Source organism: Saimiri boliviensis, chromosome 11 (assembly GCF_048565385.1).
Source record: "Saimiri boliviensis isolate mSaiBol1 chromosome 11, mSaiBol1.pri, whole genome shotgun sequence".
NCBI classification, from domain to species: domain Eukaryota; kingdom Metazoa; phylum Chordata; class Mammalia; order Primates; family Cebidae; genus Saimiri; species Saimiri boliviensis.
The window spans coordinates 75,884,652-76,028,830 of record NC_133459.1 but is presented as its reverse complement, the minus strand read 5'-3'; the positions used below and the strand labels follow the sequence as shown (position 1 = coordinate 76,028,830).

The following is a 144,179-nucleotide window of genomic DNA, read 5'->3' as shown; positions in this document are numbered from 1 at the left end:
CATTGCTTGAATCCAGGAGGTAGAGGTTGCAGTGAGCCAAGAAAACACTGTTGCACTCCAGCCTGGGTGACAAGAGTGAAACTCCATCTCAAAAACAAAAAATGGGAGAACATTTTTGCAATCTATCCATCTGACAAAGGTCTAATATCCAGCATCTACAAGGAATTTAAACAAACAAGAAAAAAACAAACACCCCTATTAAAAAGTGGGCAAAGGACATAAACAGACACATCTCAAAAGAATTCATATATGTGCCCAACAAACATACATTAAAAAGTTCAACATCACTGATAACTAGAGAAACGCAAATCAAAACCACAATGAGATACCATCTTATACCAGTAAGAATGATGATTATTAAAAAGTCAAGAAACAGATGCTGTTGAGGCTGTGGAGAAATAGGAACGCTTTTATACTGTTAGTGGGAAGGTAAATTAGTTCAACCATGCTGGAAGAAGGTGTGACAATTCCTCAAAGATCTAGAACCAGAAATACCATTTGACCCAGCAAGCCCATTACTAAATATATACCCAAAGGAATATAAATCATTCTATTATAAAGATACATGCACATATATGTTCGTTGCAGCACTATTCACAATAGCAAAGATATGGGATCAACCCAAATGCCCATCAGTGATAAAGGAAATGTGGTAAATATATACCATGGAATACTATGCAGCCATAAAAAAGAACAAGATCATGTTTTCAGTGGGTGGGGGGGTTGGTTTTTTTGTTGGGTTTTTTTTTGTTTTGTTTTGTTTTGTTTTGTTTTGTTTGAGACAAAGTTTTGCTCTTGTTTCCCAGGCTGGAGTGCAATGGCATGTTCTCAGCTCACTGCAACCTCTACCTCCTAGGTTCAAGCAATTCTCCTGCCTCAGCCTCCTGAGTAACTGGGATTACAGGCACGCACCACTACACTCGGTTAATTTTGCATTTTTAGTAAAGATGGAGTTTCTCCATGTTGGTCAGGCTGGTCTCTGACCTCAGGTGATCCGCCTGCCTTGGCCTCCCAAAGTGCTGGGATTACAGGCATGAGCCACCACCCCTGGTCAAGATCATATTCTTTGCAGTGACATGGATGGAGCTGGAAGCCATCATCCTCAGCAAATAAACACAGGAACAGAAAACCAAATACCACATGCTCTTATTTGTAAGTGGGAGCTGCATGATGAAAACACATGGACACCTGGGGACACCAACACATACAGGGGCCTGTCAGAGGGTGGGAGGTGGGAGGAGAGAGAGCATCAGGAAGAACAGCTAGTGGATGCTGGCCTTGACACCTAGATGATGGGGCGATCCGTGCCGCAAAGCACCACGGCACACATTTGCCTGTATAACAAACCTGCACATCCTGCACATGTCCCTCAAAATCTAAAAGTTGGAAATAAAAATAATAATCATCTGATTAGTCCTACTTCTACTGGACTTTGTCTACACTTGGTATACATTCTACCTGCCATGTTTTCCTCCCAGACCTTTATATTCAGCGATCATTTCAAGGATGATTAGACTTTCTCTAAACCCTATAAAGTAGCCACCTATCCCTAGTCACTGGATATCACATAATTTTGGTTTTATAGCCTTCAAAGTATTCATACCTCATGAAATTTTCTTGTTCAGTTTTTTGGGTATTCATTTATGGTCTGTTTACTCCCCTTGCCTTATTCATCAGTGTACCCACAGGACTTAGTACAGTGCTTGAAATAAGTGCAGATGCCCCATAAATATTTTTGAATAAATAAAATAAATGATACTTCACTGGCTCAGTCATTTTCTACAGTCATTAGTTCGTCTGGGCTAAGATGGGTCCACCTGGGGTGCAGACTTCAACAAGCCCAACCCGTAAATCTAAAGACCAAGCTGATTACTCCTTTCACTTTGCATTTATCACATTATTCTTCTAGTCCCATCATCCTAAACAGTAAAAAAATCAAAACTAAAACACCAACTGCCATAAAACACCAACTAGGAAACAGGCAAATAAAACATTCTTCTGTTTAAATGTCTAAGTGTAGTAAAAAAAATTTTTTCTTCTCGCTTCCTAGTTAGTACCTATTAACACATTTGATCATTATAACAACTCCTAGATTAGGTATTATTTGAATTTATATTTTATAGAAAAGGAAACTGTGGCACAGAGAGTTTAAGCCACTAATTAAGTTTGATTAATTAACTATTAATTGTGGAGCCAGATTAGTTAAAATCCAGGCTGTTTGGTTCTAGATACTGGGCTCCTAAACATTACAATAAACTGCATACTCTGTGGCATAAATACTCTACCTGAAAAATCCACAGGCATTTTCCTGTCCCACCTTTTTCTCCAACCTGATTGACCAATCACCCAGACCAGAGACTGAGATGACTAACAGACAAGTGTCTGCAGAAGGAAACATTCAAGGGCCCAAAGAGACATTGCAGCAAGTGGGGAAGGGGTAGATCCAACAGAGAGGAGATAAAGGAGGGAGAGGAAGAGTTTTCCCTAATGACCATAACGGAGGTCACTACCCAGAATGACCCCCAGTTTCTAGAATGTAACACTCACTCTCCTTAAGAAGGTACCTAAGCCAAATCAAGCAGAGCAGCCATTCTAGAGGTGGACTAACCCCCTGATTAGAAGATGTGACTAAAACCCCAAGTAAAGTACTGTGGGTTTTTTTAACCTTCTTTTCAGCAATTTCTTACATGATTGACTGGCAAAAGTAGCATTGTTAACAATAGGCAGTAACATGCTCCCTTTTACAAACAGGGCAGAATCCTGGGGTTACTTAAGGAAAGTGGTCTTCCAGGAAACTCAGCAGATTGAGACATTTTGCCCAAACTCTTTGATTTCAGCCTCCTCACAACAATTAGTAACGGAGACTCTTTGGTTTTCAATGTGAATGTCTCACACAGTTGTTATTTTATTTCTCAAAAAACTAATTCAGGGAGGTTTTTTTCTCTTTTTTTTCTGCCAAGGTTGTTCCCTCAAATAAAAAATACAGTTCTCTTGTCCAACCAAGAGACCAAAAATTAACTTATATAAAAAAGGTCAGAGAGATCCAAGATGGCTGATCACTAGCAGCTCAGGATTGTAGCTCCCAGTGAAAGCGCAGAGAAAGAGAGGACACCACACTTTCAGATGAATTTTTGTTACTCACGGACCAGGAGATTCCCAGCAGAGGAGCCCCACGGGTTGCCAGCCTGACTTTTGTGGCCAGTGGGGCGGTTTTGCCAGTGCCTCGGCATGGTGGTTCTTGGTGCAGAGTAAACGGGACTGGGTCCCCTTTTGGTCGACGTTTGCAGTTCTGGGAGGGCAGAATCACCTATTCAGCTGATTGAAAAAAGGGACGCAAGAAGGAAGCCAGACCGGAGATTCCCAGGCAGAAAAGCACCACGAATCTCAACACCACTGTTTTGGCCAGTGCAGTGGGTTGCTCAGATTCCGGTGCTGGGAATCAACAAGTTGGACATCTGCTCAGAGACCTAATTTGAAAGTCGGTAATTACAAAGACGACAGGTGGATAAATTTACAATGATGGGTAGAAACCAGCATAAAAAGGCGGAGAATACCCAAAATCACAATGCCTCTCCCTCTACAGGGAATCACAGTTCCTCATCAACAAGGGAACAAGGCCTGATGGAGAACGAGTGCGTTCCAACAACAGAATTAGGCTTCAGAAGGTGGATAATAAGAAACTTCTGTGAGTTCAAAGAACATGTTCTAGCCCAATGTAAAGAAACTAAGAACCTTGAAAAAAAGTTTGACTAAATCCTAATGAGAATAGACAATCTAGAGAGGAATATAAGCGAATTAATGGAACTGAAGCATACAATACGAGAACTCCGCAAAGTATGCACAGGGTTTAACAGTCGAATTCATCAAGCAGAAGAAAGGGTATCAGATGTCGCAGACTAACCTAATGAAATGAAATGAGAAGACAAGATTACAGAAAAAAGAGTCAAAAGGAATGAGCAAAGTCTCCAAGAAATATGGGACTATGTGAAAAGACCTAATTTACGTTTGATAGATGTACCTGAATGTCATGAAGAGAATGAATCCAAGCTGGAAAATATTCTTCAGGATATTATTCAGGAAAATTTTCCTAACCTAGTGAGGGAGGAAAATACTCAACTTCAGGTAATACAGAGAACACCACAAAGATATTCCTCAAGTAGATCAACCCCAAGACACATAATCGTTAGATTCACCAGGGTTGAAATAAAGGAGAAAATTCTAAGGGCAGCTAGAGAGAAAGGTCAGGTTACCCATAAAGGGAAGCCTATCAGACTCACAGCAGATCTCTCAGCTGAAACCCTACAAGCCAGAAGAGAGTGGGGGTCAATATTCAATATCCTCAAAGAAAAGAATTTTCAACCCAGAATCTCATATCCAGCCAAATTAAGTTTCATAAATGAAAAAATAAAATAAAATTTTTCACGAACAAGCACTCAGAGATTTCATCACCACCATGTCTGCTTTACAAGAGCTACTGAAAGAAGCACTATACACAGAAAGGAACAACCAGTATCAGTCATCCCAAAAACTCACCAAAAGGTAAAGAGTATCTCCATAATGAAGAATCTGTATCAACTAATGGGCAAAATAGCCAGCTAGCATTAAATGACAACATTAAACTCACAAATATCAATATTAATCCTAAATTAAATGGATTAAATGCCCCAATCAAAGACACAGACAGGCAAATTGAATAAAAAGTCAAAACCCATTGGTTTGCTGTATCCAGATCCATCTCATAAGCAAGGACACACAAAGACTCAAAACAAAGGGTTGGTGGAAGACTTACCAATCAATTGGAGAGAAAAAAAAGAAAACAGGAGTTGTAACTTTCGTCTCTGACAAAATAGACTTTAATAGTAACAAAGACTAAAAGAAACAAAGAAGGACATTACATAATGGTAAAAGGATCAATGCAACAACAGGAGTCAATGATCATAAATATATACACACCCAATATAGGAGCACCCAGATACATAAGACAAGTTCTTAATGACTTATAAAGAGACTTGGACTCCCGCACAATAATAGTGGGAGACTTTGACACCACATTGTTAATATTCAACAGATCAACAAGATAGAAAATTAACAGGGACATCTATGATTTGAACTCAGACCTGGAACAAGTAAACTCTGTGAATATTTATAGAATTCTTCACCCCAGGTCCACAGAACATACATTTTTTTCAGTATCATATTACACCTATTCTGAAAGTGACCACATAATTGGAAGTAAATCACTCTTCAGCATTTGCATAGCATTTCAAAGACTTAAATGAAATATTGGTTGGCTGTTTGTTATTTTCTTCCCTTATTCCTTCCTGTCTCCGCTGTTAAGCACAATTATCGGCATAAAAGAGGTTTTTAATGCCTATTTTTAGATTGCATTCCAGCCTGGGCAATAGAGCAAGATTCCTGTTCTCTCTCCCCCCCTTTCTCTTTCTCTTCCTTTCAAAAAAAAAAGAGGAATTAAACACATAGCAAAAGTTGTTTTAGGAATAAAATTAGAAAACAAATTCAATCAATAAGCTCTATACAAACATCCTTAATTACAAAGGGATGCTTTCCATAGACATAAACATTGTTAATTGTTGCCCTCAGTATTTAGTTTTGTAGCTTGTCTGCCTGTGTGTTTCTGTGTTTTGTAGTGTGCAAAAAAAAAAAAAAAGAGGAGGTCACCTGAAAAGTCCAATTCCTTGAGTAAATTATGTCAGGCATCTTGACACAGAACACAGTCTCTCGAACGATCTATCTAGTAACTCTTTCACATCAAGCCAAAAAATATTGCCCTCATAGCCAATAAGCATTATGGGGAAAGTTCAATAATTCTAGGGTTTTCTTGCAAAAAGAAATCTGTTCTTCACTGATTCCAAATGTTCATGTCTCTGACCTCAGTGGGTCTCAGTCAATGAGGCCCCATCCCACTCTGTAGCAAATTTTTTTAAATCTCCCTTTAACTGTCCTAAAATGGGATTCAGAAAAAATATTGTAAACTGCATATACAAATAATTTAACAAAACAATATAATGCCCTGACTATAGTACAAATGAGAAATTAAAAGAATGGAATTTATGATGAAATAGCATGTATGGCAAGAAGCTCAGGCACTGCTATCCCAGAATACACAGTGAAGTAGTCAATGCATCTATACACAGAATCAGTGGGAATTTGTCATCCACAAATGCATACTGACTTAGGTGTGTTGTACTGGCGATTGGAATGCCAAAATAGCATGGTCTTTGAGTAATATGGTTTGCCGAAACAGGGAACAACTCTTGGTAAACTTCCAAATAAGTCAAATGTATACTTCCATCAATTTACCAAGTAGTAGTCATGGAAAATTCAGCCTATTTTTAAAGAAAAAAATACTGTGGATGTGTATGTAAAATGTAGATTTCAGATTCATAATTATAAATGAGTTTTCACTTACCTGAGCCACTAGCAACGCATTCAAGTTACGTGGAACATTAAATAACTCTTCCTGGTGTAGGACTGTCCTGCAATTTGCAACTTTCTAGCAACCCTAGCCTTTGCCCACTAAATGCCTCCAGGATTCCCTCAAACAACCAAATACATTTCCCCTAATTGTCCAAAATGCCCTATAGTATCATTTCTCTTAATGATAAGGTATAGTTTTTTGTTTTGTTTTTTGAGACAAAGCCTCCCTCTGTCACTCAGGGTGAGTGCAACAGTGCAATCTCGGCTCACTGCAACCTCCATCTCATGGGTTCAAGCCATTCTGCTGCCTCAGCCTCCCAAGTAGCTGGAGCTACAGGTATGCACCACCATGCTTGGCTAATTTTTATATTTTTTGTAGAGACAAGGTTTCACCATATTGGCCAAACTGGTCTTAAATTCCTGACCTCAGGTAATCCAGCCACCTCAACCTCCCAAAGTGCTGGGATCACAGGTGTGAGCCACCATACCCGGCCAAGGTATACTTTTATCTTTGCTTCAGAAAATAAACATATTTTAAAAGAAACTTCACTTCAAAGTTCAAATTTCCAGGCTTAGCTTTGATTTTAGTATCATCTGCATCAGAAGAGTGGAAACAAATCTGAGTTTTGGAATCACATTTTCATTTAAATTTCAATTTCACTTCAATGTACTCAATTTCACCTGAGCAATGTTAAACAATCCCTTAACCTCTCTAATCACCAGTTCTTCTGCTATAAAAGGGAGGAAATTGTCTTTACCATAGGACCACAAATTTAACTCATATCCATACACTAATCTGGCATTTCTTGTAAGCACTCACCAGTTAATGGAAAAATAATTAACTATATGCCCAATGCAGTTTAAATTTAATCCAATCTGATCATTAAAATAATCCTTTTGGGTAATGTTGACAATCTCAATCTATAGGGGAAAAAAATATTAGATTCTCAGCTGAACTGGCTTCATGGGCCTGTGACCTATGCAGTTGTGCAGGGACCTATACTCAAAAGGGCCCCACACCTGGTTCAATGCTCTGCTGACACAGTTTTGAAATTTTTAATTTTTGAACTAGGAACTTACATTTTCATTTTGCACTGAGTACAGCCAATCATGGCCTTCAGACAGCTGTCTCCTTCCTCTGCTCCTCTCCTGAAGATGGTATCTGGATATCTGAGGAGAGAGAGTGTTGATGGATCATCATGACACTGGAGTAAGAGCCTCCCGTCCCCATACAGGCCACTGACATGCATCAGGAAGTTACTACCGGTCACCAGGACAATGACAATCATTCACTGGGGCTTCTTGCTTGGTCAGGACTTAGACCTATAATGAATCAGTCTCACTCCTGCTATGTTGGCTGCAGACTGAAGAGTAACTGCTCTCTATCTCACCCAGTCTACTGGTCTGGCAGTCCACCCTGCCTTGTAGAGGCAGGATAGGCAGAGGATACATGGAAAGCCTATTGGTTCTTGTCACATTGTCCATAAAACATGGAAACTGGGAGCAGCATAGGAAAACAAAGCCACAATTTCTCCTTCTGTCTGACTGTGCTGCACGGCCAAGATGTTGTAATTATACCCTAAGCTAGTACAGGTGGGCAGGGCAATAGATGTACTTTCTAGGACACTCAACTTGGAAATGGGCAATAGCCTGCCTCTTTGCCCTTGCACAGGGGTGTCTTCTCTACATATGACGAGAGCTTCTATGATAAGAGTTCTCTCTCTCTCTCTCTCTCTCTCTCTCTCTCTCTCTCTCTCTCTCTCCCTCTCTGTCTGTCTGTCTCTCTCCCCCTCCCCGCCCCCAACACTTAAGAGGTCAAAAGCCAAGAGCTCATCTTCTCTCTTCCCAGGACAATAAACCTCATGCTGTCCCCTTAGAGGCCTGCTGTTTGCACACACACAAAGACATAAGAGGAAAATTAAAGTGCATCTATTTAACATTTGCAAAAATTTTAAGCCAAACTCAAAAACAGAAAACAAACAATCCAACTAAAAAGTGGGCAAAGGGCTTGAATAGACATCTCTCCAAAGAAGAAATACAAATATCTAGCAAGTACATGAAAAGACACTAAGCATCAGTAGTCACTATGGAAATGAAAATCAAAACTGCAAAGGAGCTACCATTCTACCCACTCAGAAGGCTATCATGAAAAACAGAAAATAACAAGGGTTGGCAAAAATGTGGAGAAATTGGAACACTTGTACGTTGCTGCAGGAAATATAAAATGGTGCAGCCGCTGTGGAAAACAGTATGACATTTCTTCACAAAATTAAACATACAACTATCATGAGATCCAGCAATTCCACTTCTAGGTATATACTCCAAAGAATTGATATCTTGGGATCAGATTGGACACCATGACCCTCATATGCTGATCCACATTGATTTTTTTTTTGAAACGGAGCCTCGCTCTGTCACCAGGCTGGAGTGCAGTGGTGCAATCTCAGCTCACTGCAGCTTCCACCTTCTGGGTTCAAGCGATTCTCCTGCCTCAACCTCCCGAGTAGCTGGGACTACAGGCATGCACCACCACGCCCAGCTAATTTTTGAATTTTTGGTTGTGACAGGGTTTCACCATGTTGGCCAGTATGGTCTCAATCTCTTGACCTCATGATCCACCCACCTCAGTCTCCCAAGTGCTGGGATTACAGGCATGAGCCATCCTCATTGATTTTTATGCAGTACTTGCTTTTAATCACAGCAACCACCAAAATCCAGCTTTGGAAAGATATGACAGCTCGCTCCAAAAGAAATGTAATGGTATGATGTTGACATTGCAAACTACATAAAGCCAGTAGTTTGTTAGATGTCAAGTGGTCATAGAGTATAACTATATGTCCCTAGAAACTTTAAAATATCCCACAGCACCCCTGTGAATTCACTGTGGCATCCCTAGGGCCCTCAACCACAGTCTGGGAACTGCAGGAACAGTCATTTGGAACATGCTGTGGTCTAAGGTTGCAGTAATGGCTGCTGCAAATCATGCCATGCATGTGCCTAGTCCCATCCACACAAATACAAGCCATTGTGACTTGCTTTAGCCAATGGAACATTAGCAAATGTAAAACAGGTAGAGACTTGAGAGGACATGTGTATTGCAGTTTGCCCTCTCTTGCTACTGGAAATCCTCCTATTGCCATGTGACATAAGCAAGCCTCCTGGAGTATGAGACTTCATGGAGAGAGACCTCAGTCATCCCAACCATCCCAGCTGAGACCCAGGAATGTCAGTGAGGCCAACTTAGACCATCCAATTCCAGCCAAGCCAACCCAAACCAAAAGAACTGTTCTCTGGTCCATAAAATCATGACATGTAATACAACAATTTTTTTATTTTAAACTCCTATGATTTGGGTGGTTTTAGGCAGCAAAACTAATTGATACAATGTTAAAGATATTGAGCTTTATACTTAAGGCAATTGAAAACTAAGAAAGAATCCATTTAGTTAAGTTGAATAGTTATAACTAATGAATGCATCATCATTCAATTGTTCCCATGGAATTGTCTTAGAAATAGCTTGTGATTTACATCTAACACTGTATCACTTGATATAGAAAAAAAAAAAAAGAAATAGCTTTTGATTTCCAGTTGTATAGCCTCAGGAACAGATAATGAACTTCACAATAAATGTTTTATTGTGAACAAGATTACAAATTTTTCATTTGCTTGAACCACACTTTCTAAAATTATAATGTAAATAATCATTAATCTATAAGGAAGCCTGTATGTAAAGGAAAATGTGAGTTTTAATTTGGTTGTGAAAAAGATGAATAGGAATCTTGTAAGAATGACCTATTCAATCAGAGATCAGATGGCTGACCACCATAACCACAGTAGCCAAAACCCAGCAGCAAAATTCATGAACACATGAAAACGGCCTTACATCAGCAGAGACATATCTGCCACAAGATGCTGAATCTTGATGTTAATCAGAGCCTTTCCCAATCAAATGCTTACACAATATAGCGGGTCTCATAAGAACTAGAATACATGGGTTCTCAGATGGAACAGTTTTCAGCAGTGGAAGTAGGACAACAGTCTAAAAAACCCAGGTGTCACCTTGAAAGAACAATAACCAGCAGAGGTGCTTCAGGATTCCATGGTTTAATGAGCTCAAAGAACACCACTTTTCCACTTTTCTAAAGCACAATAAAATATTCTTTATAAGGATGACACTGGGTCATCAAGAAAATGTTAAATGTTTATTGAACTAAATTGAAAATGCTTCCATAAGATTTCCCTTAAAATGATTAAGAAAATAATATAGGATCTTAAAGTAGTAAAGATCTTAGCTAGGTAGAGAATTCAGTTACGTGGAAAATTCCATTTCCCAGGAGCCATTGCAAATGATGATGACTTAGGCATCTTCATGAATTAGAGGTTACTCTGTGCACCAGACCCCCACCGTGCCCTTGCTTTTATCTACAGGTTTATTCTCCTAAATGGGAGTATTTTCCCATTTCTCAACAGCTCCAGGGCAACTGAGGCTTTCTCTTCAGGCAGCAGCTTCAACTTGCTGGGAAAGAGATCAAACAGGGCAGTGGAGGAATAAGATGACTACTGCCTTATTTGGGCCCATAGGCAAACTTTCTGACCAGGTAAGCCTCTGCATAGAAGTTAAAGGGCTGGAGTCAGTAGCCACAAATCACCAGGGCTTCTTTTTTTTTTTTTTTTTTTTTTTTTTTTTGAGACGGAGTTTCGCTCTTGTTACCCAGGCTGGAGTGCAATGGCGCGATCTCGGCTCACCGCAACCTCCGCCTCCTGGGTTCAGGCAATTCTCCTGCCTCAGCTTCCTGAGTAGCTGGGATTACAGGCACGCACCACCATGCCCAGCTAATTTTTTGTATTTTTAGTAGAGACGGGGTTTCACCATGTTGACCAGGATGGTCTCGATCTCTTGACCTCGTGATTCACCCGCCTCGGCCTCCCAAAGTGCTGGGATTACAGGCTTGAGCCACTGCGAAATCACCAGGGCTTCTTGTCCTGTGAAAGGTAGCCATGTAAAGGAGGTGACCAGCTAGGGAAAGCTCAACCAATTCTAGACCAGCCTGTGACCAAGACCCTGCTTACCCCACCAAGGAAACTGCCTGAGAGACAAAAGAATAAAGCAAAGCATGTGTCTGCTACCACCAACCAGAGGCAAGAATGTCATTAGCCCATTTTTACTTTACTTTTAACAAAAGTAGTTACAGAAACTTCAGAAAATATAGATGAAGAAAGAAGGGAGAAAAAGAGAGGAAAAAGCAGACTATAAACATGGATAGGTGTGTTCATATGCAAAATACTATTCTAGAATCGATTTTTCCTTATTTATCAATATATGCCTCAACAGGATCATTTTGAATAACTACGTCTTATTCAATTTTACAGACGTACCATTTTAATCAACCCCACGTTTTGGGATATCCAACTTTTGTTTTGCTGTTATTATGGTTACTTCTTGGGGTGTTAAGAAGCCCTGGTTCAATACCAACTGAGCAACAGAGGGGAATCAGACAAATGGAAATCAAAATATCAGCCTTTTTTGAAATAAAAGTTGGATGGATGACATGTCTCAGCTGTGCAGCCCAAACACTTCACCTGCAATGAAACAGGGTTTTCCACACAGGCACAGGCAGAGTTGGAAAACTGCCGGCCTCTCCCTTAAAGGGAGACCATCCCCATAAAAACTTCACTTGGCAGGCAGTCCATGAGAGCACAGCTCTCTGCGAGCAGGCAGATCCTGAAGTGGAAGAACGGAAGGAGCAGAGCCCTGACTCATCAACGAAACAAGTTACTTTTTTTCCCCTAGAGAGGATTGTGTGGTGGGAGTGGGCTCCGAAGCATTGCAGAAGTGGCTGTTCTTCCACACAGAAGCAGTGTGTCAGACAAAAGAAGGTCACTCATTTTGTCTGGCACCCTGCTTCTGTGTAGAAGAAATATCATTCCATAAACAGTGTTGCAGTGAATAACCTATAATTTATACATGTCTGCATTTGACCTATTATTTTTTAGAATTTCTAGAATATTCCAGAATCAAAGCTAACAGCATTTCTAATCCTTTTCACATATACTATCAAATTGCACAAAAAGACTACAGATTTACCCTCCCAAAAGCAATGGATGAAAATGTCCATGTCTTCTAAAGCTTTGCTATTGCAATCAGTTAAAAATGTTACCTCACATTGTTTTAGCTTGCGTTTCTTTACTAGTAAGATTAAAATATTTTCATATATTGGCTGGGCACAGTGGCTCACACCTGTAATCCCATCACTTTGAGAGGCCGAGGCAGGCGGATCACCTGAGGTTGGGAATTCAAGACCAGTGTGGCCAATATGGTGAAAACCCGTCTCTACCAAAAAACACAAAAATTTTGGTGGCACACATCTGTAATACCAGCTACTCAGGGGGCTGAGGCAGGAAAATAACTTGAACACCGGAGGCAGAGGTTGCAATGAGCTGAGATTATGCCACTGCACTTCAGCATAGTTGACAGAGCGAGACTCTGTCTCAAAAAAAATTAATTAAAAAAAATAAAAATAGAAATAAAATATTTTCTTTTATTTATGGGCCACTTTTATTCTTCTTTTCTGACTCCTTTGATATGCCCTTGCCCATTTCTCTAATGAGATGTTCATTTATTCTTATTCATTTGTAAGTTGCAAAAATATTTAAGCAACTCACTCTTATTAATCATAGAATTGTGATGCATTAAGTGGCAGTTAGAACCACTGAGCCTAACAAAAAACAATACTGCTGTTGAGAGTGATTATTTTCATACATTTTTTTAATTTTCTAATTATCACAGTCATACATTTTCGTATTTCTTAAACTTTCACCAATGCAAGAATGTATTTGAAGAAAAGACAGGTTATTAGAAGAAGTCAAGCTCTACAGCCCACAAAAGTGCTTAGACAATATCTTCTGATAACAAGTTACGCACTTGCATTTTTATTCCAAATTTTAAGTTACTGATTTTTGCTCCAGACATTTTTAATATTAAAAAAACTTACACATGTACTTTATTTCAAGCATATTCAGTACATGGGGGAAAAAAAAAACCTGAGAAAGTAATTACTTGTTCTCTTTGTTAAAAGACCATCATCAGAAACTTCAGGAATAAACTACTGACTGAGGTAAGGTACACTGTCAAAATACTGAACTCATACAGGTATTATACAATTAACAGATAACTCCCAAGATATTGATTCAGAATTTGCAAGTATAGCAACTTTATTTTTTAAAATATTAAAATTGACCACTAACAAACAGAATATTCTTAGAGAAATGTTTATGGATAATCCAATAATATTTTTGTAAGAGGCATTAATGAATATTGAACAAATTCTATAAACAATACCTTGACAAAAAATGTCCTTAGTCATTCTACTAAGAGAATCTCCATTCTTAATAAAAAATATATATTTCAAAATCTGCTAAATCATCACATTTCAGAATTCTAAAATTCCTACTATTATGCACTGTCTTTATATTTCTCAACAAGTATATCAATGACTGTTATTCATCATTTATCATGTTAAAAATAAACACTTTCAACATATAACAAATAAACTTTTATGTTTTGTGTTTATTTTATAAACATAACATTTTTAACATACAACAAATAAACATTTTTAACAATAAACATATAAAAATAAAAATGTTAAAAATAGCATTTTAACAAATGTTAAACATTTTTAAGAACTTGCTAGCAAACATTCTAGAGAACTTGGTGCTACAGTACAATTCTTACCCTCCAGGAAAACATTGTCTAGAGTTCATAGTCTAGTAGAGGAGATAGTCTATAGCTTATTGTAATGGTTAATTTTGAAGGATTGACTTGACTGGGTTAAGGTATCCCCAGATAGCTGGCAAAATCTTATTTGTGGGTGTGTCTGTAAGAGTTTTCAGAGGAGATGAGCATTTGAATCAGTAGACTGAGTAAAGAAGATGCCCTCACCAATGTGAGCAAGCCATCACCCAATAAATACACTGATGGGTGATTAAAATTTTAAAAAGTAGAGGAAGAGCAAATTTTCTCTCTGCTTGAGCTGGTACATCCATATTCTTCTGTTCTTAGACATCAGAGTTCCTGATTCTCAGGCCTTTGTACTCTGGAACTTAGACCAGCAGCTCACCAGTTCCCAGGCCTTAGGCCTCAGACTAAGTAATAACTGTCCCAGTTCTGTAGCTTGCAGATGGCATATGTTGGGACTTCTCAGACTCCATAAGTGCATGAGCTAATTCCCACAGTAAATATCCTCTTACACATCTATATCTTATTGGTTCTGTTTCTATGGAGAATCCTGACTGATATATTTATATAGTGGGAGGAATTAAGAAGGTAACAGAAAATATTATTTATTGTAATGTAACCAAACACTGACTGACAGCCGAAGGGAGCAGCCACTAACTGAGGCTGAGAAACCAAACATCAATGGAGTCTTCAGGAAGGAAGTGACGATGAGTTCCTGGGTCCTAGAGAATGAGCAGATTCTATCCAGGGGAAGAGAAAAAGGGTATTTCAGGTATAAGGCACAGAGGCAGAATGGGCCACAATGTGGAGCACTACTACAAGAAGGTTTGGTTTAGCTGAAGCATAGGTGGGCTGGGGATGGACAATGGTGAGAGATTGCACTGTAGAGAGAATAGTAATATTTTAATATATATTATTGAAAACTTAGCATGTACCAGCCACTTTACTAAGTGCATTACATATTATTAAATCCTGACCAAAAAAAAAAAAATGATGTGAAAGGATTATTCTTATCCTTATCCTCCCTTTCCCCATTTTACAGCTAAAGAAACAAAAGCCCAGTAGGACTAAGTGAATTGCCCAAGGTCATATATTTTGCAAGTGAATAAGATAGTATTACATCTTAGAAATTCCCATTCCAGAGCCTCAGCTCATCTGCTAATTATGAATAGATTTTGTGCTACACTAAGGAATTTGAACTTTACCTTGAAGGCCATGGGAGAACAAGAAGGATTTTAGGTAGGAGAACGACATGGTGAATTTTATTTTTTTTAAAGGATTATCCAAACTACTGGGAGTAGGAGGGGACAGACCTGAGACATGACCACTATTTATGCATCTGCATGTTGTATTCTGTACAACTGTAGGAAGAGCCATTAAATTGCGGTCTATGAATGGCAACCCCTGGTGCTGTGTAGTGTACAACCGACATAGCTATACTTCAGGAACCTGCAAGTTAGGAAGCTATTACAATGTCTTAGTCCCTTTTGTGTTGCTATAACAACACGCCTGAGACTGGGTAATTCATAAAGAAAAGAGGATCGTTTAGCTCATGGGTCTATAGGCTGAGGAGTTCAAGGCATGACACTGGCTTCTGAAAATGACTTCTGTGCTGCCTCACAACATGGCATTGACGGTCCAACGGGAAGCTGACACATGCAAAGAGCAGAAGACCTGAGGGGGCCCCTGGCTTTACAACAACCCACTTCCCTCAGGAACTAATCTGATCTCTTAAGAGTGAGATCTTGCTACTGCAAGAACAGTACCACGCCATTAATGAAGGATCTGTCCTCATAACCAATGCGTCCCGCTAGGCCCCACCTGCAACACGGCCACATTGGGAACCAAAGTAAAACATGAGTTTCAGTAGGAACAAAGAAACCAAATTCAAGCCACAGCATATAGGAATCCAGGCATAAAATGCATGCATCTTTGAACTAAGGGAAAGCAATGGCAAAGAAGAGAAGGAGTCATAATCCAGAGATATTGAGGATGTGAGTCAACAGGATTGGATGACTAAGTGAAGACAGTAAGGCAAAGACAACAGTCAAAGATAAGGTAGTTTCATTTTCTAACTGTCTGGCTAAGTTGGAACTACTTTTTTTATTTGTTTTTGAGATGGAGTCTTGCTCTGTCACCAGGCTAGGGTGTAGTGGCATGATCTTGGCTCACTGCAACCTCCACCTCCCCAGTTCAAGCAACTCGCCTGCCTCAGACTCCCGAGTAGCTGGGACTGCAGGCACATGCCATCACACCCAGCTAATTTTTTTATTTTTAGTACAGATTGGGTTTCACCATGTTGTTCAGGATGATCTCGATCTCCTGACCTCCTGATCCTTCTGCCTTGGCCTCCCAAAGTGCTGGGATTACAGGTGTGAGCCACGATGCCCGGCCAGAACTAAATTTTAGAATCTCCTTCCCTATTTGAATCTGGGTTAGGTTGGGCCAAAGAGAAAATTGTACAAGATTTGTAAGGTGAAACAAAACAGTAGCCATTATTCTCTTAAGGTCAGCATTGTTAAAGGTGATAAAAGACAGACACAGGTACCAGCAGGGATTAACCTGTCCTTGATCTTCCTCTCAACTCTACATCTTCATCTGCCTCTGCATCCAGCTATTCTTCCCATAAGCCATCCCTGCTGACCAACAGAACCCAGGAGCTGATGCCTACTGCAGACCAACAGAGGCAACAGCTAGGAACAGGCCACAGGCTTCCGTAGACTTCTACACTGGTCCCCTTTGCAGTTTCATCCCAGCAGATTCCATGGAGTTCTGACTAGTGCACCAGGCCACTATTTCAAGAGGGCTGTTAGTCACTCTTCCTTGATTAATCATCTCTACTTTCTGAGCCCCTACTTTCCCAGCTTCATTTCCTGATCCCAGCAGAATGTTTTTGGAGCAATTGAAAAGATGATTCTAAAATCCATGTAGCCTGTAATCCCAGCACTTTGGGAGGCTGAGGTGGGCAGATCACTTGAGGTCAGGAGTTCAAGACCAGCATAGATGACATGGTGAAACCCCATATCTACTAAAAATACAAAAATTAGCCAGGCATGCTGGCAGGTGCCTGTAATCCCAGCTACTCAGGAGGCTGAGGCAGGAGAAACACTTGAGCCGGGGAGGTGGAAGTTGTAGTGAGCAGAGATCATACCACTCCACAACAGCCTAGGTGAGAGAGTGAGACTCCATCTCAAAATAATAATAAAATAAAATCCTTATCGAACTGCAAAGGACCTATGATAGTCAAAACAACTGAAAGAGAACAAAGTTGAAGGACTTTTTGCCATTTGATTTCAAGACTTACAAAGGAAATTGTAACAGAGCTGTAAAGATGAACACCTATATTATATGCATGCGAAACATTTGATAAAAACTGTTGCCTTAGTTGTGGAGATGTTTGTATCTGGCTAAACTCCATTCCTAACTAATGTACTGAGAATCCAAGCTCCAGAAATATAAGGAACTTCTCTTGGAACTGGCTTCTAACAAATTTTACACATGCAAACAAAAGCATTGTAAATCAGGCTTTTCTAAAAGAAAGGTGCTCAGATGCAGCATGCTTGGTTACTGGGATTCTTAGCAGGACTTTCTGTTCTCTTTCATTCTCAGTCACTTTATGACAGCTTAATCTTTCTAAATCTTACTTTGGATCACTTGAGCTTCTAGGAAGTATTTTGGATTACTGGAATTACAAACTTCATTCCAAAATTTCTTTTTATAGGCTCAAAAGGCATTATTTTATTGATGCCTTATTTCATCATGCCATTTAAATCTGAGGGTTTACTGGTATACACTCTTAGAAAAATTGTGTCTGTGTTACTGAATTTTGTTCCCACACCAGTGAGGTCTTGTTACCTTACTAGCTATGGGAAGTTTGGTAAGGTAACTAGCTAGATTCTCAGGATATTACCAGCTTTGTTCTACCTCATTTTAAAGTTTTGGGATATTTTGAGTATCTGGAAATTTCAAATGTGAAAATTTTTTATGCAACAAAGTTTCTTAGTGGCTTGCTGAGATGTGTTCAATATGACAAGCGGAATTTCAGAAGCCTATTCTTCCCAACAGTTCACAAACATTTTATAAATAGGCCAGTGCCCTGTGGTTCAACAGAAAATATGTCCATTGCGCAAAACCATATTTTCAGACTATATAAGCAAATAGAAAGATGGGTCACTTCTTCATACCTTCAAATATATTAAGTCCAATAAACCATTAAACCCACAAAATACCAATTTCATTTGGTTACAATGACTATTACTAAAAACATTAGGCTGGATTTTCAGTGCTACAAGAAAAATGTTTCCAAGCATTTTGGAACATTAGAATAAGATTTAAGTGTACATTTTAATTGTGCATTTATATATGTATTTTTTATTGCACGTTAGGTTCTGGGGTACATGTGCAAAACATGCAGGATTGTTGCATAGGTACATACATGGCAATGTGGTTTGCTGCCTCCATCCCCCTGTCACCTATATCTGGCATTTCTCCCCTGTTATCCCTCCCAAACTCCCTACCCCTCCACCGCTGTCGCTCCCCTATTCCCACCCAACAGACCCCAGTGTGTGATGCTCCCCACTTTGTGCCCATGTGTTCTCATTGTTCAACACCTGCCTATGAGTGAGAACATGTTTCTCTGTTCTTGTGTCAGTTTGCTGAGAATGATGGTTTCCAGATTCATCCATGTCCCTACAAAGGACATGAACTCATCCTTTTTTATGGCTGCATTGTATTCCGTGGTGTGTATGTCCAGTCTATCATTGATACGCATTTGGAATGGTTCCAGGTCTTTGCTATTGTAAACAGTGCAACAATGAACATAACATGTGCAGGTGTCTTTATAATAGAACGATATATAATCCTTTGGATATATACCCAGTAATGGGATTCCTGGGTCAAATGGAATTTCTATTTTTAGGTCCTTGAGGAATTGCCACACTGTCTTCCACATGGTTGAACTAATTTACACTCCCGCCAACAGTGTAAAAGTATTCGTATTTCTCCACATCCTCTCCAGCATCTGTTGTCTCCAGGCTTTTTAAATGATCGCCATTCTAACTGGCATGAGACGGCATCTCAGTGTGGTTTGACTTGCATTTCTCTAATGGCCAGTGATGATGATCATTTTTCATATGTTTGTTGGCCTCATAAATGTCTTGTTTTGAAAAGTGTCTGTTCATGTCCTTTGCCCATTTTTGAATGGGTTTGTTTGTTTGTTTCTTGATTTGGCTCTCGTTAAGTCTGTTATTGGTGTATATGATTGCTTGTGATTTCTGCATGTTGATTTTGTATCCCGAGACTTTGCTGAAGTTGCTTATCATTTTAAGGAGATTTTGGGCTGAGACAATGGGGTCTTCTAAATCTATAATCATGTCATCTGCAAATAGAGACAATTTTACTTCCTCTTTTCCTAATTGAATACCCTTTTTTTCTTTTTCTTGCCTGACTGCTCTGGCTAGAACATCCAATAATACACTGAATAGGAGTGGTGAGAGAGGGCATCCTTGTCTAGTGCCAGATTTCAAAGGGAATGCTTCCAGTTTTTGCCCATTCAATATGATATTGGCTGTGGGTTTGTCATAAATAGCTTTTATCATTTTGAGATACGTTCCTTTGATACCTAGTTTGAGAGTTTTTAGCATAACGTGCTGTTGAATTTTGTCAAGGGCCTTCTCTGTATCAATTGTGATAATCATGTGGTTTTTGTCTTCATTTCTGTTTACGTAATGTATTACGTTTATTGACTTGTGTATGTTGAATCAGTCTTGCATCCCTGGGATGAAGCCTACTTGATTGTGATGGATAAGCTTTTCAATGTGCCTTTGCAATCAGTTTACCAGTATTTTATTGAAGATTTTTACATCTATGTTTATCATGGATATTGGCCTGAAGTCTTCTTTTTTTGTTGAGTCTCTGCCAGGTTTTGGTATCAGGATGATGTTGGTCTCATAAAATGATTTGAGAAGGATTCCCTCTTTTGAATTGTTTGGAATAGTTTCAGAAGGAATGGTACCAGCTCCTCTTTGTATGTCTGGTAGAATTTGGCTGTAAACCCATCTGGACCTGGGCTTTTTTGGTTGGTAGGCTATTAATTGCTGCCTCAACTTCAGCCCTGTTATTGGTCTATTCAGGGTTTTGACTTCTTCCTGGTTTAGGCTTGGTAGGTTGCAAGTTTTCAGGAATTTATCCATTTCTTCCAGGTTTACTGGTTTATGTGCATAGAGTTGTTTGTAGTAATCTCTGATGATAGTTTGTATTTCTGTGGAATCTGTTATGATATCCCCTTTATTGTTTTTTATTGCATCTATTTGATTCTTCTCTCTTTTCATTTTTATTAATCTGCCTAGTGGTCGGTCTATTTTGTTGATCTTTTCAATAAACCAGCTCTTGGATTTATTGATTTTTTGAAGGGTTTTTTGTGTCTCTATCTCCTTCAGATCTGCTCTGATCTTGGTTATTTCTTGTCTTCTGCTAGCTTTTGAGTATTTTTTATCTTGCTCCTCTAGCTCTTCCAATTTGATGACAGGGTGTCGATTTTAGATCTCTCCTTACTTCTCATGTGAGCATTTATTGCTCCAAATTTTCCTCTAGACACTGCTTTACATATGTCCCAGAGATTCTGGTATGTTGTGTCTTCATTCTCATTGGTTTTGAAGAACATCTTTATTTCTGCCTTCATTTCATTGTTTATCCAGTCAACATTTAAGAGCCAGTTGTTCAGTTTCCATGAAGTTTTGCCCTTCTGAGTTAGTTTCTTAATCCTGAGTTCTAATTTGATTGCACTGTGGTCTGAGAGACTGTTTGTTATGATTTTCATTCTGTTGCATTTGCTGAGGAGTGATTTACTTCCAATTATGTGGTCAATTTTAGAGTAGACATGATGTGGTGCTGAGAAAAATGTATCTTCTGTGGATTTGGGGTGAAGAGTTCTGTAGATGTTTATTAGGTTTGCTTGGTCCAGGTCTGACTTCAAGTCCTGGATATGCTTGTTAATTTTCTGTCTCATTGATCTGTCTAATACTGACAGTGGAGTGTTAAAGTGTCCCACTATTATAGTGTGGGAGCCTAAGTCTCTTTGTAGGTCGTTAAGAACTTGCTTTATGTATCTGGGTGCTCCTGTATTTGGTGTGTATATATTTAGGATCATTACCTCTTCTTGTTGCATTGTTCCTTTTACCATTGTGCAATACCATTCTTTGTCTCTTTTGATCTTTGTTGGTTTAAAGTCTATTTTATCAGAGACTAGAATTGCAACTTCTGCTTTTTTTCTCTCTCTCTCCATTTGCTTGGTAAATCTTCCTCTATCCCTTTATTTTGAGTCTATGTATGTTCTTGCATGTGAGATGAGTTTCCTGGATACAGCACATCTATGGTTTTTGACTTTTTAACCAATTTGCCAGTCTGTGTCTTTTGATTGGTACCTTTTGCCCATTTACATTTAAGGTTAATATTGTTATGTGTGAATTTGATCCTACCATTTAGATACTACCTAGTTGTTCTATCCATTAGTTGACATGGTTTCTTCATTGTGTCAATGTTTTTTACCATTTGGTACATGTTTGGAGTGGCTGCTACTTGTTGTTCCTTCCTATGTTTAGTGCTTCTTTCAGGAGCTCTTGTAAGGCAGGCTTGGTGGTGACAAAATCTCTAAGCAATTGCTTGTTCATAAAGGATTTTATTTCTCCTCTGCTTATGAAGCTTAGTTTGGCTGGATATGAAATTCTAGGTTGAAAGTTCTTTTCTTTAAGGATGTTGAATATTTGCCCCCACTCTCTTCTGGCTTGTAGGGTTTCTGCTGAGAGATCCACTGTGAGTCTGATAGGCTTCCCTTTGTGAGTAAGCTGACCTTTCTCTCTGGCTGCCCTTAGCAGTTTTTCCTTCATTTCAACCCTGGTCAATCTGACAATTATGTGCCTTGGGGTCACTCTTCTTGAGGAATATCTTTGTAGTGTTCTTTGTATTTCCTGGACTTGAATATTGGCCTGCCTTGCTAGGTTGGAGAAGTTCTCCTGGATAACATCCTGAAGAGTGTTTTCCAGCTTGGATTCATTCTCTCCATCACATTCAGGTACAACTATCAAATGTGGATTAGATCCTTTCACATAATCCCATATTTCTTGGAGGCTTTGTTCATTTCTTTTCACTCTTTTTTCTCTATTCTTGCCTTCTCTTTTTCATTGGGTTGATCTTCAGTCTCTAATATCCTTTCTTCTTCTTGGTCGATTCAGCTACTGAAACTTGTGTATGCCTCACGAAGTTCTCGTGTTGTGTTTTTCAGCTCCATTGGGTCATTTATACTCTTTTCTAAGCTATTTATTCTCATTAGCATTTTGTCAAACCTTTTTTCAAGGTTCTTAGTTTCTTTGCATTTGGTTAGAACATGTTCTTTTAGCTCAGAGAAGTTTGTTATTACCCACCTTCTGAAGCCTGCTTCTGTCAATTCATCAGGCTCATTCTCCATCCAGCTTTGTTCCTTAATGGTGATAAGTAGTGATCCCTTGAAGGAGTAGAGGGATTCTGGTTTGGGGTATTTTCATCCTTTTTGCACTGGTTTCTTTCCATCTTTGTGGGTTTATCTACCTGTGGTCTTTGTAGTTGGTGATTTGTGGATGGAGTCTCTGAGTGGATGTCCTTTTTGTTGATGTTGAAGTTATTTCTTTCGGTTTAGTTTTCCTTCTAACAGTCAGGCCCCTCTGCTGTAGGACTGCTGGAGGTCCACTCCAGACTCTGCTTGCCTGGGGATCACCTGCAGCAACTGCAGAACAGGAAGGGTTGCTGCCAGTTTCTTCTTCTGTTATCTGCATCCCAGAAGGATACTCGCCAGATGTCAGCCTGAGCTTTCCTTTATGAGGTGACTCTTTGGATATACAGGGATCAGGAAGATGCTTGAGGAAACAGTCTGTCCCATATAAGAGCTCAAGTTCTGAGCTGTGAGCTCTGTTGTTCTGTTCAGAGCTGCTGGGCAGGTATGTTTACAGCAGAATTCATAACTGCCTTTTTTCCCAGGTGCTCTGTCCTGGGAAGGTGGGACTTTATTTATAAGTTCCTGACATGCTGCTGCCTTTTTTCAGAACTGCCTTGCCCAGCAAGGGGGTAGCTTAGTCACAGTCTGCCAGCAGAGGCATTGCTGAGCTGCCATGGCCTCTGCCCAGCTGCTGTGTGATCTTCCTTGCAGTTTTGTTTATAGTGGTATAGTTAGAACTGCCTTGGTAATGGCAGACTGCCTCAGTAGTGGCGGACTGCCTCAGTAATGGCGGGTGCCCTTCTCCCAACAGAGCTGAACTATCCTGGGTCCAGCTGCACTTGCTGCAAAACTCTCAATCCAGAGCACTTCAGATTGCTGGTCTTTGTGGGGGTGGGACCCGCCAAGCCAGATCACCTGGCTCTCGTTTCAGTCCCCTTTTTTTAGTTGAATGGGCTGCTCTGTCTCCCAGGCATTCCAGGCACCAGTTGAAATGGCCACCCAGATTTGTGTGAGTTTTTGTGCTGAGACCCGCTGTGCTGGCTGAAACAGCCATGCTGGAAACTCATAGTGCTTTTCAGCCCAGGAATATCCTGGTCTGTGGGCAGTAATAACTAGTTTGGAATGTGGTGACACTCACCTTCTGTGTTGTTCTTGCTGGGAACTGCACTCCAGAGCTGTTCCTATTCAGCCATCTTGGGTCTGCTCCCAGGAAAACTTTTAAGAAGCACTTTTATTGCTCCTCATTGTATTCAAGCTTCAGAAGACTGTAATGGAGACTGGGCTCAAAATTGGGCTGCAATAATTCGTAGTTATATTGATTAAAGATGGTGAAACAAGTTGTCCTATGCTTACTTTGAGGGTAGGTCTACATACAAGCCTGTTTTCTTTCCTTCCTGCGTCATACCTAATTGTAAATTTTTTAAAGATTAAATGAATGAAAACACATTGTCTTTTTTTAAATTATAAGTAATGATAAGCCTGATGGATATTTCAACATTTATTCTATCCTAATTGTTCAACAGATGATTGCAGTATAAAATTACATATGCATTTTCTTCTTTTTTTTTTTTTTTTTGAGACGGAGTTTCGCTCTTGTATTATTTTTTTTTTTTTATTGCATTTTAGGTTTTGGGGTACATGTGATGAACATGCAAGATTGTTGCATAGGTACACACATGGCAGTGTGGTTTGCTGCCTTCCTTCCCCTCACCTGTATCTGTCATTTCTCCCCATGCTATCTCTTCCCACTTCCCCACCCCCTCACCCCTCCCCCATTTCCCCCCAACGGACCCCAGTGTGTAGTGCTCCCCTCCCTGTGTCCATATGTTCTCATTGTTGAACACCCGCCTATGAGTGAGAATATACGGTGTTTGATTTTCTGCTCTTGTGTCAGTTTGCTAAGAATGATGGTTTCCAGGTTCATCCATGTCCCTACAAAGGACGTGAACTCATCGTTTTTGATGGCTGCGTAATATTCCATGGTGTATATGTACCACATTTTCCCTATCCAGTCTATCATCGTTGGGCATTTGGGTTGGTTCCAGGTCTTTGCTATTGTAAACAGTGCTGCAATGAACATTCGTGTGCACGTGTCCTTGTAGTAGAATGATTTATAATCCTTTGGATATATACCCAGTAATGGGATTGCTGGGTCAAATGGGATTTCTATTTTTAGGTCCTTGAGGAATCGCCACACTGTCTTCCACAATGGTTGAATTAATTTACATTCCCACCAACAGTGTAAAAGTGTTCCTATTTCTCCACATCCTCTCCAGCATCTGTTGTTTCCCGATTTTTTAATGATCGCCATTCTAACTGGTGTGAGATGGTATCTCAATGTGGTTTTGATTTGCATTTCTCTGATGACCAGTGATGATGAGCATTTTTTCATATGTTTGTCGGTCTCCTGTATGTCTTCTTTTGTAAAGTATCTGTTCATATCCTTCGCCCATTTTTGAATGGGCTTGTTTGTTTTTTTCTTGTAGATCTGCTTTAGTTCTTTGTAAATTCTGGATATCAGCCCCTTGTCAGATGGGTAGGCTGCAAAAATTTTTTCCCATTCTGTTGGTTGCCGATTCACTCTACTGACTGTTTCTTTTGCCGTGCAGAAGCTGTGGAGTTTGATTAGGTCCCATTTGTCTATTTTGGCTTTTGTTGCCATTGCTTTTGGCGTTTTGGTCATGAAGTCCTTGCCTACACCTATGTCCTGAATGGTTTTGCCTAGATTTTCTTCTAAGGTTTTTATGGTTTTAGGTCTGATGTTTAAGTCTTTAATCCATCTGGAGTTAATTTTGGTGTAAGGTGTCAGGAAGGGGTCCTGTTTCTGCTTTCTGCACATGGCTAGCCAGTTTTCCCAACACCATTTATTAAACAGGGAGTCCTTTCCCCATTGCTTGTTTTTGTCAGGTTTGTCGAAGATCAGATGGTTGTGGGTATGCTGTATTTCCTCTGAGGCCTCTGTTCTGTTCCATTGGTCTATATCTCTGTTTTGGTACCAGTACCATGCTGTTTTGATTACTGTAGCCTTGTAGTATAGTTTGAAGTCCGGTAGTGTGATGCCTCCTGCTTTGTTCTTTTTGCTTAGAATTGACTTGGCTATGCGGGCTCTCTTTTGGTTCCATATGAAGTTTAAGGTGTTTTTTTCCAGTTCTGTGAAGAAGGTCATTTGTAGCTTGATGGGAATAGCGTTGAATCTGTAAATTACTTTGGGCAGTATGGCCATTTTCACGATGTTGATTCTTCCTAACCATGAACATGGAATGTTTCTCCATCTGTTTGTATCCTCTCTTATTTCGTTGAGCAACGGCTTGTAGTTCTCCTTGAAGAGGTCCTTTACGTTCCTTGTTAGTTGTATTCCTAGGTACTTTATTCTCTTTGTAGCAATTGTGAATGGCAGTTCGTTCTTGATTTGGCTCTCTTGAAGTCTATTACTGGTGTATAGGAATGCTTGTGATTTTTGCACGTTGATTTTGTATCCTGAGACTTTGCTGAAGTTGTTTATCAGTTTCAGGAGATTTTGGGCTGAGATGATGGGGTCTTCCAGATATACAATCATGTCATCTGCAAATAGAGACAATTTGATTTCCTCCTTTCCAATTTGGATACCCTTTATTTCTTTTTCTTGCCTGATTGCTCTGGCTAGAACTTCCAGTACTATATTGAATAGGAGTGGTGAGAGAGGGCATCCTTGTCTAGTGCCAGATTTCAAAGGGAATGCTTCCAGTTTTTGCCCATTCAGTATGATATTGGCTGTTGGTTTGTCGTAAATAGCTTTTATTGTTTTGAGATACGTTCCATCAATACCTAGTTTATTGAGGGTTTTTAGCATAAAGGTTGTTGAATTTTGTCGAAAGCCTTCTCTGCATCAATTGAGATAATCATGTGGTTTTTGTCTTTGGTTCTGTTTATGTGGTGAATTACGTTTATGGACTTGCGTATGTTGAACCAGCCTTGCATCCCCAGGATGAATCCCACTTGATCATGGTGGATGAGTTTTTGATATGCTGTTGCAATCGGTTTGCCAGTATTTTATTGAAGATTTTTGCATCTATGTTCATCATGGATATTGGCCTGAAATTTTCTTTTCTTGTTGAGGCTCTGCCGGGTTTTGGTATCAGGATGATGTTTGTCTTGTAAAATGATTTGGGAAGGATTCCCTCTTTTTGGATTGTCTGGAATAGCTTCAGAAGGAATGGTATCAGCTCCTCTTTGTATGTCTGGTAGAATTCAGCTGTGAACCCATCTGGACCTGGGCTTTTTTTGGGTGGTAGGCTCTTTATTGCTGCCTCGACTTCAGACCATGTTATTGGTCTATTCAGGGTTTCGGCTTCTTCCATGTTTAGGCTTGGGAGGATGCAGGTGTCCAGGAATTTATCCATTTCTTCCAGGTTTACTAGTTTATGTGCATAGAGTTGTTTGTAATAATCTCTGATGATGGTCTGGATTTCTGTGGAATCCGTGGTGATATCCCCTTTATCGTTTTTTATTGCATCAATTTGGTTATTCTCTCTTTTCTTTTTTATTAATCTGGCTAGTGGTCTGTCTATTTTGTTGATCTTTTCAAAAAACCAGCTCCTGGATTTATTGATTTTTTGAAGAGTTTTTTGTGTCTCTATTTCCTTCAGTTCTGCTCTGATCTTAGTTATTTCCTGTCTTCTGCTAGGTTTTGAGTTTTTTTGATCTTGCTCCTCTAGCTCTTTCAATTTTGATGATAGGGTGTCAATTTTAGATCTCTCCTTTCTTCTCATGTGGGCACTCATTGCTATATATTTTCCTCTAGAGACTGCTCTAAATGTGTCCCAGAGATTCTGGTATGTTCTGTCTTCGTTCTCATTGGTTTCGAAGAACATCTTTATTTCTGCCTTCATTTCATTGTTTATCCAGTCAACATTCAAGAGCAAGTTATTCAGTTTCCATGAAGCTGTGCGGTTCTGAGTTAGTTTCTGCATTCTGTGTTCTAACTCGATTGCACTGTGGTCTGAGAGACTGTTTGTTATGATTTCTGTTCTTTTGCATTTGCTGAGGAGTGATTTATTGCCAATTATGTGGTCAATTTTAGAGTAGGTTTGATGTGGTGCTGAGAAGAATGTATATTCTGTAGATTTGGGGTGGAGAGTTCTGTAAATGTCTATTAGGTTTGCTTGTTCCAGGTCTGTATTCAGGTCCTGGATATCCTTGTTGATTTTCTGTCTGGTTGATCTAATATTGACAATGGGGTGTTAAAGTCTCCCACTATTATTGTGTGGGAGTCTAAGTCTCTTTGTAAGTCATTAAGAACTTGCCTTATGTATCTGGGTGCTCCTGTATTGGGTGCGTATATATTTAGGATCGTTAGCTCTTCTTGTTGCAGTGATCCTTTTACCATTATGTAATGTCCTTCTTTGTCTCTTTTGATCTTTGTTGCTTTAAAGTCTATTTTATCAGAGATGAGAATTGCAACTCCTGCCTTTTTTTGCTCTCCATTTGCTTGGTAGATCTTCCTCCATCCCTTTATTTTGAGCCTTTGTGTATCCTTGCATGTAAGATGGGTTTCCTGGATACAGCACACTGATGGGTTTTGGCTTTTTATCCAATTTGCCAGTCTGTGTCTTTTGACTGGGGCATTTAGTCCATTGACATTTAGGGATAGTATTGTTATGTGTGAATTTGATACTGTCATTTTGATGCTACCTGGCTGTTTTGTTGGTTAGTTGATGCAGATTCTTGATTGTGTTGATGCTCTTTTACCATTTGGTGTGTTTTTGGAGTGGCTGGTACTGGTTGTTCCTTTATATGTGTAGAGCCTCTTTCAGGAGTTCTTGTAGGGCAGGTTTGGTGGTGATGAAATCTCTGAGTGCTTGCTTGTTCACAAAGGATTTTATTTTTCCTTCACTTATGAAGCTTAGTTTGGCTGGATAGGAGATTCTGGGTTGAAAGTTCTTTTCTTTAAGGATGTTGAATATTGGCCCCCAATCTTTTCTGGCTTGTAGGGTTTCTGCTGAGAGATCTGCTGTGAGTCTAATGGGCTTCCCTTTGTGGGTAACCCGACCTTTCTCTCTGGCTGCCCTTAGCATTTTCTCTTTCATTTCAACCCTGGTGAATCTGACGATTATGTGCCTTGGGGTTGCTCTTCTTGAGGAATATCTTTGTGGTGTTCTCTGTATTTCCTGGATTTGAATATTGGTCTGCCTTGGTAGGTTGGGGAAGTTTTCCTGGATAATATCCTGAAGAGTATTTTCCAGCTTGGATTCATTCTGTTCATCACATTCAGGTACACCTATCAGACATAGATTAGGTCTTTTCACAAAGTCCCACATTTCTTGAAGATTTTGTTCATTCCTTTTTGTGCTTTTTTCTCTGTTCTTGCCTTCTCTTTTTATTTCATTGAGTTGATCTTCGACCTCTGATATCCTTTCTTCTGCTTGGTCAATTCGGCTGTTGAAGCTTGTGCACGCTTCACGAAGTTCTCGTGTTGCATTTTTCAGCTCCATCAATTCACTTATACTCCTCTCTATGCTGTCCATTCTCGCCAGCAGTTCGTCCAAACTTTTCTCAAGGTTCCTCTTTTCTTTGCGTTCGGTTAGAACATGTTCTTTTAGCTCACTGTAGTTTCTTACTACCCACCTCCTGAAGTCTGATTCTGTCATTTCATCACCCTCCTTCTCCATCCAGTCTGGTTCCCTTGCTGGTGAGGAGTTGTGATCCCTTTTAGGAGGAGAGGTGTTCTGGTTTCGGGAGTTTTCATCCTTTTTGCGCTGGTTTCTTCCCATTTTTGTGGGTTTATCCACATGTTGTCTGTCTCTGTCCCAGGGAGTTGGATCTTTATGAGTTTCCGTTGCACTACTGCCTTTTTTGATTTTGATTTTTCTTTCAGGTCTGACCCGCCCAGCTAGCAGCACGCCTAGCCACTGCCTGCCCGCAGGGGTTTTGCTGAGCTGCTATGGGCTCCGCCCAGCTGCCCTGAGCGCTTCCCTGTAGTCCTTTTTATATGGGCGTAGTTAGAACTGTCTCGGCAATGGTGGCCCCGCCTCTGTTATGGCGGACTCTCTCTGTTGTGGCAGGTTGCCTTGGCAACGGCGGGTTACCTCGGCAACGGCAGCTTGCCTCCATAGAGGTGGAGAGTCTCAGTAATGGCGGAAGCCCCTCCCCCGCCGAGCGGACCTTCCCGGTTCAGCTGTGCTTGGTTTGAAGGGCTCAACCCAGACGGTTTCCAATTACTGTTTTTGTTTTCGTTGTTGTTGGGGGTGGAGGGGTGGGACCAACCGAGCCTGATCACCTGGCTCCCTGACTCAGAGTCTTTTCTTTTAAGTTGAATGACCCCGCGTTCCGGTCGCTTGTTGAAAAGGCGCCGGGATCTCCGTGCTGCGACTCACGGAGTCGGCTCGAACTGCGGCGCGGGCTCCTGGCGGATTTTTTGCCTAGGAATCTCCTGGCCTGACTCGCTATTTCAGATGAATGGGCAACTCTGCCGTCTCAGGGCTCTGCTCGCCAGCTAAGAGGGCTCCCAGCCCAGTGGCTTTTGTACGGAGAACCGCAGCAACAGGGCGTGGTCACAGCAGCCGCGCGGGCGGAATCAGCCCCGCAGGGGCCAAAACAGTCGCACCGGCTGGGACTGCGACGCTGGTGACCCCTCTGCCTGGGTATCTCCTGGTCTGTGGGCAATAAGAGTTCGTCTGGAAATGCGGCGTCCACTCACCCTCTGCACTTTCACTGGGAGTTGAAGTCCTGCGCTGTTCTTAGGCGGCCATCTTCCCAGCATTCCCCTCGCTCTTGTATTCTTAATGTTACCAAAACAGCAATCAGATGACCAGAACCAGTGGTTTAAGAGGAATTTGATATTCTTCCATGATGCTGTTTTCAAGATAAAAATATTTTTCATAATATTTTAAGATACATCTTATCAAAAAATAGAATTTTCTTTAGCATAAGCTTTTATAATTTCCATTCTCAAAAACTCTTAAAATTTTCCTAAAATTTATGTTTAATGAAAGTTCTCTATGCTATATTTTACCTATAACAGATTTTTAAGTGAGTAGTAATGTGCAGATGACATATTTTAATAGTGTATTGCTCTCTCTAATACAATTAGCAATAAATAAGAATAAGTTAAATTTGTTTAAAGCCCCAGCATTGTTACAAAGATTACATTAAAGATGTGGCCTTTCCACTCAAACCTTCAAGGTAGCTACTATTAAATTGAGAAAAAAGGACATGGGGGCAAGGAAGCAAATAAATAAGTGGGACTTGAGAAGGACATCCAGCCAAACTTTGGATATATTTACCAGCATGGGGAACTGACTGGAAGCCAACAGGTTAGAAACTTCCTAAGTTTCTGAGTAAATTGTACACCAAACAAACATGATCCCAACCCGAAAAAGCCTTTGACTATTTGAGCATTAAAGCAATCCTCAGAACCCCACACTTACATAAACAGGAAGGCCCTCAAGAATACACTCCCAAAGGGCCTCTTCGGATGTGGCCATGGAGGACAGGACATGAAGATCCTCCCAGCGGATGGACCATGGGCTGTAGGCTAGGGAGTCCATCCCAGAAAGCAGAATCAGAACCTAATCAAGGAACTTCCCCACTCACAGGATAGGCTGCCTTCATAACACTTGCTCGATAGGATTCCAAATTTTCCAGCAACCAGTAATTACTGAGTGTCTTCCATTCTTCTCTTTTCTAAAGGATAGTTTTGGCCTGGCATGGTGGCTCACTTCTGTAGTCCCAGCATTTTGGGAGACTGAAGTGGGAGGATCACTTGAACCCAGGAGTTCAAGACCAGCCTGGCAACATAGTAAGACCCCATCTCTACAAAAATTAGAAAAAAATTTAGCCAGCATGGTGGTGCATGCCTATAGTCCCAACAACTAGGGAGGCTGAAGTGGAAGGATGGCTTGAGGCCGGGAGGTGAAGACTGCTGCAATGAGCCATGATTGTGCCACTACACTGCAGCCCGGGCTACAGGACAATACCCTGTCTTAAAAGTAAAAATAGAAAATAATTTTTACAATAGTCCTCCTGCCCCTGCTCCACCACTGTATATTGAGAGAGGAAGGGATGAACAGCCTGTCTTTTTACTCACAGTCTGCCACCAGAAGCCCCATCCAGACACCATGGAGAAGACTGAGCATCACATGCAGACCCTGGACTTTGTGCTGCGGCTGCTGCTGTGCTGACTTCACGAGTTTTGGGGTTTCCTCTCTGGGTCTTGGGTTTGCCTCCCTGCGGAAAGTGCGAGTGTGTTCTGTGTAAGAGAGGAAGAACAGATCATTTGTGACCAGAAGGAAAGACTGTGGAGGACACTAGTTAGCTAGTCTCCAAAAACCACTTCCTTTTCTCCTGGGCACACTACTACACTATGCTCCCCAGGCTTCTTTACAGCTGCCATGCCATGTGTCTCTGCTCTGACCAATGAAATGTGGGCACCAGGCCTGGTAACTTTAGCCTCTGACTCATGACCTTCTGTGCCCTTTCTCTTCCAATGGCTACACTGGAGATGCCTAGTACAATCTTGGGAGTGGCGGTGTGAAGATGGTGGATCCAAACATGGAGAAGCCTGGGTCCCTGAGGGTGGAGAAAGGTCACCCTCTAGAAGTGACTGCATTTGACTACTATCTGAGCAAAAAATAAATACGCTTTACCCATATTAAATTCCAGAGATTTGGGAGTTTATTGCTAGGTTACCCTAATCTATATACAAGCAGAAGGAAAAGCACAGGCAAAGACGGGACTGAAATTCATGATGTAGCCTGAGGAGAGTGAGGGGTTCTCTAGACATGAGGGACAGAGTGACAGAAGATGAGATCGAAGGATTCTTTTGGGAAAATTGCAGCAGGTCTTGAATGTCATGCAAAGATTTGGACTTTATTCCACAGAAAATGGGAACTACAGGCAGGGTGCGGTCGGTTGCTCAAGCCAGTAATCCCAGCACTTTGGAAGGCCAAGGCAGGTGGATCACAAGGTCAAGAGATTGAGACCATCCTGGTCAACATGGTGAAACCCCGTCTCTACTAAAAATACAAAACATTAGCTGGGCATGGTGCCATGTGCCTGTAATCCCAGCTACTCAGGAGGCTGAGGCAGAAGAATTGCCTGAACCCAGGAGGTGGAGGTTGCGGTGAGCCAAGATCGCACCTTTGCACTCCAGCCTGGGTAACGAGTGAAATTCCATCTCAAAAAAAAAAAAAAAAGAAAATGGGAACTATCAAAAAAAAATTTTTTCTTCAATTGAAAACTATAGTAAATGCTGTCAGTAATCTAGAGCAATTCTAAAGCAATTAAGAATCCAAATCTTTCACACGCTATTGCCTCCCAAAATTGGTAACAAGAAAAATATAAACGCCAAGCTGACAACAGTGTTGCAATCTGTTAAAGCTGCAACTCGTATCAAAATGGGTCCTGCCAAATTCATTGAGAAATAAGTAACTATCAGAGAAAAACTCCTAACTTGTAAAATCTGCCTCTTCATGAAACTGTGTGGGGGGAGGTGTGTATGTGTGTGCATGTGTGTATGAGAGAGATTTATATTTTTCCAGGTAATAAATGGTATTCATGCAACTAAACAAAATTTGAAATGGGGCTTCAATTATGGCAGTATTTACCAAACTCCTTCTGCATGACAGGTGTTCTCATAGGTGCCTATGATAGAAAAATAAATGATTAACCAGGACTTCAAATCACTCCCAGATTAATGCAAGTGGTAGGCACATAAACAGGTTAACCAGAAGGGCACATGCTACTATAAAAAAATAGGACTCACTAGATCTATGGAGGTTAGGAGAGAATCAGAGGTAACTGAATTTTTTCAACCTGATCCTGAAGATCATTATTCATCAGACCCAACCTGTCTTTGCGGGCTGAAATTCCACTACTTTTCTTCACATGATTTCCTGCTCGTAGACCTATTCTGCACCTTTCCACTTCCATGCTTTGCCCTCTGCCTTAAATTCTCTCCCTGACCTATCTCTAGCCCGTGTTTACAGTGCCACTAAGATTTCACTCAGGAAATCTTCCCTGGTTCCAGTGGGGTGTATCTTTTCCCTTCCTTAGAGTCTCCTCATCTCTTCCTGTCTTCCAGGAAGTGACCACTTCCTGCTTTACATCATAGCTATTTTCTGACTTGCTGGTCTTGTCTGAACTCTATGCTAAACCATAAGCCCCCTGAAGACCACGAGTGTTTCCATTCCTGTTTTATACTTCTGGTATCAAGTAGAGCAATTTGTAGGTAAGTAGTGAATGTTCAGTAAGTATTTTCTGAATCTTGGAATTAAAACTCAAAAGCCACTGGAGACACTGAATCTACACACAACACTTCAACCCTCTCCGTGGTCCAGATCTTCATTGCTGGGTGATATGTGATGTTTTCCTAGGGAAAGAAAAAGGGCAATTTTGTAAGAGAATTAAATGATGGTGCAAAGGAAAATAAAAATAGTGCTACACTCCTGGTTCCAGATAGCGTACAGCTGTATAACAAAAATGAAAACTTTCCAATAAACCAGTATCTTAGCTTATTGATTAAAAGAGATTGTAATCTCTAAGTCTTCCTTAGTGCAAAACAATCTTTTAGAAAAGAATCTCTATTCACAACATGTCAGCATTCTCTTCCAAAATCCAGCAGGAGAAAATGGACAGTTGCCTCCCTGTCTAATATCAACACCATTAACAAATAGTATTAACTTTCGGGCAGCTGCATGAGGAAGAAATATTGACTCTCTGTGATGTTCCCACATTGGTGTTTTAAGAGTGCTGGAAGCTAAAACATAGACAAGTCAGCATTACTCAGTATAAAATGGCCAAAGCCAAAAGGAGCAAAGATCAATGTTCATAAAACATTGAGGTAAACCAAATTTGTTTACTAAGATCTGGAATATAATAACGAAGGAGAAATACACTTGACGCTTAAATGAGGACTAATTTAGGGTAAATAAAAATACGTACAAATTTTGTCTCATTTGGGTAAACCTTAGATTTTAGTTAACTAAGACAAGAGCAAATCAGAATGAAAAGATAAATAAATCCATAATGTCTCCATAAAAATTTATTGAAAGTAGAGTTTGGGGGAAGTGATCCTGAATTGGTTAGGTTCTAGGGCCTACCAGCCACTGCAATTATTACAAGAAGATGTGGAAAAGCCAGAAAGGGTGGCTCATCCCTGTAATCCCAGCATTTTGGGAGGCTGAGGCAGGCAGATGACGAGGTCAGGAGTTCGAGACCAGCCTGGCCAGCATGGTGAAACCCCCTCTCTACTAAAAATAAAAAAATTAGCTGGGCATGGTGGTATATGCCTGTAATCCCAGCTATTCGGGAGACTGAAATAGGAGAATCACTTGAACCCGGGAGGCGGAGGTTGCAGTGAGCCAAAATCGCACCATTGTACTCCAGCCTGGCAACATAATGAGACTCTATCTCCAAAAAAAAAAGACCTGGAAATACATACACACATATGAAGCCTTGTCTATGGATTGTACAAATGATATGCCTAACTCATACGTACTACCATTTGACATGAACACGTGGATACTTTACTGATGAGTAACAGAATGTCAGCAGGTTAAGGAATCCAGGCAGGCTAATCTCCCAGAGACACACTCCGTGATAAAAGCTGTCAGAGGGAGGGAGGGAGCTCCACTTTCCAGGGAGGGGCACATAATCAATGGCAGGGATTACGGTAGGAGCATGGACTTTCAAAGGCCCTGAGTAGAAGAGAGAGGGGTAGAGCCAGTAAGACAGCCAAGACAGCCTAAGGCTGCGTGGGAAGCAATGGAACCTCTCAGGGCTTCAGGAAAATTTCCACAATCATAAAATTCTGTATATGGTGAAAATGTTTGTGGAAAATGGTTAAAAGGCTGAGCTTCTGGATTTGACACAGGGATCCTCCCACACAGCAAAAAATAAAAATAAAATAAAAGTGTGAATAAAGCAAAATATAGGAATTAGAGTGGGAAACTCAAAAAAACACAAACAGCACTTTGCCTGTTAGTGTTATAGGCGCTGGAAATGGAGTTCAAGCCAAATGTCACCTGAGGGCAATAGCGACCTTGAGTCATACCTTAGTTCTTACGGTGTTGTTGTTTTTGTTTTTGAGACAGGGTCTCCCTCTGTCACCAAGGCTGGAGTACAGTGATGTCATCTCAGCTCACTGTAGCCTCAACCTCCCAGGGTCAAACAGTCCTCCTACCTCTCAGCCTCTCAAGTAGCTGAGACTACAGGCATGTGTCATACCTGGCTAATTTTTGTATTTTTGTAGAGATGGGGTCTCACTATATGGCCCAGGCTGGTCTCAAACACCTGGACTCAAGGGATCCACCCACCTCAACCTCCCAAAGTGCTGGGATTATAGGTGTGAGTCACCACACCTGGCTGTTGTTTAAGAGACAGGATCTCACTCTGTGGAGATCCTCCTGCCTCAGCCTCCTGAGTCGCTGGGACTACAGACGCAGGCCACCACACCTGGCTAATTATTTTTTTAATTTTTGCAGAGATAGGGTCTTGCTATGTGGCCCAGGCTGGTCTTAATCTGGCCTCAAGCAAACCTCCCCCCTCAGCCCACCCAGTGGCTGGGGTTACAGGCATGAGCCACAACACCCAGTCTTAGCTTCTTAAATAAATTCATTGTTAAATGTTCCTGAAATCTTGGAAGCTTGTTTCCACTATTGTTTTCTCAGTTGATGAAATCATTTTTTAATGGTTTATATATTAAAACATTTTCATATTGTAAGTGTTAGAAACGGCCAGGCACAGTGGCTCACACCTATAATCCCAGCACTTTGGGGAGCCGAGGCAAATTGATCACCTGAGGTCAGGAATTTGACATCAGCCTGGCCAACAAAGCGAAAGCCCATCCCTATTAAAAATACAAAAAATTAGCTGGGCATGGTGGTGTGTGCCTGTAATCCCAGCTACTTGGGAGGGTAAGGCAGGAGAATTGCTTGAGCCCAGGAGGCAGAGGTTGCATTGAGCTGAGATCACACCATTGCACTCCAGCCTAGGTGACAGTGAGACTCTGATTCAAAATAAAAAAGAAAGAGTCAATAATCATTATCTTCAGAGTATTAGCATGTTATGGTTAATGTCAAGAACACAAAATCGTTAGCCTCATCAGAGGGAAGGCTGAGCTGAGTCCACTGCAGGCCATGGTCCTTAAGGAGAGCATCCCCTGACTACATCCCGACCCATGTACTATTGAGGGACAAGAATGCTGATTACAAGGAAGGCCCAGAATGGGTATAAATGATCAGAGCCTTCATCAAAATGAATGCTTTTCTTTTCTTGCTATACCTAATTTAATCCCACAACCACCCTAGTATCTCAATAACTATGATGAAGAAACTGAGGCACAAAACTGATGAATTATAAATGCAAATGTTACATACATAACATTTTTAAATGAACCTTTCTCTCAACTCATTCTTTTTCTTATAGTAACTTTACTAGTCTGGAATTCAATAGAAGTGCTTTATAGCTCCAAATTCTTAAGAACCTACAATTCCCTTTATAGCAATTAGGGATGTTATTTACATCCGTATCTCTTATTTTCAAACTAAGTAATTGAGAGTCAACATTTAAAGTCTAATTTAAATGTAGACTTTCAATTACTACGTCCTCAGGGAATGCTCCAACTTACCAAGACATAGATGTGACACTAATTCTTTCACAGTTAATCTTTCTGATAAAATATCTTACTTAAGTTTATTGTTTTTCACATTTACCATATCGACAAAGACAAGAGAAAAGGCCTGGGTGAGGGAAATGAGTGCGGAGGAGGCAGAAAGGACAACCTAAAACAAGTGGCGATGATGATTAACAAAATTACATGCAGCAGTAAATAAAATACCTGGTGAAAAAAAGAAATCAAACTTCAGAGTTGTGAGAGTGATGTCTAAAACAAACAACCATAGCCCACATTCAGAGCTAAGGGTCAGAATTAAGTCTAACCCTGAGTTAGGTTTCCCCCAAGAGAAGGGATCACACATTTACGACGCCAACATGAGGTGTAATGCAAATCTACATAATAGGTGCTCATTAAATTGATTTGAAGCTGAAAAAAATGAATACTTTTATTAAAGTACTTTAGCAGAAGGGAATAGAAAGTAAAAGAAAGGCATGTAACGTCCAGGTGTGTGATGTGGCTTGGTTACAGGCCTGGTAAGCACAGAAGCTGAGATTCTTAAGATTTTCTCTTTGGATTATCAATTGGCAAGTTCTCAAACTCTGATAAGTTTCTTTAGTTCAAGAAATACTTAAATTCTTCCCGATGGCAATAGAATATATCAAAATTTGGGTATTTAAGAACCCCTACAACATACATCCCCCATTCATCTGGCTTTTCTTTTCCCTAAAAGCTGCATAACCTTTCTAGGTTAATTAGGAGAAAATAATATTCATTTCAAATTCTCCTTTTCTGATATTTCTTTCTACTACCTTCACATATTTGGGCTTTATCTTCAGCTTGAATAGTATTTTTTAAAACACACACTAGGATTTCTATTATTTTCAGTTCTGATTAGAAATGCAAGGTCAGCTTTATGTATAGCATTATGGAAATTCTGATGCAATCAGATGCTGGACACTCTTCAAAGCCACAAGAATTCCCACATAGATATATTTATGGCAATACAAAAATCTTTCCACTTCATACAGTACATCTGGGAAGAAACCCAAAAATTTCGTAATCAATACAGGTACAGCATCAACTAAATAAAGCTTCATCTCAAAGCTTTTAGAGCAAAAGCAGAATCACTGGCCCAGGACACAGGGTCCAGAACTTTGCATCTGGAAAAAGTGCCTTGAGATTCTTCAATTCCCACTATTCTTTTTGAAAGAATCATCAAAGTCAATTGTGTGGACACAGAATCAACTCACTAGGAGTAAATATAAAAAGGGAGACTTCATTAGGATTGAGATGTGGTCAGCGAAGAATGAAAACCGTTAGCCCCAGCCTTAGATGTCACCCAGTAATGTTTCCAAACACTCTTACTGATGAGTTATAAAATGACAGAAATTTAGAATTAGACAGGCATTAACATATCAGCTAGATTCTAGAGCAAAATACTGTATCAGATGCATGACTATCCATATTTTGTTAATTTTTTATGTTTAATGAAATATATTTATGGATAAGCAAAGAAAGTCTGAATTTAGCATTTGTTAAGTTGCTGGCAATTTTACATACAACTGCAATTTTAAAATTACTTGCAAAAACCAAGGAGGTACAGTATGATATTTAGGAAAATAGTTATTTGGGAAATTCCGATATATGTTTTTTAAATTTTTAAGCACCTGTTTTGAAACTGATTTTAGACAACACTGAAAAAAGGCAAGGTTAACAATCAGAAAAAAACTGAAAAATATCACACGTATATTACTTCTCCGTCAAAGGGTGAAAATCATGGTCACAAGCATGTATCCCTGATGGTTCTAGTGAGATCTCTGTCCCACTGGCCAGGTCAACTGTTTGAGTCTTAAAGTTCAACTAAAGCAGACAAGAGGCAGGAATTTTATTCTGACATTCCTCTATGGCTTTACAACAGCTAGATTTCACAGTGTGACATCTTTCTCCCCAAAGTCTAAGACTTTTTAAATAATGAGATCATAGATGCTATTTTCCCAAACTTGTTACCACTAGTCAGTCACTTGGTTCAATTATTGAGTCCTTTCATCTAAGACAGGACAGAATAAGCCCTGATGAGATTTCTGGAGAGTAATGTGCAGTCTAGCTGGGAGAACTGCTTAAAAAATTATGTCTTCCTTTAGCTCTGAAAATATATCATGTCTCTGAGATAAAGCAAAGCCTGAAATGAAACACAACTGTCATCCACATAACCTTGATTTTCTGGGATAGTCCAATTTTGTGTATTTGAATATAGTATTGTGTCTAATAATAGAAGTGTGATTAAAGAAATTATAAAATATCAGACAATGGGCAACCATACACCATGTAAAAGATGTTGTGGGAGAATATAAAATTGAAACTGTCTGTAATATATGGTAGATTAGAAGACAAGATACAAAACACTATTAGAGTACAATCCTGATTTTGTAGGGATAAAAGGCAGGGAGAAGACAGATATTCCAAAATAATAATTGTAATTACATTTGGGTGATGAAATTATATAATTTTACTTTTACTTTGAACCTTGCCATATTTTCAGGTTTTCTATAAGAATATTATTTTATTAAATCAATTTAAAATAATTGTATAAAGAAAATAGTTACTATCATCCAGTCAGCAAAAGATATCCTGAAAAAGTAAAAGTTGCAGTATTTTCTGCAATCTTCAGTATAAGCACCTTTTTTATGGCCTTTGAACTTCCTCTTGCCTCCCTTTTCTAGTCAGATCTGTATTATTTTATATTGCTGCATAACAATTTACTCCCAAAACTTAGCAGCTTAAAACAGCACACATTTACTATCTCAGTTTTGCTGGGAAATGATTCTGGCCACAGCTTCTCTGGGTCCTCTGTGTTGGACACAGAGACAATGGACTCTGTTGGACAAAGTAGTCTCTGTCAAGGTGTTGATGTGGGGTCTGCAGTCTCATCTGAAGTTCTGACTGAGGAAGGAGCAACTTCCCAAGTTCACTCAGTGATTGTCCATAGCAGTCAGTTATTCACAGGCTGTTGGAGAAAGGACCTGTTACTTGCTAGCTAGTGGCCAGAGGTTGCCTTCATTTACTTAACAGTGCACCTCTTCCACTTGGCAGCTTGCTCCATCAAAGCATGCAAGCTGAAAAGACAACAGGTAGAATCTGCTAGCAAGATGGAAGGCACTATATTTTATAACCTAATCACAGAAGCAACACTCCACCACCTTCACCATATTCTTTTGGCTAGACACAAGTCATTAAGTTCAGCTTGCAATCAAGGATAGAATATTACATAAGGGCATGAATACCAGGAAATAAGGACCATCTTTGAAGTCTGCCTACCACTTCGTGCTTTCCAGTTAGTCCTTTTTTCCATGTCTCTGATATACCTTAGAGTCAGTCCTCCTCTTTTATACCCTCAATTTCCCTTCCTTCATAGTCTATAAATTTATTTATTTATTTGTTTACTTATTTATTTATTTTTGAGATGGAGTTTCGCTCTTGTTACCCAGGCTGGAGTGCAATGGCGCAATCTCGGCTCACCACAACCTCCGCCTCCTGGGTTCAGACAATTCTCCTGCCTCAGCCTCCTGAGTAGCTGGGATTACAGGCACACACCACCAGGCCCAGCTAATTGTTTGTATTTTTATTAGAGACGAGGTTTCACCATGTTGACCAGGATAGTCTCGATCTCTTGACCTCATTATCCACCCACCTCGGCCTCCCAAAGTGCTGGGATTACAGGCTTGAGCCACTGTGCCTGGCTAATTTTTTTTTTTTTTTTTTTGAGATGGAGTTTCGCTCTTGTTACCCAGGCTGGAGTGCAATGGCGCGATCTCGGCTCACCGCAACCTCCGCCTCCTGGGCTCAGGCAATTCTCCTGTCTCAGCCTCCTAAGTAGCTGGGATTACAGGCACGCGCCACCAAGCCCAGCTAGTTTTTTTGTATTTTTAGGAGAGACGGGGTTTCACCATGTTGACCAGGATGGTCTCGATCTCTCGACCTCGTGATCCACCCGCCTCAGCCTCCCAAAGTGCTGGGATTACAGGCTTGAGCCACCGCGCCCGGCCTAATTTTTTTTTTAAATACAATAAAAATCAAGTGTTCTGCTTTATACTTTAAAGCTTTGGTTAAAATAAATCATTCAAAAATCATCTTTTTATGATAAATTGATGGATTTGGGGGATTGTATATGTCTTTGAGGACTCTTATATCCCTTTAATGGGAAAATAAAAATCCTTCATGTCATTTGTAATACCAACAAGCTATTTTTAAAAACCTAAATTTTCAGTGACTTATGATACAGAGCCAGATACAAGGGCAGAACAGAAGGCTCTACTGATTATGCCCCTCACTGCCCACAAGGACACCAAGTTAACAACTGTCTACACAGAAACAACACCTACTGGCTGAGTGCAGTGGCTCACGCCCGTCATCCCAGCAATTTGGGAGGCTGAGGCAGGTGGATCACTTGAGGTCAGGAGTTCAAGACAAGCCTGGCCAACATGGTGAAACCCTGTCTCTACTAAAGATACAAAAATTAGCCAGGTGTGGTGGTGGGCACCTGTAATCCCAGCTACTTGGGAGACTGAGGCAGGAGAATCACTTGAACCAGGGGCAAAGGTTGCAGTGAGCTGAGATCACAGCATACTGCACTCCAGCCTGGGCAACAGAACAATACTCTGTCTCAAAAAAAAAAAAAAAAAAAAAAAAAATCTGCATAGGTACCAAAAATCAGTTGAGCACTCATAGTACCTGGTTTTAACCTCATCTCGCTGAAAGAAGCACTACAGAGATAGAAAAAATAATCCTGAATCTCTCAGGCCACCACTCCATCCAAGGTGCAGGAGGAGGGGCATAGAGAAAATAGCAATTGTGAGGCATCATACTACATCAAGGACCTTGGGTGAGCCTCTCAGTCTTGCTGACTTCAGGTACCAGCATGGCCACAGCAGGGTAGAACACCAAGAAGGTTCTTGGGGTCTCTGATTCCAGGACTTGACTCTTGGAAGGAATTTCTGGACCTCCCCTGGAGGGGAGCCCACTGCTCTGAAGAATGAGTTCCAGGGTAGGCAGGATTCAGGACAAGCTGACTTAAGAGACCTTGGGCCTTAAGGAAATGTCTGTGATAATCTGACAGTACTCCTCATGTCCAGGGGTAGCAGTGGCTATGGAGTGAGGCTCCTCTGCCTTTAGAAAAGGGGAGGGAAGAGTGGAAAGGACTGTGTCTTTTGGTTAGAGTGCCAGCTCAGCCACAATACAATAGAACACCAGGTATACTTCTAAGGTTTTTAACTCTAGTTCCTGACTCCTGTATGGTACTTCTGGACCCACCCGGGGTTTAAGGGACCTCACCACCCAGAAGAGGGCACTGACCTAGCTGGCTTTGCTACCTGCTGATTGTAGAGCCCCCAGTCTTGAGCAAACATAGACAGTGGCAAGGCAGTGGTTACAGCAGACAGTGGACAAGAGCCAGTAAGGTGCTGACTTCAGGTCTGACCCAGCACAAAGCAGTAGTGGCCACAGGGATGCTTGTGTCACTTCACCCCCAGCTTTAGGTGGCTCAGAACAGAAAGACTCTGTATGTTTGGGAGAAAGGGAAGAGAACAAGCCTGGTAATCCAGAGAATTCTCCTGGATCTTGTCCAAGAGCATCAAGGCGGTACCTCTACGAGTCTGTAAGAACCACAGCATTACTGGGCTTGGTGTGGTCCCTAAAGCAGAAAGAGCTTAGATCATAACACTCAAGTCTTTTCAAATATCTGGAAATCCTTTCCAAGAAGGACGCTGCAAATGAGCCCAGACAATGAAGACTGTAAATCATAATACAGTCCTCAGATGGAGTAATATTCACTCATTAAAATCATGCTTTTTATTTAGAGAATATTTATTGGAACTGCCTTCTATATAGTTAAATGAAAAAAATCAGGATCTAAAATGATATGTAGAATGTGATTCTAATATGTTAAAATATATAAGTAAACAGATAGGAATAATACCAGAAGTATGCACACCAAAATATTAATAGCATTTATCTTTGGTTGTTAAAAATCTCAAGTGATTTTTCTTTCTCTTCACAATGCTTTCAGAATTTGAATACTTTATTAATACATTAAATTTTTCTCTCCTCTCAACAAAGCAATATCTGAAATATATTTATTACTGATATTGTCCCTGCTAAAAATACAAACGTTGGCCAGGCATGGTAGCATGTGCCTGTAATCCCAGCTACTCAGGAGGCTGAAGCAGGAAAATCACTTGAACCTGGGAGGCGGAGGTTGCAGTGAGCAAAGATAGCACCACTGCACTCCAGATTGAGTGACAGAGTGAGACTCCATCTCAAAAAAAACAAACAAACAAACAAAAGATACAAGAACCTTTAAACCTTTACCACAATGTGGCAAGAGGCATAGGCTTTGGAAACCCCAGACTTTTCCTAAAACTGAAAATGTTGTACATTTCAGCTTTAAAATGTTATACAACATTTTCTTGCCAAAATGAACTTCTAAGTGCAGGGCCTGTTCTGTAGTATGTTAAATGATAGAGCAATAACAATGATATTTTCACTTACACTGCTGCTTTTGTATCTTAGAGCCAAGAGATTTATAGTAACATGAATTTCTCAGTGTATAGGACATTTCAAACATGACATTATTTACAGTTTTTAAAACAAAAGTGAAAATACCCATTATGAGAATGGCTGAACTAGTGCCTCAACCGTCAAATAATCAGGGATAGAATTTCACTAATTAAGAGTCAGTGTCTAGAACCATTGAAGGAGAAAAAGCATTCAATTGGATCAGTTCTTAGAGTAAATAAAAGAAAATATCACTAACATTTACCATGGCTTCTGAAATCCAATTTGGAAAGTAAGTATGTAATTTATTGGGATTGGGGAGATACTTGAGTAGGGACAAGAAGAAAGAAAAAAAAAAGGCCTTTGCTCATCTAAGTCAGGTAAAAGCCTGTTAGTTCTTTAATACGATTTTTCTATATCCTTTGCATTAAGATACTCTGTGATAATGAAGTCAACCTAATAAAATTCTTTCAAGTAAAGGACTTTGTATTAGAACAAAGGATTTTTTTAAAAGAAAACTGGAACACTTCAATCAACCAATAAGACAACTATAATACAGCTGAAACAAAACAAAAACACAGCAGATGGTTGCCCACTGAGTCTCAAACTAAAAGTAGCCCTGATATGTGCCATATCACCAAAGAGAAATGCAGACAAAGTTGTGTGCCAACAAGATGCCACATGCCACACAACTCAGCAATTGATCTTTGTGGATTTTTTTATGTTTCCATAGGCTATTAGGGTACAGGTGGTATTTGGTCACATGAGTAAGTTTTTTAGTGGTGATTTATGAGATTTTGGTGCACTCATCACCTGAGCAGTATACACTGTACCTTATTTGTAGTCTTTTATCCCTCGCCCCACTCCTACTCATGCTCCCAAGTCCCCAAAGTCATTATATCATTCTTATGACTTTGTGTCCTCATAGCTTAGCTCCCACATATCAGTGAAAACATACAATGTTTGGTTTTCCATTCCTAAGTTACTTCACTTAGAATAATAGTCTCCAGTCACATCCAGGTTACTGTAAATGCCATTAATTAATTCCTTTTTATGGCTGAGTAATATTCCAGTGTGTGTGTGTGTGTGTGTGTGTGTGTGTGTGTATATATATATACCACAGTTTCTTTATCTACTCATTGATTGATGGGCATTTGGATTAGTTCCACAATTTTGCAACTGCAAATTGTTCTGCTATAAACATGCGTGTGCAAGTATCTTTTCATATAATGACTTATTTTCCTCTGGGTAAATACCCAGCAGTGGGATTGCTGGATCAAATGCCAATTCTACTTTTAGTTCCTTAAGGAATCTCCACACTGTTTTCCATACCTAGTTTACATTCCCACCAGCAGTGTTGACATGTTCCCTGATCACTGCATCCATGCCAACGTCTACAGTTTTTTTATTTTTTTATTATGGCCATTCTTGGAGGAGTAAGCTGGTATCACACTGTGGTTTTGATTTGCATTTCCCTGATCGTTAGTGATGTTGAGCATTTTTTCACATGTTTGTTGGCCATTTGTACATCTTCCTTTGAGAACTGTCTATTCATGTCTTCAGCCCACTTTTTGATGGGGATTGTTTGTTTTTTACTTATAATTTCAGTTTACTTATAATATTCAGATTCTGAATATTAGTCCTTTGTCAGATGTATAGATTATGAAGATTTTCTCCCACTCTGTGGGTTGTCTGTTTACTCCACTGACTGTTCTTTTTGCCATGCAAAAGCTTGTTAGTTTAATTAAGTCCCAACTATTTACCTTTGTTTTTATTGCATTTGCTTTTGGGTTCTTGGTCATGAAATCCTTGCCTAGGCCAATGTCTAAAAGGGTTTTTCCAAGGTTATCTGCTAGAATTTTTATAGTTTCAGGTCTTAGATTTAATTCCTTCCTCCATCTTGAGTTGATTTTTGTATAAGGTGAAAGTAAGGATCCAGTTTCATGCTTCTACATGTGGCTAGCCAATTATCCTAGCACCATTTGTTTGTTGAAAAGAGTGTCCTTTCCTCACTTTATGTTTTTGTTTGCTTTGTTGAAGATCAGTTGGCTGTAAGTATTTGGGTTTATTTCTAGGTTCTCTCTTCCATTCCATTGTCTATGTGCATTTTTTTTAATCACTTGAACCCCTCCGCCTCCTGGGTTCAAGTGATTCAAGCCTCCCAATTAGCTGGGATTATAGGCATGCACCACCACGCCCAGGTAATTTTTTGTATTTTTAGTAGAGACAGGGTTTCTCTATGTTGGTCAGGCTGGTCTCAAACTCCTGACCTCAGGTGATCTGCCTGCCTTGGCCTCCCAAAGTGCTGGGATCACAGGCGTGAGCCAGCACATGCAGTCTATGTGCCTATTTTTATATCAGTACCATGCTTCTATACACCAACAGCAACCAAGCGGAGAATCGAATCAAGAACTCGACCCCTTTACAATAGCTGCAAAAAAAAAAAAAAATACTTAGGAAGATACCTAACCAAGGAGGCAAAAGACCTCTACAAGGAAAACTACAAAACACTGCTGAAAGAAATCAATGACACAAACAAATGGAAACATACCCCATGCTCATTGACTGGTAGAAACAATATTGTGAAAGTGACACTGTCAAAAGCAATCTACAAACTCAATGCAACCCCCATCACAATATCATCATCATTCTTCACAGAATTAGAAAAAATTCTAAAATTCATATAAGCCAAAAAAAAGCCCACATAGCCAAAGCAAGACTAAGGAAAAAGAACAAATCTGGAGGCATCACACTACCTGGTTTCAAATTATACTATAAGCCTATAGTCACCAAAACAATTAATCCTTAAGGTTAACGTTTACTTCATGTCTTCAAGAACAGAATCCTCTAACATAGATGACATTGTCTTAAAGCAGTGGGGTCTGCTTGGGTGGTACTGTTTCATCCTGTGTCCAATTGTTATCTTCACCAACTTTCACATATGCCTCAACAAGAGATGAGAGCTATTTCTTATTCACTAACGTACAGATTTTATTTAAAAGGAGAAGCATAGCAGCATTAATAAAGAACAATAGTTTTACCAACCTATATAAATATGTTCTGGCTATTTGGTTACTAGCCATCATGCCAAAAAGAGAAAGTCTGGATGGATAGATTTTTACCAACTTGGAAAGTAAGTTTGGGTTGGTTGACTTAAATGCATACTACTGGTAATGGCAAAAAAAAAAAAAAAAAAAACATGGATTGATAATGCTCACCATCCAATCCAGTTGATAATGCTCACCATCCAATCCAGTCTCCTCATGTCATCCTGATAGTATCATGACCAAAAACCTAAAGCTTACCTTTCCCAGATTTCCTTGCAGCTATGCATTCTGGATATGATTAAAGTTCTGTCAATCAAATGCACTCAAGACTTGACTTCAGAACGGAGTTAATCTTGAGAAAAATCAGGTATGAGGCATTGCCTGCAGCAGTGCAGACAGGGCAGAACCGGAGTTGTCCCCAAGTTGGTACCACTTCAGCAGGAGCAGCTTCCTGAGCAGCGCGGCAGCTCCTTCAGTAGTCCACCTGGGCAGCAAGGCTTTGGGAATTTATCCTGGTGTCTGTCGTCTCAGCTTAGCGTCTTCTCTTGAGTCCTATGAATAATTATGGGGCTTGTTTAATAAACTATACTAAATCCCTTCCTGCTTAAAACAGGGCAGATTCTGTCCTCCGTCACTGAATCCTAATAGGATGGTTTATGTAAAATTCAGTATATAAGGCCCAGAAACAATGAGAGGTCCCAAGATCATGAAAAGAAGCATGGGCAACTGAATCACTAATCAATACCCTCAAGTCCAGATGTTTTCTCTGAGCTTTATAACTGGAGATGGCATATAAGAAGCTTACAGGGAATAGCAGGACATAAAAGCAAAGGGGAAGTTGAAAGGTATCAATGGCTTCTAGAGAGTTTCACATCAGTCTCACAAGGGCAACAAGACTGATGTCCAGAGTGGAGATCGTTTGTGGCTTCAAAGAGATGAGTCATAATTCTCCAGATCCATAGAAAATGAGGCACATAGATAGGCCCCTGTGATTGTCCGTAAGGAGAACATGATTTCTCATGGGCTACTAAAGTCCATTTCTGATGTTTGGTTGAGATATTTGGTTCCAAATAGGAGAAACATGCCATACCTAATAAAACACTGTGGACAGAGAAAACAAACAGTGGTGTAAAAATCAGCCACAAATCACTATGTTAATAAATCTAACAAAAATTTAATGTCTGACATTCACCACCTAATTGTCTGTGCTACTCCTGGAACCAATTACTAAGCCCCAGAAATTATGAAATCCTTATTATCAAAGCAATGTGAAGAATTTAGACATTTAAAATAAGATCAATGGTTACAACAGGGCTTTTCAGTAGGTGTAGTGAAGGGAAACTCTCTAGAAGCCATTGATTCCTTTCAATTTCCCTTTTGCTTTTATGTCCTGCTATTTTCTGTAATCTTACATGCCATCTCCAGTTATAAAGCTCAGAGAAAACATCCTGACTTGAGGGTATTGATTAGTGATTCAGTTGCTTCTCTTACAGGCAACTCTACCTCACGTAACAGCATGAAGTCATTCATATATTCATTTACCTAGATCAAGAACTGGTAAATATGGTCATTAGGAAGAAGTTCTCTATTTTTATAATTTGTAGAAACTATTATGGTTCTAACTTTAAAAACTCTTGTTTCTTACAAATGTCATTTAACTATAGCTAATGAGTCTCCCAAGTAAGAGCAGATGATAATAGAGCTAATATACGATAAGCACAGCGCTACACAGTGTTATAGCTCTAAAGTGTTAGTAAATTACTTGAATCTGAAAAACATCAGAAAGAAGAAACAGTTCAACTGGCAGCTGTCAAAACAGTCATCTTATGAATCAATGTCTGGCCATATCTATCTCAACAAAATAAAGATTTTTGTGATGTGATTTATCATCTAATATTGATTACTAAATTCAAAGAAGTTCAACTTTTATTTATTCAAGGAAAGAACAATTTAATTCACAATCAGCTGTTTGCATAAACCTCATTTAAAAGTTTTACAGTCATGAATAAGGTTTTAAAGTTATTAACATACCCATTTAATTTTATGCTGGTATGAAGTCATCTAAAACTTTCACAGAGTATTAACCATAATCACCTCTGCAGCACTGCAGCATTCAGTCTAGAGGAACCGTGGTTGGTTAGGCAGAATTAGTCATTCACTCTGGGACTACATAACCATAATCCCCAAGATGTGAAAAAGAAGCTATCGGGGCATCAAAGACACATTCGTTGTCAAGGGGCGATCTTAGCAGGATCACAAGTGAATTCAAAAATCAGACTAGACAAATCAGAATGGATACAAGAATGTAACAGATGCTTGACTGGCTATTCAGGTTCCCGAGCGAACAGGACACTTGAGATGGCAGCCAGGGCAGGCAATGCCACCTACTGGTCAGCCAAGGTAGAAAAAATAGCCTAGTGAATTAACTCCTGCCATACTAGGCCATTTAGGTTTGTGACACAGTGAGAATTCTCCTTCTAATCAGTGAAATAAAAATTAGATCATCTACAATAACCTTTCTGGAATATAGCTACTTAATTTTAAGAAAACAAACAAAAATGATTAACTATTTTTATCACAAAAATCAAAAAGGAGAACAGACACACTCCACAGGATTTCAGAATAAGCCCTCTTTAAAATGCCACTGTCTCTATTTCAGTCTGTCTTCCTGCTTCAGAATTTTCCTGGACCTCATTCGAATTGGAATTCGATAAACGTCCCCATTATAAATGAATATTTGATTCTCTGGAAAGGAATATGATTGATTTCATTTTTAAAATCAACACAGTTACAGTCTGAGTTCAATATGGAGGGAAGCCTCACAAGTATTCCTTATTCATTAACTCACAAGTTAATATGTTGAAATTGACTGATTTTATGTATAGGAAAGCACTGAGTAGGAAATTTTATATATATATATATATATATATATATATATATATATATACACACATATATATATATATATATATATTTTTTTTTTTTTTAGACGGAGTTTCGCCCTTGTTACCCAGGCTGGAGTGCAATGGCGCGATCTCGGCTCACCGCAACCTCCGCCTCCTGGGTTCAGGCAATTCTCCTGCCTCAGCCTCCTGAGTAGCTGGGATTACAGGCATGCACCACCATGCCCAGCTAATTTTTTGTATTTTTAGTAGAGATGGGGTTTCACCATGTTGACCAGGATGGTCTCGATCTCTTGACCTCGTGATCCACCCGCCTCGGCGGAAATATATTAAGGGAATTTAGAACCATCTCTACGAACTCACCCCTTTGGCATACAAATTAGAGTTTTAGTCCAGAAGTGGGCTTCTGAAGCAATATAACTTCCCAATTCATTTCTCAGAACTTAAATATCTCAGAATTTTATAAGTGGTTAATAACCTTCCACGGTCTACAAAACCTCAAATGTTAATACTCTTTTCAAATGGTAAATGGCACACAAGATATTTGATAACAAGCTGTTACTTTTTAAAATTTTCTTTCATACCACCATAAAAAAGCCTAAAAAACACAGCAATCATCTTTTTCTGAAACAGAAACAATAATGACTCCAGAAAGCAAAATACCCACTGTCCAAGTCAAATTAATTAAACCATGAAATCACCTTACACAGAAGCAGCTTGGAAGGATTCTAAGGCCAGCCCTCATCCTCAAAGAAATGGTCAGGACTTTTCTTGTCTTAATCTTTTTCCTTAAGTCATACTAGCAAGAGTTTACTATGCTAGTAACCCACAGGGTTTTTTTAAAAATTCCAGATAATAATTACTAATATTAATATTTTCAAACCTAAAGAACCACTAAAGTCCTTGAGCATATGATTTCTCACCTAAAATCCATCACATAACCATTTAAATCTGCTTCGTGTTGGCCTGACCTCTATGAGTTATTCCCTCACTCAGGCTGTAGAGAGCAGTTAATTGAATCTATAACTCTGGTCTCCAGGCTTTAATCCCCTACTCAACCTTCTTAGTCAAGTGACTAGGACATTTTACACTGTTCTGGTAAAGTATTAACAGAATCAACTTTGGAGAGAATTCAGGACTTCAAACCAGGTTCAAATCCTGTCTTTGCCACTAACCAAATATGTGCCCTAGAGCAAATACTTTAATCTCTCTGGGCCTGTTTCTTCCTTTTTAAAGTGGGGGTAATCATTACCTATTTAAAGGGTTGGTAAAGATGAGGTGAGGTTATCCACCTCCTGTGCTGGGCACTCAGTAAGCTTTCAACAAATATTTGAAGTTCCGCATCAACAATTTTTTGAAGTGTTCAATAAATACCAGGCTCCATGCTAATTGCTGCAGCCACTACAGTGAGAAAGACAGAAACAATCACATTTTAAGAAGCTGATATTCAAGTAGAGAATCGTATAGAAAGCCTACAAATAAAATAATTACAAACAACTATGTGTTATAATGGAAACAAACAAGGACTGAAATCAAGAACAAGGGAAGGGAGAAGATCAAGAAAGCCATCTCCAAAGAAGTAGCATTTAAATTAATAGCCGAAGGAAGACAAGGACCTGGACATGCAAAAAGAGGAAGGATGTTCAAGGCAGAGAAAACAGCGAGTGAAAAAGCTCCAAGAAAGGCAACAGTTTAAAAGTGAAAGGAAGTTCAATGTAACCAGAGCACAGAGCTAGGGGGAGCGTGGCAATGGGTTGGTTAGGGCTGTAGAGGCCACTTAGAAGCTTGAAGAGGAGGGATGTGATCCCATTAACATGTAGCATTCTCCTATGTCCCAGCCAGGGTTCTCATGCTAGTTGAGGTCAGCCTCCCAAGCTCAGGCACAAAGGTTTCCCCACCATTCCACCGGTGTCCAGGAACCACCTCTCTTTTTCTAAGTCTTATGTGTGTTAGGTCATGTCATTGCAAATAAAGAGGCTGGGAGTGGGGCATCCACAGATAAGCCAAAAAAGTCTGGACTGAGCGCGTGACGCTCCTGCTGGGCAGTAACAGGCAAGGCTGCTGATGAAATCCTCAGCAAACACTGATGGGAACAAAACAGATGGGAAGTGCTGGTTCTATGAATGCTGTCAGTCTCTGGTTAACGGGTCAAGCCTCTACAAGGGGCTTGAGTGCTTGCAATGGTTAATGTAATGTCAACTTGACTGGGCTAAGGGATGCCCAGATGCTGGCAAACATTATTTCTGGGAGTGTCTGGGAGAGTGCTTCCAGAAGAAATGAACATCTGAATTGGTGAACTGAGAACACCAAGTGACCCTCCCCGAAGTGGGTATTTTCCAACACTTTGAGGGTCTGAAGAGAACAAAAAAGGCACAAGAAGAGCAAATTTTCTCTCCTTACTTGAGCTGGGACATTCATCTTCTCCTGCCATTGGACATCAGTGCTCCTCGTTCCCAGATATTCAGACTTAGACCAGGACTTACACCATCATGCCACCCCACCTTTGTTCTCAGGCTTTAGGACTCACATTGAATTATACCACCAGCTTTCCTGGTTCTCGGGGTTGTAGACAACAGACTTTTGGGGACTTAGCCTCTGTAACTATGTGAACCAGTTCCTATAATATTAATATTTATATATTTATGTTTGTGTGTGGGTGTATATGTACATCTATATATACACGTGTATGTATGTGTATATATATATATATATACACACACAAATATATTTGAATGTGTGTATATATATATCTCCATCCTATTGTTTCTGTTTGGAAATATATATATATATATATATATATATATATCCAACTGACTGTTTCTTTTTCTCTGGAGAACCCTAAGAGTGCTCAAATACTACCTCTCCCTGTGGTGACCATGGGTCTTACTGCTTCTGTTCTGTGCCATGCTGAGAGATCAAGAATCCTTTGAAGACTTTTGTTCCTGTCAGTCTAAACATTCCATGTGGCCACAATATGCCTATGAGGAAAAAAAAAAAAAAAAGTTTTCCTCTATTTGAATGTCTAAAGACATCACACACACACACACACACACACACACACACACTCTCTCTCTCTCTCTCTCTCTCTCTCTCTCATAGCGTTCGTTCTTCATTTTGCCTCCCCCATCCTCCCAGCTTTCTCACAGTAGACTGTGTGCCCTGCAGTAGCAGAAGACGAATCATCCAAAAACAAGTGTCCCTTCCCTCAGAGACAGAGGGCTTCATATCAAACCTTTCAGGAGAAGAAAGAAATGAGACATTTACATTCTCACTTCGGGGGAAAAAAAGAGCTGCACCCTCGTGTCTGGCATTTTCACAGTCCAAAATGGAGGAGGGCAGGAGCTGAAGGAGCAGCAGCCCAGAGATGTGACGGGGTGGGGTCAAGACGAGACGGTGAAACCGAGAAGGGCGGCCATACTGGGGAGGTAGTCTGGAGATCCAGTGAGAACTTGCTGGTGAATTTGGTGCAGCAGGTGAAGGAGCAGTGAGGGGGATTGTGATGCCATTTCCTGGCAGAGAAAACTGAAGGAAACAAAACTTTTAAGAAAAATCTAAAGTTTCAAGACACCAAGTGGAGATGTCAAGGAAGAAGTGGAACTGAGTTCAGAGCTCAGAGGAGAGGTCTGAACTGTGGATATGTACTTTGGTGTCATAAACATAAAGATGTTAAAAACCATGGGAATAAATGAGTCACCTAAGACAAGAGGGTGAGGTGGGGGAAAGGAATCCCAGTCAGAGGCCTAAGGAGCCTCCAGGGAGAGAGGCTGAATAAAGAAGAGAGCCAGCAAAGAAAAGGGTAAGAGAGGGGGGCTGTTGCCGGAAGATGGCTGCGATGTGCCCACGGACCTTCTCTCAAAACTAAAATATCACAGCATTCTTCCACCATTCCCTAAATCTGCAGGATTTTATTTCTGCGTTTTTCTCCAGTGCTACTGCAGAAGAGGTCATGTTTTGTTTTATGGGAAAGAAAGTATTTGCTTTATTTCATTTTTGTATCTCCGTTTACTTTTCACTGAATGGTTGTTAAGAATTAAAACTAAAACTAATCAAATCATGTATATAACAACCGATCTGAACCACAAGGCGTTAGAAATCCTAATTTTTAGGGAAACCCCTTTCCAAGGCTAGATTAATTCATTGAATCTATACTTCTTATAAATCAGAAACATTATTTTTCAGAAGACATACAAGAAAAAGCATAAATCGTGTTCAGTACTCTACCCCATACATGAAGGGATGCTCACTAGGAGAAAATCTAGACCAGGAGAATTAAGGTAGCACTTTTATAAGCTTAGCTTTTCCATAACCAAAACCACAGCGCTCATTGTCTTTAAGAGAGTCCAGTCTTTTTATCATGCCTACCAATTCCATTCTACGAAAAGCTAAAATGTTCTTTGAAAACCATTGTTTCAGAAGATCCTCATCTGCAAAACTAGAGGATAAAATACCTAACAAGGGTAAGTAAATAGCTACTATTTATTTGTATCATCGGTAAGCATCAAACACTGCATGTAAACTGAGGCAAAACCATGATATGGGTTAATCCATAGTGTGTCAACCAAGAATTCTATTTCACTAAGGTAACCAATTACTCCAGCATACCAAGTTATATTTAGAACATTGGCTACTTTGTAAAATTAAGGATATCCTACTGTCACAGGCAGCTTTTTGCCATACTACCTTATAGTCCATGTTGGCACTTATCCGATGGTATTAGAAATCTCTTCATGTCTCTGCTTACCTTGATAGATGATAAGTTCTTACAGTCCTGTCTATCTTCTCACCCTAGTGCTAGGTCAGGGCCTTCAGAGACCTCGAAGTAAAGGTCCAGGATTCGCCTCCATTAGGATCACCTGGAGGATGTGTAAAATGCAGATTGGTGGGGCCCCTCTTAACATATGGAATTAGCACAGTATTTGCAAGGATTTCCAACAGCTCTAATAGGGCTTTCAAACTGTATCAATGAAGATAATAAATCCCAAAGGCATCCTACCTAACAACTATAGGCTGACATTTCTTCTGCTTACTGACTTGCACTATTGTTTGGAAACTAATGCCACAATATTTGTTGAATGAAGGAACAAAAGATAAAGTCGCCCTGGGTAAACCTCCATCTTATAATAGAAACAGCTTATGACTATTTTATCTTAAGAGTATTATGGTAGTGCTTATCTATGCATTTTTACTGAATAAAGGCAAATGATTTGGGGATTTTAAATAGAACTTAGAGGTTATACCTTGTATAAAATATGTTAAGAAAAAACATACCAAAGGTATGTTAAAGATGTAAAGCCTGAACATTCACGTGTTATCACTTATTTAAATAATATGAAAGTCTAAATTTATTAAAACCGTAACTCTATGATGAAAATATTCATCAGTTTTTACATGAACAAGTTCTTATTTTAAGGAATCATATTTTAAATATAATTAATTAGCTGGGCATGGTAGCATGAACCTGTAATCCCAGCTACTTGGGAAGCTGAGGCAGGAGAATCGCTTGAACCTGGGAGGCGGAGGTTGCAGTGAGCCGAGAACACACTATCACACTCCAGCCTGGACAACAAGACTGAAGCTCTGTCTCAAAATATATATACATATATATATAATATATACATATGTATATATTATATATACATATACATATTATATATGTATATATACATATATATTATATATACATATACATATTATATATATATCTAAACGTATATATATTTATACATCTATATTTTTAAATATGGCTATATATTTATATAACTTTACAAATAATTCACTTTTTGATCAACATGTGACTAAATCTGTATATCTGTTGATATAAATATAGTAAATAATACATTTTAGAATGGTAACCAAAATATAATTTACAATTTCATATATTGAGACCCTCAAACTTCAATCTCAAAAAAATTTTTAAAGTAATGATTTTAATTTTAAAAAGGAAAACTTTTTCCCACAAAAATAGAATGTTTTATCCACATATAGTTGATACTATTGCATGGCACAAACCATTCAAAACATTAAATATTTACTCAAAATGACCTTTAAAATTTTTTTTCAAATTTCTCATTTTTGTTACTGCTTCAAAAGTATCTATAGCTATACTTAGGTCTTATGAAGCTGTCTCCAATTGAAATAAAGATGTCACATTCAATTTTCACACTCCTAGCAGATAATAACTGTGAGCCATTTCACAGAACTAGGTTTTTCAGGGAATAGGGTAGGGACAGGCTGTGCCGTTCTGTACACTTCACAATTTTAGAAATATTTTATCATCATGACATTTGTAAGAATTTGTAGTTACTTTATCTCCTTCAAACTGTGTCAAGAAAATAATAAATGTGCATTTTATACAGGGCACTAATACTTGGGACTGTGAGTTGAATACCATCTCCTATGTCTTTATTCATTAATAGCTTGGGTAAAATGCTTAACTGCCCTAACCTAGTATCTCCACTAAAGTAATGGCAATGCTACTGGTATCCATATGTATTTAGCTGTATCAGGGAGCAAAAGGACCATGATATAATCAATCTTTTACATCTTTGGTTGATAACTGTACTCTTTGTAGAAGAACCATTATGTTGAAAACTCCATTTTGCTGATGAAATTCATTTTGCTACTATGCTAGACAGGCAATGATAATTGAAGGAGACCAGAGAGTCTCTAGAATTGATGAAAATCTAGCAATAAATAACATGGGACTGGCTGGACACAGAAGCTCATGCCTGTAATCCCTTTAGGAGGCCAAGGAAGGAAGACTGCTTGAGCCCAGGAGTTTGAAACCAGCCTGGACAACATGGCAAAACCCCCTCTCCACAAAAGTACAAAACTTAGCTGGTCATAGTGGCACATGTCTATAGTCCCAGCTATTTGAGAGGCTCAGATGGGAGGATCACATGAGCCTGGGGAGGTCAAGGCTGCAGTGAGCCATGATCAAACACCTACACTCCAGCCTGAGCAACAGAGTGAGACCGTGTCAATAAATAAATAAATAACATGGGACTAAATAAAGTGTGTTTTCTTTTTGCTAAAATTACAAGGGAAAATACCGCAAATTATACATCATTTGAAAATTGTTCTCTTTAGTTTTCAGTCACAATATGGATATAGCAGCTCCAAATAGAGGTTAACTCATTATTGCTTTTATAATTGAATTCTTAAAGAGTTTACATCTTATATAATTATATTTTTGAAACATCACAGAAACCCAGCATGTACCTATTTGTAATTATCAGAGTATATACATCTGATTAGGACTCAGCTATGCTGAAGGCCTCATCAAGCCCAACATGTAACTATCACTTGCGTTTTCTGCCACAACCAAAGAAAACACATTGTGTGCTCTTAGTGGCCATTCCAAGAAGAAAGATGTTGTTTTCAATGAAAGGAAATCAAGAATAAATAAAATAATCATCCTCCATTGAAAAAGAGCCTATACAGAACAAGAGAAAAGGACAGGGTCCTGAAAACATCTAGTGATGCCAATAAAATAGAATATTTTTTAAAAAGTGATTTGTCTCATTAAAGCTGCAGAAGGGTATCCCACACTTATATGTGACTGCACTAAAAACAGACCCTTTTTGTGCACTGAGAGTTACAAAAAGGCACAACGCTCATAAATAGATGCATTTTCAGGTATGGGTACAAAATGACATAAAGAAACTGACCTTGTTATCAGTTTAGCTAAAGAGGTGAAAGATAAGGATATTTTCAGGAAAAACCTATTGCAGGTAGTATATAGAGTACTTGGGCCCAGTTGAAGCCCAGGTAATGTGATGATAGTAATGATAATGGTCCACTGAATGCCTACAGACAAGTATAGTCACAGCTGCACATGGCTATCACAACCTTACACACAAATTCTAGAAAGATCATTATGAAAATAACATTCCACAAATCACAGGGAATCAGCATCAAGTGTATCTTCATGCATGCCCAAAAAGGAAGGAGAAACTGACATCCATCAACAATGAACAATGACTTCTTTCCAATCTAATACCCAGTGCTGAGAAATTTATTTTGTTGTTGTCATTTAAAGAGGAATGTTTCTATGGGATAAGTCATCTTATCCCTAAAAATAGCAGGTCTTTTTTTGTGTCTTTCCAAGAGAGGTATTATTAAGAATTAATAGGTATTCCAGAACCTCCAAAATGAACCCACTAAACAAATACCAACAAATTATAACTTGAGCTGGATTTTATTTTCAAATGATGAGCAAGAGCCATAAGACAATCCATATTCTATAAGCTACTTTTGTTACACATTAATGAATAAAACAGCTTCTGTGCAGATTTCAAATTAATCAAAGAATATCAGCTTCAGCTTTATGGCATTAAACTCATTTGAAAAAGGAGTGGATGGCAGTAAAACTAAAGTTTTACCAAAAAGCAAGAGTTATCTAAGCAATAACCCCGCATGAAAAGAGAACTACTTCTGATTTCCTAGAACACATCACTAACAGGTTGTTATTTCTAATTACCGTGGCAGCACATAGCAGTTTTCAGCTAACACTTTACAAAGATGCTTGGTTACACCATGCTCTGCTGTATTAAGTGATCTTTGTTGAAAGCATTTATTTCCATTTCTCCTACACCTATAAAACGTCAAATAAGAGTGATAAGACAACCATTTACCTTCAATTTTCTCTATAATTTAAGGTCCAGAGGATGTGTTAAAACTCTAAAGTAATAGATTAATAGATTTCTCAATTCTCCCTTCCTCCTTTATTTCCACTGGAAGGAAATCTATTTTTGATAGCATCTCTTCTAAAGTTTAGGAAACTAAAAAGGGCTGCTGTTTAAAAAAAAAAAAAAAAAAAAAAAAAAAAAAAAAGTTCTCAAACATAGTTATTTTGAATAAATATATTTGCAAAAAAAACTCTATAAAGAATATAAAACCTTCCCTGGAGTGCTTATAAAAGGCAACATAAAAGTAGCTAGGAGTGAAAAAAAGAAATTATGCTTGGGAGGCCGAGGTAGGTGGATCACGAGGTCAAGAGATGGAGACCATCCTGGCGAACATGGTGAAACCCTGTCTCTACTACAAGTACAAAGAATTAGCCGGGCGTGGTGGCCTGCGCCTGTTGTCCCAGCTACTCGGGAGGCTGAGGCAGGAGAATTGCTTAAAACTGGAAGACAGAAGTTGCGGTGAGCCGGGATCACAACACTGCACTCCAGCCTGGTGATAGAGCAAGACCCTGTCTCCAAAAAAAAAAAAAAAAAAAAGATGCTACTGATTTTTGTATGTTGATTTCTATATCCTGCAACTTTACTAAATGTATCAGTTCTATGGTTTCTTCTTTTTTTTTTTTTTGGAGTCCTAAGATTTTTCCAAATGTAAGATATCTTTACCAAAAAAAAGTACTGAAAAAAAAATCAAATGCAAGTAGTTCTACCCTCCCCACCTCTTTTTTTATCCTTCTTTTATACATGCAGAGACACACAGCGCAGATTTTAACCACAAGTTTTAAGAGCATGTATAAAGAAGCATACAAGAAAATCAATAAATCCTTGTTTTACAAAGAGAGAAAGTGGGCTGAAATCAACACACCACAGGAATCTTCCTTCCCTTACTCACAGGATAATAAAAAAAAAAAAAAAAAAAAAAAAAAAAAAAAAAAAAAAAAGCTTCTAGACCAGTAAGGGGCATAATTCACATTGCATTTCCCGAACATATCCTGTTCAAAGCAGGATAATAAAATGAAGATGCTATGAAGTAAACCATACTCCAATCCTAGTTTACATTAAAATTTTATTTAAAAAAAAAAAACTACCAAGCTATTAAAATCGACTCTTTATATAAGAAAAACAAAGCATGGGCATTGATAGAGAAGAAAATAATCTACCTAGAAATACTCCTTAAAACTTACTTTTAAAAACCTTTGGAATGAGTATTACAATTGATCCTTATTTAGGTTATTTCTCTTAAGCATACTACATAAGCAATATTAAAAAGTGCCCAGAAATCAAAATTACCAAAATTATATTTCAAAGAATATATTCCATACACATGAAACTAAACCAGAGTTCGTATAAAGGTGTCCAAAAACAGGTCTTATGGAACTTCTAAAAAAAGAATAAAAGAAGAACAATGGCTTGTTTCTTCAGAGATGGAGTGTCCACATCATAACCCTCTTCGTTTGGCATCACCAATGACTCCCCACACATCAAAGACAAATTCGTCTGGGAACGCAAAGTCTCCAAGAGTTTCGTCAAGTGCCACAGCAAATTCGTCTGAATTAACTTTGTCCTTTCCAGCTTCAAACATTGTAGTGGCTGTCAAAAATAATATTAAAAATTAATGATAAGTGAAATAGCATCAGAGGACTGAGAAAAATGGCACCAGGAAAATTACTTGCTAAAAGTAGCATGCATAAGTATATTTCTCGGGCAAATTAAGACAGTAAGATACCCTCATCCTTTTCAACAATCTGTCCACTGCACCCAGGTTTGCAGCTGCCGCTGCCACCCTTTCCCTCCCCTAACCTTGGAGCCCTTCAGTTGGGAACCTCTGGCATTCCCATGGGTAGAACAAGATCCCCTGAAAGCAACCCTGTGGCTGTGACTAACCCTAGCAGGAAACTTAAAGAACACCCCTTCCCTAACCTCCTAACTACTCTCCCTACCTCCTCCACCAGTCCCCGACTCCCAACTGAGATGGAGTCCAGTCCTCCCTACCCAAAGACAAAATGACAAAGGATTACAGCTTGCACTGGAGCAATCAAGCTGGGGAGCAGCAGAGGAGGACATCTGTCCACCTAGGGAACAAGGTACCTTTTCTGAGCCCCTCCCCAGTCTGGGATCGAACGTGAAGGTGGCAGTCTTGTTCAGTTTCTCTACTCTGCCTGCACCCCATATTCTCTGTCTTGGAACCAGCATCTTCAGGAGTACATAGGACTTGTCCCAGCTGCCTGGAAGCCCAGGAGGCTCAGCGGATTTCCACCCAGCATCTTAAAAGCACCAACAACCAGAAAGAGATCCTGTATATGTGATGTGGGACTTGGGTGAAAAACCTCCATTTGAAAGGGAAACGCCAAAGCCACAGGGAAAAGCTCCAGCCTCTCCTTTCCTTCCTGGTTAAGGATGAACTAATCCAAGTTTGTATTATTCTCTGAATGAGCCACAAGGTCTGGAGAGATAAAAGCTATGCCTCTTCCTGTCAATTCAGTCCTAACACAAGCTGGGCCAGGAAGAAAGGGAGAGAGGTGGCCTGCAGAAGGGCACCAGGATCGAGCAGAAGTGGGGTGGGGGTGGGGTGAACCGGCAGAGGGATCAAAGCTCTAGTAAGGTAAGGAGGGCTTCTATATGGCCAGGCAGCCTGGCATGGGGTGGGAGAGTACAGATGTGGTGAGGAGGGCATGGGGATGGGGAGGGAGGACAGCAGCCACAGTGATGAGAGATTGGTTTCACACGTGGAGATGGATCACATACATACATACATACATACATACATACATACATACGTAGTAATAGGAATCAAGTTTGTCACTGCCCAAGAAGAATATATAGGGAAAGGGAGAAAATAAGAATGAACCCTATAGAATTGGAATTGTAGATGCCAGTGGAAATATATATATCTCCAATTGAGATGTTATAAAAATATAGACATAAATGCACATATACATATGCATACACATTCCTCAGTTCTGGAAGCATGACACCCTAACAACAATGAGGACACAAAGCACCCAAATCTTTGTTCTTAAATATCATTCTCCATTAAAAAGACTAAAACTGCCTCAGAAAACTGGTAGATTACAGGGCTGGTGCAGGCAAAATACACTACGAACAAAGAATATCTTACATCGGAAAGGAAGAAAGTCGCAAAAAATGATGGAAATGTGAAAAGGACATAGATGTCAGTGTGCAAGAATTCACACTGACTGAATCAGGGATAATTTAAGCATCAAAATAAGTAATGATGGTAATAGATTATAACTCCAGTGAATACAGGAATCCATTAATCCATAATAAAACACACAATTGAATGAAGAGATAAGGAAAAAATAAAGAAGCTGATCGTTTCATAAGGAACAGTATGTTTACATAGTTTCAAAATATCTCCCCATCAATACCTATCAATGAAAGAGAATAATTTTACAGTGCAGAAGCCTAACAAACACTACCTGAAGTGATCGAAGTGAACATTCCTAAGGAAAAAAAAAATCAAAAACCCGTGCTTCCCTATAAGATGTAATGAAAAGAATACAGAATCACATTTGTGAGGTTACACCAAAGAGGTGTAACCTGAGTGTAATTTTAAATAAAAGATTAGACAAACCAATGTTGAGGAACATTCTACAAAATAACTGGCTTGTACCCTCCAAAAGCATCAAGGTCATGAAAACCAAGTAAAGGACAAATAACTATTCCAAATGGACACAACGTGATAAGTAAATGCAACATGTGATTTTGAACACACTCTTTTGCTATAACAGATATTAAGGAATCAGTGAAACATAAATAGAATATGAATATTAAATGGCAGAAATGTATCAATGTTAGTTTCATGGTTCGAAGGGTTATGTTATGATTCAACAGGAGAATATCTTTGTTTTTAGGAAATATACACCGAAGTATTTGGGGGTAATGGGACATTATTAATGTAACTTACTCTCAAATTAGTTCAAGAAAAGTCTTTTTACTGTATTTGTATCTTTTCTGTACATTTAAGATTGTTTCTATATATATATAAGAATGGCAGTGAAGAAAGAAGAGAAATTGAATCTCTTCTTTATATTATCATCACCCTCTCTCCATCTTGCACCAGATCTCAGCCATTACCCAAAGCCTTCTTCATTTGCCATCAATCTGGAAGCAAACACTTCACAAAGGAGAGAGTTCCTCAGCTGCAGCTGGAACCTCTGCTCCAGCCCACGCGCCCTGCCAAGTTACCCAGACGCTTCCAAAGCTCTCAAGTTTATTTAAACATTTTTTTAATGATATGTCAAGGATGGCCAGGATATGCTGAAGCAAACACACAGATACACTGACTTGACTTCATAAATTTGGCTTTCAGAAAAAGTTTGGCAACAAGTATCAAAAGTCATCAAAGTGTTCATATCCTTTGACCTACCTACCATTTTTACTTCTGGAAATCTAGACTTCAAAAATAAAATTTTTAAAACAGAAAAGAGTTTAGCATAAAGATGTACCTAACAGAATCAAAAAAAAAATTCTAAAATGTAGAATCATTAAGTTACCTCTGGTATGATTAAATATATTAGGTGAAATATTTTTACATCATTTTAAATAATGTTTATGAATAATTCATAACTTAGAGAAATATTTTTGTTCTAATATTTACTGAAAAATCAGTACATATCCTTTATATTATAACGAAAATAATATGTTCATAAAAATCTTTATATAGAACGACTAAATGGGGAGGTAAGTGATAAAGCAATTATAGTAAAATATTAACAGTAGAGTCTAGGTGACAGGTGTATACAGAGGTTTTCACTAAAAAGTCTTTCAACTATCTATCTGTCTGAAAATTACCATAATAAAATATTGAGAGAAACCTCTGTGAAGCCAATGGAAGAAAACTCAGCAAAACCTAGTACATAAATTCAAATTAGAAAAAAAAATTTAGTGCTGTGTTTGATGTGGTAAAACTATACCTAACTTGCAATATTTATCCTGTGTGCTCATAGGTATTAGCCGTATTTGGAAATTATCTCCTAAGCCATTAAGGAATGCCTTAATGTCTGTAAGGAACGTTCCATTTCTTTTAACAGACAGTCATAGTACTATAGTTAAGAAAAGAAGCAAGCTGCCTTGGAGTGCATTTTCACACCATCAGATAAGAAGCCAAGTGCTCAGGGAAACCGTGTCCTACAGTATTCTATCAGTATTTCACATAAGTCTGGAGGTTCTGTTTGTGTCTCTCTTTCTTTGAAGACTAGGCTATCTTTCCTTGAAGATCTTATCCACAAACCCAGGTTAAGCACAACCATGGCGCAGAGAAGTCCCAAATCTTTGCTTCCATCCCCAGCTTCCGTCATGAGTTCCACACACCCATTTCTGAGTAACTGGTGGGCAATTCTTCCTAGGTGCTGCACTAGCATCTCAAACAGCATGTCAGAAACCAAATATCACCTTCCCATCTAAAGAAACGCCCCCTCTTTCTCTCATTTCCACCATTATTTTTCTCTTCTCCCAGGTCTTCAGCCTGTGCAGCAAACACTGCCTCCCTTATTCTACCTTTGCTCTCCCTTTATTCTCTCTAATCCAATTCTTTCCATTTCATTCCCACCACTGCCATGTTATCTCCTAATCTCCAAGTCCAGTCAGCAAACCATCCCACATAGGCAAATTGGACTCCCCTTCCTAAAGCACAGCTCTGATCCCACTGGGTACCGAGACAAAAGGACCATGAAGCTCCTTTCCACCTCTGAGATTATCTGTCAGCGCCATATATAAAAATATTCCATCTGGGCATGGTGGCTCATGCCTACAATCTCAGCTACTAGGGAGACTAAGGCAGGAAGATAACATGAGGCCAGAAGTTTGAGACCAGCCTGAGCAGCACAGCAATATCTTATCTCTGAGGAAAAGTATACTTAATAAAAAAAATAAATAAAATTAACCAGGCATGACAGTCCACATCTGCAGTTCCACATACTCAGGAAGCTGAGGCAAGAGGATCACTTGAGCCCAAGAATTTGAGGCTACACTGAGCTATGATGATGCCACTTCACTCTAGCCTGGGCAACAGAATGAAACCCTGTCTCTTAAAAACATTTTTTTCAACAAATTTAAAATATATATGTATATATGTTTAATGTCTGTGTGTGTGTGTGTGTATACACACACACGCACACACATTTTTTTTTCCTTGTATAACCAATGTTTATTTTTAAAACTCTAAATCCTAGTGGCAGTCTAACCTAAAGCACTCTTGGCTCCCCAGTGGCTACCCCACTCTACACTAACGCTGTGCCCTCATAAATCCGACCACTCAAAACGCTATCTTCACTGCTTTCTGCCTTTGCCCAGGATAACCTCCTCCTAGCCACCAGCAAGGAGTCAAAATCCTCTCTCTCCTTCAAGGCTCTCTCCTCCATGAAATCCTTTGTCCACAGCTAGAAGAGATATCTCAATTCTCTAAACCCTTCTGCCAGTGTTTTTCATGCTTAAGTGCACAAACAAATCACACAGGGTCTTGGCAAATGCAGATTTTGGTTCAGTAGTTCTGCAGCCCTGAGATTCTGCATTTTCAACTCCCAGGCGATGCTGGTCCACAGGCAACACTTTGAGTAACAAGGTCTTAGACTGCAAATGTAACATTGCTCTGCACTGACATGATTTTTCTGTGTATTTTTTCTCTCCGACTGAGAAAATAAACTCCCAACAGATCTTGGGTAGCTTACTGTCTTTTATGCCCGTAGTAACTAGTTCAGTGTCTCGTGCATACAAATGCTAGTGAACGGGCCAGTACAAGAAGAGGGTTTGTCACGACACTTACATATTTTTTGCACAGGCAGAGTTAGCATTCATTGGGGAAAGTGAAGTCCAGCACTTTGATCTCATAGTCTGGATGTAAAAGAAGAGCCGCCAAAACATAAAGGTGAAGTATTGCTGAAGTAGAACTCCAGTTCAGAATTTTGCTTACTCTACCATTTTAACTATTTCTCATAGGCTTGGCAGGTAGCATTTATAAAGGCAACTACCTAAAGATTTTACTGACATATGGGTAAGACATGTTAAGGAAGAAATCTAGCTGAGGAAGAAATAAGATGCACACAGATAAGAGACATAAGAAAATGCATACGGATAAAAGACCATTCCGAAACAGAAACTAACAGTGCAGATGATGCTCTTAAACGCCAGGGGAGACCATGACAAGGATGCAGATGTTCACTGATGGACACTGAATCAATTTCTCTCTCTCTCTCTCCACACACACACATCTGTGGCTATAAGAGAGAAAACGGAACAACTTGGTACATGGCTTGTTTATACCTCAGGAAGCCCAGCAGTGTTGTCTAGCACACTAAGCCTGGGAACTCCACATTGTAGATCTGACCTGCACTGACTTGCCAGCTCTGGTTTGGGTTTCTAGTCACAAAATAAAAGAAAATGCTGCTTCAAGATGCCCATATTCTAACCTCACAGTCCAAAATGCATCATCTCACTCATGCACTCATTCTGGCACAACAGTATAGTGAAGAAATACCCCCAAACTCAGGACTGCTCAGAGCTGCTGATAGAGTCTAGTTATACAGCTCCGCATATTCTACCTCTATTATAGCTGCCATTACAGCTAGTAATAGTCATCGTTAGTGATCATCACTAAGAATCATAATAGCTGCACCCATTATTATTTCTGATGTGACAGGAACTTTATACATATTATTCAATTTGATTCCTTGGAAACTCTATAAGATTGTTTTTATTATGCCCCTTTTATATATGTAGAAATTAGGATTCTAAGTTTAATAATTTGCCCAAGGGCCAAAGCTCCAAACTAATAAAATTAGGACTCACGCTCCTTGTGAATTCACCACTTTTGTGACTCTCAACAGACACTTACCAAGTACTTACTCTGGGAGAGGTATGTGGTAGGAGCTGGGATTAAAAACTGAGTAAGAGATGGAGAGAAATGTCAGACATAGGTGAAGGGGAGGAAGGCAGCAAATCACACCGCCATGTGTGTACCTATGCAACAATCTTGCATGTTCTTCACATGTACCCCAAAACATAAAATGCAATAAAAAAAACTAAGATATGGCATCTGCCTTCAAGGAACACCTGATCTTATAGAAGCAACCAAAAATGCCAATTACACAGCTACATAATTGTGTTGGAAATACTGCATGTAATACAGGGCTCTATACATTTTTTTTTTTTTTTTTTTGAGACGGAGTTTCGCTCTTGTTACCCAGGCTGGAGTGCAATGGCGCGATCTCGGCTCACCGCAACCTCCGCCTCCTGGGTTCAGGCAATTCTCCTGCCTCAGCCTCCTGAGTAGCTGGGATTACAGGCACGCGCCACCATGCCCAGCTAATTTTTTGTATTTTTAGTAGAGACGGGGTTTCACCATGTTGACCAGGTTGGTCTCGATCTCTCGACCTTGTGATCCACCCGCCTCGGCCTCCCAAAGTGCTGGGATTACAGGCTTGAGCCACTGCGCCCGGCCTATACATCTTTTTTAAGCCAGTAATTTGCTATATGAATTCAAAAATGGAGCATGCAACTAAATATGTTATATATTTTTCCTAATACATAAAGTATAAACATGGCTTTTTAAAATTTTATTTCTCATCCACAATGGGGTTTGGTAAGCATAGCTTTTAAGACATTCTTACATGATAAATGGTATAATTCATTCTTTTTGAAAAAACATTATATCTCTGATTTAAGAGAAAAGCAAAAGAAACTTTAGCACAATAAAACACTTTATGAAGGTACGGCATATTAACATAAGACAGCCACTAAGATTATTTTCATCTATTGATTATAATAGAGTTGTAATATACTACGATAATAAATCTGAATGCAATCTGGCAAAAAAATATTCCATTAAAAGAGTAGAATTTTCTTACAGTATGTTTAGAAACACATGAGAAAAAAAGAGAAAATAGATTTTTAAAAACTGAAAATTTTTTAGCCTGTAATACCTGCTACTTGGGATGTTGATGCAGGGAGATTGCTTGAGTCCAGGATTCTAATCCAGCCTGGGCAACATAGTGAGACCCCATCTCAAAAAGAATTTTTTTAATTGTAAAGAGAATTTTTAGATCACATTATAGCAGCTAAGTGCTGACCTCTAGTGGCCACTTTTTATTACTGCCACTGAACTATACATTATTAATGACAAAGCTGTTTTGGTGAGACAGATCAACGTATAATTTCCATTAAGTTTTTAAACACCTAAAACTTTTAAATATAAAATATTACTTTATGGTTAAAATCTTGGTATCAAAGTTTCAGAATTAAATCTTAGTTTTTAACTTGTTAGGTGACTGGGTAAGTTATCAAACTTCTCTGAATTTGTTTTCAAATCTATAAGATGGCAAATAACACGGTTTAGATAAAGATTACTCATCATTATTGTTAGTTTAATCATAAAATATGCAACTATATCTCATTCTATGAAAGGCCTTCGGGTCTTACTTTTCCTAAGACTTTATATAAATATCAACGCTTTTCAAACAGCTCACAAGTCAAACATCAAAAATGCAGTCAATATAGAATATTTTCTAATTAAACTTTCTAAAACTTCATTGGCTTTATCTGAAAAGGATGACTTTCCACAGTGTTCATTGTTTTGAATTCACTATAAAAAGAAAGTGATCCAGCCAGGCACAGTGGCTCACGCCTGTAATCCCAACACTTTGGGAAGCCAAGGCAAGCGGATCACAAGGTCAGAAGTTTGAGACCAACCTGGTCAACATGGTGAAACCCTGTCTCTACTAAAAATACAAAAAATTAGCCGGGCATGGTGACAGGTGCCTGTAATCCCAGCTACTCAGGAGCCTGAGGCAGTTGAATCACTTCAACCCAGGAGGCGGAGGTTACGGTAAGCCCAGAATGCACCACTGCACACCAACCTGGGTGACAAAGCAAGACTCCATCTCAACAAAAAGAAAGTGATTGTAGGAAGAAATGTAATTCTCAGTATTAAAACACCAATACTGCATATTTTTTCAAGAGCTGTAACAGACTTCTTATCTGCTCTAAAAGCAAAGTAGTAAAATTTTTAAAAAGCAAAAAAGAAAAGATTTTATAGAAAAATTGACTTAGAAACATTCATTCAAATCTTCTTTCCACACATCTCAGGATCTCAATAAATTTGAAATCCTAAAATTCTGAAGTTGCTTGGATGATCTCTAAACTCCTAAACTGGTATCATCAGAAAACATTATAGTTCTATATACAACTTATACAGTTTCCTTAAGCATTCAAGAAGAAACTTGTATGATACAACTTTCCACTGAATTAGGTCAAGACCCTATTAGGCCTTATGGGACACAATGTCTTTTAGAACCCCTTTTTTTTTTTCATGGATAACATCCCAAGGTGACCCATGTTGACACTGGTTGGTAGAAAAGTCATAGTTCACAACTTAACTTTACAACCAAATGAAGCACTTTCATCTTCAGGATTACTTTCTACAAAAATTCATTCAAATTATTTTTTATTTTCAAATAATAAACACCTCCTAATCCTTTTTTGAGGATAGTGTTTTAAGTCACGTTGTTGCCATATTACCTTTTAAATTTTTTAAATATATACTTACATTAACAAATACAGAAAAATGTGATGTCAATGTAATTTGCATTAAGAATTAACATTTCTGAAAGCTAAGAAATATTGAAAATATTTATACAAGTAAATATATTCGTCTGTTAAACCAGTATCACATTTGTGATTTATATTTCATGCTAATCAGATCTGAATAATGAAAGAAATTCCTAATTTAACAATGGTTTACATTCTTCAAAAAATTATTTTCCTTATACTTTACCTCCCTAGGTAACCGATCACATTGCTAATCATGTGTAATGATAATGGATTTTCATGTCAGTTAGAGGAATTTGTTATAAATTTCTAGTTAATTTACAAAGAACCTGTAAGGAATGTTTAGTGCCCTGAATTTTTTAAGCTGCATTTTCTTATATATATACATATATATATATATATATATATATATATATATATATAGTTTTTGCTTTTTTTAAGAGACATGGTCTCACCCCGTTGCCCAGGCTGGAGTGCAGTGGTGCCATCCTAGCTCACTGCAGCTTCAAACACTTGGACTCAAGCGATCCTCCTGCCTCAGACTCTCAAGTGACTAGGACTTCAGGTGCAAGCCACCATACTCATCTAATTTTTTATTTAAGTAGAGACATGGTCTCGTCTCACTGTGTTGCCCAGGCTGGTCTCTTTGGTTAGGGTTAGGGTTAGATTAGGGCCTCAAGCCAAATACATATACCTGTAAACAATATTACATCATATCTCTTTTACTGTACGTGAGCATAAATACATATACACATATGTGTATGTGTGTATGTAAAACTTCATGTATACATATATACATTTGCTTCCCGCTGCTATGGCAAAATACCATTAAAGAATGCCCCACAGTCCTAGACTGTTGTACGAATAAACATTTCTATTCTAAATTTGCTTTATGTATATGTTGATGCCACTATTTCTATGTTACATATTCCCTTATATGTCTAGGAATATGTATGTGTATGTGTATGTTTGTCTTTATTCCTAGTGAGATCTTTTCCTAGGCCCTGTGTCTGTGATTCACTCCAGAAAATATTGTTCCTTGAGAGCTGCAGTTTCAAAACAGGAGACTCAGGCTGGGCTCAGTGGCTCACTCCTCTAATTCCAACACTCTGGGAGGCCAAAGGAAGAGGATAGCTTGAGCCCAGGAGTTCAAACCAGCCTAGGTAACACAGGTAGACTCCATCTCCACAAAAATTAAAATAAAAAAATTAGGCAGGCAAAAGGATTGGAGAGAAGTTGTCAGAGAATGGTTTACAATTTTAACTTTTTGTCTGCACAGAGGAAAAAAAGAATCTATATGAAAAAAATCTATATTATAAAAAAAAGAATTCATATAGAATCTATACAGAAAAAAAAGAATCGATATAAAAAAAGAATTTATATTTTTCTCCAAGGAGCAAGGAACAAACTACCAATGTTTTTAAGTTGCAGACAGCATCTGTACATCCAGTACAGAAATTTTATTTTAAAAGTTCACTCAGGGCCGGCAATAATGGCTCACGCCTATAATCTCTCCCTGCACTTTGAGAGGTCAAGGCAGGAGGATCACCTGAGCTTGAGCAACATAGCAAGATCCCATCTCTACCAAAACAAAAACTAATTTAAAAAACAAAATAAAATAAATAGCCAAGTATGGAGGCACACACCTGTGGTCCTAGCTACGAGGAAGGCTGAGCTAAGGGAAGTGCTTGGGTCCAGGAGATCAAGGCTGCAGTGAGCCATGATTGTGTCACTGCACTCCAGCCTGAATGACAGAGTAAGACCTTGTCTCAAAAATTAAAAAATAAATAAAAGTTCACAGGGGCAAGAAAGAAAATAAGAATAGATTCTGTTAAATAAAATTTATAGCAGGTGATTGGACTGAGCACCTATACCAGGCCTAACAGACCAAACCAAAATGGAGTTACTCATGCTGAAGTTCCACTCACTACGCCAAACTAAGCTGTTTATCTGACCTTCCAAGAAATCAGAAGAAAGAGAGGTAATAGCCAAATGCGCAAATGGGCCAGCTTTAGCGGGCATGATAAGGAAATTCCCTCTGCTTTAACCTTTACAAAGGAAGTAACGTTGCAATGGGAACCCACTTTTTGTTCTATTTCTGCTTTCTTCAGCCATTTTCTGACTATAAAGTCAATCTGCTATGCTTACCTCATCAGAGCATTCCTTTTGAGGTGTTGCCTAACACTAGAATTGCAGAGAAAAGCCAATTAAAATTTTTAAGCTAAATTTGTTTTGTCTTTTGTTAATTCTATAAGGAAAATGGAAAATGAGTGGATGTAGAAAAGGATGAATGGCCTTCAAATATTCTACCTGGTAGCAGATAAACCAAACAGTCAAGTTCTTACCTTTAAAAAATGTATCAAGTACCTGATTCAAATGCATACCTATGGATGCATGCAGACATAAACCCCAATACTGGAGCGTACATTTACTCTTTTCTCCACCCAGCATGCAACTGCCCTACTCAGTGGAACATTCATCTTGCTTTTGTGTGGGAAGGGTCAGGCCTTTTTCACACTTTTGACCCTTGTATTTCAGGGTCATCCCCAGCTCCAGAGGTAGAACATTCAACCCAGGCCTAATCATCCTACTGGCCTCAGTGATTTGCTCACTTGAGCCAATCAGACCAACCAGAGACAATCTTGGGCATTTTGTTTGAATGACTTGGAAGAGGCCCTCCCTCTTTCTCATTGTGCCTGATGCCAAGAGGATGTAGATGGTGGAGCAATGGCAGTCATTTTGGCCCCAGGAGGGAGGGAATGAAGCTGCCAGGGGGTACCACTGGGGCCTGAAATGAAGCCAGGACTGAGAGAAGAGAAACCACATCCTGGTGACAGCATGAGAACTCGGGATCCAGCCATTCTTGAAGCCAAGCTGATTCTGGACTTTTCAATTATAATAACAAAAAAGTTTCTCCTTTTTTTTTTTTTTTTTTCTTAATCCAGTTGGAATTAGGATTTTTTGTTTGGATTTTGTTTTGGTCATTTGCAACTGGTAGAGTCTTAACTGGTAAATCAAGACCCTGACAGCCTAATGATGACATAACAAATTCATAGAAATTCCACTGCTCAACTGCCTTTATCAGTCATATGCCAAGTGTGTCCTCTTTCTTCATATTTCGAATTCCTTGTTCACAGGACTTCAGTAACCCTGTTAAAGGGTGCAATTCAATCAACGCAAATCTGATATATCAAATAATAATGGCTTTTATATGTATTATCTACAAAATTCATTTCATGAACATCTTGTAAATCCAAAAAAGCAACACCGAAGGAAATAGTATTCACGGTTTAGTGATTAAGAACTAACTAAAATATGGCCAGGTGCAGTGGCTCATGCCTATAATCCCAGCACTTTGGGAGGCCGAGACGGGTGGATCACAACGTCAAGAGATCAAGGTCATCCTGGTCAACATGGTGAAACCCCGTCTCTACTAAAAATATAAAAATTGGCTGGGCATGGCGGCGCACGCCTGTAGTCCCAGCTACTCGGGAAGCTGAGGCAGGAGAATTGCTTGAACCCAGGAGGCTGAGGTTTCGGTGAGCCAAGATGGCACCACTGCACTCCAGCCCAGGCTGGAGTAACAAGAGTGAAACTCCATTTCAAAAAAAAAAAGAACTAACTAAAATGTTTTAAAGTTTACTTGGCACTAAGACCTCATGGCTAGAAAGCAGTAAGGGCCAGGTCTTGTTTTCATTATTCTTTATTATCTTTATGTTGATTATTCTTTGCATCACGCCACAAATATTTTTACCTTCAAAAGTATAATTGGCTATAAGTGCAAACAAGACATAAATATTAAGCAAATTAAGAGATATAAGACTTTTTAAAATAGTATAATCTTACCTAAATCAGTATCTCGAATTCCCATGTACAATTCAAGAACATCATCAATCTTTTCAATGGCCTTTGCTTTGGTTTCAGAAGGCTTTATCAAAAAAAAGAGAGAAATAAGACATTATATAACAAAATCTGTTGATTGTCAGGACATACACAGGAGAAAGTCTGATGTGGAGCCAGGTCATGATTGTGCCCGTCAGCTAATTTTAATGGAAATATATCTAGAATGCGCTCTGTAACTAATACAAATCAAATGCTGTTAATACTTATTTTTAGTGTCAACACTAAGTGTTAACAGATTCGAAAAAGAAAAGCCAGGAACATAGTCTCCAAGTAGCTAACAATCTAGAAGAGGAAATAGATATGAAAATAAGCAACATGTAACCGTTTGTAAAGGATATAAAAGGCACAGAAGCATCACAGGGGAGGAAGCAAATTTCTATCTTTAACAGTCACGGAAGACTTTAGAGAGAAGGTGACCTGGCCAAGCACAGTGGCTCATGCCTGTCATCCCAGCATTCGGAAGGCCGACGTCGGAGGGCTGCTTCAGCCTAGGAGTTGAAGACCAGCCAGGCAACATGGTGAGATTCCATCTCTACCAAAAAATTAATTAATCAATTAATTAATTTAAATGATTAGCTGGGTGTGGTGGCACATGCTTGTAATCCCAGCCACTTGGGAGGCTGAAATGGGAGGATCACTTGAGCCTGAGAGGTCTACACAAGCCTGGGCAACATGGCAAGTCTCAGACACGGTGGTATGCACCTTTAGTCCCAGCCACTCAGGAGGGTAAAGTGGGAGGATCACTTGAGCCTCCCAAAGTGCGGGGATTACAGGCATGAGCCACCATGCCCAGCCTTCTGACCTCTTTTCTTTCCCCAATCCGTGACAGGTTTATCAGCCCCTTCTTTGTGACACTGTGTATCCTGCATCTGCTTCCATTAACCCTGTCCCACTGGGTTGTAATCGCTTTTTGATGCTTCTCTCCTTTTAGAAGAGAAACAGGGTCTTTACTCATCTTCGTATCACCAGTGCTTTGACTGTGCCTGTCTCAGCAAGCACATATGGAATAAAGTATGTAGTTATGCCAGTGGAGAATGGACAGGGTTTGGCTGTGTCCCCACCCAAATCCCATCTTGAATTGTAAACCCCACATGTCAAGGGAGGGACCTGGTGGGAGGTGACTGTATCATGGGGCGGTTCCCCTCATGCTGTTCTCATGATAGTGAGGGAGTTCTCACGAGATCTGATAATTTCGAAAGTGCCAGTTTCCCCTGCACACTCCCTTCTCCTGCCATCATGTAAGATGTGCCTTGCTCCCCCTTCACCTCCCACCATGACTGTATAAGTGTCTTGAGGCCTCCCCAGCCATGTGGAACTTCAAGTCAATTAAATCTCTTTACTTTATAAATTACCCAGTCTCCGGTATTCTTTATAGCAGTGTGAAACCGACTAATACAGAGAACCTTACATCATTTTCAGAATTTGGGCCAGGTGATTAAGGGAGTGATTTGTTTCAAATCCTACAAATCCTTTAAATCCTTAAAGTGTTTGAAATTAGACTTTAGGCCATTTGTATCAAATTTAATATTAGCAGCAAACTTGCTTTTTCCTTTCATTATGAACTATTTTTAATTGCCCTATTTTACTCAACAGGCTATGAAAATAAGAACGGATTTTTAGATGTTTATCTTTAAATGCGTCTTTCCTACCTCCCTAGGTAGATCTTAAGCTGCTCTTTTTTCATCCAGGCACCTTTGCCACAGCAGGGGCTTAACAAAGAGTGGGGAATGATTTAACCCTTAGAAGATACCCCTCCTCCTGCAGGGATATGGAGTTTTTCCTGCTGACCTGCTTCCTCTGTGGGCTGTTTAAAGGTCTGCCCATTTTTCCTCACAGCCTCCAGCAAAAGGCAGAGCTGGCATTCTCCCAGCTCCCCAAGGCCAGCTCCTTCCCTCTGTTCTTCCCTTCTCTGAGAAATTCCTTTCTTCCACTGAGATTTGCTTATTCATTCAATGAACACTTACTGGCCTTCAGCAATATACCAGACTGTGTGCTGGGCCACAGAGGGAAAGTAAAGGCTCCAAGTGCCCAGAAGTCACTGCCCTGGGTTTCCTTCACATACCTCATCATATCTCATTTTCAAAATGCTTTTTGCTCTATCGGGTCTTTTCATGGCCATTTGCCTCCGATCGGTCCTTCTATTCTCCCAGAACCCAGGCATTTGACTCAGGATCTTCCTCTGGATCCCCCAAAACTGACAACACCCTGGGTGACTTGGCATTCATAAGGACAGACTTGGCCTCCCTAAGGACAGCCTTGGCCTCATGGGTTCCTTAAGTGTCTGCTCCGACAGACCACCCCCATGACCAACCCTGGACGTGGTCATGCAACAAGTTCTGGGATCCCACTCTGTGAAACAGCTTCAAAACTGTTCACCTGTCTCCTTTTTCCTTCGAACACACAGGAACCTCAACAGCATTCACATATAGACTCTAGAAGGGCCCAGTACCTTACCCTTGCCCTCAGGAGCTCACAGGCGTCAGTTACCTGTTCCACCTCCCCTCTGCCCACAGGAGGGCTTTGTCCCCCATGCTTCTACTGCCCCCTGTTGTGGGCCTGCTGCTTCCATTCGGAATACGCACCACCACCACCCCACCCCTGTGGTTTTCTTCCTCCATCCTTCTTGCCCCTCATTGTCACTTTTCCTTCTGGTGTTTTCATTCAAACACTGACCTGTATATAGATAAAGTCAGTCAAAGGGCAAAACCCTTGTTTTTCTCAAACTAAAACGAATCATTTCTTAATTCATTAATGGAGCAAAGACTTCCGTTCCTTTGGTATATCAGGTCCTATTCTAGGAGATGGGGATGCAATCGTGAGCAAGACACGTGAGCAAAGAAGCTAGACAGTAGACAAAATTAAACAAAGATATAAAGAGCCCAAGGGCGTTTAATGCTGATATGGTTTGGCTGTGCCCACCCCCACCCCCCACCCCGCCCCCACAAATCTCATCTTGAATTGTAGCTCCCATAATCCCCACATGTTGTGGGAGGGACCTAATGGGAGGTAACTGAATCCAAGGGGCAGGTTTCTCCTGTGTCGTTGTTCTCACAATAGTGAATAAGTCTCATGAGATCTGATGGTTTCACAAAGGGCAGATCCTCTACACACACTCTCCTGCCTGTTGCCATGTAAGATGTGCCTTTGCACCTCCTTCACCTTCCACCATGACTGTGAGGCCTCCCCAGCCATGTGGAACTGTGAGTCCATCAAACCCCTTTTTCTTTATAAATTACCCAGGCTCAGGTTATGTCTTTATTAGCAGTGTGAGCTAATACAATTGCTTTGACAGAAATTAAAGGCATGGAAGCGTGGGCAGTGGGAGGGGTGGAGGAAGTTGCTATTTATACAGGATGCCTTTGAGATAGATAATGTGTGGGCAGAAACCTGATGATGGCAAAGGAGCAAGGCATGCAGATAAATGGGCAAAACATTCAGGCAGAGACAACAGCAGTATCGAGAGCCTGAGATGGGGATACACCTGCAGTGTCTGAGGACAGCAAGGAGACCAGCATGACTGAAGCAGAGCAAGCCAGGGCAGAGGGGTGGGAAATGAGAACAGAGAAGAAATACAGAGCTCGGTCATGTTGGTCATTCTGAGGACTTTAGTTTTTATTCTGAGTGCCATGGGGAGCCACCGGAGGATTGTGAACAGAAAAGTCACATAATTTCTCTTAAAAATTTTAAGGATCACTCTGAGGGCTGTGCTGAGCACAGGTGGAAAGAAGGCAAGGGTGAACACAGGAGGACTAAACAGAAGGTGATTGCAATATCCAGGATAAGATGATGGTGCCTTGGGCCATGGGGGTGGGGGGCAGGGGCAGTGAGAAGCCACTGGACCCCAGTATATTGTGGAGGGTAGGTCTACTAGGATTTGCTGATAGAAGCGACATGGGACATGAATGGAAAGAGTCAAAGATGACTACAAGGTGTTTTACATGATAAGAGGAGTTTATGAATCTAATCTTTCATTATCAAAATCTCCTACAGGTGGCTCTGACACTTTTTCTTGGCTCTCAGGGAGCTTTAGTTGACTTAAGTTTTTGTTGTTGTTGTTGTTTTGGTTTTTGGTTTTTGGTTTTGAGATGGAGTTTCGCTCTTGTTACCCAGGCTGGAGTGCAATGGCGCGATCTCGGCTCACCGCAACCTCCGCCTCCTGGGTTCAGGCAATTCTCCTGCCTCAGCCTCCTGAGTAGCTGGGATTACAGGCACGTGCCACCATGCCCAGCTAATTTTTTGTATTTTTTGTAGAGACGGGGTTTCACCATGTTGACCAGGACGGTCTCGATCTCTTGACCTCGTGATCCACCCACCTCGGCCTCCCAAAGTGCTGAGATTACAGGCTTGAGCTACCACGCCCGGCCAACTTAAGTTTTTTATATAGTCCAGCTGTCTACAGAGTCTAGAAACATCATCTACAGGTAGCTGAGAATTTCTACATGTCACAATCTCTTCTGATGTACTTAATTTCTATATTTCCTTTCTAAATACCTTCGGTAATTTCCAGATTGTTTAAACAGACAATGAATTCAAAGTCCAAGTTTTGATTAGAATGAATGGAATTTTATCTAACTTTGTGATTTTATCTTTTTTTCCTGTTCCAATATTCACATGTATCTCAACAATTCCAAGCAGAACAGAAAGTAAATGAACATAATATACCACTTCCTCCAAGGTAGCAGGACCTTTTGATCTCAGGCGAAGTGTTCCCCTTCCACAACCAATGTTTTCTTCTGATGACTTTCCAGCCTTTGATCTTGGCTGTATTTCTACAAATACACAATGAACAGGGAAACATACATATTACACAGAAAGAATACCAACAGATTACTGTGAAAGCTAATGTAGTTTCTATCACAAAACGAAATACAATTGTTATAGAAATTTGATAAAAGGTAGGCCTTCTTATAGAATTCACCAAAACAAAATAGATTTACTTGGCATCCATTATTCTTATAGGAGGGTCTATGAGAGAGTTCTAACTCCAGGAAAAGGGAATATGTGAAATGTACAGATGGGAAAGACAAAGTTACAAGGAAGAAAAAAATAAAACAGTGGGCTTTATAAAAAAGAGTAAAGAGGGGTAAGTGATTTCATCAAGGTCACAAAAAAAAGAAAAAAATCACGTCTTGAAAGAAGAGAGGTTTCTTCTCCTAATGGACCAATAAAAAAGAAGAAACCAAAAAAAAAAAAAATCAAAGAAAAAAAGAGAGAAGAGAGGGACAAGAGCACTAGCCTGTGCTTGATGCTTTATGTTTAAAAATCCCAATTAATACTCATACCAACCTATGAGACAGGTGATCGCCTTCATTGTACCAATAAGGGAAAGGAAGTCAGTAAGAAATGGGGCTGGGATTCAAAACCAGGTCTTGCAGGTACAGACCAGATTTCAAAGTCCATATGCTTTCCCGAACAATGCTCCAGCCTACACCTCTTGGAAGCACAAGGGGTAACATCAGAGTTGACATAGAAATAGGATGCAAAAGAAAAAGAGCCTGCGAGCAGGTTCCAAGGAAGGAATTCCCCGCAGACAGCAAGGACAAGAGCAGCGAGCAGGAGCCCACAGAAAGCCACTACTTTTCTTACGCTTGGTTCTTCTGTTGTGTCTTATTCTGTATTTGCAGCACACTAAGAGTAACCACCAAACATGTTACCAAGCAGTAACACAAAATGAGTGAAAGGGAAGGGTGATGAAAGAGGATAATTGGAAAAAATGTGCCCTATCTAGGCCCCACTCCAATAACTTATTGTGCTATGGGAATAAGCCCCGCGAAGCCAGATCATACCCCCCGCTTTTTTTTTTTTTTTTTTTTTTTTTTTTTTTTGGCAAAGAAACTGGATACTCAGGCCAGGGCAGTGGCTCATGCCTGTAATCTCAGCACTTTGAGAGAACAAAACAGGCAGACTGCTTGAGCCCAGGAGTTCAAGATCAACCTGGGCAACAAGGTAAAATTCCATCTCTACTAAAAATATAAAAACTAACCGGGCATGGTGGCACATGCTTGTAGTCCCAGCCACTCAAGAGGCTTAGGTGGAAGGACTGCTCGAGCTCAGGTGGTCAAGGCTGCAGTGAGCCATGACTGTACCACTGCACTCCAGCCTGGACAACGCAATGAGACCCTGAGAAAGAAAAGAAAAAAAGAAAAGAGAGACAGGGAGAAGAAAGGAAAGAAGGGAGGAAGGGAGAGAAGGAGGAAAGAAGAGAGGGAGGGAGGGAGGAAGGAAAGAGAGAAAGAAGGAAGGAGACAGAATAAAAGAAAGAAGAGAGAGAGAAGGAAAGAAAGAGGATACTCAAATTCACAGAAATAAAAAATTTAAAAATAGAAAAAATTAAAATAAAAAAAGAAAGAGAATACTCTTTTGTATGCATCTTTTGTGTGCATCTCCTGATTTTTAAATTTTTTAAGTTTGGGCAATTAAATCAAACTTTTAAAAACAACATATTGGCAAAAACAAAAGAGATCTATGGGCCAGATTCCAACCACAGGACACTAATTTTTTTTTTTTTTTTTTTTTGCATTTTAGATTTTGGGGTAAATGTGAAGAACATGCAAGATTGTTGCATAGGTACACACATGGCAGTGTGATTTGCTGCCTTCCTCCCCTTCACCTATATCTGGCATTTCTCCCCATGCTCTCTCTCCCCACCCCCGTCCCTCCCCCACTTTCCCCCAACAGACCCCAGTGTGTAGTGCTCCCCTCCCTGTGTCCATGTGTTCTCATTGTTCAACACCCGCCTATGAGTGAGAATATACGGTATTTGATTTTCTGCTCTTGCCCAGGACGCTAATTTATAACCTCTGTAAATATTGTGAGCTTCCTGGACTGAGGACTCCGTATGGCAGCAGTTTAGGGGAAGAGGGAGGTGGGAAGGGGATGCTGCACTAAAGCAGGGGTCTCCAAACTCCGGGGATGCAGCCTGGTACCAATCCATGGCCTGTTAGGAACCGGGCCACACAGCATTACCTTACAGCCTGAGCTCCGCCTCCTGCCAGATCAGCCGTGGCATTAGACTCTCACAGTAAACAGACCCTATTGTAAACTGCGCATGCGAGGGATCCAGGTTGTGCGCCACTTGAGAATCCAGCTAACACCTGATGATGGGAGATGGATAAAAACAGTTTTTTCCTGAAACCGTTCTCTCCTACCTGCCCCATCTGTGGAAACATTTCTTAAGTGCGGTGGTCCCCAATCTTTTTGGCACCATGAAACCAGTCCCTGGAGCTGAAAAGGTTGGGGACCATTGCGTTAAAAGAAGGCACTCCAGTGAGCCGCCACAGGACAGGCTGGTGAGCACGCATAGGCAGTGAGGTCTATGCCAAGCTCTCATGACACAGACATCAAGTGGCCTGCATTCTTACTTAGAACCTAGGTGACATGGTTTGGTTCTATGTCCCCACCCAAATCTCATCTCAAACTGTAATCCCCATTATCCCCACATGTAAAAGGAGAGACCAGGTGGGAAGTGATTGGATGGTGGGGGAGGGAGGTTTCCACCATGCCGTTCTCATGACAGTGAATCAGTTCTCATGAAATCTGATGGTTTTGTAAGGCAGTTTTCCCTGCTCTTGCATGCTCTCTTTCACCTGTTGCCATATAAGACATGTCCGCTTCCCCTTCCGCCATGATTGTAAGTTTCCTGAGGCCTCCCCAGCCATGTAGAACTGTGAATCAATTAAACCTCTTTTCGTTATAAATGATTCAGTCTCAGGTATGTCTTTACAGTAATGTGAGAACAGACTAATAAGCCAAGATAATTACTATATTCAGCCAAGTACTGCTTTGCTATTGGGAATCTATGCCAAAGTGATTAAGGATTTTGCAAATTAATTTTGCATATTAATTTTGACCTGTATTCAGGAAAAGAATCACCAAAACTTAAAACATAAGTTTTCATCTGAGAATAAACCGATTAAAAATTATGTAATGAGTACACTAGCCCCACCTAACCAAAAACCTATAAATGGTGGCTGATGAGTTGGAGAACACCCAAATGCTAATCCTGGTGACCAGACATTCACAGGAGACCAAAGCTGTATCAGCAAGCCTGTAGTATTGGCCTTGGTAGTTACAATCTGTCCTGTGTGAGGGGAAAAAAGAACTCTCATGCACTCAGCATAGAGTTTCAAAATGAGTACAGAAAGAAAAAGACTAAGTTGACCTGTCCAGGACAGGATCAGCACTGTCCAGGGTTCTGTACTGCCTAGCAGTGTAAGTGTTCCCAGCCCAGAGTCATGTATATCCCTAAAGCAGTGAAGACAGCCTCGTCTTAATGGTAGTAATCTTAAGACAAGCAACCTCCTTCCCCGACTCTACTGCAATTTCACCAAGCAACCTACTTGGTACAATTTGTCTGCCCATATAAATTTCCTAAAGGGTGGAAAATGAACTTCTCATCTAACACACGTGTTTTGGTTTACCACTGAATATATATTTCTAATTGCAAAATAATATATTGTCATTCTGATTTTTCAAAAAGTGTGTTTTGTAAGTTTGGTGAGCATGATATAGCCCTGAAAAACTGAACAACTCCAAATACATTGAAAAATAAAAGGTTTCTGGGACTTATAAAGCTAAGGACCCAGTCTCTGGAATGTGGGGCATCACAAAGGTTGTATCATTCCTGCCTAAGAAGTCAGCTCTCCTCTCTGCATGATGTTTCTATCTCATCTTGCTCTTACCTGCAGCACTGGTAGCCAGAAGGGAAAATGTATGTAGCATGGAAGAGTCTTCATCAATAAATTTTATTTGATAGAGCAGTTTTAGGTTTATAGCAAAACTGAGCAGAAAGTACAGAAAGTATCCATATGACCCCTATCCCCATTGCACGGGCACAGCCTCTCCCATTATCAACCTCCAGCACCAGAGTAAAACTTCTGCTACAACTTGTAAACCGACATTGACACATCGCAATCACCCAATGTCCGTAGTTTAGAGTTCACGCTTAGTGTTACACATTCTATGGATTTGAATAAATGTATATTATAATATGTATCCACTATTGTAATATTATGCAAAATGGTGTTTCTGCCCTAAAAATCTTCCGAGCTCCTCCTATACATCCCAGATTTTTTTAGTATTTGCCAAGCCATCGTCTCAAAGGTGGCATCTCAAAGCTAACCACTTGGTGGCACCAAAGCAAAAGTTAAATTTTAAATTCTGGCTTGGACCAGGCTCCAGAAGGGCAGTTTTCACCTCCAAGGAAACAGAAGCCATGTTTCTATGAGCCTATGATTCAGGTACATAAATCAATCTGTTTATACACAAGAACAAGCAGGATGGTCCTGTTCACCCACAGGGGGAAAAACAGGTTTCGTGTTTTTGAAATGTTTTGGAGATCACAAATGTTTATAGCCTGGCCTACTTTTGACATGCTGGCCTGTCTAAGCACATCTGGCCAGCCAGGTCAAGCCCTAAATCAGTCAGTTCACATGAACAGATCTGCATGAGGCTTCTCTTGGGGCTGAGTTATGAGAGGGATGCAGTGGATACAGCAGTCACTGCTACCAGCCTGCACCTGCAACTCGCTGATTCACTAGATGTATCAGGGCTCCCAGTTGAGGGTACTGGCCATCCACCTGCCATACATCATTTAGGGCACAGGAGCACACAGCTTGTGGGTGCCTAACCACTCCCACCATGGAGTTGCACATAGCCTAACAGCAGTCAGGTTTGTTCCCAGACCTTTTTGTGGCAATTGTATCTGTTACTCTAATTATGCGCTTTAATTTAAAAGTGCATCAGCTGATGAAGTTACTGCAAAGCAATTCATTAATGCTATGAAAACTAGGTTGACGGCTGACTGCCTTGGAAAGAAAGACTCTGTAAGGGTCAGTTGCAAAAAAAAAAAAAAAAAAAAATGGTGTGGGCAAGATGACTCTAGGAGATTAGAAAAAATATTTTTGGCTGGGTGCAGTGGCTCACGCCTGTAATCTCAACACATTAGCAGGCCAAGGCGGGAGGATCACTTGAGCTCAGGAGTTCAGGACCAGCCTGGGCAATATAGCAAGACCTTGTCTCTACTAGAAATTTTAGGCTGGGTGTTGTGGCTCATGCCTCTAATCCCAGCATTTTGGGAGGCCAGGGTCAGCAGATCACTTGAGCCCAGGAATTCAAGACCGGCCTGGGCAACGTGGTGAAACCCCACCTCTATACAAAATACAAAAAGTAACCAGACAGGGTAGCACGCACCTGCAGTCCTAGCTACCAGGAGGCTGAAGTAAGAGGACTGTTTGAGCCCAGGACATCAAGGCCGCAGTGAGCTGTGATCACACCACTGTACTTTAGTGTGGGTGACAGAGCAAGACCTTGTCTCAAAAAAAAAAAAGAAAGAAAATGTTTTATCAGCCCAGCATGGTGGGACGTGCCTGTAGTCCAAGCTACTCAGGAGACTAAGGTATGAAGATCATTTAAGCCTGGCAGTTTGAGACTGCAATGAACCACAACTGAAATGAAAAAGAAAACATATTTTTAAACAGCCATCATTTTCCATATCTGGTTTTTTTTTTAATGCAATAGAACCCACAGGTATGCATTAAGGTTGTGATTACAGAAGACAGACATCATAGAACTCCAATCTGTGTCCTCCACTCAAAAGGCCTTTTACATTAAGAGTGATAAAAGAATGTACACTTCTATGTTTTAAAACATAGAAATGGGAACTCTCTATACTTACTGTTCAGTTTTGCCATGAACCTAAACATTGTTTTTTAGTTTTTATGCTGGGAGTACAAGAGCAGGTTTCTGACATGCATAGGTTGCTAGTGGTGAAGTCTGGATTTTTCACGTACCCATCAACCAAATAACGAACGTTGTTCATGATTCACATTTATGTTTTAAATTAAAATAAAATGTTTATATACATGTGTATAATTCTTTACAAGAGCCTATTTTAACTGACATTTTCAATAAACAGGCAAACCCCTACTTTCTGCTATTTGGTGATGCTCAGGTAGAGAGATGGAGAAATGGAAAAGGCAGAAAGGTGTCTGTCTTACTCCGAGAAGCTCGTGCCTGGGCCCTAGGGACAGAAGCAGTGCTGACAGAAGATAAAAGCACTGTTGTCAGGAGTAGCACATGCAACATGACTTAGATCCTCAACTGTCGAAGGAGCAGGCAGGGGGAGGCTGGATATTCTCCCCGCTTCCGCACAGAATAAGGCCTTGCTCTAGTTGGCCCGGAGTATGAAGCAGGGCATGGGCAGAGACCATCATTTCAATGTGAAGGGGGCACAGATGGACACTGCTGTACCCAAGTTTCTCAGTGAACAAGAAATAGCCCAAAGATGCCCAGAGGGAAGAATGGGATACTAAAGACACAGAGAAGGTCAACAAGGGTGCCAACAGGACCACACTTCCTTGGAGCATGTGTGAAACCCTTGAGAACATCTGGAAATAGTTGTAAAGGGGGAACATTGTAGTGGGCTGAGGGCCGTGTGAAAAGGAGGTAGGAGACAAAAAAGAATCAGTGGTATTTTGGTGACAAAAAGGAAACAAACCAATCACTTTCAGTTCCAAACTGTGAAATAAAAGTTGTTCTCATATTTCTGATTAGCTCTCTGCTGAAAGTGAAACCCTGTTAAAATTTTCCTGACTTCTCAAAAGCATATTATCTGGCTCTCTTTAAACATCTTACAAGGGCTTTAGTACTGAGGTCTGATTATCGCCACCATCACTGTTTTCAAATGTGGTATCAAGGTGCCTGGAGGTAACGTTCTCGATTGCATTCTGATCACTGATATCTACTGGTTCACTTGTAAGAAAATTAACATTTTGATTCAATCTGTACTGTGATACATAGCATTGTGGTTTAGAGCATGGACTTTGGAATCGGGGTACCTGAGTTAAAATTCCAGCTCCTCTCTTTCCAAGTTGTGTGACCTTGAGGAATTCGTTCTTATCTATAAAATATTTATACCTATTTACAGCATTGTTTTAATTCAAATGACTACTGTACAAAAGATGCTTTGCCCAGTGGCCTGGCTTATGTTAATAGAATGCTCCTGCTAGAATTTACAATTTGCTTCTGCTGGTATGTTTCAACCTGGAGAGAGGGAAATGTGCTCTTCCACTCTCTCCTAAAAAAACAACGTATATAGGTTTTCTCTCTAAAAAATGAAATATGCAAAGTTTCCTCTTAAAATGTTCAGAAAGCTGTCACTTGAAATATCAGAGGCAAAGTTCTCTTCTTCATTCTATTTTATTTCTTCTATAAAACAATATGATTTCTCCCTAAAATTTAGAGCAGGGTGGAAACAACAGATGACGCTCCCATTGCTCCACTCTGAGATCCTCCAGAGTGGATGAGTGTAAGCCCAGCCCCTCACATGACACTAGTAATGGGCTCCTTCCAGTGAGGAAGGGGAAGAAGGGTCCACTGAGGGGCCAGAGAAAAGAGTAAAATTCTTGGACTCTGTGGTCTCTGTCCATCTCTCCACCCCACCCCCAAAATCCCCAATTAGAGTTTTATGATACCTTGTGTACAAGTGACCATTCATATCACCACTCCATCCCAGAAAATTAAACACGCAGCTCCCTCCTCTAAGCACTCATGTAGGTTGAACTCAGTTATCTCGACAAATTCAACAATCAGTTTCTGTACTTTCCATCTCTGAAGTTACAGAGCACCAAGAGAAACATCAAAGGGCGGGCAAGGTGGCAACCCAGCAGCACCCTGCAGGATGTGAGCACCAACAGTCCTCAGCATTGCAGACCCAGAAATGCTTTTTTTTTCAGTGTTCCCAGAGCCGATCTGAATCTTAGGGGTTGATTCACAATAACCAACTTCACAAAGAGCAGATGTCACCAAATCAGTTTATTAATCCATAGGGAGAGATGTTATCAAAGACCCAAGTAGGCTCCCGTGCTTCCTTCTCACAAGCCTGAGACTTCCTGGAGAAAGTGACTTATAAGCAGAGAACCAACGATCACAGGTAAAGTCAGCAAGGCTAGATGGGCAAAGGGGAGGAGAAGAGAGGGGAAGTGTTCTAGGCTATATGGTTCAGCAAGTTCAGAGATTCCAAAGGCAATGAATGGAGAGTTTACGTTTCCAAGTCCCTCCCATTTAGGCAACTCTCAGTTCATTAGTTCTCTATCCCTTCCAGAAATGATTTCCTTGAAGTTTTTTCTTCCCACTGGATACCTGAGAGGTTTAATGTGCTTGTCACCAGAGCAAAGGACTTTGGCATTAAGGACAATTCTCTCAGGACAAGACTACAAACAGGTAGTTCACATCTGCACACAGAACACAGACATATTTGTTGGAGGTGCAGTGTTTTCGGATTTTTTAATTAGTCACAACTCTTTAAATATTGGGTGATTTCTTTAAAAAATTCAAATTTTAGGTTTCTCTTGGAAAATGACACATTTCTGCAAAGCAATAATAATTAGGGTTCTACCTGGGCTCTGAAGCTCTCTGCCCTCATTTTCAGATACCTCTCAAGGTGTAGAGGTTCCCTCTACAGATGGATACCTATCAAGCATATATAATGTCCCTATATTCATCTAGGGACAGTCAAGGTAAATCATTTGGGGTAAGTCAAAGATAGTGTCTTTTTTTTTTTTTTTTTTAGATGGAGTCTCACTCTATTGCCCAAGCTGGAGTGCAGTGGTGTGATCTCATCCCACTGCAACCTCCACCTCCCAGTTTCAAGTGATTCTCCTACGTCAGCCTCCCAAGTAGCTGGAACTACAGGTGTGTGCCAGCACAGCGGCTAATATATATATATATATTACAGGCATGCACCACCGCACCTGGCTGGTAATGCCGTTCACCAAGCATTTACTATATCCTGGGTAACAGTATATAAAATTATTTATATGCTTTTTAAATACTTATAAAACCCTTAAAAGATAGGTATTATTATTATCCTAATTTCATGATTGAGGAAACCAAGACTTGAAAAAGTGAAATGATTTCACCAGGGTCACAGACAACAGGTAAGTTGGCAGAGCTGGAATAAAAGGCCAGGCAGGTCCACCCTAGAAACACTACTTCATTTTGCATTCTACTGAAAGTTATGAGGTGCCATTAGTAAACAATATTCGTTGGTTGTTTCAGTACCCGCTGGTCATTTAAGGATCGTTGCGATTCAGGGGAAGCTGACCACCCCTAGCTTCAGATATGGGACACAAGAATGGGCCAAGCCAACCTGATTCCCTTCATCACAGTGATTGCCTCAGAGGCGCGCATGTGACTAAAGGCCACAATGTCAGAATAAATCTCAGGACTTTTGCTAGAAATTCTGAGACAGTCTCTCTCCTTTTCTGCTCTGCATAAGAAAGCAGATGGTCCCAGCAACTGCTGACCACCATGTTGGAACACAGTGTGGAGCTAACCTTAAAACCATGTCTAAATGATGAAGCAAATACATCAGACAGGACATCAGAGCAGAGAGAAAAGGCAAGAAACTGGGTCCTGGTCACATTGCATGGGCCCCACACAGAGCTTCGCTAATGGCACCATCACTCATGGACAGCTAGTTTGTACGATTCCCATTTCTGCTTAAGCCAGTTTAGTAGTGTTTACCACAGTCTCCAAATGAAAAACACCTCACAGATAAAGAATTCTGTCCAAGTAATGAGGCAACCCATCTGAAAAGAACTTACAGTGCTCAGATAAACACCAACAGCATTGTCCATAAACAGCTCATGTGCTCCCTACCCCACATCCACCCCCAACCTGTGTACACACTCCTCAGGATAACTGACATAAAATCTAGCTTATGTCTCAGAATTTAAGATCTTAACTACACTTCCTTTTTCCATGTGTCCTTCCTCTCTCCAACATTTCTGAAACTTCTTTAGAATAGGCTTTTAAAAAATCACAATTATTAGGGTGCTGAGACAGACCAATAGCAAGGAAAAGGAGGCATATATTGATGCCACCTACATAAAGGTGTCCGTTGTTGTCTATTGGACCAAACAGGCTGCCCACACATAAACAAACCCCACAGCGCACAAACGTGGCTCAAACATCCCATTGATAAGACAGAGCAGGGCATGATGCATATCAGAAGTGCAATCACTGTGCCGGAAATCTTCTTGGTCTTTAGCTAAGGTGTCATTTAAGAAAACCCCAACCCTGTTTTCATAACTCCCTAAAACTGCAGGCAAAAATTAATGTGCATCTCTGGGGAAAAGGTTCACACCTTTAATCCAGAGGAGATTATATATCTATCTCCCTGCTATCCCATCCCCTCGTGTCCCAGCCCCCCACCTGACAGGCCCCAGTGTGTGTTGTTTCCCTCCCTGTGTCCATGTGTTTCTCGTTGTTCAATACCCACTTATGAGTGAGAACATGTGGTGTTTGGTTTTCTGTTCTTGTGTTAGTTTGCTAAGAATGATGGTTTCTAGCTTTATCCATGTCCCTGCAAAGGACACGGCTCATCCTTTTTTATGGCTGCATAGTATTCCATAGTATATATGTGCCACATTTTCTTTATCAAGTCTATCATTAATGGGTATCTGAGTTGGTTCCAAGTCTTTGCTATTGTCAGCAGTGCCACAATAAACATATATGTGCATGTATCTTTATAATAGAATGATTTATAATCCTTTGGGTACATACCCAGTAATGCGATTGCCTGGTCAAACGGTATTTCTAGCTCTAGATCTGTTAAAGGGCACTTAAAGTATTTAACTCAATATTTTTTAAATGAATAATCTTTTTCTTTTTCTTTTTTTTTTTTTTTTTTTTTTTTTTTTGAGATGGAGTTGTACTCTGTCGCCCAGACTGGAGTGCAGTGGTACAACAGCAGCTCACTGCGACCCCCGCCTCCTGGGTTCAAACGATCTTCCTGCCTCAGCCTCCTGAGTAGCTGGAATTACAGGTACCCGCCACTATGCCCAACTAAAGTTTTGTATTTTCAGTAGAGACGAGGTTTCACCATAATGGCCAGGTTGACCTCAGGTGATCCACCCACCTCCCAAAGTGCTGGGATTACCAATGTGAGCCACCATGCTGAGCCTCACAAACATTTTTCAACAGATAAATAGAACTGTTTATCTGCCTAACTTATCTGAAAACATATTCTGACAGTAATTTTGTACATAATTCATTAGATTCATTTTTCTGTAATTAAATGATAATTCCCGTTGTAAAAATACTCTCAGGTAGAATATATATTATTTACATAATTGCCATTTTTCTAATAAATAACATTATAGTCATACTATTTAGTTAGATTAGAAAAGCCACTTACATTTAAGCATCATTTTTTACCCCTTCATCTCACATTGTTATGTTAATTAATAAGCGTTAAAACAGTTGAAAATTATTATCTACCAACCTATTCATGGTGTTATTAATTCTAAATGCTCCTTAAAAAACATTACAATTCTAAGAAATCAATCACTGTTTAGCATGTCTTGAAAAATATAGTTTACAAGTTTTTAATATTACAGATTATAATAATTTCGTTTTTCTCAGATTAAAAACTGAGCATTTGATTAAAAAAATTTAATGAAAGTTTACAACTAAAGTAGAAAGGATCTATAGTTAGGTATCCAGCTGGGTCTCTACCTTGAAAACCAATTCATTGATTACCCTCAGCATTTGTCTAACACACCTGCCACACCCCACAAAAGGGAACTTGGCTTTCTTTATTCATCTCCTCCCATAGTATATTTGTGATAAATGCTAAGCTAAAGTCTAGCTAGATACGAAAAGGCCAGGACAAACTCTACTACCGAATAAGATGATTGACGGCATGCTCTGCCCTGCAAAATTTGTCATTGTGTACACTAACTTTGCCAAAAAAAATACATGAAAGAGAGTACCACCATCGGATAAAATGCAGTACACATGAAACTGAACTTCTCTCCCTGACTGTCCCTGAAACCATTTCTACATCCCAACTGCCTCATTTCCAATTATAGCATCACTGTTACCACAGGCTTCTAGGATAGAAATCTTGGGAGTGACATTTGCTTCTGAACCTTCTCTCCTCTCCCCTTTAGCTAAGTGTCATCGATCTACCGCCTACCCCAATTTTAGCCTTACAATATTACTCAAGCTTTTTTATTTCCTTTGAATTCCCACTGCTGCCCCAAATCCCAGCCCTGATCGTTTCCTCCTGAACTGTTGCAACAGCCTGTTGCATGGTTTCTCCTCTCGTCAAATGTAGCCACATTGTCTCCTGGGCCTAATCTCCAAATATCTGCTTCATCATGTCATCCTTCAGTTTCGGTATCATTTAAATGATTCCCTATTACTCTCTAAAACAAGCTTGGTTTCCCCGCCTAGTCTTCAGAGCGCTTATTAATAGGGTCCTCAGCTGCTTTTGCAGCCTGATTTGCTACAGTCCCCGCGAGGCTAGGCTCCTCCCTGTCCTGAACACTTCTCACAGGAAACCTTTCTCTTGTCTATATGTTTCTTCTCATCCTTCAAGGCCAAGATCAAATCCAATCTTTTCCAGAGATCTTGCTCACCTAGTCCGGCCTACTCAATATTGTTTCCCTTCTCAGAACATCCATTTAGATTTCTGCAGTGGCTTTTAAATTTTACTCCACAATCCTGAATGTGAGAAATGCTGAAGTGAATCTGACTTTGAGCACCACCCCACCCTACCCCCGGCATGGCACAGGTTTGGTGAGAAATTTAGCTCTAATATCCTTATACCATTCTATCAGATGTCCTGTTGCCTTTCATGAAAATAGGACATTGGTCCCTGATACTGGTGGCACCTGCCATAAACCATCTGTCCCATAGCTCTCTTTTCTGAGGAAGTTTCTTTCCAATCTTAACACTTCTCCCAATCCCTATCGCTCTCTAAGCCTTAGGACCCCTCCTAATCATAGCCAAGTCAGCTCTGAGATGAATTTCACTGTTTAAATCTGCACTATAGCATGTATCATGGTCTGCTTTATGTTCTGAAGAGGCAGTAACACATAATGTTCAGAGCACAAGCCTCAACAGCAAACAGGACTGGAATGCTATGCCCATACTTATGCCTGCCACTGGTCAGCCTTAATGAATTAACTGCCCTAACCTCAGTTTACTTAGCTGGAAAACCCTCATAGGAATGGCATAAGGATTATTATATCAGGCTATAATAGCAGTAGTCCTAGTTGCAATGGCTTGCAATTACATAGCACTGTTCTAAGCACTTACATATATTAACTCATTTCATCCTCAAAATATTTTATGGGTAAGTAAACAGGCATCTAGAGGGGTTAAATAACATCCCAAATCACACAGTTTAAAAGCAGCCAAGATAGGAATCAAACCCAAGCAACTGGGCTCACAGTCTATGCTCTTCACCGCTATACTATATTTTATTCAACAAATAATAGCGATTATTGTTAGTAAAATTACTTGATCCTTAATGTATCTGCCTCTTTATGTAAACTGTAAGTCCCCTGAGGACAGCAAGCATGCTGACTCACTGTAACAGCTGTGAGAGAGCTGGCTCTGGAGGCGGACTGAATAGCTTAGAAGTCTGCCTCCCTCGCACACTAGCTATAACCTTGGGCAAACTGCTGTGAGGACTAAAGGATTTCCTATTTAGAAAGCACTTGGAAAAGCAAATGGCAGCTACTGTTATGATGTACTGATATATTTCATGAGTTGATATGAGATGTGATATTGTCATCTGTCTCTCCAGAATCCAAACAGTGCCAGAGTTCTCAACAAATACTTGTTGATCACCAATTCATCCACATTCCTTTTCCTGTCTTATATGAGTTTGTCTTGTTTCTAAAATTACTCCTTAAAGAAAAGGATACACCTTTATAATAATAGTAATAATAATAGATAACTCTTATTGAAGACTTACTATGCACCAGGGACTGCTCTATTCCTTTTTCATGTGTTTAATCGACAGCCCAATATGGTAGACACATCTTCACATTTTGTATGAGGAGACCAGGGCACAGAAAGGTTAAGTAACTTACCCAATGTCACATATCACAAGCCAGTCCCTGGTACAGGCTCACACTTAAGTACTGCAATTTGTTGTCTTTTGTAACTTTTTTCAAAATATATTTCCAAATATATTTTATAGAATTCAGTACATATGAAAAGGTACCAAAAGTATTTATTGATTGACATTTTCCCTAGGTATAGCATGAAAAATAAAAAGTAATTTTTGAACGTTTGAAATGTCTATCTAAAAAGTCATATAAAACTTAAAAGCCACAGTTTATCTCTTAATATCAAATAGGCTTAGCCTTTGAAGTGAGTACATCAGTTAAGCTGAATCACAAAGATGAGGTCCGAGTTTTCCAGCTGTGAATGACTCAAAAGACTGAGACGCACTTCACATACTTAACATCCTATTCGGATGGATACACAGCACAGAAATGAACCTTCTAAAAGAAGACATAACCCAATGATCTGTTACAAAATCTAACCCTAAAACAAAGACCATAAATGCTGTAGGAGGTAAGTTTTTTCTTCCAGTTTTCTTCCTGCTTTCGAAAACTCTTACAGAAATATTTCAGGTCTCCTTCCTCAAACATCTCTCCATAAAGGGCATGCAAGAATCACAAATTGGAAAAATTTGCCAGGATAAATGAAGTCAAGACTCATTTAAGTGAAACCAAATCAAAGCTTCATGGAATTGTTAATTTTTGGCATTTAAAAGACCTTATAGGAAAACAAATCACTTGGACTGGTCTGGGCTTAGAGTCATTTAAATGGAAGAGGGATTTTCATGGCCTTGGGAAAATCTAGGTTTACAGGGCAAACTGCAGGGTTGAGCTCATTGTAAAGACATGTTCCTTTTCATTGGCAAAAGGAGAAAGGAAGTGAGCCATGCCCTAAAAAATACCACTACAGACATTCCAGCCGATACTTGATAAGAACTGGGAATGCTGCCATCAACTCATGGCTGGAAGAAGGAAAATTTGGATCAGTAGCAGCTGACCAGGAGAAACCATGTTAAGTATGGGAAAGATTTCCCATTCAACTACAAACTTCCAACAAGGGAGTCATTTAAGCCAGTAGCTTTCAAATGGGTTTTTTTTTGGTTTTTTTTTTTTTTGGTTTTTTTTTTTTGAGACAGAGTTTCGCTCTTGTTACCCAGGCTGGAGTGCAATGGCGTGATCTAGGCTCACCGCAACCTCCGCCTCCTGGGTTCAGGCGATTCTCCTGCCTCAGCCTCCTGAGTAGCTGGGATTACAGGCACGCGCCACCATGCCCAGCTAATGTTTTTTATTTTTAGTAGAGACGGGGTTTCACCATGTTGACCAGGATGGTCTCGATCTCTCGACCTCGTGATCCACCCGCCTCGGCCTCCCAAAGTGCTGGGATTACAGGCTTGAGCCACCGGGCTCGGCCTGTTTTTTGTGTGTGTGTGTGTGTGTGTGACCCACAGTGAGAAATGCATACATTTATTTTATATCATGACCCATAAATATACGCAAAGATAATATTAACTGAAACAAACATATTTGTAACAGAAACAAAACTTACAATGTACAAAGCACGGTATTTTCAATTCTATTCTACTTTGTGTTCTAAACACACTGGTTCAAACCTACTGGTTGAAAAACAGTCATTTAAATTCTGACCAGCACAGGAGATTCTGAGGGTACATTTTCCAATGGCCTTTATTCCTCCCTCAGAGGCCCACAGCCAACTTGGGAAAGTGCAATGGTGCATCTGCTCTTGGGACAAGGGACTTGGTCTTGAGTACTTGGATAAAGGCCACCCAGAAGGTCATCTCCTCCATGTCTGGCCATTCCTCAGTGTCATTTCCTCCTTCTCCTTCTGCCCCTTAAATGCTGGTGTTCCCCTCACCATTCTGATTTTAATCTTTTTAATCACTCTGAGTGATTGAATCTACTTCCATGGCTTCTGCTACCAATCAAAGAAAATTACTCATGAATCTTATTCTCTAGGCCCCAATTCTCAATGTTCATCTACCTCTTGTACATTTCTTTTTTTTCTTTCTTTCTTTTTTTTTTTTTTTTTTTTTTTTTTTTTGACAGTCTCACTCTGTCACCCAGGCTGGAGCACACTGGCATGATCTCGGCTCACTGCAACCTCCACCTCCCAGATTCAGGTGACTCTCCTGCCTCAGCTGCCCGAGTAACTGGGACTACAGGTGCGTGACCACCATTTCTGGCTAATTTTTGTATTTTTAGTAGAGATGGGCTTTCACTATGTTGGCCAAGCTGGTCTCAAACTCCTGACCTCAAGTGATCCACCCTCCTCAGCCTCCCAAAGTGCTGGGACTACAGGCGTGAACCACTGCACCCAGCCCTCTTGTACATGTCTAACTGAATTGTCCCACAGATTTCAAACTCATCTAGTCCAAAATTGTATTTATAATTTCTTTCCTATCTCCTCACCCAAATCTATTTCCTTGCCAGCTTTCCTCATATCAAATAATGGCACCATACTCCCTCCCCAAAGCCACAAATCTGAGGTCATGATTTGCAGTCTCTCTTTCCTTTACTCCTACAGCCAACAGGTTACCAATTCAATCTTATTATTCAGTGGTATGCAGGTAAACATTTAACAATCAGCTCTCTACGCTAAAAAAAAAAAATAAAATAAAAAGCCCTGACGTGCAGGACTCACCTATTTCTCTTTTATAAATATCCCATTATAGCCAATTTAAAACAATCAACTTGATATCAGTGAAGGAGGAGTTGGGAAGAGATGCGTATAAACGGCTTCAGCACACTCCCATCTATCCCCCAAACCATTTCTTCTCTTCATGCCTACAGGCACTGCCTTAATTCACCTCTTTCACACTGAACAAGTGATAGCTATTATTGTTAATAGAACCTTTATGATCTCCTGAGCTTATCTCACATCCCTTTATCTGTCAGTCTCCAAAATATCTTCGTAAAATTAAAGACACACCACGTTACCCCTTTGCCCCTCCATTGGTTCTCCATTGCCCGATCTTTATCTTCACATATAAAGCCCTTGATATATTTGTTCCTACTGACTCTTGAGCTTCGTGTCCTGTGACACCAACACCTATAGCCTCTAACCAGAAACACTGGCAAACATGGTATTCCAAAATATATGATGCTATTCTGTACCTCTGTAACTTTGCTTTTTCTGTTCCCACTTCCCCAACTCATCCACTGAGTAAGAACTATTCATCCTTTCGGACTCAACTCAAATTCCTTTCTTTAGAAAGCTTTTCCTGAACTTCTTAAGCAGACTTGATGTCTCCCACCTTTATATAACCAGTATATTTTAGCACCTCTAATAGCCTTTATTGAATTTATTAATCTTTTCACATCCATCTCTTCTCACTATACATGAATTCCTAGATCTGGATCTTATTCATGCATGTACCAAGCAGGTAGTATGGTGATGTATACAGTAGACTTTCAATAAATGGTGACTATTATTGTCTATGGCAACTAATGCCCTAAGACAAGCATATACTAATTGCTCAACAAATGTCTGAACGGAAACATGTACATGTGTTCTTGCTATCTTCCCAAGACCAGAGGAATGCTAAAATACTTGTACCTTCTAGATTATTAGGAAGCCCAAGATCTACTTCCATAGTCAAAGAACTGGTACCATAATTTGTTTCCTATTATCCTCTATAATTTCCTAGTGCTGCCATAACAAAATATCACAGACTAGGTGGCTTAAACAAGAGAAATTACTTTTCTCAGAGTTCGGGAGGCTAGAAGTTCAGGATCAAGGTTTCTCTCGGGTTGGTTTCTTCTGAGGCCTCCCCCCTTGACTTACAGATAGATAGTTATCTTCATGTTCAAATGGCATCCTCCCTGTGTTTGTGTCTAAATTTCCTCTTCTAATAAGTACAGCAGTCATATGTGTGTACCACCCTACTGACCTCATTTTAACCTAGTTACCCAAAGGCCCTATCTACAAATCTGGTTGGATTCTAAGGTACTGAAGATTAGGATTTCAACATGTGAATTTTGAAGGACACAATTCAGCCCTAACAGCCTCCTGCTAGACTATTAGCTCCTCAACAGGCAGGAACCGTAGCTTAGTCTTCCTCTTTAGTATTTTCTATGCCACACAGAGTACCTGAAACACAGAAGAATCTCCATAATTTGTGAGATACATAATTAAAGAGCTTCCTAGAAGTACAGTCAAAATTAGTAGATTATGGTCCCCTCCAAATCTGGTGGCCAGCACCAAGAAAAATGTGACTTTACTCTTTCTCTGAAAAAAAAGTTGGATGCTGTCATCATCTCTAGATAGTCCACTGCAAAACAGCTAAGTATGTGGCACCCAACTCAGAGCAGAAAAATAAAATCATTAAGGCCAAACACCCACAACCATTGACAATACCCTTCTCCCTCCAAATCCATTCCAATACTGCCAGACTGACAGATACCATACATGGCTATAGCCAGATTCAAAATCAAAAGAAAATCGACACTGCTGTGCCTGAAGAACAAGATACAACAGCCTAGGAGAAATAGCAAAATGGGCATCTGTTACTTTTTTCCAACCTATAAAGAAACTTCTCCCTTCCTGTTATGTATGATTTTGGTAGGTCTATCACACAGCCAGCCTTCTCCATTATCAAGATGGGTACAAAACCTACTTAGTTCCTCCACCTCTCCCAGGAGTTTGAATCCTGAGTGAAGTGATGTGAAAATAGAAAACAATTGCCGAGAGTCAATTCAGCCAGTGCCATGAAGGGTTCCTCATACACATATCCCTGAAACAGCCTTGGTTCCTGACCTTGTCAAGGCTTGATTGTCTATTTCTGGGATCTACATGGTAGTGTCCAACAAATGCCTTTTCCTCAAACTAGATAGTATTACGTAGCTCTCCATCAAAGAATCCTGACACATACAATGGCCCCTGGAAGCGGAGTATAGCTAGTGGTGGACCTAAAATATTGAAATGAGGGCAGGCAGTAAGGATTTCCCTGCCCACTACAAAGAAGCAGTGCTTGCAGTCTGTGTCACGCCATTGCAAACTACGCTACTTCCTCTTGTGTTCTGGGACACAGTCCGCATGCCTCTCCAGGCTAAGTCTTCAGGGAAGTTGGTAGGAAAATGTCAACATACTGGTACATGTAGTCATTTCTGACAGCTTTTGTTACAATCCTAGAAGTGACTTAGCTATAGCCAATGTAGTCTATCTCAATGCAGAGGAAACTCTCCCTCACTAAAACTGGCCCTTCTCCTGGTGGAAATCCAAGAGAACAGACAGTTAGATAATCATGAAGGACTATGCAATTTGTATTATTGGCCCTGAGTCAATAATAATGTTAGAAAATATAGGAAAAAAAAAAAGGAAGGAAACACAGCAAAAGATAAGATTAGGACCAAGAGAATTGGGGGAAGCCTGATTCCCCAAGTACCCCCTAATATATACTCCCTCTCTGGCAAAGAGCTAAGTGCTGGGATGAAGCCAGAGGATGAGGAACAAACTAGCTTTGTCTTCAAAAGCAATAAGCAGAAAAATTAAGGGTTGGACATAGGCAGAGCAGCCAGGCTTACTTTTAAGAAAGAGTACCCCCAAGCTAGGGCCCAGAGTCAAGAATCAATCCACAGCACAGAAAATGCATATAAAGACCAGCAGCTTGAGTTAAACTTCCACAGAAACCTTGGAAAATAAAAACTTATTCCTCCAAAGTCAATCTCTGGGTGTCCTAACCAACAGCACTACCAGAATTCAGGACAGTCAAATAATATGTCTCTATTAGGAAAATCCTACCCAGGGTGCTTCGCAAATATTTCCGTTGATTTCATGAGGCAACAGAAAGCCAGTTCAATAGTAGTTAGGTACATAAGGCAGTGAAGGATACTGAATCTACATTTGTCTATGACATTGAAGGGAAGATCTAATCATGGAACAATAACAGCTAAATACAATGATCTTTGTAACATTTAAGACTATCACCAACCTAGCATCCAAGTAAAGGTATATCAACAACTTTCTACAAAGACACAGGGACCAAAAGAATTAGATGCAGACAATGGGGAAAAAAACAGAGAAAAATTAACTGGAAACAGATTATGTTGCAGAAATACAGAAAAAAAATAGATTTCTTGAGTTGTGCTAATAGAATGGCTTTAATTTACAAAGAGTCTAAATCAAAGAATATTTATTTATTTATTTAGATAGAGTTTGGCTCTTGTTGCCCAGTCTGGAGTGCAATGGCGTGATCTCAGCTCACCACAACCTCCACCTCCCGGGCTCAAGCAATTCTCCTGCCTCAGCCTCCCGAGTACCTGGGATTACAATCATGTGCCACCATGCCTAGCTAATTTGGTATTTTTAGTACAGATGAGGATACTCCATATTGGTCTCAAACTCTTGACCTCAGGTGATCTGCCCACCTGGGAGGATATTTATCTTAAACCATCTACACCCTGTCAATTTATTTCACCATGCTATCTGGGTAGTTAGGTTACCAAAAGAAGCCATCTTGAAAGGAGCTACTGGATAGAAACCTGAGTGCTGCTTTCCTTCCTCTGTGAGAAGTGAGCTCAGATGCTGCAATGTACCAAGCAGAATCAGAGTATCCACAGAGGTAGTTCCTAGAGTACTTCCTCTGGGAGGTACTGGTATAAGGCATCTTTTTCTTACTCTTTCTGGAAAACTGTCTCCCACAGGTAATATAACCTATACTATATTTCTGTTAAATGGCACAGAATCATGTAGAAGCAAAAGAAAAAAAAATTCTAATTCCATATGTGTAGGACCTGTCACTTACTTGCTAAGAGAAAGAAAACCTAATTCCCCAGATCCACTGCATCCTTCCATTATTTCCAGTAACTGCCCTGAGAAAATAGCATTTGAGACAAACTAGAAGGAATATTTATGTTCTGGGAACAAAGGAAAGAACACAGGGTGCGTGGGGTCACGATGAGTAACAGCAAGCCTGAGATGATTCTGCTAAAGATATTTTAACACTCATGAATGCTAGGCCTTGGTTTGGCTTATTAAAATAGTGCTGGGTGGTAAAGAGAGAAGCTGGCATATTTTTCTGTAGATGAGATAGCCCTGGGGAATTGAACGACAGTTGGAATACAGCTGCCATGGCTAAAACCAAGCAAGTACAGATGTCACCCCCAAAGTGGAAATAATTTCATACCATCCCACACTGCCAAATTCAAAATGCCAATGGAGGAAATGTATTGGGGAAGGGGGTCATTAACATAGACTAGATAACTATTTTAAATACCATTCTGTGTATAACTAACATTTCTGCTGCTGAGATCCATGAGCAACAGTTATTATGGTTTAAAGAGCTCAATCAAAAATCTTACTGCTCAGCAAAATGAAAACAATACAAAGTGCTATTCTCAGAGATTGGAACAGGCACATCAAATTCAGTCACTAGACATTAGACTTTGTAATGCCAAATGTTTGGAAAATGTCCTTTTAGAAGGCAACAATTTTCTCTTTTTTCTTCCTTCAATAGTTGTTTTCCTTGTAAGTAGTGCTACCATCTTCTATGTTCTTAACTCATAGGTTAGGTAAGAAGACACTAAAAGCACGGAGCACCACATCAAAGTACTCATTTCCCCTAGAAAGATAACCCAGGGAAAGGGAACATTTCACACACACACACACCGACCCTTGACTTACCAAATGCCTTCTTAGGTTCTATTAACGTCATGGTAAAGAGTTCTTCTTTTTTTAATTCCTTTAACTTCTTAGCAACATCATAGTGACGCCACCCAACAATATTTTCTCCATTTATGGATTCAATATGATCCCCAACACAGATTGTTTTAACTGAGTCAATAACACCACCATCTTTAATTCTCTGAAAGAAAATTAATAACATAATATAAAACAGAACTGTGTAATGAACACACCAATCTCATCTGATCTGGAAGCTAAGCGGGGTTCGGCCTAGTTAGTAGTTGGATGGGAGACTGCCTGGGAATACCAGGTGCTGTAGGTTTAAAAAAAAAGTGTGTAACAATACTTTTTATGCTTTTGAGACATTATATACAATGTATTGACACAACAATGCAGTCTGATGCTCAGTTAGAGACAGAAGACCGAGCAACCAAGAACAACCATCTTACCTCCAACCATTCCTCATCTTCCTTATCATTCAGAATTCAGCTCACTCATAGTCACCACATCCTCTGCAAAGCTTTCCTGACATTCCCCAACCCACTCGCCAAAGAAAGGGTAAGGTGCCACTCTCATATGCTTCTACAGTACTTTTGGCTGTATATGCTGAACTCTAAAGTAAGCACTGTGCATTCATTATTTCATTTAATTCTAACAACCTTTATGAGATTCTCATGTCACAGGTCAGGAAGATTAAAGCTTCAGAAGATCAAGTAACTTGCCAGATTCAACATACCACAGTGCGATTGTTCATTTACTTCTCACTCCCCATTACTAAACTAATATCCTCGAGGACAGAGATGGTCTTTTTCACTACCACATGTCTGTGCCTAGCACAATATCTGCAAAGAAAAGTCCCTTCATAAATGATTACTGAATTGTTTCAGTTGTGGCCCATCATATAAGAATAGAGCTTGAGCTTTTTCAATTGGCTGCATTTAGTTACAAATGCAAAGACACAAAGAATAATACCATCTCAGCTAAGATGGCTGATACCCAATAAAAGACAAGTATGGTTATTTTGAGAGCCAGTAAGGGTGATTTTATGCTACTGTTTTTCATTTTTGTATTTTAGCTGAAGACAATGTAGGACCCCAAGGAGAAACTTCAAGTTGGTCTTTCTTAAATCTGTCTTACTTCTCTACGATACATCTAAAGGATAGTCTCAAAATGAGATCTAAGATTCCCAAGATGGTATCAAGAATTTCTGAAAGGATTTTAAGAGCAGGAGCTCCAGAAAACTCTTCCAGAATTGCAGAAAACAACCCTGAAGACGATGTACAAGTTCTTCTACGATGATGAGGAATGGCGCAAAACAAAGCCATAATCTGTCTCAAAAGTCCCAAATCCTTCATAGGAATGAAAGCAATATTAGGAGTGGCTGCTATTGTGTAATAAAGGCTGGGTATTCTCCACGCTTGCTAGGTGGAAGTATAACATCTTCTGAATCAGCTGGGTGATTGATCATTGTGTCCAAGAGCTAAGAGAAAACTGATCTCATCTATCTCCAGCACCTCCATCACATTGTCATCAGGAACAAGAATAACTTAGGAAGATTAGGCATTTTTAATGTTTAAGTTGCATTATTAGAAACCAAAACTCATAATACATTTCTTTTTTATCCCAAATTTTAAGAATACTGCTATCATTCATTCTAATAGTGACTGTTAACATGCTATATGCAAATGTCACAATAATGCCAATTGAAACAGAGCTCACTGTCATTGCAAATAAACTATAAAGCAAAGAAACCGGAAGTTTCATGATCTACCTGACATTGTTTTATTAGAAACCCATATTAACCTTATATCACTAATGGAAACAATGGGAGCCACTCAGTAACTAGTTTCTAAACTGTTACAGAAAAATAAAGAAGATTAAAGAAAAGACTAGAGTCTAAAAAAGAAAAAAATTATTAAATATTGATATACAGCCATTCTTAAGTCATCAAAGAATTCCAACAATCTATATTTAACTTTAATTTTTTTCTTAGTTTTTATTCTAATTCATCTCTTGATACATGGTAATTTTTTTTCCTTTGGTCAACTACATAATACAAATTTCAGAGTCTCGCCACACAGTATTTTTAGTTTCAGATTTAGAGTTACCATTTTATTTAAAATAAGAATTATGTAAAAATTAAAGACTTTGAAGACCCATCTGAATCTCATCAGCGAATTAAAGGTCAGAGAAACAGAAATTTAGGGTTGCTGAGGCCCATGAGTCGCCTCAGCAACCGGAAGAGTGCCCAGACAGAGGGAGGAAAGCCAGTTACCAGAAGTCAGAGCAGGCAGCAGGGTGAGAATCCAGGTAGCAAGAGAAAAGTCACAGCACATGTCACTATCAGAGGCAGCAGATAAGAATCTGGAATGAAGACACAGGAAAATCAATATAGGAAACTTGAAGACGAGCCAGATACAGAAGCAAAGTTGGAAACAAGGATTATCTATTTTATGGGTTACCTGAGTCTTAGCCTCCAACGTGGGCAGGATAAAGAACACGGCAGCAATGAAGACAAGTTTCTGAAAGCGAATGTGCTTTGATAATCATACAATAACTTGATAGAGATTAATAACACTGCTAAAAGTACTACTCAGATGCAAAGGAGTAAGAGGGGAAAAAAGAAAGGCATGAATGCTATACTTATATTTACTTGGTTACTTATACTATTCTCTATAACACTTAGAAACTTTCACCTGCCTTTGGAGCTTGATGCTGCAAAAGGCAGAGATTTATTTATTTATTTATTAATAAGGTAAGATTTACATTATTAAACACAGAAGTTTTCAACCATTTCAGATCATTATTATATTTCCCATTATGGCCGGGCGCGGTGACTCAAGCCTGTAATCCCAGCACTTTGGGAGGCCGAGGCGGGTGGATCATGAGGTCAATAGATCGAGACCATCCTGGTCAACATGGTGAAACCCCGTCTCTACTAAAAATACAAAAAATTAGCTGGGCATGGTGGCACGTGCCTGTAATCCCAGCTACTCAGGAGGCTGAGGCAGGAGAATTGCCTGAACCCACGAGACGGAGGTTGCGGTGAGCCGAGATTGCGCCATTGCACTCCAGCCCGGGTAACAAGAGCGAAACTCCATCTCAAAAAAAAAAAAAGAAAAAAGAAAAAAAATATTTCCCATTATGTTCATCCCATATATTTAGAGAATTCTGTCTTCCCATCACAGATGTCAGCAGAAGTCTAGGGCAGCATACACTCGCTCTAAAATCATAAGCACCATACTCTGAGCTGCTTGTCCAGTTGCCAATGATCAGCAACTTTGAGATCTGTGTTGCTGATCCTTCCAACACTGTCCTCAAACCTCACTCATAATAATAAACTAACAGTCATATAGTTGTAAATACTTATCTCATTTGGTCCTCATAATAAGCCTAGGAAAAGCATATTTATCATTCCATTTGATGAATGAGGAAATTGAGGCACAATCATTATGAATAATGAAGAATGAATGAATGAGGAAATTAAGGCTTGCCCAAGATAACACAGCTAATAAACAATAGAATTAGATCTCAAACAGAGGTGATATAATTTTAAAAATTAAAAATGTTTTTTTTTTAAAGAAGGTATAGAGCCCAAGGTCTTCTGACCTAAAGAACAAAGTTTTAGGTTATAAATGTCCAAAGTGATCTATCACCTTTGAACTCTGAATTTTTTTTTGACAACCTTATTTTTCCATTTTCCATTTCTTTATTTCTACTAAAGCTGTTTCTCATCAATATCTCATCATCGTCTTCAGATCTCAGACATTACCTATTTTCACAAATCATCGTGTCTATTCTGGCTTTACAGACCTCTGCTCAGATCCTAGCTTCCATCCTATAATCCTCTGCCCCCTTGACTTCCTACATTTCAAGTCTTGCTGATTCGTAGTTTGGGCAAATGGACAAGTAAAATGTTAGAAATACGTAAGTATTATATTTCTCAGAATGATTATTCTAAAATGAGGTTCTACTAAAGCAAAAGTACGGCAAATCATAAAGATTTATGAAGATATTCTGACAATGACAACTTTGTGGTTAGTCAAACTATTACAACTCAAATCAAAAGTGGGTTTTTAAAAATCAATTTAGCCTCATTTCTTAATTGCATGTTTTAAATCCTTATTTTTATTTTAAATTTAAAAGTACAAGTCTCAATTGGGCACAGTGGCTCATGTCTGTAATCTTAGCACTTTGGGAGGCCGAGGCAAGCAGATCACCTGAAGTCAGGAGCTCGAGACCAGCCTGGCCAACGTGGTGAAACCCCATCTCTACCAAAAATACAAAAATTAGCTGGGCATGGTGGCACATGCCTGTAATCCCAGCTACACAGAAGGCTGAGGCAGGAGAATCGCTTGCACCCAGGAGGCAGAGGTTGCAGTGGGCCGAGATAATAATGCCACTGCACTCCAGCCTGGGTGACAGAGTGAGACTCTGTCTCAATAAATAAATAAGTTAATTAATTAATTAATTAAAGTACAGGTCTCTTCTCTTAAACCAGGTGTCAGCAAACTATGGCTAACAGCAGAAATCCAGGATGGTGTGTACCCCCCACCACAGCCCACCATCTGTTTTTATACAGCCCATGAGTTATAAATGGGTCTTACCTTTTTGAGTGGTTGGGGACAAAAAATCAAAAGAAGATATTTATGATGTGAAAATTACATGAAATTCAAATTAGTGTCTATTAATATGGTCTCACCGGGAAATATGCATGATCATTCATCTAAGTATTATCTGTAACTGTTTTCACGCTACAGGGGCTTAGTTGAGTAGCTGCAACAAAGACCATATGACCCACAAAGTGCAAAATATTTACCATCTGCCTTTTACAGAAAACATTTGCCAACTGCTGTCTTAACTATACACAGGTTTTATTATAAGTATGCTCTTAATTTTCTGATTAAGTTATTTACATACTTTTTGTCCTTGGAAATGTTGAGACTTAGACACTAATCCCAGCTACTCCAGAGGCTGAGGTAGAAAAATCACTTGAACCCAGGAAGTAGAGGTTGCAGTGAGCTGAGATCACGCCACTGCACTCCAGCCCGGGGACTCTGTCTCCATTAAAAATAATAATAATAATATGAGCAATCTACGACAAACCCACAGCCATTACACTGAATGGCAAAAGCCAGAGCATTCCCCTTGAAAACCAGCACAAAACAAAGATATCCTCTCTCACCACTCCTATTCAACATAGTATTGGAACTCCTAGCCACAGCAATTAGGCAAAAGAAAGCATTAAGGGCCTCCAAATAGGGAAAAAGGAAGTCAAACTATCTATGTTTGCAGGTGATTATGTTTCCATATCTGGAAAACCCCATATTCTTGGCCCAAAAGCTCCTTCAGCTGATAAACAACTTCAGCAAAGTTTCAGGATACAAAATCAATGTATAAAATTCCCTACTAACATTCTTATACACTAACAGCCAAGCCAAACACCAAATCAGAAAGACAATCTTATTCACAATTGTCAGAAAAAGAATAAAATATCCAGGAATACACCTAACCAGGAAGGTGAAAGATCTCTACAATTAGTAAATATTTTAATGACTTTGAAAGTAAAAATTTTGATGAGGAAGCCAAGAAAGAACCCTGTGGGGCAAGATGACAGTTAGAGGTATAGTTATGAGTTCATAATTTTTTTTTGAGAGAGTCTCCCTCTGTTCCCCAGGCTGGAGGGTGGTGGCGTGATCTTGGCTCACTGCAACCTCCTCTTCCGAGGCTCAAGTGATTCTCCTGTCTCAGCTTCCCAAGTAGCTGGAATTACAGGTGTGCACCATGCCCAGCTATTTTTTGCATTTACAGTAGAGGTACAGTTTTACCATATCGGCCAGGTTGGTCTCAAATTCCTGGCCTCAAGTTATCCACCTACCTCAGCCTCCCAAAGTTCTGGGATTACAGGCTTGAGCCACCATGCCTAGCCCAATTCATAATTTCTAATAAACATGTTCTCTAATTCTACCACTGAAAGGATCTAGAAATAATGCATTCCAGTAGCAATGTATGAGCATAGCTAATACCGGAACTTGACTTTCAAATGTCAATCTCTAGTAAAAATCAGAGCTCCTTAGAGAAATGGTTGATTCTAGGCCTGGGGAAAAAGAGATGCAAGATAGGTCTAGAACACCGTGTTGTGCCAGAAAGTAAGAACCTACTCAATAAAATGACAGGAGCCATGTCAAAAAGACATGGGGGCCAACTTACAGGGATTTCTGCAGGCCAAGTCTCAGGAAACTTGAGCATCAAAATAATTGATAGTAATAGACTATAACCCATTGAGTAAAATATAAAATCATGTACACATGTTGACAATAAATAAGGGCAGCTTATTCCCTAAAATAAAATGCTTTCAGAGAAATATATAAGGAATGATGGAATTAGAAAAATAATCATTTATTCAACCATTATAGGAAAAATTAATTCAAGCAAGACTCATCAACAGATACTAAATCTGTGCGATGCAAATAAGAAAACAGGATATTTTCATAATATCAAAGCATCTCTCCACAATTACTTATCACAAAGGAAAATAATTTGTAGTAAAAAAGACTGGTGGACACTACCTCAGATAAGTGACAAAAATTAACATCACAATGAGACAAACCAACATCAAGTACCTTCTGATGCAGGGCACTCAGAAAGACACAGCATCACTTATGTCATTTTCCTGCCAAAAACGCACAGTCTAATAATCAACATGAGGAAACATCAGAAAAACCCAGATTTAGGGACATTCTATAAAAGGCTGAGGAACTATTCTAGATTAAGGAAGACTAAAAAGACATGACAACTATTCTAGATTATAAAGACTAAAAAGACATAAATGAAATGCATGATCTTAAATTGGATCTGTATGGGGGGGGGAATAATAAACACAATTAGGATAACTGATACAACTAAAATGTGAACTATAGATTAGTTTAAAAGTATTATATCAATATTAGACTTGTGAATTTCATAATTGCACTGTAGTTATATATAAGAGAATACCCTTGTTCTTAGTAATTACACTCTGAAGTATTGAGGGGTAAAAAGTATATATGTGTGTGTGTGTGTAAGAGAGAGAACAAAAAAATCAAACATGGCAAATGGTAAAAATTGGAGATTTGGGGCCAGGCGCGGTGGCTCAAGCCTGTAATCCCAGCACTTCGGGAGGCCGAGGCGGGTAGATCACGAGGTCAATAGATCGAGACCATTCTGGTCAACGTGGTGAAACCCCGTCTCTACTAAAAATACAAAAAAATTAGCTGGGCATGGTGGCGCGTGCCTGTAATCCCAGCTCCTCAGGAGGCTGAGGCAGGAGAATTGCCTGAACCCAGGAAGCGGAGGTTGCGGTGAGCCGAGATCGCGCCATTGCACTTCAGCCTGGGTAACAAGAGCGAAACTCCATCTCAAAAAAAATAATAATAATAATAATTTTAAAAAAATAAAAAAAAATTGGAGATTTGGATAAATGATGTATGGGAGTTCTTTGTATTATTATTACAGTATTTCTGTAAGTTTGAAATTATCCTCTCCCAATTTTTTAAAAATGTCACCAACTGTGCGTACAGTATAACATGCATCTCTCTTCTAAGTTGAACTATATTTTGGCAGCTTAGACTATGCCTTGCTGTCTCCTTTGCTACTATGTCCTATGTCTCCACAGCGCTAGTGACTAGTACTCTGAGGCAGGCACATGTTTGACAAAGCATTTTTTTAAAAAAATAGAAAGACAAGCTCTGAATGTCAGAGGCTACGTTTTAAAAATCCACACATGTTTGTGAAACTTCCAAGCCCTTCTCTGCTGCCTGTGCCTCATGTCCTGAGCTTCCCTTGGATAATCCCATATGACTTTCCCAAACACAGATTTTCCATTTGGTCACTCACTCAACCTTCAGGGCAGTCATATCTTTTGCCGAGCTAAAAATAGCCATTCTATCAAGTGGGATGCAAAAGTCCCATTTACAGTTAAGAAGATAACTTCCCTAAGATTATTTTTAATGATGACAGTGCATCAGCAAATCAGGATTTGTACAAAATAAAGGCACAAAATATGCCCTGTTGCATGAAGTCTATCATTAATTCTTAACTGAGTTAGTAGAAGTCCCAGCTCTGAAGTCAGACCTCACAGATCCAAATCCTAAATTTGTCCAGCTATTTAACTTTGGGCAAGCTACTTAACCTTCCTGATCCTGTTTCCACACCTGTAAAACAGGGTTGGAAATAGGACATATCCATGGATCTCATAGGCATCTTTTTGAGCAAAAGAAGCCAAAAGTAGTGTAGTATATAATATATGATTATAAGAAGTTCATGGCAATAGATGGCAAAATAATGGCTACTTTACTGGGAAGGGGCACAAATGAGCCTTGTGGGTTGCAGAAATGCAATTTATCCTGATCTGGATAACAGTTAAAGAGGAGTGAGTATGTAAACATTCACTAAGCTATACATTAAAAATGCCATGAAACCCCGTCTTTAAAAAAAAATTACTTGCATAATGAAATTTTTAAAAAGCCTTATATCACAACAACAACAAAAATGCAAAGAAAAAATATAATATCAACCAAATAGAATTGTGAGGATTAAATGCGAAATTGTATGCAAAGTGCCTAGTACGTGCATTCTATATAAGTCAGTTATTATAACTACTTATTACAATAATAGAACTGTTATGTTTAAGAGATGAGTCTACCTTTTTCTCCTCAGTTCTTATTTTTATACCATTTCAAACTTTTCTCTTGCCTTTGAAACTCTATATTGCTCTCTTTGTATTTGAATAACAGAATTATAATTGGCCCTGGGTATCCATGGGGGATTGGTACCAGGACCCACCACGAATACCAAAATCCTACAGATGTTCAAGTCCCTGGTATAAAATGATGCAGTATTTGCATATAACCTATGCACATCCTTCTATATACTTTAAATCATCTCTAGATTATAATATCTAACATAGTGTCAATGCTATGTAAACAGTTATACTATATTGTTTAGGAAATAATGACACCAAAAAAGTCTGTACATGTTCAGTACAGATGTAATTTTTTTCAACTATCTTCAATCTGTTGTTGGTTGAATCCACTAATACACTCACAGATATGGAAATCTAACTTTTTATACTTCTTAAAGTTTTCAAGAGCATTTTTAAAGACATAAATAAGGCAGTCAAAAGTATGAATAGTTGGAAATAACACTAATTCAATGAAATCAGCCTGAAAGTCATCAGATGTTAAAACCTACAGACATGGAAAAGCTTACATTGATAATCACTAGGCACCAGAATTAGACTTTCCTTTCAGTTAGTTCAAATTCTAGAGGAAGTTTAAACTAAAAGAAAGAAATTCAAGAAAATGATAAACACAAACTGATGTCTGAACATTTTTCAAATGCAAGTGAAACATTACCAATTCATGTATTCTTGCTGAGCTGGCTCTCACTCTGAAGATCATTTCTAACTCTCTTTGACATGGTAGATTTTCTTAAATGTGATTGTCAAATAGGTTACACTGTTATTTTTTAAAACTTACCTTTATAAAAGCATAGCCAACACCATTATCTGTAATGGTAAGACCAAGTGAATCCTCAGATTTATACACATTCACTTCTTTTTTGATTCCTTTCACATGGGCAAACATGAAATCTTGTAGTCCTAATTGTCCTCCTAAGAGTCTTTCCATGTCAACTCTAGGTGTGTTTAAAGTGCAATATAAGATCTGCAAAGAAAAAGAAAAATTCAGGTCCATTTCCAGTTAGAATACATCTGACCATTAATTTATTCATAAATATTTATTGACTGGAATACGCAATTTATGATACAGAGAGTTACATCATAAAATGTGTTTTTATGTTGGCTGGAGAGAATCTGGACACATTTTCATACCATAGCATTAGGTAACATATATTGAGGGTTTCCTATAGGCCAGGCTTCATGCTCAACAATTTACATCCCATTATCTCACTTAATCTTTACAGTAACTTTATAACATACATTGGTATCGCCATATTACAAATGAGGAAATTGAAGCCTGGCAAAATTAAGTAATTTCTCTAAGGTCATACAGCCAGTACTTGTCAGAGCCCAGGATTTGAGTTCAGGTCTTACCAGTTTCAAAGTGGTTTATGCCAAGTGACCTGACATTTTACAATGCTGAAATCAAAGGTGATAGTCCCAAAGGTCTGCATGATGCATATACTACAAAGAAAATATAGGCAAGCCTGTATTTGAAAGTGGTAAATACATTTTTTAAATACAGACAGTTTTATTTATCTTGTATTATAGTGACGGAAAAAAGCAATTTAATTAGTGAATGAGGTGTTAAAATGACTATGTTTTAGAACTAAAATGGACTTCCAGGACTATTAACCCAACCCCTTATTTTAAAAAACAGGGAGGCGGGGGCATGAGATTGAGGTCTGGAGATTTTAAAACAACTGGTACCGATTCATGTGATGGTAGAAAGAGAGCAAAAAAGGAACCAAACAGTGAAAAGTTGTAAGGAGATTTCAAAGGGGCTTTTTATGTTTACCAAGTCTTTATTTGATCTCATTTTCCTTCAGAAATATGACTCATTTGACTAACATGTGCAGTGCTACTCAAGTGTGTCAACCATAATCTGGGAAACTTGTGGGGCCCAAATTATAGAAGAAGAGAAGCAAGGTTGCAAAGATGTCATCGGTTAAGAAGCTAAATTCAACAAACATGTATTGACTAGCTGCTATGTAACAAGCCAAAGAAGGGCATTTTAATATGGCTGTTACATGCCAAAATGACTAAGTGACATTTATCAGGTAATGTCCACCACAGACACCGCAAGCCCTTCCTCCAACCCGGATCCTTACCGCAGGCCTCACTCTCAATCCTCTCCCAGTATCCTGGAGTTTTTCACATCAGTCCTGATTCCCACCAGAACCTTGATTAAGCCTTAACACATCCATAATCTGCACGCTGCTCAGAAATAGGGTGCACTGACTACTCACTGAGTGGCTTTTTTAGGCCATGTCAAAATGTATCTGAATCAGAAGAGCTTCGTAAAATAAAGCTCTCCCTCCCTGCTACACAATCAATGGTTAAGAGCATTCGGCCAAGCTCAGACCAAATCCCAGAGGTGTGTTAAAGGAGTTAGTGACGACAAAAAAAAAGGTCACTGGCTACTGACCCCTACCCTGTCCTCTTTTCATCCCAGTCCTTGCTGAGACTTTAATTTAACCCTTTATGTTCCCAGTTAAGGGCAAAATATATTCAGCCTTGCAGATAGTGAGTTTTTATAGATATCCTCTAGTGTAAAAAGTATATTGTTCTCAGTGGCACAAAAAGTCAGTTAAGTCAAGAATGGTGCATATTTCTGATCCTAACTGAAAAATCAATGGCATATTAGTTTGCTGACAAAAATCATTTGAATGGGTAGAGGGGGAAGAAAGTATGTGTAGAAAACAGGTTTTCTGACTCTCCTTCACAAAATGATGGGAAGTAAGTAGAAGAAATAGTTTTTCTCCTTGTTTTTTTTTTTTTTTTCCCCAGTGAACCTGTCAATGGCATGCATAGTGGATCCCAAACACCACCAATATAAAAGCAATTTACCCATTAGATAGGGGGAAAAAAACATCACAATACAATGATGGTCTAACAGGATAGAAAAAAAAAAAAAAAAAAAAAAGAAGATAAAACGGAAATCTCACACAAACTGAACTTCTAATTACCAAGCCTCTTCCTTCGCTTCCTTTCTTTCAACTTTTCACTTGCTTCACTACAGAGCAAACATTAGATTTCCTGCAGGTAGAAAAACGCTTTTCCATCGTGTTTCCTCCCCTGCAGAAGAACATTCCATTCTGGGCAGCCAAAAGTTAGCAGGCAAGGCATTCGTTTCTTTTTTTCTGGAAGGAATGGAGTCAGCTATATCTTTCAGTGAATGGAGCTTCATGGCAAGCTGTGTTGAAAACATGTAGGAATGTGGTAGCCACTGCAAGGTTCAGTAAGAGCAAGGTGGAATAAAAGCTCCATGACTTCAGATCAGTTCTTCGTGGGAGAATAAGAACCTACAACTCATACGGTATCAATGCACAACTATCAGCAACTATACCTCTAAATAGGTGATAAAGGTCGAGAAATTCAAGCATCCTCAATGATTTTATATTTTGAACTGCAAAATAAGAAAGTGATACACTCGTTTCCAAATAATGCAAAGTTCCTGCTCATTCACTCATCAAAAAGCAATGAACATTTAAATCAAAAGGAACTTCAAGAATCAACTGTGAGCTTTCCTACCCTCACTCACACTCACATGATAGGGAAGAAAACAATAAAATTAACAGTGAAGTGGCCATATTATCAATGTTCCTATAAGAAATATTTGCTTTCAAAATCTAAGTACATTACACAACGGGCAGTGAAAGGCAGCGCTTAACTTTTTTTTAATATATATAACACTCTCTGGTGGACGAACCAAACTAAATCAGAAAAGATTTGGAAACTAAATTCATAACAAGGTATCATGCAACATAAGGAAAATGACTGATCCACTAGATACAATCTTAATGATGTTTTTCATTGTAAAATGAAATCCTTAACACCAACAAATAGAGATGGGGTATCTCTATTTGTTGCTTTACTGCCATCATTGCCTATTTCCACAACAGATGGAGTACTCACGACTATTTCATTTTCTAGAGCATCACTGCACAATAAAAATACAGTGTAAGCTAAATAATTTTAAATTTTCACAGTAACAAAAGTAAGAATAGCTGAATTAATTTAATTTACAATTATATAACCCAGTATATCCAAAGTATTGTCATTTCAACATAGAATCAATATAAAAATTATTAAGATAGTTTATATTTTTTAAGTTTTTAAGATCTAGCATGTATTTACCCTTTCATCTTGTCTCAATTTGGAAGAACCAGCCACATTTAAAGTGCCCAGTATCCAAATATAGCTAGTGGTTACAATATCAAGCAGTTCAGCTTTAGAATCTCATGTATATAGGCTGGGTGGAGTGACTCACACCTGTAATCCCAGCACTTTGGAAGGCTGAGGCGGGCAGATCACCTGACGTCAGGAGTTCAAGACCAGCCTGGCCAACATGGCAAAACCCCGTCTCTACTAAAAACACAGAAAATTAGCCGAGCATGGTCGCAGACACCAGTAATCCCAGCTACTTGGGAGGCTGAGGCAGGAGAATTGCTTCAACCTGGGAAGCAGACATTGCAGTGAGCCGAGATCACACCACTGCACTCCAGCCTGGGTGACACAGCGAGACTTTTATTTTTGAAAAGAAAAATAAAAAACACTTCTAATAGGTAGGGATTTTTTCTTATTAGTTTATTTGTCTTATTACAGGGGTCCCCAACCCCCAGGCTGCAGACTAATACCGGTCCATGGCCTGTCAGGAAACAGGCCACACAGCAGGAGGTGAGTGGCTGGGGGCAAGCGTTACCACCTGAGTTCTGCCTTCTGTCGGATCAGGAGTGGCATTAGACTCTCACAGGAGCATTAACCCTAGTGTGAGCTGCGCAAGTGAGGGTTCTAGGCTGCCAGCTTCTTATGAGAATCTAATGCCTGATGATCAGAGGAGCAACAGTTTCATCCTGAGACCATCCCACTCACCCCAATCCATGGAAAAACTGTCTTCCACGAAACCAGTCCCTGGTGCCATAAAGGTTGGGGACTGCATACTTATCACTCTGCCTTGTCTATATGGAAGGCAGATTAATTGAAGGAGAAAGCAATTGCCCTTTGGGGCCAGAAGATGGAGGGCCTTGAATTATTGCTATGTCAGACATCAACATCTTCAGTATCTATTCCCTTTCCCCCTAATTTTCCTTTGGAAACTTATCTTCCCCATTTTAAGCCATATGGTAGCTTGGGTGGGAGTGACCACATCCTCAGGTTAAAATTGTTTAATGACTACCAGTTTAGGACAAGAAGATCCAAGAATGAATGTATTGGGGTTTGGGGGGAAGAATTCTCTTCTCTTTTCCATAGAAGCTACCAAACAGTGGTTCTCTCTTCCTCGCTTCTTCTAAATTTTGTGAAGTCTAAAATGACGGCATTCAACGGCAGTTGAGTGACAGCTTTTTAGACTGCTGTCTAAAAAGCTGTCACTCAAACATTAGAAGAGTGGGCCTGGCAACAACATTCACATGGAGGAGCACAGAGCCTCTGGCTCCCATCTTACTTAAAGACAGTCAGGAGTGGACACTGGAAATTGTCCACTCTTTTCCCCTCCTAACACAATTCCCAGATGTGTACACTTTGCAAGCACTTTGGAGGAAAATGACTCACATCCCCTGTTCCAGGCATAAAAGTGAACTGGCCTAAGTGGTGGTTTAGGAGTAGCATGTGGCCCAACGCCAGCCTATAAGACACAGAGGAAGATGTCCAGGAAGCTCTGGAAAAAAATTTTTCATGCCTAATAAAGAAACACAGGAACAGACAGTCCCTTTCTTCCTCTTATGTTGCCTTATCTGTATGCGGTCTAGGAATTTCTACCACCATCTTCCTGCCAGCTGAGAAGGAAACCAATGCCAAGAATGGCAAAGCAAAAAGATCAAATAAACCTAAGTCCTTGGTGACACCGGAGAGTTACTCTGTTAACCAATTTGGAGCCCACTCTACCCCTTTTATTTATTTTGAGACAGGGTCTCACTCTATCACCAAGGCTGGAACACAGTGGCATGATCATGGCTCACGGCAGCCTCAACCCCCCAGGCTCAAGTGATCCTCCTGCCTCAGCCTCCCCAGTAGCTGGGACCACAGGCACACACCACCAACTAATCTGTTTATTTTTCATAGAGACATGGTCTCACCATGTTGCCCAGGCTGGTCTCAAACTTGTGGGCCTAAGTGATCCTCCTGCCTTGGCCTCCGAAAGTGCTGGTATTACAGACACAAGCTACCACACACAGCTCTCTTTTATGTAAAATAATAAGTTATCTTGTTTTAGCTAGTTTGAGTAAGTAGTCTTCTGTTATTTGCAGCTGAAAACACACTCTCTGATACACAATCCTATCCCAGAATGTTTAGTTACATGAGTCAATAAATTTCACCAAGCCCTTCTGGGTTGGATTTTCTGTTACTTTCAATTAAAAGGTTCCTAACTGATAAAATGATTATACCTTGTCTCTTTATAATTCTTCACAGTTTAATAGTTCTTTCAGCCTTTTATCTCATTTTATCCTTTAAAAAATATCTAAAGTACATGGTGAATTGTGTTTAATATACTGAGGTTTTATGGCATCCTAATTTCATATTCTATCACCCCTAACAAAAATTTCAGGCAATCCCTCCTCCTTACTTCCAATATCAGTAAAATAAATAATTCGATAGACTGAAACTGTCTAATTCTTGTAATGTTGTTAAACAGAAAGAAGAGAAAACGAAACACAAGAGAAGAAAATAATGGATAAAGAGTAAAGAGTTCTAGATCTAGTCCCAATTGTGTACCCTTCAATCTCAGGGGTTTAGTTGAGTCATTTTGCCTCCTTGATCCTCATGTAAACTGTGGCATTATTAAAGTTTGGTCTACATCAAATGGTCATTAGAAAAATTTCAGTAAATGTTTAAAAGTACTTTTGAAACTAAAAAACCCTCGTGAGGCCAAAGTGAGAGGATCGCTTAAGGTCAGGAGTTCAAGACCAGACTGGTCACCTCAGCAAGACTACCTCTCTAAAATAAAATAAAATTAAATTAAAAACAATTATCTGGGCATGGTGACACATGCCTATAGTCTCAGCTACTTAGGACTGAGGCAGGAAGATTGCTTGAGCCCAAGAGTTCAAGACTGCAGTGAGCTATGATTGTGCTACTACACTCTAGCCTGGGTGGCAAAGCAAGATCCTATCTCTAAAAACTAACTAAATAAATAAAAAGGCTCAATTTAAAGGTTATTATTATTATCACTGGAATACAGGTGCTTCTTGAACAATAATATGTAGACTTAAGCTTGACAGCCTCTTAAAGTACACGACCTAACAGATCAGATTTTGTTCCCTTTTAATATCATAACCAGGATCGATTTCATTTCTCCTATAAAAAAAATTATCCTTCAACTTTTGTTGTTGTTGAAGGATAACTTGCAGCATTTCCTTGCTGTGCATTTATATTGTTACTTTCTTCAGTATTTTCAAATTCTTACCACGTAGTTATGATTATTTATCACTGAAACTCAATATGGCTAGGCAAATAAAAGCTTGAACTATTGCGCAGTCATTAATATCAATTAATATTGCTTTTTCTCTGATGTCACCATTATATACTCCACAATGTGTTTTGCGAACAGCATTAAATAAATCATTTGTCATTCGTGTTTCAAAAGATATTCTGGTCCACAAACAGGTTAACAAATCTCTCCCAAAACACATCAAATTCATGTTTAAAACTCCAGGAAGTCCACTGCCAACTTTTTTTTGTCAAATGCCTTCCTTAAACAGGAACTGAACTGGCCAAAAATCTTACATGTTCTAAAGATCTCTGGAACAAATTATGGGCTTATGCAGCTGGAATTACATTATTTGTATATGTGATTTTAAACATAAGCAGTATTACTAATTATTTTTATATGACTACTCTCCTACATCTCAATCTTCCCCAAAAACTTTGCTTACATTTTTATACTGTATCTCAAATAAACATTATAGAAATAGCAGCCAACGTCATTAAAGAAAATAAAGAGAAAGGCCAGTGCAGTGGCTCACACCTGAAATCCCAGCACTTTGGGAGGCCAAGGCAGGTGGATCACTTGAGGTCAGAAGTTCGAGACCAGCCTGGCCAACATGGTGCAACCCCATCTCTACTAAAAATAAATTTAAAAAATAGCCAGGTGTGGTGGCATACACCTGTAGTACCAACTACTCAGGAGGCTGAGGCAGGAGAATCTCTTGAACCCAGAAGGCAGAGGTTGTAGTGAGCTGAGATCAGGCCACTGCACTCCGTGAGACTCTGTCTCAAAAAAAAGGAAAGAAAAGAAACCATACTTTCATCAGGAGTTAGTACTACATATTTGTACATAAGAAAACCACTTGGATTATGTTTCCTTTGCTAATGACTAAGGTTTTATCTGGGTTGCTCTTATTATCTAAGTCTCACCTTTTCCTCAAAGAGAAAAACAATGATTATTTTACCTCCATCTAAATTATTGTCCTTAAAGTTACAGAAATTAAAAATAACCTAAAACAAATAACAAAATAATTATGGGGGAGAAAAAAACAGCCATGTACCCTGAGTGCTTGAGAAGAAAGGATCAGCTCTAGCTAACCCAAAGGAACAGAATCACATTACTCAAAATGCTTCCAAAAGGCTCTGAGTGTCTTATGCTACATAATCGCCCCCAAAATATTGGGTAAATGTGTCATATCAAGGAACTTCTAGAACTCAAACTAGTCCTCAATTATATACATAGACTGGGCAACTGCTCCTCTCTCTTATTTGTATACAGTTGGGATACTGGCTCCCACGTCACTGGGAGTGCTGTACTGTGAAAGCAAATGAGTTAGGGAGAGGAAGGTCGGTAAGGATTTTTTTTCAAAATCAACATTAAGGTCCAAGAAACACTGATTATTTAATGTACCAGCTACTTTCATATGTTATCTCGTTTAATTCTCAACAATAAATATCTTATGTGAGACGTATCATAATACCATTTTTTATAGATTAGAAAACAAAGATTTAGAGGGGTAAATGGCTTGTGTAGGGTCACATATACAGTAATTGGTAGAAATGGGACTCCAACCCTGGTTGTCCAAGTTCTCTGCCCTACGGTGACTCTCTGACACCTAATATCTGTGTGGGCACATCTAAGTTACTGCCCACTTTCTAATACGTTAGCCCAACTAAATCCTTGTGAGTCAGGTCATGAAGACAAGTATCAATATGCCCTTCACAGGGGAGAAAACAAGCTCAGACATGTTAAGTGATTTGTGTAGGATCACACAGCTAGCAAATGACAACGTCAGAACCAGAATTTGGGCTTTTCCTAACCCATGATACCATAGCTGTGATGTAAATATAAACTCAGCTTTGAATTTAAAACTTTTAGAAAACAGGCATGATGGCACATGCCTATAGTCCCAGCTTTTTGGAAAGCCAAGGTAGAAGGATCACTCGAGTTCAGGAGTTTGAGACAGCCTGGGCAACTCAGTGAGGCTTCTTTAAAAAAAAAAAAAAAAAAAAAAAAGGCCGGGCGCGGTGGCTCAGCCTGTAATCCCAGCACTTTGGGAGGCCGAGGCGGGTGGATCACGAGGTCAAGAGATCGAGACCATCCCGGTCAACATGGTGAAACCCCGTCTCTACTAAAAATACAAAAAATTAGCTGGGCATGGTGGTGCGTGCCTGTAATCCCAGCTACTCAGGAGGCCGAGGCAGGAGAATTGCCTGAACCCAGGAGGCGGAGGTTGCGGTGAGCCGAGATCGCGCCATTGCACTCCAGCCTGGGTAACAAGAGCGAAACTCCGTCTCAAAAAAAAAAAAAAAAAAAAAAAAGGAGAAAGAAGAAGAGGAGAAAGAGGAAGAGAAGAAGGAGAAGGAAGAGGAAGAAGTGGAGGAAGAGGAAGAGAGGAGGAGGAAGAAGAAGAAAGGAAGGAAGTAGAGAGTAGAAGGAGGAGAAAGAGAAAGAAGACGAAGAGGAGGAGGAGCAAAAAAAAAAAACCAAAGCCTTCTAGAAGAGACTATACAGTTTTATACTCTGTATGGAGCCACATACATTATGTTCATTTAATAAACCCCTCACTTTGTAAAACGAGTAGGATAGTTTGCATAAAAGAGCTATTTATAATTAGACTTTAAAAGCCAAACATATTATACAGTAAATATCGAAATAGCAACATATTATTTAATTTAAATTATTATAAATGATTTTAAAACTTCTTCCCACTAATTTTAAAAATGGGTAGTTACATTTGTTTCTTTGTATTATAAACACAGTAATTTTAAATATTAAGCCTGTTACTTTCCCAGTATAATACACATACTAAATTTCTAGGATTTGTCTTACAATATGTATCATTTTACATACACAGTGCCTTTGACTTCATCTTGTCAATAGCTACAGTAATCCAGAAACAAGTTTCACAGGCTGGAAAAGATATAAAATTGGCAACAAGACAGATACTGAGAAACATGATACCGTATGCTGTATTTAGACCTTCATGAGCATAAAGCCCTGTCCTGAACTGTGTAGAACTTTCTATAAATGATTCACTTCTAAATTAGCTGCCCTGGGTAGGCAGTGGCAAGCCTTAAATAAAAGGTGAATCATCACTCTTTGTACTCTTCTCCAGTAGAACCACTTTTTTCAGTATTACTAATAAGTAAAATAATATGACAAATAAGAATTCTATCCGAAAAAAGAAAACCCGTCAAATTTGTATTTTGAATCTACCAAATGACTTCCCAGAATAACCAAAAGAACATGTTATTTTTGCTAATGAAATCTAATAAAGGTGTGTCCAAGAAAATCAAAATCCCAAAGCAGTCCTTGAGACACAAGAAAAGGATAAAGAATTGGAGTAGATGTTAAGTCTTACCCTTGTGGACATTACACAAATACTAAACCAATGAATAAGATAAATCAAATGCATGTAGCGATATATATAATCCTCTCCCACAGTATTTTGACACTCAGAGGAGATACCTGAGCTTATCCTAGTCTAATAATGCTGCAACACTAGATGCCAATTTGAAAGACATCATAAATCACTGTGATTCCCCCCAGTCGGGTGCTGTTACATTTTCCATGCTTTCTGAACCACTTAGCTTCTTAAAAGCCTCCTCTTGTTTAAAACTAAAGATGGAAGAGATTCTAAACTGGCAAGGGGAGACTATAACAGGGGACATTTTATATGTTAGAATAGGATGGTTTATAAAACATGAAAATCATACATAGATATTAGTAAAGAGATTTGTGGATTAAACTTTCCAGTTTAACAAACAAATATACAAATATAATTTGTAAAAGATTGCTGTTAGACTTCAAAAGGATCCTTTAAAAAAAACTTTAAAATTTGTTTGGCAGAAGTTCATAGAGCACTGTGTTCATTTTGGCCCAAGAGGCTGAATTCTAACCCCTACAATGAAATGTCTGAAGAGTGTGTGACATTTAAAAACCACCCAAATGAATAATGGAAAACTGGAAAGCAACCATGATGAGCCATTCAGGTGTCAAGAGGGAGTGACAGGGGAAGACAGTCTATTCCTTACTACTCCCTGGAGTAGGAATTCTGACAGACAGAGATGAGCACTCTATGGGGAAAATGGGCCACCTGAGAAAATACCAAACATCTTGAGAGAGAGAATATGAATTGATGTTTCTTCTAAATTAAGACACCTAAAAGGCATCATAAAAATGTACTACAGGGGTAGGGTGTGGTGGCTCATGCCTGTAATCCCAGTACTTTGGGAGGCCAAGCCAGGCAGATAACCTGAGGTCAGGAGTTTGAGACCAGCCTGGCCAACATGGTGAAACCCCATCTCTACTAAAAATGCAAAAATTATGGTGGCAGGACCCTGTAATCCCAGTTGCTCAAGAGGCTGACGTATGAGAATGACTTGAACCCTGGAGGCAGAGGTTACAGTGAGCCAAGACTGCACCACTGCACTCCAGCCTAAAGGATAGAGAGAGACTCTGTCTCCAAAAAATAAAATCAAAAAAATGTACTACAGGGTTCCCTAAATGAGGGGGATAAATAATTTGGGAGAAAAGAGTGAAGGCAAATTCACTGACCACCTTAGACACTGAAATTATTCATTAGGAAGTTTGAGAGCATAAGAAAATGCACCTATGGGTAGGCCTGGTAAGACTGAATCCTCAAGTCAGGTTAGCCCTGAATCTGGAGTGTGTGTGAGGATTCTTCTAGGTTCAGCGTTTTCAATTTTGAACCATCTCCTGCCCCAGGGATAGAGTAAGCCCAGGAAACTGAGACTGGGAAAAGGTGAAGAGCAGCCAAGAACAGAATTCTGTCACAGACAGAGATACTCAGGCACTGCCCTGGCTGAAAGACTGACCTTTGCCTGGAGTTGTTGATTATCAGCTCCCTGTTCCCCACTCTCACCAAGCAGTTTCTTCCAACTCTCTGCTTGCCAATATTACTGCCATTCCTGCCTGCAAGACTCCTGGTGTTGGGGGAGGCAGAGCACTCAGAAAAGAGAGGGAGAGGACCAAGCAGGGGTGGGAGCTGAAGAAGCTGACAGGCTACTGTGGGACTCCATCCTCAACTCCGAGGAATGTGTCACCACGCCAGAGCCAGGACGAGGAGTACCAGTCTCCTGACTCCAGTCTGGGTGCTGACATTGAGCCCTCGCTACCTGCTTCTATTTTTATAAGCCCACATTCTCCCTCTCCCTAGCCTTCCCCAGATGCCTTAATGCAAAACCTTCCTTATTGCCCAGGAAAGGGCTTATATATTGCTGGCAATTAATAAGTATGTAATAAATTTTCTCACATCACATTTTTCTTCTTGCTCCTTTTATAGCAAGCAGTTTGGTTATAACTGGGATAACTCTAGGTCCCAGTTTATCCCTGTTGTTCCAGAGTCAATACAAATACTATCTCTTTCACGCTCTGAAGCGTCTGGGTTTGGAATATCAATTATATGGTAACCTGTTTATAATGAATTTCTTATTAAGCTGATCAGATCACCATGCTCCCACTTCAAGATGCTGAGACTAAGACAGCATAGGATAAAAGGAAAATCATATGATTTGGATGTTGAGGAAAGGCAGTGGTAGAGTTTTTCTATCCCTTGTAACTGAAGTAACCTTCCGCACATGCCCCAATCCTGGGCTTCTTGGGAGAAAATGGAAGTCCTCACAACTTGTGCATAAGGATCAAGGTTCTAGGAAACTGAATGAATATGGGGCGGTTGGATATTAACTCTAAATGTTCAGCGAGGGGAGGAAGTACAATAACAGAATTATATGCTAGAACAAATTATGTCACAGGTACTCTCTATGCCTAGAAATACGACATGAAGAACTACCTGTATTACTAAAAGGTTATTTTTGGTTTAGAAGAATAAGCATTGACAAATGCCATAAAAAATAAATTGGCATATGCATTATTACTCAAGTTTAACTGAAATGTTCAACTTAGTTAACTGAATTCACTTATTAGAATTATACTAACTTTTATTGAAGGAGCCCTCATCAGAAGAGTCTGGGTTAGTTACTATAACAGAAGTCCATACATGTAGTTTAGACTGAGACGTTATAATCTTTTTTTTTTTTTTTTTGAGACAGAGTTTCGCTCTTGTTACCCAGGCTGGAGTACAATGGCGCGATCTCGGCTCACCACAATCTCCACCTCCTGGGTTCAGGCAATTCTCCTGCCTCGGCCTCCTGAGTAGCTGGGATTACAGGCACACGCCACCACGCCCAGCTAATTTTTTGTATTTTTAGTAGAGACGGGGTTTCACCATGTTGACCAGGATGGTCTCAATCTCTTGACCCCATGATCCACCCCTCCTCAGACTCCCAAAGTGCTGGGATTACAGGCTTGAGCCACCACATCCGGCCTAAATTTATTCTTATTTTCTGGATTTAGACAAAGGGTGGGAGAATGAAAATTTTACCTGGTCTAGAACAGAAAAATTATAAGAAAAATTTGAGGCGTGGCATGGTGGCTCACATCTGTAATCCCAGTACTTTGGGAGGCAGAAATGGGCAAATCACCTGAGGTCAGTAGTTTGAGACCAGCCTGAGCAATATGCTGAAACCCTATCTCTACTAAAAATATATAAATTATCTGGGTACAGTGGTGGGCACCTGTACTCTCAGCTACTCAGGAGGCTGAGGCAGGAGAATCACTTGAACTAGGGAAGCGGAGGTTGCAGTGAGCTGAGAACGCAAAACCACACTACAGTCTGGGTGACAAAATGAGACTCTGTCTCAAAAAAAGAAAAAATTGCAAAAATAAGTGTCATCCAGCACCTTTTTTGAAGAAAGGAGTAACATTTCTCGAGCCATTGTTCTGGACACTTAACAATGCTATTTCATTTAATTCTCACAGCAGTCCTATAAGGTAGGTATTCGTTGTACATTTCATCAGTGAGAAAATGGCTGGAAGGTGGCATCTCCAGGAATCAAACCCAGGACAGGCCACCCTTCTCTGAAACCTTCCTCCCCATCTGATCTCAAAGCCTATGCTTTCCTCTCATTCCACCCCAACTTTCCCAACTGCTACAGGACTCTATAAGCCTGTCAAATAGCCACAGCAACAGGTGACTCTTCAAGATATTACAAAAGCTTGAGACATCATAAATTTTTCTAAAATCACTACCCAATTTTACATAATTTTTTAATTTAAAGTTCAGGGTACATGTGCAGGTTGTACAGATAAACCTGTGTCATGGGAGTTTGCTGTACAGATTATTTCATCACCCAGGTATTAAGCCTAGTACCCATTAGTTATTCTCCCTGATCTTCTCCCTCCTCCCAACCTCCCGCCTCCACTGGGCCCCAGTGTCTGTTGTTTCTCTCTGTGTGTCCATGCATTCTCATCATTTCACTTCCACTTATAAGTGGGAATATGCAGCATGTGGTTTTCTGCTCCTAAGTTAGTTTGCTAAGGATAATAGCCTCCAGCTCCATCCACGTTCCTGCAAAGGGCATGATCTTGTTCTTTTTATGGCTGCATAGCATTCTCTGGCATATATAGACCAAGTTTTATTTATCCAGTCTACTACTGATAGGCATTTAGGTTGGTTACATGTCTTTGCTATTGCGAATGTTGCTGCAATGAACATACACCTGCATGGGTCTCTACAGCAGAATGATCTATTTGGGTGTATATCCGGTAATGTGATTGCTGGGTCAAACAGCATGTCTGCTTTTAGGTCCTTTTCTTTGTTTTTATGGTGAAAAGATATACATATGTTTAGAATTAGCCAGCTGGACTCAGTGTAGATGATCCCAATTTTGTTGGCGACCTCCAAAGCATCGCATCAGGAGCCAGTGGAACATATATATGCCTTCTTCTCTCCATCAGGCCGAATCAGGGTGCTGACCTCGGCCACATCCATGTCACAGAGCTTCTTCACAGGCTGTTTGATCTGGTGCGTGTTGGCTTTAACATCCACGATGAACACAAGTGTGTTGTTCTCTTCTGTCTTCTTCATGGCGGACTCAGTGGTCAGCGGGAACTTGATGATAGCACAGTGGCCACGCCTGCTTCTCCCGGGGGCACTCTTCGGAGGATATCTGTGCTGCCTCCGGAGTCACAGTGTCTTGGGCCACTGGAAAGTGGGTGACATGCAGATCTTCTCTTTTTTGTGGCTGTGGACAACTTTCAACACCCCTTTCTTGGCCTTTAAAGCCTTCGCTTTGGCTTCAGCTTTAGGAGGGGCAGGAGCTTCCTTCTTCGCTTTCAGTGCCATCTTGTGAAAAGGGTCCTGTTTTTATGTCTTTGAGGAATCACCACACTGTCTTCCACAATAGTTGAACTAAGTCACACTTCCAACAACAGTGTATAAGTGTTCCTTTTTCTCTGCAACCTTACCAGCATCTGTTATTTTTTGACTTTTTATAATAGTCATTCTGACTTACATGAGATGATATATCACTGTGGTTTTGACTTGCATTTTCTAATGATCAGTGATGTTGAGCTTTTTTAAATATGATCATTGGTCACATGTATGCCTGCTGTTGAAAGGTGTCTGTACATGTCCTTTGCCCACTTTTTAATGGGGTTGGTTTTTCTCTTCTTGTAACTTTCCTTATAAATGCTGTATATTAGACCTTTGTCAGATTCATAGTTTGCAAATATTTTCTCCCATTCTCTAGATTATCCGTTTACTCTGTTGTTAGTTTCCTTTGCTGTGCCAAAGCTTTTTAGCTTTATTAGATCTCATATATCAATTTTTGCTTTTTCTTGCAATTGCTTTTGATGCCTTCATTATGAAATCTTCGCCCATTCCTATGTCCAGAATGGTACTGCCTAGGTTGTCTTCCGGGGCTTTTATAATTTGGGATTTTGTTAAAGTTTTTAATCCAGCTTGACTTAATTTTGGTGTATGATATAAGGAAAAGGTCGAGCTTCAATCTTCTCCATATGGCTAGCCAGTCATCCCAATAGCATTTATTGAATAGGGAATGCTTTCCCCATTGCTTTTGTCAGGTATGTCAAGGACCAAATAGTTGTAGGTATGTGGCATTATTTCTGGGTTCTCTTCTCAGTTCCATTGGTCTATGCGTCTATGTTTGTACCAGGACCAAGCTGTTTTGGTTACGATAGCCCTGTAGTATAGTTTGAACTCAGGTAGTACAATGCCTCCAGCTTTCTTCTTTTTGCTTAGGATTGCCTTGGCTATTCAGGCTCTTTTTTGGTTCCATATGAATTTTAAAATAGTTTTTTCTAATTCTATGAAGAATGTCCTTGGTAGTTTAATAGGGATAGCACTGAAGCTATAAAATGCTTTGGGCAATATGGGCATTTCAATGATATCAATTCTTCCTATCCATGAGCATGGAATGTTTTCCATTTGGTAGTGAATCTCTGATTTCCTTGAGCAGTGTTTCATGGTTCTGCTTGTAGAGATCTTTCACCTCCCTGGTTAGCTGTATTCCTGGGTGTGTGTGTGTGTGTGTGTGTGTGTGTGTGTGTGTGTGTGTGTTTGGCAATTGTGAATAAAATCGCATTCCTGATTTGGCTCTCAGCTTGGCCATTGTTAGTGCATAGGAAGAACATCACAAATTTAACAAGCCAAACACATGTTTTACTCTTTTAATTACAATCCTATAAGACTGATCCTGGGCAGCATAGTGAAATCCTAGCTCTATAAAAATTTTTTTAAATTAGCTCAGTGTAGTGGCGTATGTCTATAGTCCTAGCTATTGGGGGGCCTGAGGCGAGAGGATCACATGAGTTTAGGAGTTCAAAGTTGCAGTGAGGTCTGGGCATGGTGGCTCACACCTGTAATCCCAGCACTTTGGGAGGCCAAGGCGGGCAGATTATTTGAAGTCAGGAGTTCAAGACCAGCCTGGCCAACACAGTAAAACCCTGTCTCTACAAAAACACAGAAAAGTTAGCCAACTATGCTGGTGTGTGTAATCCCAGCTACTTGGGAAGCTGAGGCAGGAGAATTGCTTTAACCCAGGAGACAGAGGATACAGTGAGCCAAGACTGAGCCACTGTACTCCAGCTTGGGCAACAGAGTGAGACTCCACCTCAAAAAATAAATAAACAAAGAAACAAACAAAGTTGCAGTGAGTTATGATTGTACCACTGCACTCCAATCTGGGCAATAGAACAAGGCCCTCTCTCTAAAAAACATTTTTAAAAGATGGATCCTAAAACTAAAAGCACAAAACCAACAGGAGATCTTTCTCCTTGTTCTCCCCTCCTGTTGTTTCCCGTCCCCACTCACTCCCGCACCTCCCTTTTTATCATCTTCTAACTTCACAGTGTAGGACAATTACTTAAGCTCTAGCAACCAGGTATAAAGCAGTGCTGCTGGGGGTGAGAGGCTGTATATACTGTCCTCTAAGGAAACAGGTAGAAATATCAAGGGGGCCGGGCGCGGTGGCTCAAGCCTGTAATCCCAGCACTTTGGGAGGCCGAGGCGGGTGGATCACGAGGTCAAGAGATCGAGACCATCCTGGTCAACATGGTGAAACCCCGTCTCTACTAAAAATACAAAAAAAATTAGCTGGGCATGGTGGCGCGTGCCTGTAATCCCAGCTACTCAGGAGGCTGAGGCAGGAGAATTGCCTGAACCCAGGAGGCGGAGGTTGCAGTGAGCCGAGATCGCGCCATTGCACTCCAGCCTGGGTAACAAGAGTAAAACTCTGTCTCAAAAAAAAAAAAAAAAAAAAAAAAAAGAAATATCAAGGGGTCTGTTTGGTTGTTAAAATGATTGTATGGCACCACTGGCATTTGAAAGAAGCAGGGCATGGTTATAGATTCTGTATGAACTGTGATGCTTGAGAAGCCCAGCTTGATGAAGAACTGCTTTGCATTCCACACCGTGTTCAAATGTCCTACTAGACCTTCATGCTGAAAGGGTAAGCGGAAACTATTATTATTTAAGCCTGGCCCCGAATTCTGTGTTACACATAGAGTATTTTTTATTCCGAATTTTTATGGACTGCAATTACTACATAAATCAAGGGAAGACGGCATTTTTTTATGCAGCGCCTTACTGAGAGTTGGTCATCCTTTCAGAAAATCAAGTCACTGACAGCAATGCTGCCCATGTTATTTGGATTTGTAACACAGAACATTTATAACAGTCTGCTCCTGTTGTTGCCCTGTGGCAACTCTATGAGCATTTACAAATATTAATATCATCTCTTATTTTAAAATGTTGACCATAAGGAAAATGAGACAAAAACACTCAATTGAATATTGATTCTTAACTTTTTTTTTTTTTTTTTTTTTTTTTTTTGTAGACAGAGTCTTGCTCTCTTGCCCAGGCTGGACTGCAGTGGCACAATCTCAGCTCACTGCAACCTCCATCTCCTAAATTCAAGCAATTCTCCTGTCTCAGCCTCCTGAGGAACTGGAATGACAGGCATACACCACCATGCCTGGCAAATTTTTGTATTTTTAGTAGAGACGGGGTTTCACCATGTTAGCCATGCTGGTCTTGAACTCCTGGCTTCAGGTGATCCACCTGCATCAGCCTCCCAAAGTGCTGGGATTACAGGCATGAGCCACCACTCCCAGCTGCTTCATGACTTTTAAGATAACTTTTCCAAATACTTGAATATTGAAATCCGTATTTGTTTCTCTCTAAAAACAGAATTAAGGAATGTTTTATTATGTATATAGTTAGAAAGCATTGTTTAAAATCTTATTTCAGGACAGTTAAGATGGTATCATGAAATATTTGTTATTAGAGGACACCTTTGTGTCTGCTAAGGTCAAGAATCACTTGTGTAAAGGAAAGAACACAGACTCTGAAGTTGGATAGACCGTAAGTCAAAAACATTCCTTTGGACTGTGCAACTTGAGTAATTTACTTTTACTCTAAGCTCCAGTTGTCTCTTCTATAGACTATAATAATTTCTGGGGGTTCTGGCAAGAATTACCATTTCAGTTAAGATAGCATAGGTTAAGTAGTAATAGGTGTTCAACAGTAATTCCTTGGCCAGGCACAGTGGCTCACGCATGTAATCTCAGCACTTTGGGTGGGTGGATCACCTGTGCTCAGAAGTTTGAGATCAGCCTGGGCAACATAGTGAAACCCCATCTCTCTCTCTCTCTCTCTCTCTCTCCATTATATATATATATACACACACACACACACACACACTTATGTTTGTACGTCTGTCTGTCAGGCATTGTGGCGCAAGCCTGTGGTTCCAGCTACTCAGGAAGCTAAGGTGACAGGATCACTTAAGCCTGGCAGATGGAGCCAAGATCATGCCACTGCACCCCAGTCTGGGTGACAGAATGAATCCCCTTTCAAAAGGAAAGAAAGAAAAAAAGAAAGAAGCAAGCAAGCAAGGAAGGAAGGAAGGAAGGCAGGAAGGAAAGAAAGACACAATAATTCCCTTCTCCTCAATTCTCTCGAGACAGAATGAACCCACTTGGGAAAAGGAAAGGGAAAGGGAGAAAGAAAAGAAAGAGAGAGAAAGACAGACAATAATTCCCTTCTCCTCAGTTCTCTGGATATGCTTCCCTTCCTCTACCCACTTTTACATAGAGGCAGGAAAATCAAGACAGGATGAGGAAAGTATAGAGGACACAGAAGGAAGAATGAAATAACAGGAATCATGACCAGCACCTAATCCTCAACCACACCCAGAACACACTGTTAGTATCAAATGTGAGAAGCTTCAGGTGGTTAAATTAAGGTTCTGGCCCTGGATCATGAGGGACACAGTGTTAACACCAATTATACAACCACTACTATATTAATGAAATATACAGATATGTAAACTGTTTTAAGAAGAGATACACAATTATCATTTCCTCAACCTCGTTACTGTGTATCCCTTTAAGGCTACTTTAACACTGTAACTTAAGAACCTGTGACTTTTATAAACTGACATGTAGAGCCTGGATTTTAGTCATCCCTCTACATGGGCTTTGATTTAATTCCAGGGAGATTTTTATACACACAGCAAATACACATTCTGAATGCTTGAGTTCTTAAGCCTCTTAGCCACCACTTACTGAGGGTCACATATGTTTCTAAAAAGCAAACATTCAGGCTGGGCACAGTGGCACATGCCTGTAATCTCAGCACTTTGGGACGCCAAGGCAGGCGGATAACCTGAGTCAGGCACTCAAGACCAGCCTGGCCAACATGGTGAAACTCCATCTCTACTAAAAATACAAAAATTAGCCGGGCGTGCTGGCGCATGCCTATAATCCCAGCTACTCAAGAGGCTGAGGCAGAAAAATCGCTTGAACACAGGGCTTAACTCAGTGTTTAAAATTAGTGTAAATAACACTTTATTATAAATTAGCCAGGTGTGGTGGCGCATGCCTGTAGTCCCAGCTACTCAGGAGGCTGAAACAGGAGAATTACTTGAACCCGGGAGGTGGAAGTTGCAGTGAGCCCAGATCATACAACTGCACTCCAGCCTGGGCAACAGAGTGAGACTCCATCTAAAAAAGGAAAGAATTCTACCACTGACAAAGCTCTAAGTCCCTTCAACTTCCTGCTCCAAATTTTAATCACCCAAACCTCCGCACACTCCAAACAGCAGGGCTAGAGTTTCTGAGATGAGCGATGAAGGCCTGTTGCTTGGATCCCAGTTCAGACATGCAGTGACAGAGCCATCTTTCAGCTGGCTTCCTCTTTTCCTTGTCTGAGTGAGCAACTAACCCAAAGGTATATGTGAGTGACTTCTCTCTGGATAAGCAGTGTCAAGGAACAAGCAGTATCAATGAACACGTTTGGTTACGCCAGGTGATGTGGGTTTACACTAAGGAGACACAGGGAAGCAAAGGCAGCACAGGAAACAGGCAGACTTCTTAGAAAGTATTAAAATTTGGCAGATCACCATTAAAGACACAGTGGCAGCTCTCCTAGCACAAGGACTCCCTGGTGGCCCTCTGAGACACTGCAATATGGTGACTGCCATTCCAGGCTTCAGCGTCTCTTTCTTAGGGCTACAACTCTTCTCCCACTACCAATCGTACAGAACAGAAAACAATATGCTCCTAATTGAGTTAAAAAAAAAGAGAAGATAAAGTAGGGGGATATACCCACACAAATATGAATGTTTTATACACACACACACACACACACACACATACACAAATTTATAGAGTATTTTTCTGGAAGGACAGTAGAGAAAGTAGTTACAGTAGATGGTTCTGGGTGGCTCACATTTTTTGAATGCTTGCCTTGGAAAAATGCAATTTACACATATTACTTTTTCAATTAAAATAATCATTTACTGTGTAGCTCCACTGTGGACTTCAGTTTTATAGAGAGTAATTTCTGCTAGTAACTTCAGTAAATGAATGCAACACAAAAGCAAGAGATCACTTTCCTTTGGTAGCCTCTGGTTAAACATTATGGATGCCCTCATTAACTGAGAGCCAACAGGTTAATGGGAAGACGAGGACTTGAGAGGTAGGTTGCAGTTAACACTGAGATAAAATCAAGAGATGAAACAGGGTCGGCTGCAGTGGTGCATGGCTATAATCCTAGCATTTTGGGAGGCTAAGGCAGGAGAATTGCTTCAGCTCAGGAGTTTGAGGCCAGCCTAGGCAACATGGCGAAACCCCATCTCTACTAAAAAGGCAAAAATTAGCCAGGCATGGCAGCACACACCTATAATCCTAGTTACCTGGGAAGCTGAGGTGGGAGGATTGCTTGAGCCTAGGAGGTTGAGGCTTCAGTAAGCAATGATCACTGAGGGTCTCAAAATAAAAATAAAAAAGAGAGATGAGACAGGTTAGATTGGGAATAGATCTTACAAACAGATCACATCCCACCTATATCCTTTACTTACAAAGCTTTGAGTTGACTATAAAAGAATTTGTGTAGTATCACCATCCAAAATTTCTAGACATTACATTTGAAGTCAGAAAAGCAGAAAATATGCTTTAGCTTCTAAGAAATTCTTACTTCAAGTTTATATTATGGTGCCTTACTGAATTATATTCATAGAATTCTATTTTCCTGAAGTCCTCATTAAGTTCAAAAAGACTACATCTTCATTTTTTATCTCTAACTCAAAGTGCTATTAGCACTTTAGTTTTAAACTCTCTGTCCAGCACATCTCTAACAAGAAGTGAATCTCTAAATGATTTTATGTTTTCTGTTTTTGTTTTTTGTTTTTTCTCTCTCTTGTTGCCCAGGCTGTAGTACAATGGTACGATCATGGCTCACTGCAGCCTGAACCTCCCTGGGCTCAAGCAATCCTCTTGCCTCAGCCTCCTGAGTCCTGTCCAAGCTTCACTTGGGACTAGAGCTGGGACTATGGGTACGGGCACACATCACTATGCCTGACTAATTTTTGTTTTTTGTTGTTTTTTTTTTTTTATTATTTTGAGACAGAGTTTCGCTCTTGTTACCCAGGCTGGAGTGCAATGGCACGATCTTGGCTCGCCACAACCTCCGCCTCCTGGGTTCAGGCAATTCTCCTGCCTCAGCCTCCTGAGTAGCTGGGATTACAGGCATGCACCACCATGCCCAGCTAATTTTTTGTATTTTTAGTAGAGACGGGGTTTCACCATGTTGACCAGGTTGGTCTCGATCTCTCGACCTTGTGATCCACCCGCCTCGGCCTCCCAAAGTGCTGGGATTACAGGCTTGAGCCACCGCGCCCAGACAATTTTTGTATTTTTTATAAAGATGGGGTTTCACCATGTTGCCCAGGATGATCTTGAACCCCTGGACGCAAGTGATCCACTGACGTAGGCCTCCCAAAGTCCTTGGATTGTAGGCATATATGTGCCACCGCACCCAGCCTAAATGACTTTAGATACAGGGTCTCCATCATTTCAAGGATTTCTATAGTCCATCTACTTGCAAAACACTGTCATACTCATCTTCATATGTCCCTCAATACTTTGTACGTAAAGATGACACTGGAATATTTTTAATTGAATGCACAAACTCTGGAGGAACATTCAAGCTAGAAAAGACCTTGGATCTCTTCATTTAATTCAGTGACTCCCAAATACACAATCTACCAATGGACGACAGGCCAGCTGCCTAAGTATATCAGGGAAGATTTTTTAAATGACAGCATTCTCAGGTCCTAGACAAAATCTGTTGGGGTGAGGCCCAGAAGCCTGTGTTCTTTAAAAAGGTCACCAAGGTGATTTGGAGAGGCAACTGGCTTTGGGAACCACTGCTCTAGTTCACCCACCCCAATAAGAGGGAAGACTTGCCCAAAGTTGCACAGTGAGGACAGGGCAGCAAAAGGATCAGTGAAGCACGAGGACGAAACGGAAGCCTTTTGGCAGAGTTCTTGAGTGCTAAAGGGCAAAGATGAGCATTGACTGTAATAGTCAGAACGCTATAAATTATTATTGAGTCCCTTTTTATCACAGAATAACTGAAGGATAGTTTTTGAAAAAACATACCAGCAATTTTTGAAGTCTTTAACTTGAAATACTGGTCCACGGAGTGTTTTTTACACAGGAAAGGAAGGTAGAGCACCATAGTCAAGTAAGTGTGAGAAATAATAAGCACCAAGATTCTTAGATTTTTAAATTTTTAGTGGACTTCTCAAAGCCTTTAACATGTATTATGAATTTATGAAATACAGTTCCCAAAGTTATTTGGCAACTGGAGGCATTTTTTTGATAATGTGTTGAAGGATTCATGTTGCTTGGAACACATTTTAGGAAACCTGCACTAACTTGTCAAATTGTCATTGAACCACACTCGACTGGAGGATGGGGCTACGTCTTCTTCACCTTTAAATTCCCAGCATCAAGCACAATGCTGAACTCCTGATAAGCACTCTGAGTGAATCCTTCAGTTAAAAAAAAAAAAAAAAAAAAAAATCAGTTCAAAGTAAGTAAAGATGGATTGTCTATTTGATAAACAGGTTAAAAAGTTAGAATACAGTAAAGACTCTTCCAACTCTAGAATTATAACTATCATTTTAAAAATACCTACTGTGTGCCAGGCACTGATCTTACATACATGATTGCATGAACCCCTCACAACGACCTTTTGTGATAGGAAGTATTATTAATCCCACTTTACAGATGAGGAACAGAAACAAGGAGCAGCCAATAACTTGCCCAATGTCTCACAGACAGTAAGTGGCACTCCTAACCACTAACCCATACTATAATTCAATGCTTCCAGACGGAAGGGAGGTTTAAGAATATATGGCACAGAGGAGGTATTAAGAGTGACTATATAAATGATGGAAGATTTTCCAGCAAAAAGTATAAACTTCCTTGTATTTTCCTCTTGCTTAGCAAAAGCTTCTAGGTTCTTTTTTCTAGGTCCCTAAGGCAAGAAATGTGGGTATAAAAAGGAAACCTACATTTATAAGAATTCAGAGAATAACCCAACAAATGTCTATTGCATTTCAGTCTCATTTTCTAAACAGGCCATGGAAGGTATCTGCCATTTACATTCCCCTAAATCAAGATGTCTCAGAATGTCTGCCACCTGCACAGTCCTCGCCTGTAGAACTCCTTATCCACTGCTCACCTACCTCCGTACCACATGACCCTGTAGGCTGGACCAGAGATGATGGACCAGAGATGAGCCCCTGACACACAGGCCTGAGGGTCCTGTCCCACCTGTGCTGTACCCTAACACAACAAAGACTCTTTCTTAGGAAGTCTAATAAGACACACAGGCAGAGCACAGAAAGTTGAGAGGCAAAGAAACAAAAAGACACAGGAGAATGAGGTCATAATGGGAGGAGCGAAGTCAAGAGGATGATAAGAAAGAATCAGTCAAGAATAGAGTAAGCAGGCAGAGAGAGAGGCTGACAGGGAAGGTTAAGGACAACTAGACCTGCTCTCATTTCTGCATGGTCTAGAGTTACTGCTTTAACCTGGACAGGGGCCGGGCGCGGTGGCTCACGCCTGTAATCCCAGCACTCTGAGAGGCCGAGGCGGGTAAATCACGAGGTCAAGAGATCGAGACCATCCTGGTCAACATGGTGAAACCCCGTCTCTACTAAAAATACAAAAAACTAGCTGGGCATGGTGGCACGTGCCTGTAATCCCAGCTACTCAGGAGGCTGAGGCAGAATTGCCTGAACCCAGGAGGCGGAGGTTGCGGTGAGCCGAGATCGCACCATTGCACTCCAGCCTGGGTAACAAGAGCGAAACTCCATCTCAAAAAAAAAAAAAACCTGGACAGGATGAGCAATGTTCCAATTGTCCATGGAACCTGACTGTGCAGCTGAAGAAGCTGTCCTAAGCTTCCTTGCCTCCCTATACATTTTAATAACATAATATTTTTATGGACTGAACATGTGTGTGTGTCCAAGCCTAATCCCCTGCCTCCCACCAGGTGATGGTATGTGGAGGTGGGGCCTTTGGGAGGTGACTGGGTCATGAGGATCGAGCCTTGGGATTCGTGCCTTTATAGAAGAGGCCCTAGAGAGTGCTCCCTTTCCCCTTCTGTCACAGGAGGAGCAATAAGATGGCTGTCTATGAACCAGGAAGTGGGCTCCCACAAGATACCACATTGCCGGCACATCAATCTAGGACTTCCCAGCCTCCAGAACTGTCAGAAATAAATGTTTGTTGTTTATAGGCAACTCAGTTTATGGCAGTGTGTAACAGCAGCCAGACAGATATATACACACATACAAATTGCCCAAGATAACCTGCAAGAGCCTTCCACTCCACTCAGGATAGCTGGGTTGGTGAGTGCAGGCAAGAGAAGGTGAAAGGGCTGGCTATAAACCTACAGGTGACCATGGTTTGAAGAGGAGTCTATGCCTGCTCAGTGGTGTCAACTTTATTTAGGAATATTCAGATATCTTCTTCAGGGGACTTCCAGCACAACAGCAGTCATCCATTTCATACACTCCTGACAGAAATGAGGTTTATAAGGCAGCTGGATTCTCCTCCCACTTCTTAAAATGAGTCATGTTTCTCTTGCCTGAATTTTTCATATAAAAATGAGGCTGGTATTCAGGAGGGGATATCAAGCCTGCATAATGATTATGATATATTTGTAACTTCTCAGACGGTATGATGTAAATCCAGAAGATACCATTATATTCCATTTAAACTGAATATTATTTAGAAAGAAAATATAGAGAATGAATGGCTGAGCATGCTTCTACTTTGTAAAACATGCATCAGGGATCCTTGTTTCTTCCAAAAAAAGATCTGAGTTATTTTCATTACCTACAGAATAAAATCCATACAACTTCAAGGACATTTGTAGTCTTACTAGTATCTGTGTCCTCAGCTTCCTCTCCTACTATATCCGTTATCTGCTTTTATTTAGTAAACTTTTAAGGAGCAGCAAAAACATCTAGCTAAACATCCAGGAACAAGATTTAGAAAGGACAAAAGTCCCAGCCCTCAGGAAGAAATAGAGGAGTAACTAAATTCAATCTTATGTCCAGATATTATGTTAAAAATCATGCAATAGCGGCCATCCAGATTTGTGGATTCACAGAGTAGGCTTCTTGGAGGAAATTACGAGACTAGAAAAGTGAGTTGGAGTGAGCTGGGACAAAGAACAGCATGAGAAAAAGCACTATGGAATGAAATAATTAAATATTCCTGAATGTAAAGGGGAGTATTAAGTGAGATTGGAACCGTGGGCATAGGAGAGGACTCAAGAGGCAGACAGGAAGATGAGACATTGTTTGGCTGGCAGGGGTTATTTGCAAGTAAGGGGCACCCTGGCAGGTTTTTGATTATTTAGACAGTCTCTCTCTGTTGCCCAGGCTAGAGTGCAGTGGCACGATCAAAGCTCACTGTAGCCTCAAACTCCTGGGCTTGAGTGATCCTCCCACCTCACCCTCCTGAATAGCTAGGACTACAGGTGCGTACCACCAATTCTGGCTAATTGTTTTTTTTCATGTTTAGATTTTTTTTTTTTTAGAGTCAGGGTGTCACTATGTTGCCCAGGTTGTTCTCAATCAAACTCCTGGCTTCGAGGAGTCTCTCTTCTCGGCCTCGCAAAGTGCTAAGATTAGACTGGTATGATCGATCACAGCTCCAAATACTAAAAGAAGATGAGTAGAGTCAGAGAAACCTAATTCAGGCTGCCTCTTTAGAATCCGCATTGTAATAACCCAACAGTGACAAGTGACAACTGTCAACACCTTCCAGGCAAGGACCATTAGGAATTCTCACCTGCAGTGGGTTGCTCCTTGTGAGGAGGCTGATAGTACTCCATGGGAAATCCTGGGAAATCCTTCAGGAAGAGACATTACAAAGGATTTGGGCTAGTGTTAGGTGATTTGGGGGAGGGTCTGAGGCATGGGTTTGTCTGAATAGGGTGCTGACAGAAACTGAGTGCAATTCTATGACCAGGAATCTTAGTAAACCTATCTGTAAGGTGGGAGAAATGACCACAGTCAGAGCGGTCTTATCTGCCGTTGACGTTCTGTGCAATTGTTTATGTGCAACAGAACGCCAAGGCCTTCCTGCAAGTGCCAAGGCCGCTCCCCGATGTCAGGGCTGCTTCTCACTCTTCTCCTACTCAGTTTTGATGACCATACTTCATACTCCTCAGACCTCAATAGTAACATTCACGTCCAATTCCCAATTCTTTCATTTTGTGTGGGTTTTGTAAGTTGTTCTTCCAGGGCAAGGGGTGCCATATGCAAGTCAGTAAAACCCTATGTTGCTCTAGTCATACCCATTTCCCATTTACAAACCAGAAAGACAACAGTTCCACTTGCCAGTTATTTGCACTGCTGGGAAATGATAAGGTCTGCAGAACATTTAATGTCCTCGACAAGTGCCGCATAAATACCGAATATTGACTTTCAAAAGAGCTGAGTGCTAGTGTCAGCAAGTTGAGAAAAGGAAGCAGTTTCTGGGAAGCCTCAGGAAGCAGCTCCTCATATGCAGTAACTCATTTAGAAAGTGACTTTGCTTACAAACGGAGCCTCAAATTTCATAATCTCTAAGATGAATATCTTAATTAGCTTGACTGTAATAATTATTTCACTTTGTATGTCAAAACATCACGTTGTATAACCTTAAATATATACATTTATTTTCAAAAAAAGTTTAAGATATGAGTGATGTACCTTATTAACCCACCCAAAGCCTAGTTTCTTTCCTCATGGCAGAACATAAAAAAATTAGCACCTACATAAGATGTTAGTATTGTAACCAATACTGAAGTTTTATGCTAAAAACTCTGGGTTTTAAGTACTGAATTCGTGAGGATTCTTTTATTCAACAAATATATGTATGTGTATATATATATTTATGTGTGTGTGTGCATATATATATATATATATATTTTTTTTTTTTTTTTTTTTTGAGATGGAGTCTCACTCTGTTGCCCAGGCTGGAGTGCAATGGCACAATCTCGGCTCACTGCAACCTCTGCCTCCTGAGTTCAAGTGATTCTCCTGCCTCAGCATCTCGAGTAGCTGGAATTATAGGTGCCCACCACGATGCCTGGCTAATTTTTGTGGTTTTAGTAGAGATGGGGTTTCACCGTGTTGGCCAGGATGATCTCAATCGCTTAACCTCGTGATCCACCCACCTCAGCCTCCCAAAGTGCTGGTATTACAGGTGTGAGCCACTGCACCCAGCCCAAATATTTTTAACTCCAACTATAATATGTTTCAGGTACAATCTAGGCCCTTGGTAGCCACGTCAGTAAACAAAGGCAAAAATCCTTGCCTTTGTGGATCTTCTACTGAGGAAAGGGGGCAGACCATAAACAAAGTAAGTTAAATATACGCAGGATAATATGCTATGAAGAAAAATTAAGCAGAGAAGGGAATAGGGGGTGCTGTATCTAGAGGTGATCAGCGCTAGCCTCACCAAGAAGATGACATTTGAGCAGACTTAAGGAAGAGCATTCTGTAGGAAGAGGTTCTGGCAGAGGCAAAAACCAATGCGAAAGTCTTAAGGCTCCAGTGTTCAAGGAGACCACGCTGGCTAGAGAAGAAGCAATGATTTTAAAGAGGTAAGAGTCCGTAGCCCATCATAGTATTTTGGTTTGTGCCAAGTGAGAAAGGAAGCCATGGAGGGTTTTAAGCAGAAAATGAGATACAAATTGTATCTCAGAGACAGCAACTCTTGAGGAGTTTTGTTATAAAGGAGAAATGGGATGGTAATATATTGGTGGGAATAGACGTCAAAAGAAGGTTGGTCTGTTTAAGAGAAATAACAGCATACTTGTGAGGATAGAATCTCACCTTAAAAATCACAATTCTTGCCTTTTCTGCTTCTTAAGTACTCTGCTTTCTTTAACTACTTTATGCATGGAGAGGGAATAAGTCACTGAATTACTCATTTATTATTCAGTGAACTATTTGGTATCTAGTATCACACACTAACTAATCCAGACAAGTAAAAGGAAATAATTTCTGAATTCTTCAGAGAAACTGCATCTGAATTTCCAGTTTCTGGACATGTAAAATTTCTAGCTATAAAGCTTATCTTAAGAAGTTTTCACATTCATTTTTTCCTACAATCTTTCTGCATAATAGAGAACTAAGAACATATATCACGGTACAAATGACATGCCGAACAGTTACAGTAGTCAAGTATTCAAAATGCTCCTTCAACAAAATTTATGACCATAGCTCAAGAGCTTTCATGTAACCTGGATATTTTTAAAGATGGTATTTATTAACTTTCTCAAGAAGAGTCCTTGCATTTATGTATGACTTAACTGTTCTTTGATGAGATTAATTTATAGGGTTTTTTTTTTTTTTTACTGAATTGTTCATTTGTTTTCAAAAAAGGCATGAGATATGAGGAATTTTTGCATAACTGGCCATCTGTTTCAACTTAATAACAAATCTCAACTGATTCATAGTCTTCATTAGCTTATTCCTTCAGGGACCACAAAACACTAGCTGAAATCCACAACTGTCAGTCTCACAACAGCATCGTTTTGAGGCAATAAATATGTTTGTGGTTAAGTCTGAAGCTTTTATTGAAAAAAGTTTGTTTACAAAAGAGGTTTTTCTGGATTTGTATTTAGAATTTGAATGCAGCTACCAAGAATCTCACAGCTGCTATGTAATAGACTTGGAACTAGCCAGGCACAGTGGCTCACGCCTGTAATCCCAGCACTTTGGGAGGCTGAGGTGGGCCAATCACCTGATGTCAGGAGTTCAAGACCAGCCTGGTCAACATGGTAAAACCCTGCCTCTACAAAAACACAAAAATTAGCCAGGCATGATAGTGTGCACCTGTAATCACAGCTATTCGGGAGGCTGAGGCAGGAGAATTGCTTGAACATGGGAGAGAGACGTAGTGAACCAAGATCATACCACTGCACTCCAGCCCAGGCAACGGAGAGACTCCATCTCAAAAAAAAAAAAAGGTTTTTTTCAAGTTTGTATTTGGAATTTTAATGCAGCTACCAGGAATCTCACAGCTGCTATACAATAGACTTGGAACCAGGAAACCAGAATTCAAATCCTGCCTCAGCCTCATACCAGCCTATTTAACTTCTCCGAGCCTCACTTAGCTCAACTGTAAAATGAAAAGATTCTAGTGAGAATGGAGTGAACACACTGCAGGCTTATAGGCCTAGCACAGCTGTGGGCATATTATGGGTCCTGAGTTATCTGCTCCACCTGACAAGTCCCTTCCCTTTTTCCTCAATAAAGAGTGGATAGCTCTTCATATAGTGCTGTTTATATCCTTACAGCCACCACTCTAGAAAAAAGGCAGGATGTCTGAGTTAACTGTCTTTTCAATTCTATTACAGGGGTACAAATGTTTTTGTCCCCACTGACATCTCAAAACTTATTTACATCACAGGGCCAGGTGCAATGGCTCACACCTATAATCCTAGCACTTTGGGAGGCCAAGGCAGCCAGATCACCTGAGGTCTGGAGTTCAAAACCAGCCTGGCCAATATGGTGAAACCCCGTCTCTACTAAAAATACAAAAATTAGCCAGGCATGGTGGTACATGCCTGTAATCCCAGCTACTAGGCATGCTGAGGCAGGAGAATCACTTGAACCCAGAAGGCGGAGGTTGCAGTGAGACAGGATCATGCCACTGCACTCCAGCCAGGGTGACAGAGCGAGACTCCATCTCAAAAAACAAACAACAACAAAAAAAGCATTTACATCATTATTGTTGAGATAATTGCTTACTAGGGAAATGGGCTACGAAAATGGAATCTCCTTGGCATGCATTTTATTTTAATAAGTTACTTCTGTTTCAAAGTGAACCACTAAGATACTTATGCATACTATACTATGATGACCAATAATTTATCCTGCATATAAACTTTTTTTATCCAGATGAAAAACTTCCATTAATGTTGGTTACATGCATAAACATAGTAAAATACATATATACCAGAATTACAAAATTTTATAATTAAACTTTATATAACACATCAAAACACCTGGTGTACATTATCTTGGAATCTGACCTTTCAAGTCAGTCCACTGAAAATGTTGAACATGGCTACCAAGCTATTGCTGAGACACTGGAAAACAGGAAACAACATAGCTTCATGGGAGAAAAAAAAAAAAAAAAAAAAAGATGGGCCCAATGGCTCCATGTCTGTGCTATTCAAGAAACTGAAGTGAGAGGATCACTTGAGAGTAGGAGTTCAAACCAGTCTGAGCAACATAGAAAAACTACATCTCTAAAAAAACAGTTTTTTTTAATTAGCCAGATGTGGTGGCACATGCCTGTAGTCCCAGCTACTTGGGAGGCTGAAGCAGGAAGATTGCTTGAGCCTAGGACTTTGAAGCTGTAGTGAGCTATAACCGCACCACTGCACTCCAGCCTGGGCAACCGAGTGAGACTCCACCTCGTTAAAAAAAGAAAAGAAAAACAGAAAATATTTTTTTTAATGCACTGAATTCAAATCCAGGCTCTGCCACTTGCTATGTGTAATTCTGAAAAAATTCTGAACCTCAAAGCCTGTTTCCTCTCTGTGAAGTGGGGATATTAGTAATAGTATTTACTTCTTAGAGATTAAGTAGATTGAATAAAATCATGTATCTTGAGCTCAGAATAATGTCATATATAAGGATGAGAATTGTTAATGCAAAATACAGATGTTCCTACTTATCAAGGTGTTACGTCCCAATAAATCCAGTATGAGTCAAAAATATCCTAAGTCAAAAATGCATTTAATATCCCAATAAACCCATATGAAAGTGGAAAAATCATAAGTCCAGGAAGTTACCTCCCAATAAATCCATGGTAAAGTCAAAAATCTTAAGTCTAACTACCATAAACCCAGGATCATCTGTAACTAAAACTGAAATCCCTGGTTACTAGAGAGACATTTAAAGTTGTCAGTTAAGTATGCTAACAAGCTCACTAGCTTAGGAATCAGAAGATCCAAGTTTAAATTACAGCCCAGATTTTTCTTGCTATGTATGTGACCCTGGCTAAGGGCCAATCTTTGCACTTCAGCTCTTCATTTCACTATTAGGTATTAATAACATTAGTTATCACGTATTAAGCCCTGACCATAAACTATGCAATCTGATATGTTTACATATGGACTACAGTCTTCACAATACTCTTCAAGACAAGTATTCTTTTTTTTTTCTTTTTTTTTTTTACACAGAATCTCGCTCTGTCACCAGGCTGGAGCAAGATCTCGGCTCACTGCAACCTCCATCTCCCGGGTTCAAGCATTCTCCTGCCTCAGCCTCCCAAGTAGCTGGGACTATAGGCATGTGCTACCACACCCAGCTAATTTTTGTATTTTTAGTAGAGACGGGGTTTCACCATGTTGGCCAGGATGGTCTCAATCTCTTGACCTCATGATCCGCCCGCCTCAGCCTCCCAAAGTGCTGGAATTATAGGCGTGAGCCACCGCGCCCGGCCCAAGTATTCTAATCCCTATTTTATAGACAGCTAAAACCCAGAGAGGTTAAACTCCTTCAAGTCCACACAGCTAGTAAATGGTAGAGCCTGGCTCCATGTCCAAGTTACCATATTTAACCTGCCACCTGCCTCCTCTAATGATCAAAGGAGACTGTCCTAGGAAAGTGTTTTTTTGGGGAAAAAAAAAAAAAAAACCTGTATAAATGTAAAGTATTATTATTAGTATCCTATATCAAAACGAAAAATTCACAGATGGGAATCGCAAGATTTACCCCTTAGTACCTGGGAACTTCGAAAGAACAAAGGGTTACCCTTCAAGCTCCCCTTCGTCTCTTCTTGGCATTTTGCCTTGACCTCGATTTCCCTTGAACAGACCTGATAAACAACTAATTAAAGAACTCCAGGTGCCTATATATGCCACTCAAAGACAGTTCACTGCACTCCTGGGAGTCCAGGGCAACAAAATTATGTGCTTTTCCTAGAAATGTGGACAAAATATTTTGTTGAGCTAACTTCTCACACCTACCTTTGCAGTTCACTGGGGTCAGCACAAATAAAGGGGTCACATAAACGTTCATATAAACTAGTGCTTTAGGTCACGCCTACGCCAAACTCAGTTCCAGGCCTGCATGCCATATAATTAAAGCAAATTTCAGTTCCTTTTTAAGGCTATGATGTAAAACAGCTGATCTTACTCGTGAAAATTTTGTTAACTAGTCCCATGTGATTAAGTATGAATCTCCAAGTAATCCACTCTTGGAATAACAGCCCAGCTTTTTAAACTGCTTGGAAATACCACCAAAAGATTTATGGTGTTGGTGCTAGAAATGATAGGTGAGGGGAAAGTGAGCCTCGGTTGGGTTTACCTGGAAGGCTCTTCAATTTTTTTCTTCCTATTTAATCTGGCTATCACCTGGAAGGCACTTCAAAAAAAAAAATTTTTTTTTTTTTTCGCTAATTTGGGGAGATGATCTACGTGACTGTCACGCCTGCGGAGGAAACAGGAGAGTAAAGTCCAGATGAGGTGGAGGAATCTGCCCCGCCAGATCTCCAGTCTGGGAAGGTGCTTACGCCTTGAACCGCAACTGGAGCAAACACATTTGCAAGCGGAAGAAAGCTTGCCTCCCCGCACCCGCTGCTCCGAGGCCAGATCTCCGAGCCAAGGGGAATGCGACTTTCTCCGATCCTGCAGACTTACCTTTTCCCTTCCCGGGAAGGCCCACTCACGTCTCCCCGGGACGCCCCCGGCGGATCCACCCGGCATCGGATTTCCCGCTCCGGGAAGCGCAGCTCCACCCGCCTGGGCGCACCGAAGCCCGCGCGGCGCGGGGTAGAGGCGGGAGAGGCTGAGCACCTGGCGCCTTACCTCCGACGGCGAGATCTCGAACGCGCCCGCGATCTTGGCGTAGAGCTCCTGGATGCTGGAGAAGCCCTCCACTCGGCCCGTGGCGCTGCCGTGCGCCAGCTGCGCGTGGAAGACCAGCTTGGGTGCGGGAGCCGGGGGCGCTGAGACGCTCCCGCCGCCCGCGCCCGTCGGCTCGCCCTCCAGCCGCCCGGCGATCTCCTTGGACTTGGCCTTCTTCCCCCGCAGCCTCAGGGGCATCTTGCCGGGCGAGGACGCCGGCCCACCTGCGCTGCCGGCCGCCGCCTCCTCCCCCCGCGCCTCGGACTTTGCTCCCCGGGTCCCGCGCAGGTAAAATCCGCCTCCCGGCCAATGGCAGCGGCGCTTCCGCCTGGCTGCGCCTGGTCGGAGCCCTGACCTCCACCCCTGGACCGCAGCAGCCGCCCGCCCAGCCTCCCCCGGGATGGATCCGGAGAGAAGGAAAGTTACGCACAGTCCCGCATCCTATCACCAGATTTATCCCAGCCTCGTAATTAAAAAAAAAAAAAAAAAAAAAAAAAAAAAAAAAAATTCGATTTCTGTGAAGGCCTGAGGATGCCCACGCTGCGGAACAATAAGCCTTAGAAGGCAAACACGCTGGCCCTTCTGTGTTTTTCATAAATCAGTAGTAGGCACCCACGCACAATTGGCCACAGGCCTTAGAGTCCATACGTCTGGTCTTTTGCGGATAGGAATTTAAGTAGAAGTCAACCTTCGTCTGCATTCTCTGCGTCTTACGCTCTGCAGGCCTGAACTGGAAGAGAAAGTCACATAGTCTTGAGTTTGGTGCCACGTTGAATTCATAGTCAAACACCCTCAGCCGGGTCCTCCGCACCTCTGAGTTTTCCTTTTGCCTATTTCCTGGGCCGAAATTTCTCTCCTAACATTCAGCAAGTCTCCAAAGTCATTTGCCCCAGCTCCGCCCTACTTAGTCTCTACAGAGGACCTTACCTCATATAGTACAAAGAAAATCGAGGCCATTCGGTGTGAAGTGGGAGTTCCCTCAATTCCCCACCTCGTGTTTATTGCACTGTTTTCAGGTCCAGTCCCCTCCAACTACGTTTTTCACAACAAAGCCAAACAGTCTTGAATTATTAGCTACGAAATTTCCTCACTTCTCTGCTCTTAAGATGCACTGTGATCAGACTTTGTCCCCACATTCTACTGAAATTTCACTTACTGTGTAATTTCAGTAAAGTGAAACCACCTTCATATCTTAATTACCAAATACAAGTAACTCTTTTAGGTCTTTATGTTACTTGATCTGCGTTGCCCATTTCATTCTTCTTATATTTTGTCCTCTTTTGGCTTCCTTACCGCTCCTCTCCCCATCCCCCACCCTACCCCTGGCTAACTGCTACTCTCCGGGCGTTTTGTTCACCTATGCTGTTTATCCTCGCCTAACTTCCCTCTTAGCTTTGCATGTTCTTCCTGCGTGACCACATCAACACTCCCGCTTTCACAGACGTTGTTGACTACCAAATATCTCCAACTCCGGCTTATTCTACCAGAAAGGGAATATATTGCAGGAAATTCCAATTGAGACTGAACAA

At 40.1% G+C, this 144,179-nt stretch overlaps 1 protein-coding gene and 1 long non-coding RNA gene across 4 annotated transcripts; both read right to left on the bottom strand.

Moving 5' to 3' along the window:
• Nucleotides 1-30,222: 30,222 nt before the first annotated feature.
• On the bottom strand, nt 30,223-48,030 carry LOC141580280 (uncharacterized). 2 transcript variants are annotated; one of them, XR_012512463.1, is made up of 4 exons: nt 47,085-48,030; nt 33,221-33,984; nt 31,702-31,863; nt 30,223-30,467 (listed from the first exon to the last, which is right to left on the bottom strand). It is a non-coding gene; the product is annotated as an uncharacterized LOC141580280 (long non-coding RNA). The 2 variants fall into 2 exon arrangements; XR_012512462.1 differs by lacking the exon at nt 47,085-48,030 and having other exon boundaries at nt 33,221-40,851.
• A 10,504-nt stretch (nt 48,031-58,534) lies between these two features.
• On the bottom strand, nt 58,535-143,044 carry GIPC2 (GIPC PDZ domain containing family member 2). 2 transcript variants are annotated; one of them, XM_003921388.4, is made up of 6 exons: nt 142,612-143,035; nt 108,909-109,094; nt 99,391-99,571; nt 77,545-77,651; nt 72,826-72,907; nt 58,535-60,006 (listed from the first exon to the last, which is right to left on the bottom strand). In XM_003921388.4, the coding sequence occupies exons 1-6, from the start codon at nt 142,846-142,848 to the stop codon at nt 59,855-59,857; spliced, it is 945 nt and encodes a 314-aa protein (XP_003921437.1). In that variant the 5' UTR covers nt 142,849-143,035; the 3' UTR covers nt 58,535-59,854. The 2 variants fall into 2 exon arrangements, with proteins under 2 accessions (XP_003921437.1, XP_074237156.1); XM_074381055.1 differs by lacking the exon at nt 58,535-60,006 and adding an exon at nt 63,000-66,316 and having other exon boundaries at nt 142,612-143,044.
• Nucleotides 143,045-144,179: the final 1,135 nt, after the last annotated feature.

What these genes read in the sequence shown, in the direction of transcription:
- GIPC2 (XM_003921388.4), bottom strand. Translation starts at nt 142,848, where the DNA reads ATGCCCCTGAGGCTGCGGGGGAAGAAGGCCAAGTCCAAGGAGATCGCC. An exon ending in AGAACCTAAGAAGGCATTTG is followed by an intron (nt 77,652 to 99,390) that starts GTAAGTCAAGGG and finishes GTGTATTTGTAG; the next exon opens with AAATACAGCCAAGATCAAAG. An exon ending in CTGCTACCTTGGAGGAAGTG is followed by an intron (nt 72,908 to 77,544) that starts GTATATTATGTT and finishes TTTTTGATAAAG; the next exon opens with CCTTCTGAAACCAAAGCAAA.